The following is a 119,740-nucleotide window of genomic DNA, read 5'->3' as shown; positions in this document are numbered from 1 at the left end:
CACTTACTCACACTCGTTGACGCATATTTATAGCAGCAGCATCACTGGGCTCAACGCTCAGCACACTCAGACCACAGCTGGTCCCCCAAAAAGAATGGGTGAAAGACAAAGCCACGTGCTCCCGCTGGCCGACCGCAGTCGGTCCTGTCTGGAGCGCTGTGGGTGACTGTGCGTAACCCCCCCTCGCTTCTTCTCCTCCTCGCAGTCGTGGACCATTCTTGGTGTGAGGAGAGCATGTCGTGACCTTGTTGTCATTTTTGGTGTCATGGATAGGGTTGTGCTGAAAACCTGAACAGCTGCACTCTTATGTTTTCAAGTTACATGAAGTCATCACACCATTATGGCATTAAACATGCAGGGTAGGGAAGCACCAGCATCCTCAACAACTAACGGGTATAGATACATCATGGAGAGATCTTCCAACTTTACGAGTACTGTATTTTGGGATTATATACATTTATCCAGCCTATTAAAGTAATTCATACCACCATCTATCCATCTGCTTTAAATTTAAGGATGTTTTGCACTGAATCTCATCTATAACTCAGTGCAGCTTCAAAAGCAACTCTCTTTCAAGTCTTTTATGTCCATCTCCGAGATTCTTAAAGCCTTATCAAGAAATGTGCAGACAACTTGACGCCTTGCTTGCCAGCAGCTGTCTGCTCACTCAGCCAGAAATCAAGCGGTGCCCTCGGACACCAACTGCAAGAGCTCCCCTAAGACCGGAGCCACAACTGGCCCGCTGAGCACGGGATGTGACTCAACAGCTCACAGAGCACATTCGCCACGAGCTCCAGGAAGCGCGCTCATCCAAGCTAATATCTGTAAAAACACGCCACATGATTGATTTCTGTAAAGACGCAGCGACCGCCAAGAACAATTACTCACGGCGCACAATACCTGACCCTGAAACCAGTCATCGTCAGTGACACGCAGCAGCCAAAGAGAAAGTGATGACTGCGCCTCAAGGTCGTGTCCAGCAGGGACGACTGCAGCCAAATCGTCTGCTGCAGAGGTCTGGTTCTGTTCAACCTCTGGGTCTTGTGTTTTAATAAATACATTTGATAGGAGATCCTCAAGGTCAGCTGTGAAGAAAAAAAAAAAAAAAAAAAAGGGAGGCTGGATCAGAATCTCATTATCATTGCAGACAAAAACTTACATACTTTGACTAAAAGGTTGAAACTCTGCCTGTTTAGCACAGCGAGAGAAATGTGTTTGTCCACAGAGGATGTGCCCAGTCTGAGAGGAACTGATCCAAGTACTTGAAGTTTGCTGCCACCTGCTGATGGTTGTACCCACAAAACACAGACACCTGTGCAACCTGTGCGACTCTAGTTTTCGTTTGTCATGTCACATACTATAACACAATCCAGACACAAAGAGCTGTATACAAAAGTGTTAAAGTTTATTTCAGAATGAAATACATATTTACAAGACACCTGGTTCACATAAAAACACAAGGTATAAAAATTCAATCTCAGTAATATTTCATAAGAGACAACTACATATACAAACATCTGGTTCGTCCTCTGGTCTTCCCTTTACGTTGAGCAGCTGCAGCACAGTACTTCATCATATCGTCCGCTGTAACTGTGGAACAGAGAAAATGTACAATTTACACACAAGTCGAGCGTGTTCATACAGACCTACCCCTACAGCTGCACCATTGCACACCTTGTAAATGACTTGAAATCCAACCTGATGGAACATAGTAATGAGGAAAAAAAATCCCAACTTCAATGACTGTACTGAAAGCATTGTGACCTACACAACAGTCCCACAAAAAAAAAACAAAAGACTATCCTGTTAAGCCCAATTTGCATGGGATCAGAATGACCGGGGAACCACAGATCTTACAATTATCCCCAACATGAGTTTCATAAAACACATTTGCATGTTTTAAAACAACTTGAAATTAATATTGGATTTCATCCATCAAATATTTTACTGCCCTCATTGATTTGTAGCTCTCTCTCTCTGAATCAGCTTCCTCAAATGTTTCCCCAAAACTTATAGAAACTTTCATGTTCCTCACCAATGCAGCCTTTCTAGTTCTGTAGTGAGAACGAGGCAGAAGGAAGGTGTGAAGAAAGCAGAGACACTGCAAAAGCCTTGACAATGACAACAATTTTACAAAGTTCTGTAAACGTATTGAACATTAAAAGACTGAAACATGCCACTTGTATTAATATTTAGACTCCTTAATTACATGGTTGATCCGGTCTCGCCACCTCAACCGCCACTCCCTCTAAAATGTTCACCGAGTCGGAAACAACTAAAACAAAGAGAGCTTAGGTCCCGAAGACTGTAAGTAGGATGTGTACGTTTTCATTTATACTAAATCCAACTCTTTCAAAAAAATAAATAATTTCACAAATTTCATTGTAACATATGTGTGGACTGATGAGCAGTGGCTGAGGCTCATAAAGCAGAGCGGGTCATTCAATAATCACAAGGTCGGTGAACCGATTCCCAGCTGCAGAAATGTTGCATCACGATGAGACTGAACTTTTATTGGTGTGCGAGAGCAAGAACGTGCTGTATGTCTAGAATAAAAGTACTGTACAAACATGTGTCTACAAGGGTAAATGCGGCATGCAGTGCAAAGCTCCTAGTGTGGTCAACAAGACTAGAGATGCGCAATGAAAATGCAATGCCTCGAGGAAACTGTTGTTGTGATTTGGCATTATACAAAAAACACTGAACTGAAATCATTTACCATGACGTGTCTTCAGTTTAGTGTGAACACAAAGGAAAGCCTTCAACAGATTGATAACAGCTTGAAGCCCACACATGTAAAGGCACATCTTCACTGCCATGGCAAGTGCTTTTCCAAAACACACCTAGTAACTACCTTGAGCATTTATACGAATTACATCTGAGCTGAGGATATCAGTCACGGATGCGCTTGGTTTTGGTAACTTTACTAGTTGCAGTTATATTATGACTTGTACATTTTATGTCTGGAAAGCAAACAAGCACGCTGTGAATCATAAGATAAAAACAGTGACTTAATTTTAAGGTTTTCAACTTAAACAATGGCTGACACATCTGACACTGAGCGAGAAGGAAAATCGACATGTGACTTACTCTATGATGGTGCAAACGGAGCAACAGAGGCTGGAGCACCCGGAGCACTGGCGGCTACAGGAGGAACACACCTGGCGCTCACACTGGGAGCACCGTGTTCTGGACCCCTGGCTCTTCTGACAGACACAGCAACGTGTAGCAGGCACCGGTGCACCTAAATAGCAGAGACATCCGTACAGTACAGTGAAACAAAGCATTTAGGAAAACATGCAGGTTAAAAGCAACCAAAGTAAGCATCCAAACATGCAATAATGCTGACATCTGCTGGTAGAAAGCATGAACTGAACCGACTATCTGTCATTTCTTTGAACTCAGAAACTTCAATGTCACTTTTTAAAGAGACTCAAGCCTGATAGGATAACTTCTTCGACCTGGTAGATCTTTTGGCTGCTCCCTTTAGGAGTGACCACAGCCTCCATCTCACCCCATCTCCGGCTGTCACACCAACCCTCTGCATGTCCTCCTTTACTACATACATTAATTTTCTCTATGGTTTTCCCCATTTTCTTTCTGCCTGATAACTCCCTGTTCAACATCCTTTTGTCCAATATATCCACTATTCCTCCTCTGAACACGTCCAAACCATCTCAGTCTTACCTCTCAACTGTGTCTCCAGAATGACCTACACATTTCTAATCTGCTACATCCTGGATGCTTCCAATTAAAATCTTAATGTCTTTAACTCTGCCACCTCCAGCTTGGCCTTCTGTTTTTGTGCCAGTGCCATTGTCTTACAGCACAGTAGGTCTCAATGCCGTCTTGTAAACCTTCCCTTTCACTCTTGCTGTTATCCTTCTGTCACAAATAACCCAACAGTCCACCCTGCCTTCACACTCTTCTTCACCTTTCTTGTGCACTGTCCATTGCTTTGGATGGTTGACCCCAGGAATTTAAAGTCATCCACCTTCTATTTATTTTACAGGAATTTTGTTGGACAAGTCATCAATAACACCAACATAATAAATGGAAGTTAAGTAGAAGCATTTATGCACCTGCCCCTTTCCTTATTTCACAAAACACACTTTTAAAACATATTACAGCTGAGTTTAACTAAACTTTATTCTGGATCATCTATGTAGACACTTTTCTTTACAGATATCATGCAGTTTTCATTAGGTTATAGGTTCAAAAAGACCACATACATGGACTTTTACTTTTGTTCCATTTACAAGAGGTTCAGTGTGTCACTAGATGTCACTGTTTTCACATGTATTTTGTTTACCTTTTGCTCAATAATCATATCTGCTTCCCATCTTATCATAAACTCTGGACTAAAGCACTCTGGCGATGGTCACACACCACACTGCACTGAAAACTGACTGGTTCGTCAGCTATCCTTGTTGGTTCAGTACTGAATAGTTTACTTTTCACACATTTAAACTAATTCTGCTTTTCATTTTTGCTTATCCTTTACTGGGTGCATCAACTACAGACTTCAAACTCTTCATCATCTGTTTCAGTTCAGGCTCACCTTGTGCACCACTTGTTTTTGTGAGTCTGCCATCATGTCCAATCAGCGTCTGGCCCCTCAGAAGCGTATGGCTGCATGCAGGGGGCTCATGCTCTACGGACTTCTCCTCTCCGGTCCATATTTTGCCCACCACTGCCTTGGCACCGTTGAAGAGTAGGTTTTTCGTCTTTTCTATGAGAAAATGGAAGCGGGGGCACTTACAGTTGAACCCAAGAAGCTAATGTTCATAGCAACAACAGCAGGCAAAGTTAATGAACAATGTAGGATCGATAGTGTAGTTTAACTATACACTCAAATACAATCAAAGTGACCTACGCGATTTGAAAACTAATATAAAAGGACGATATACTTGAAGCTAACAGCGCAAGCTTACCTAACAGGTATGTGCGCAACGATGATGCTAGCATTGGCTAACGGTGCAGCGAAGCCACACAGTACCCAGAAAGGTGGACTTACCGTATATTTCTTGCCTGTATTTGTTCCCAAACACGCCGTAATTATTCAGCTCCTGTTGCCCAATGTGTATTTTGTATTGGGAAGAAAATGTTTCCGGAAAAGGACAAGCTCGTTTCGTCATTTTGGTTGCTAAAAGTGCTGTACCTTACTCCCACGGAGGACCACACTTGTTTGTTGCGGGAAAAATGAAACGGAGGCAGACAGGAGCCAATCACAAGGACGTTTTACCGTCACGTGGGTGCTCATCCCCCGTTCCGGAAAGTGCGCCACTTTCCCACGTGACTAATGCTTTTCATGCTGCCTTCATGGACTGTCGTCAATGTTGTGTGTTACGGATTTTAATTTTAGAAATCAGAGTAAAAAAATCAATGTACAAATTAATTTATCTTTGTGATGGAGTCAATACAGTCCCAATGGACTCAGCTAACAGTAAATTAGTAATATATAGACAATTATATCATTTTTTGAAAACAGCAAGACTGGGCTCCAGAAATCAGATTATCATAAAACGTTTTCTTTATTGGATCATGGAAACACATCCACGTTTTTGATTTGCGATATGGCTATAAATGTATTTATAAATCCAATATTTTGACTCACAAAAACAGTGGGATATTTAACTACAACACAACAAACACAGTTAGCGTGGATCAAAGCTTATATGTTTGTTTATTATATAATGAAGTGAAGGTAACTTGGAGAAACATGCTTCAACATGACACACTGCCAGCGCTTCCATCAAGGGAAGGGGGTGGGATAAAGACTTAAAACATCTGGATCATGCACTCTCTGGACTTTCCAACGCCAACCCACTTGACTAAGAAGAGAGAAAAGAGCACAAAGAGTTTTGGTTATGTGTGAGAAAATTTATATTGAGATACACGAGTGTTATTTTCTCTCACACGTACTAGGAACTCCAATGTGGTTCTCAATGAAGCGGATGTAGTTTTGTGCCTTGACTGGGAGGTCATTCCACTTCCTAGCTGCTGAAGTGTCTGTCTTCCAACCTGGGAAGGTCTCATATTCAACCTCCACTTTCTGCAAAACGTCCATGTTGGCTTTGTGTTGAAAAGAAACCAGTTATTACCAACTCTTTAATCAGTCAGTCCTAAACAAAGACCATCAAATTAGGGAAATCGTTTACTCTTTTCCACAACCTGGAAAGTGGGGAATCCTCTTCCCGTTGAGTTTGTAGGCAACTCCAACTTTAATTTCATCCAGCACATCCAGAATGTCAAGTTTTGTCAAAGCAATGCTGTTGAATAGATGTCACATTTAACATGTGCGGTTAATCAGTGTCAGGCTGTGTGACGGTGCAGGAAAATGGCATGCTCGTGGGATAAAACACAAAAACCACAAAGCAGCAGATGAGCACCAGTCCTAATCACTCACGCAGTGAAACCATTAATCATGTGAGCATATCTGACGATGACCAGATCCAGCCAGCCGCAACGTCGCTTCCTTCCCGTGGTCACACCCACTTCGTGACCCCTCGTCTGCAGCAGCTCTCCTATTGCCTACAGAAATAAGCAAGAAATAAACATCTCTGCCTGTTATGATCCTAAAGATCTAAAAATAAATAAATAAAAATACATGCATATTAAGTACACCTGAAGTACACACAGCCGAGTACAATAAAACATCACGAGTTGGAGGATGCCCTTTGAACATCTTGACCTTAGTCCCTATGGCCTGTTCCCGTTACAGGTAACATTAACCCCAGCACACACAGTAAATATATCCTTAACTAAGAGTCTGACCCTAAATTTATCCCTGCGAACATGTGATCTGGAAAAGAGGTAAAGAGCCGTCTCTCACAAAATTTGACAGCTGCACTCAGTGAGAATACCCCCCCCCCCCTTCACACACAGGCCTGCCAGCCGTGCTGCCTGTGTGTCAGCTGGGGGATCACAAACAAACTGTATATGTCAAGCTGAATATCTGCGTGTTACATAACATGTCATGTGTCTCTTTTTACAATACACAGACCGTGAAGGCCAAAAGCCAAACGCGTGACAAGATTTGCCAAGTGCTGCTGCGATACCAGGCACTCACATTGAGCTGTTCGGTGGGGAAGGCTCCAATGCCGACTCTGGTCGTGTAGGCCTTCGCGACGCCAAACACGTCACCAATATTCATCGGAGGGATGCCGAGACCGGTGCATGCTCCTCCCACGGTGCAGTTTGATGATGTCACAAAAGGATATGTTCCTAGAGAGACAATTTTGTACATTACAGCAGCAGCGATTTCTTCCCTTTTCATCACCCATATCCAAAGTAAAGTGAAAAAAAAAGCAAAACAACAAAACTATTGCTATGGCTCCTACCAAAGTCGATGTCAAGCAGAGCAGCATTGGCCCCTTCAACCAGAATTTTCTTAGGGGGGCCATGAAGAGCTTCGTACATATAATAAACACCGTCTCTAACCATCGGCCGCAATCTCTCAGCGAATTCCTCCATGAAGCAAGAAAACAGAGATATGTCTCAGTGCTGGAAACAATAACAGACAGTCACTCAATAACATCACTCTTATCAGTTTCTACCTTTAGTTTTTTCAGCTGGTCCTCAACGTCAACCGTCAAGGATGGATACATGGACTGATACTGTTGGACGAGATTCTTGAATCTAAAGAGATTTACCAGAGGTGTTACCCATGACATATCACTGTATACAAATGGATTTGACTCCTCTGCCTGAGTTTTACACACCATTCCTACCTAGTAGAGAAGTCCTTGAAGTCACCCAGGAGATCACATACGCGTAGACCAGTGCGAGATGCTTTGCTGGAGTATGCAGGTCCAATGCCCTTCTTGGTAGTTCCAATGCTATTACGTAAAACAATGTGTGAGATCAGTGTTGTATTCAATAAATTATCGTGTTGCGTCCTTTGGGAAAGGGTCAGGCTGACTCTGAATGGTGTCCTGCCCTCCTCACTATCGCTACCCTTACTTCTTTCCTTCTTGCGCTTGTCTTTCAGTTTCCTGTAAGCCATCAACAACCTGGTGGAAATCGAACACTGTGGAGAGACAGAAAAAACGATCGATAAGATGCAACCTTGAAGAGATGAATTAAACGGGCTATATATATATATATATATATATATTTATTTATTTATTTATTTATTTATTTATTTAAACATGGAAACAAAGAACATCTTCATAGATGTACCGAGGTGAGCTCTGTCTGAGACAATGAGTCTCTTCTCCCAGCCTTTCAGACCTGGTCAGAGAATAGAAATCACATGATTACATGCTAATTTGAGTCCACACTAGTTTCACTCATTTCTGCTAAAAATACCTTTCTTGTCATTTTTATCCCCTTCTTCAAACAAACCAGGTAGATGTATAACTACTCCATTACCTAGAAGATGAAGGGAAAAAGCAAGTGAGGGTAAATATTTGAATAATAGTGCATCTCTGTAAATAATAGAAATTGAAGCCTTTACCAATAAGAGATATGCTTTTGGGGTTAATGATCCCACTGGGGAGAAGGTGGAAGTCGTACTCCTTCCCATCCACCACCACTGTGTGTCCTGCATTATTCCCGCCCTATGGATCAAAGAATGTTTATTATTAATAATTATAGTAACTGGCAATGAGCAAGACATACAATCAAACACCCAAGGCCACCTCATCACTTTTAGCCACACTAACATGCCCCGTCTGATTTTTATGAGGAGTGATAAGTGCCCTCTTTCCTGAGCTTTTCGAGCATCTATTTTAACTAACAGACTTGGCTGTTGCTGGTGGATCCTCCACTCTGTTCCCCCCTGGATAAGACCTGGCCTTCTCATGTATCATGTCAGCCTGAGAATGTGACCCCTGGAGCCCGGTGGGTTGGGCTCTCAAGCCTTCAGAACACAGGGTTCTAGTCCTGTCAGTAGTACAACACTGCAGGCTGTTGACAGCCTTCTCCGTGCCTGCTGGAGCTGAAGAGACCTCTTGACCGTTATGTGTCTTATGCAAGGCCGGGTCACAGACTGACCTGTCTGGACCTGTTTTTATTGATGATTTAATGCAATCAGAAAGAGTCAGTCAGAGGAAATTTACCCGAGGTGTTAGGTCGATTACAAGCATTAAAGAGTAGTCAGGGTTTCGAAAAAGTGCACTTATTCATGATGCCTGACAGTATTTAAGACATTCGTTTTGAGCTGTCACAGCTGCCTATTGCATATTTTAAATTCGTCACAAATATAAACACGTCGCTTTATTGTAGTGGGGAAAAATATCCACAGCTACACTCGCGTTAAATATACCGGAGGCGCGAGTGTTTTCGCTTTCGCACCTGTTGCACATTACCAGGCGCCAGCAAGTCACAGAATTTATCGTGAGATCACGAATTCATGCAAAAATACTCAGCAGCACCACTCACAGGCAAATCAAATCCACACGTTTACCTGACATCTGCAGACAATGTCAGCTTCGGTAGCCAGTAAATCCACGACCTTCCCTTTCCCCTCATCTCCCCATTGCGCACCGAGCACCACGGTCACTTTGTTCCCCGCGTCATTACGCGGTCGCTTCTGCCCGGTGGCAGCGGTTTGATTTGCGTTTTTTTGGTCTTTCCCCGACCAGCTGAGCGACATGGTGTTGCCTTGAGCCTGTCCGCCTCAAGAAGACCCAACTGTCTCCAAGAGCAGCATTGCCATATGTGTAACCGCATATCCGATGATGTCAGAGCCAGACGCACAGAAGTACGTAGCTGTGCTCAAACAAATCACCCCCAAAGCTGCTGAAGCACCGAGATAACAGTTTTTACACAACCGTCACGAAGGTGGAATTGCTTAAACATTACTTTTTGAGGCTTCTCTAACCGATTCAGATTGCCTCAATACCGCCATCTATGCGAATCAGACGATCAAAAACAGAACAGACGAACAGTATCTTCAATTTTATTAAAATATACCCAACATTAAAAGTTACAGTCCATTCTCGCTCTCCTTTATACGCATATATCCTGTCGCAGATCATTTGATTAACAAAGAAATTAAGACATAAGATTTGTATTATTTTATGATTCAATATCTCAAACCAAACACTGCATCTTTTTATGGGTGCTGCAAACATAAACAAAGCTTATAGCAAAAACACATTCACTGCATATTACAACAATTATACAAACATAAAGAACATTTAGCTTTTTTTCTCCCCCTCAAAATAGTCCTCATAAACACAAAAACCCTCCAGTTTACATAAAGTGACTCGGTAACGTGAAAACTAAGAGGAGAACTAAGGCTGATAGAGCTTTTGCCACTGTGGCACTCTCTTCCCCAAACATTAACTGCAGACTCAGTCGCTGTTTTAAAAAAAACAACAACTCAAAACTCATCTTTTTAAAACTGCTTTTGGTTAATTTTTTGCCTGTTTTATTTTCTCTTTTTAAATCTTTTTATGACTTGTAATCTTATGTGCAGCACTTTGTGATTCTGTCTTGAAAGGTGCTATAGAAATAAACATTTATTGAAGAAAAAAAAAAAAATCCCAGCCTCAGATGTGGTCGCTCTTCTTGGTCAGGATGAGGCTTCACAGAAGACTTCCACATCCTCCAATCAACATTATGGAATCCCAATAAAATAAACTGTTCTGAACTCCTGCTCGGAAGTCAGCATTTTCTTTTCCCTCTCGATTTTCTTTTTCTGGAGTCACCTAGAGAGAACAAATGCTCAAATCAATAGTGCGAATGAAAGCGTGTACTTTAATACCTTTCACAGTTATTTCTGTAAGCGACACTGCCGGCTCAAAGGCCCTTGGCAGAGAGGCGCTTTGCTTGCAAACACTATTATTGGCTTAGAGATGCCCAGAGTTTGAGTTAATTTTTTTAATACATTTTATATCATGTACAGTATGTTTAATTAAAGTTTAATTAACAAAACAGCTTACAAGAAGCACACGAGACTGTTAGCAGGTTAAATCGTTGCAGATTCAGAGAATGGACAAGAATATATGGAGGAAGAAGAAGAGGACACAAAAGTGACAGCTTTCATGAAATAACTGTCCACAATGGCTTCACAGAGACTCCACAAACGGCAAGGCTGTTTGAGATCAGAAAACTTAATTTCAATAGATTAACCACTAATTAAAGATGAGTTATTATTGCACAAGACAATACTTTTATTTTGCCCCCCGGCTCAAGTTTAACAGATATCACAAACCCCAAGAGTTTAGCCCGACAACCAGCTAAACTGGGAGAGCGTTAAGAGAGACGGCCGTGTGTTAAAAGTCGGACAACACAGACAAATGAGATCCAGATTCCAGTTAGACCAACAGATGACGTGTTATTTGGAACAAAAGCTCTGACGATGATTGAGTTAATTTCCGGCTTACGGTTTGCCATCCCATCGACTTGACCTACCTCACTGCAACACACAGCCTGTTTTATGTTTAGTGTGTCCTTTCCCACTGTTACCTTGTGTTTCAGAACGGAAAACAGAACATTCAAACAAAAAGGGACCACAGGTTTTAAAAAATCCATTCAGTATTCAATCTTCAAGACAAATGCTGCACGCTGCATTCATACTATTTAATTTAAATGATATGTATTCATGTAAAATATTTATGCACATATAGTAAAATAGCCCATACATAAGATATAAAATGTTAAATGGAATAAAAACAACACTAACAGAGGATTCGCTTTAAGAAACGTCAAGAGGCTAGCATTCCAGAGATGGCCTTTATTGAAGTGAATGGATAGGTTACCTTGATTACTCTTCTTTTTGTTTCGTTTAAAGAGCTTCATCTGTTTCTTTGGGTCTGGCTTAAGGGCTTCGGACACAGATGCCAGATCTTCTGGTTCCAGTGCATCTTGGACGTCGCATTGCACGATGCCTTCATCGAGCGTAATCAGGCTCTTTTTGGGGTCTGCAAGTTTGCAACTATCGACCTCGTCTTGGCCAGACGTTTTCGCCCCCGTGTACGCGGTCTCCTCGTGCCACTTCTCTTGCCCTACAGTCTCTGGTAAATGGCTTGGTTTATTAGTAGTTTTTCCTTTCCCCTCTCCCATAATATCGCTTTCCATGCTCCGCTTTGTGTCCGTACTTGGAATTTCTTTGACATGAACGTTTACGCTAAGATCCGTTGGCTGCTCGGGGGCCGGGCTGGGTGTGTCGTCAAACGTAGCCTCCAGCAGGTCAGAGTCTGAGAGGGATGAAGGACTGATGACGCTGGTCTCTGCTGAATCTAGTGAAAAGCCATTTGTGGGGAGGCATGGTTGGTGGTCCCCTTTAACCTGAGACTGAGCTTGAGTCACATCTATGGGTGATGCTGCATCTTTCTCTGGCTGCAGAGATGTAGGTCTTCCCAGGAGTGCCGCTGGAGCCGTCTTTCCTGGGAGTGTGCTTGGAGGTGCGGCTGTGCCGTCGTGCACTGCATTCAGCTGAGGAGCCGGCAGAGTCCCTTCTGACGGGCTTATAAAGCCGTTCACCTCGCCCGTGCTGTTGTGGCGACCCTCTGTCCGAGACGCGGTAGGAGCGGAAATGGTGGCCATGTCGACGGCTTCTTCGCCTACAGACTTCACACTTGATCCTGGGGGACAGAACAGCCGATCAGTTAACAGAATTAACATCTGAAGTTAGGGGATGTTCTGCAGCGAGCAATGAGACAGGACGACTAGAGGCTCTCCATAAAAAGAAATGCTCACATGGGCTCCACAAAGCAAAAAACAAAAACAAACAAAAAGCAATGGCGCTAACTTAGCGAGACGGGAGGCGGTGCAGAAGCACAAATAATCCAACAAGGCAGTTTTGTGGCTCGCGGTTAAGCGGATCAGGAGCGGAGCTAGGAACTGCGGATGGAGACCACGGCCTCGTATCCTTACCATGTGGGCAGGTATCCCTACGCATTTCACTAGAAGGGAGGCTTTCCGAATCGCACCTTGGCCGGGTCTTTCTGAGGCTGAAACCTTTTCTGATGTCCGCCAGGAGGTTTTCTATGATGCAGCCGTCGTTCTGCGGCACAAAACCTTTCTTGACTAAAAAGAAGGGCACAAAGAGGACATGGGAAACACGATAGTCACATCACATCTTGTTCAAAATTTTCTAGTACAGTAGAAGAACACAGCGCTCTTCACAACTTACTTATTTTCCCATTCTCTCCTTTCTGTCTCTTGGACTCTTCCTCTGCCAGCTGCTTCTTTCTCTTCTCAGCCTTGGCCACCTGTTCTGTCCGAGTTTTGTTTTCCTGTTATCATTAAGGAAGGATTTCACTATCTCGCAAGTACAAAATGTACATAGCAGTTTGTCTTTGTGTCATTTGGGCCGTAGCATATTAACATGTCTTAGTTTTTCACAGTTTATTGATACAAATGTTACAAACAAAACACTACCTCCCATACACAAGAGGAAGATTTAACAGTGCCAAGTACACACACACACACACACACACACACACACACACACACACACACACTCTTAAGATTGTCTCATAATGCTTGACATCAACCAAAGCGGCCTCTGACCTTCAGCGCCTTGATGAAGAGTCCTCGGAAAGTCCTGATGGTACCGAAGAGTTCCTCCAGTGACAGCTGATTGGCATCTTCACATAAATAGACAGCCAGTTCACCCTTTTTCGTCTCAATCGCGGCGAATCTCTCGTTTAATTCTCCGAACAACTCCAGATTTGCCTGCAGCAGAGAGAGAGAAGCATTTGGGATGTGGATCCAGCTGCCAAGAAAACAGTGCCGAGTTATGCAGTTTTGCAGCCATTTGGAGAAAAAGCAAAGATTGACATTTTACCTCGAGAACTTTTGCATACTGCTCCTTCACCTCCTCCGCAGAGTTGGAGACTTTCTTGGCTGTCTCATTCAGCCGTTTGAGTAACGCACTGGCTTCTGACTGAACAGAGTCCAGGTTAATTCTGAGGAGCAAGGGTGACAAGCGCCAAGTGTTAGAAATCTTTGACAAAATAGTTGAAGAAAAAAAATTAAGACTAAGTTTGCATGAAAGATTTCCATACCCTGCTGCCTTTTCACATATGGCTATTTCATCCGGTAGAGCCAACAGCTCTGGGTGGTTTGCCTCTGCTTCCTTTGCAAAACAAGCCATGCAATGGGTGATTAAACAATTTCATGACCGAGGAGAAAAAAACCCCCAAAAGACACTGCAGTAGCTGCTGGCCGGTTTGCGTACCTCCAGGATGTGATGAAGCAGCGTAATGCGGCTCTTGTTGGCCTTGGTTTCTGTGAGCTTGAGCAGGGAGCTAATCTTGAACCCCTCGGCGTTCCCAGTGTGACTTCCCTGAAAGTGGACCAGTGATTAAAAATGCAAACTGTCTAAATGTCAGCTCAACTGACGGAGAAATGAGGGATGAGGTTCTTACATAGTTGAGAAAATTTCCCACGTCGAGGATGAGCCTGCAAAAACTGGGCATGAGCGTGCTCGTTCTAAGAGCTGGGAAACCAGTGACATTGTGTTAACATATAAGACATATTTTAAGCTAGCCAATTAAAACAAAGTTCACCCTTAATCAAATTTCCTTATTTTTCCACAATCAGGCCTGTTGTGCTATTTTCATAAATGATGTCCCAGTTATTTAGCAAATAGACAAGCTTCGTTGTGCAGGAACTTTTTTCTTGCTTAAGTGAATGCATCGTCATCACTGAACAGAAGGAAGCCCACATCCATCCCCACGTGAAGCATGCGCCTGTGACAGATAACAGGACGTAAACATTAATGATACTCCTCTCACCTGGGCTGTAATGCCATCTACTCGCATTAAGCTGGTGGATATATTCATCCATCTACTCAATTTCCTTCCTCCCCAAACCACTGCCTTATCCTCTTCCTGAGGCACTCCCAAGCCAGCTGAGACACATAATGTCTCCAGTGTGTCCCGGGCTTTCTCCCTGTTGGATATGCCCAAAACGTCTTCACCTAGGAGGCGACCGGATAGCATCGTAGTCAGACACCCACTCACCTCAGCTGGCTGTGGAGGAGTGAACGCGGATGACTACGTTCCTCACCTGTACAAACAGTGCTCAGTCATGACAACATGATGCGGATGGACTAATCAAGCTGACAGCTTCGCCTTCACACTCAGCTCTTTCTTCACCATAACAGACTAACACACTGCCCGCATCACCGCATATCGTGCAGCAAATCCATTTGCCAATCCTGCACTCCTCCACTCACGAACTAAACCTGTAAATACGTGAACTCCTCCACATGAGACGATAGCTCAGCTCCACCCTTTTCCTGGCGGAGGATCGTGGGCTTCACTCTGTCTCACTTGGCTTCAAGCCACCTCGGAGATGGATGTGGTGGCTAGAAGTGCTCAATAAAACACACATTGTGCAAAAAGCCAGCATGATTCGGAGAATGCAGAGCCAGACACCCTTCCAGGTGTAGATGGCTCGGTAAAGAGAGAAAATAGTTCCCACACAAAACTGCTCAAAATAAGAATTATGGATTTGGTTTTTTTTTGAGTAGCTGCATCATGATTTCTGGAAAGAGACGTTGCAGTTGCACAAATCCAACATTTTCTGCTTTGAATATCCTCAAGGCAAGTGCCATGTGCTTTCATTGGAGTCAAGAGTTCAACAGATACACTGATGAAAAGCCAGAAAACTGATTTTAAGGTGAACCCCTCCCTTAAGAATTATAGCTGAATGCATGCGAACACAGGTGAGGGACTAAGGTTTACTTACAGTGGCAGGCCTCCTCCATAAGCTTGACTTTAGGTTTGAGCATCTCCAACACTGATGCAGTTTCCTCGCACAAAAGCATGCACTCAATCCTCAACTGATAACTGAAGAGAAGAGCGAGAAGAGAAGAAGTCACGCACACGGCAGCCACGCAAGCAACACTTAAAGCAGAAATAAACTTAAAAGAAGGGGGGGGGGGGGGGTTACCACGGCACAGTAAGGAGAGCGGTGTAGAAGCGATCGACGTTTGCCAGCTTGTCTTTCTCTCCCTGGTAGGACTTCAGATTCTCCATCTACGTGAAAACACAAAGCACTGACTCAGACAAAGCACCATCATTCTCAAGCAGGGCCTTAATTGGCAGATAAAAACACTCGAGGTAAGGATGTTGGCAGCACAAACCTCATGCTTCTCTGGCAGGAGCTTAAGCAGCTGTTTTAGCACCTCCACGTCAAACCGAGTCCGATCCCCACTCTGGATCATGCCCACAAACTCCTCGTTTGTGCTGGACGGAGAGAACATAAAAGGTAGAAACACGAGCAAAACGCATCAAATCACAAAAGTGTGTTTGATATCTCACCATTTGAACTGCTTGAGGAATATATTCACGTTCAAGCTTTTCTTTGGGTCGATGAACGTGATCTATAAAAAGGTGGGTGGAGAAGGGGGGTGTAAGAGAACAAAAACAGGATTACTGATTGTTCGCCTCTGCTTATTAGCAGTGTTTTTCTGAGTGTTTCTGCTCCGAGGAGCACCGTCGAGAGCTGACCAAGCACACCTCTTTAGGCTCCTTCTTGACAGGAGCAGCTGCCCCCTTGTCTTTGTGTTCGGCCACCGGGAGGCAGAACAGCTGCTCGATGCTGCTGTAGTCGGGCTCGTGAGGAGGCGGCTCTTTCTGAACCGAGGCCCACATGGAGTGACCATCTGTGTGCACGAAGGAAAAGAGTAACCCGTCATGAGCTTGTGCGGCTCCACTTTTGTACGGACATTGTGCCAAGTGATCATCTCTCTCCTTCCAGAAACTTGAGGGAAGCCTTCGACACCCACATTAATTAACACCCAATTTTGGATGGTTTAACAACTCAGAGCGCTATTCATGTCAGCGCTCCACTCCCATCAACTGTCCACTACACAGATGGCAGCAGCCAATGCCTTTGCTTAAATTCCTCATAATTATTGCTATTTAAAAATGTGGGACCTATACTGTATGAGCTGATAATACAGATTTATGCAACAGAAGAATTAGTATGAGATTTGACAGTTATTAAGATTAAAATAAAAAATTTTAAAAAATGGAGGTTTTATCCGCTTACCAGTAACAGTGCGAAGTTTCTGCCAGTTGAGCTTCTTCATCCTCAGAGTGGGACAGCGGCTTGTCTTTGAGGGCGCGCTGCAGCCCAGGGCCAGGCTACTCTGGGCCACAATCATGCCTGTTGGAGGTGGAGGCGGAGGAGGCATGCCGGGTAAAGGTGGAGGCGGTGGTGGCCCACCACCCATCCCTGGTAAGGGCGGGGGAGGAGGGGGGACCCCTGGTCCAAAGGGCAGAGGAGGTGGTGGTGGTGGTGGGGGAGCCATTCCAGGCAATGGAGGAGGTGGCGGGGGACCAGCAAACCCTCCAGGTAGCGGTGGAGGAGGTGGCGGCGGTGGTGGTGGCGGGCACTGCTTAGAGGGCGGTAGAGGGGGTGGTGGGGGTGGCGGTGGAACAGAGGTACACAGTGGCCTTTTAGGGGACGGTGTGCTTTTGTTTGGCTTCTCCGTGTACGGGTGATCCAGCTCCGTCTGCACAGCCTTATCCACTTTGACCCGCAGTCCGTCCACCTCGTGCCGATCGTCGCAGCTTTTTCTTTTAAAAACCATCAGCCGCTGCATGATCTTCTCACAGGACTCCATCTGAGCTGCAGCACAAAACCAGAAAACACACACACGATGTGAATTAGCTTCCCACTCTACAACAGAAGCTTTCAGCCATCCTAACACCGGCTCCCTGCCTTTCATCTCAAGGCGATCTATATGCCTGAATAATCACTCGTCTTCACCATGTGGCCACTAAGCAGCCATTAGCCTCTTTTAAAGTGTTGATCTGGAGTGAAAGCATTGTTGCTGCTGTGCTGACTCACAGTCCTGGGCGAGCAGTATGGCTCTGTTAGTGATGGCCTCCAGAGCCAGCCAGATGTCAGGGCGCCCTGGTCCCAGCACCAGCAACGTCTGCAGGATGGACAACAGCTGGAGAGAGGCTGGGGAGCTGCTCACCTGCACACAAACACCCACAAGAACATTAAGCTTGATAATTTGCACAAGGATAATAAGGTATTTTAATCTGTAGCTTATTAACAGATCCCTCTCTTTACTGTGACACTTCTGAGAGAAAAGCCGCATTCATGCAGTGTTCTGCTTGATGGACTATATTTTTTATTAGGAGGAGTTGACAGAGCCATTTCAATAGGCTTTTCTCACCTTGTTAAAAAGTGTAGTAAAAACCTCCAGGTGATTACTCATATCAATGCCCCCATACACTCGCAGGAGCTCTTCCTCATCTTCAGCCATCGCCTCTTCAAAAGCTTCGCACTGAATAATCAAGTCTTCATCCTCCTGCTCCCTGCAAACGCACACACGCGTATTACAGTCATAGCTCGGTTCATAGTTTAGTTCAGTCCCATTTTCAGTGTTTTTTCCTTAAAAAGTTCTGACAAGGACCTTTGATCCAATTTATGCCATTAATGGAAATACATCACAAAACTATTTTTCTAAAAGCACCATTTCACTTGCGGTGATTATAGCTTTTAAAAAGGAACCTTTAAAAATGTACCTCAGCGACTTTATTGCGGAAATTAAGAGGCTGAAAAAAATAATCAAATGTGAACACCAGAAGGATGGCTCACCTCAGCTTTGGCAGAACATCAAGTAACTGAAGCCCTGCAAGCAAAATAACACAAAATGACACAGCTCCGAGTAAAACAACAAGAAATCATGAAATGTCTTACAAACAGTGTCGCCTGCCGCCACACAGGACTATATGTTAGTTTGGGGGGAAATTCCAGGAAGTCAGGGTGAACAATCAGAAAGGAGGCGTGGCCAATCAGGTGGCTGATTGGTCCAAACCAATTGGACCAATCAGGTGGCTGATTGGTCCAAAACTAATATGCTGGGGGAGAGAAGCTATGGGATATTTCTCAAACCATCATGAATGTGGTGCTCTTCAGGAAGCTTGGCGGTTAACACTTGTTCCTCATTTAAAATAACTGTTAACTTAGTCAAAGGTTAAACCAGTGTTTGCACAGAATATACACTAGTGGCCCTCAGAGGAAACGGCCTACTCTGCATTCAAGGTTTAATGCTGCCCAATTATTCTGAGAGTGGTGATATTTTCATTTCTGCTGATTTGTGGTGCAAAATGAATGAATTACACCATCTAATAAAGGCTTGAATTTATTTATTTTTTAATTCTCAGGCATTTTGTAAAAGTGAGAATGAGGCCAGGAGACATATTCTTAGTCAGACCCAGTGACAGATATATTCGTATGAGCGCTCCTGCCCATGGCCTGCTTTCCCCCTTTGTATTCACTTTGAGCTAACAGTTTACCCACAGCGTCACCTTTTCCTATAACAGGACAGTAAAGGAATTAACTGTTGAGGAGCAGCCAAACCTACCGATGAACTCCTTTCTCATCCTATCCCGCTGCCTGAGGTCCTCTGTCCCAAAGATGAGAGCGTTGATGACACTGAGGAGCGTGACCATGTAAGGGACGTTATCTGTGGCCTGGAGCTCGTTCATAATCACGCTGAAGCGATACTGCTGTGTCTTTACGCCCTGAAGGAGAAACCACATTTGAGATGTGAGAGGAAAGTCAGAATGGAGCTCTGCTAACTTTTCTACAGGTTTAATCTGCTTGCCTTGTAATGTTCCAGGGCGTCAAGTGCCAGCCGATGACCGTCCAGAGAGAACATGCTGAGGGCTGCAAGAAGCTCAAACACCTGCTTCTTCACCATGGTGTTGGAGGTGTCCAACGCTGTGTAGCATAATGATTGCACACATCAGCAAAGGATGAATTCTCCTATTTTCCATATCAGTTTTCCTTAAAATAATTCCCCCGTGTCTACTCTTTCCGCTTTGTGTCCAGACCTAAAGTAAAAGGATTGTTTTGCCGTCTTTGAGGCAACACTACTTGAACTTTGCCCTCTAAAGATCTGTTGCTGTACTGTAGATAAATATGTGTCTGTAGGTGGGGAAATCCAATATTCACAGCACACTGTCACATTACAAATTCAGGGATGTCCCGAAGCGACCCTTAATGACTCATGTCTGCATGTTAAAGCTGAGGACATGCCTGGAAAATTCAGCTTGACAGAATGAGTCACAGAGAACCCTTTAATCATGTGAGCTATGACCACTTTAACACAATATTACAAATGTTACATAAAACACGAAAAAAAAAGGTCAAATCTCCTGCCATTAAAGAGGAGACGGCTTTATTTGAAAGAACTTTTAACAATGAAATATCTGGAACGTTTATTTCCATGTGAGACTGAGCAGAGGCATCAACACGACACTGGGAAAGCGCATTTGTGGTCAACCTTGGGAGAGCTTCCGAATGTATCCCTCGTTTTCTATGATGAAGTGAATCCCCGCCGTCGAGTTCATCACTGCTCGGACGCAGCTGACGCAGGTGAGCTGCAGGAGAGCATCTGCAATGCGAGAGCATCCGCGCCCGGAGAGACGGTCCAGGGCCTCCAGGAGGAGATCCAGCCCGCTTAACTCCAGGAACTGCACCATCCATGTCTGATCGCTGCCTTCCAGGCGACGCTTTAGCCCAGAGTAGTTGACGACAGTGGGGACTTGGAGCAGTCTGATGCACAGCTCTGGATCAGAATTCTCCAGGTTGGCTTCCTGCTGAGTGTCAGAGTCCTGCGAGGAACCCAGGCGATCCCTGACCGCCGCCCACTTCTTTTTCCCATCTGATTTTCCAGACATTGCTGCTGTATAAACTGCAGGTGGGGAGAAAAAAAGAGAAACATTTACAGTTCTGCAAGTGCTGTACAGATGAAGCGAAACAGCTCTCAGGAAATTCTGCAAGTTGGTAGCGTGCCGATACCGCCTGCCTGCTTGCGCCGACATGCTGTAATCTTGTGTGGCAGAGGGCTATCATTGTTATCCAAACCACAGAAAACAGGCCAAAACTATTCTTTATCGAAAGCAGAATGGAAAACGACAGCTTTGCACTTTAGAAACGAGTAAAAGATACGTCAGCGGCCATCACCAGCTCTGCCAAACATTCCATCTTAATCCTGCTTGAGCGAGTCTGACTGCCAGCTCATCAGAACTCTGCACAAAGCCAGGCTTGATGCTATTTGGATAACCTGTTCAGTATTTTCAACAACAATAAATTAAATGCCAAGTTAGCTGGAATTAAACTGCAACGTTTGGGAGGCGTGCTTGTGAAGAGCTGATACAAAGACGGAAGCTCACGCACTGATGGGCACACACGATCCCTAAAAGTCGCCTTTTTCTGGTGTATTTTCCCATCAGTGCAATCCCCACTTTCACCAATCCGTCTCAACCAGAGCCTCGAAATAAATAACACAGGCACATTCCTACACACGGAGAAAGTCAACAGGGTAAGAGTTTAATCCAAAAAAGGGGAAAACTTTGCCCCGAAAGTCTAAAAATACTTTGTTTCCAAACTTGAAGTTGCAATATTAGCTGCTCCACCACAAGAAGGCTCCTGTGTCCCCAGTTGTTGATTTTACACTTGGCACGGAAAGGATATACAAACGAGACAACGGAGCGAGCACGGAGAAACAATGCAGGGCAAAAAAGGTCAGGAAAGGAAAACGGCCAGGAAGGAATTCCAGCCTTCACCAGTCCTCTTTATCAACCTAAGCAACAACATAAGGCTCTGCTTTCTGCATGTTAGATGCTCTGTAAACGAAACTGCTTGCAAATGTCTTCGCTGACTCCTATAAGTGGGTATTTTCTCTGAGAACAAAGCTGCTGTCTTGTGAAACATCCTCCAAATTGAATTTCAATCCGCTCTGCGGAGTCAAGGTAAAAATGAAGCCTTTCTTTTCTCACTTTTTTTCTCTCCTGGCAAAGCATTTGTCACTTCTGACTGCAGCATTTCAGTCCTGCTGCCAGTGTGAGAGTGTTACCGTGGCAGCAAGCAGCCAGACAATGGTCTTTTACAATAGGCCTTCTCAATGCTCTTCAAAGGGCCGTGTTCATCAGTCACAAAATGGATGCATGCTCCCTAACCCCCTTCCTCCTCCTCTTTCTCAGGCTAATAAGACTTATGGCCACTAATCCTTTACACACTTTCTGATTCAGAGGTACAGCTTGCTCTCATTTCCAAAGTAACTGGAGAACAAAAGTTGCAAATTGACGCCTGTAAACGGGAGAATTTTCACAGTCATGAATACTGTGAAGTTACTGGGAGTCATTAAAATGCGCTGAGAATTTTGTTAAGTGGATTCCACAGCTGACTCACACACTTCCAAAGAGAGGCTGGTGTGTAGAAAAAGCGTGCCGCGACTTGGCATGACTTGGCAGCACAGTTTGGGGACTTTTCAGAAGGGAAGGAAAGGACTTTCCTGGGAGAGGAAGCTTGGCTTGTGATAAATACACTGGTGGTATGACAGCTCCAGTTCCTCCTTTGATGCTTTAGTTTCATTTCTAAGGAGTGCTTTCCGACTTAAGACACATTCTATCCAAGCACAAATATCTGGGCTACATGCTGAGCAACATCAGAGATGATGTGTAGGGAAACAACACATGCAATTCAAAAATGATCGTATAGTACAAAAAGTCTGAAATCAGTAAAAAGGCTGCTGAAGTTTCACGTAAAAAGTGCTCACTTGGTTGATCAGGTGACTAAGATGCCAAAAGACGGTGTCAAAACAGCGTCATTAGTGTGCCCAAACATCCTGCCTGGAGAATTTCCACTGTGTCATTCCACTTTGCTTTCTCTGCACTTTCCTGTGTGCTCTCTACTCCTCTATCAATTAAAGCCAACAAAAAGTCTATACTTGTTTGCAAGTCATACACCCACCCACCTGATTAAATCTACAGTGTTGATGTCAGACACAGGCCCTCCAAATCCAGCATTTCTCAATAAAAGAAATCAGTGCTTATCAAGACTTATTCATTCGTTCAAATTCAGATTTCTATTTATAGAAAATTACAGTTTTTTTTCTACTTCAGACACAAAGCTTTTAGATGCCAACCCAGAATCTCCCTGAACTCCCGTTTCCCATTACCTGACTGATCAAAAGCCATTCACGCGCAGTAGATAAGCAACTATAAAGGAACAACAAATAAAAGGAAAAAAGGCGACACACCTTTTAGTGGTGCATAATAAAAAGAAAAGAAGTAAGATAGCTGCTTAAATTCCTATGTAGATCTAGCAGTTTAGTTACGTCGAGTGATCCTCTGGTTAACTGCTCCTCAGCACTAATGTTTGCAGCATATTCTTTTCTGCACTCCTCAAACATAAGCCACTTTCATTTTCCGACCTTGTCTGCCAGAACATGTACCACTAATAGCAGGCTGATTCACTGCATCAGGACAAACCTACTCACCGGTCCTCTGGTTTAGCCGCCTACACAAGCAGCCCACTGCTACAGTACAACCTCAACACTTGTGAACATGCAGGGACATCTCCACTGACTTATTTCCTCAGAAGCATATGCACAGATTCTGTGTGCAGGGCCATGTATGACAGTAATCACAAACAGTAAATAAACAATATACAGTCTACTGAGACACCAGATTGAGCAGAAATTGTATGAAATTTGAGACTATTTCATTTAAACACTGAAACTACGGCTGAAATCACGTAAATCCCTTTATGGATGATGTTAATTAGAGTTTGAGTATTTACAAATAATTAAGCGTTAATCCACACTTTAATAATCTTGTTGCCCCCCCCACTCCACTCTGTATTTACATAATGATTATTGCAGCAGAGCACATCTGGTGCTCGTTTAAGGAGCATCCACATCCACACCTCCTCTGATTGTCTTTCCGCTTTTCGAGGGAGTGACAGGCATGCCTGTAAAGTCTTCAAGCGCATTCTGGAGTTAAAACGCAATTCAGTGTTAGTGTGGCCCCAGACTGACCGCGCACGTAACATCGGCATTTTTGACTAAAGCCACGCGTGACAACCCGCGATGTCCAAGTTACAGCCTTGAAACTGCAGCTGGACATTTTTGGCCAAACTGTTTTGTTTTCCAGCCTTTCAGCCTCTCTGGCAGCGCGGCTTTTAAAGGGACAGCCTGTTACTACCTCCACACTGTCACTTTGAGAGCCTGCATTGCACACTGCTCCATTATTACCGACCGTTTGCGCTGCGATTTTCCCACATATCAGGAAACATAACGGGACTTAGTCACCTCAGAGTGGCGAGAAAAACACGCAAGAAAACACATTGATAACAGCATCTACCGTCACATCACATATAGGCGCTCAAAACGGCGTCGCACTATTACAGATCACCTATCGGCTGAGTGTGATGCCTTACCTGCCTTTATTCCATTAATATAACTACACCTCAAAAATCGCGTCCTCGGCAGTGTCTCGTTTAGGGGGGCGCTTTGCAGTCATCCAGACTCTCATTACTGAGGAAAAAAGACGAGACGAGGACCTCTAAAATATCGGCACTGTGCGGCAGGTCAGTCCTTCATGGTATGCGATGGTCCCTTTCAAGTCGCTACAGCCCCTCTGCTTCCACACAGTTGTGAAACAGCGACGGTGTCAAAGCAGCGTCATTAGTGTGCCCACACATCCGCTTTGGACTTTCAGAATAAACTCAACAGCGAAGAAACCGCAAACGCCTGAAATGTGGTTACACTATAATAAAAAAGGATAAAATAATAGTACATAAATACATTTTAATGAATAATAATAATAATAATAATCGTTTAAAAATATTGTTATTAAAATTGTTGTTGTATAATTAAAAACGACGTTTTTAAACCAAAGCCAGCCCTTACAGCAACAATTGCCCTACCACTGTGACTTAAGTACAAAAAACAAACAAAGAAACAAACAAAATTTAGTCTTGAGATGACTTTTAGTTGGCAGAAAATTACACACTAACAGAAAGAGAACTATCTCCATATCGTATGCCTGCAGTTTATGATCAGAATACGTGTATATCCAGTGTATGAATGTGAGAGTGAATGAATAGTGGTATTGTAAAGCGCTTTGGGTGCCTTGAAAAGCGCTATATAAATCCAATCATTATTATTATTATTATTATTATATACGGTTTTAAATGCTGTTAAAAATACTAACGTGGATGGGTAAAAGGCTCTCGATGTTTTATTTTTAAGCCAAAGCTACTCGATTTCCGGTCCCTACTGAGTCCTGTTTAGCTGCTGAAGGCAGCCAGTGGTTGCCTGCTCCCACACTCACCCATCCCATCAGCTGGACCTCTGCTTCAGGCAGCCAGTTGCGGGAGGGAAAATAACTTCTCCGAATCAATCAGCGACTCCTTGCAGCACACAGCGCAGTGGCAGAGCACAATCCTATTATAGTCTTGAGTTAATGTGGTTATCTCACAACTGATGAAATAATAACCAGACTTCTGCAGGTCTAACTGCTCCCAGGAACCTTGTGTACAACACGTAGCAGTATTTCCAAGTCTGATTTAGAGGAAATTAGTCATCCTTCTTTATTCTATGGAAGGGGGCATTTTTAATTTTAACACAATCTGGAATCATCTGAATCCACGACACAGAAATAACCCGAAGACACTTAGACATAATCTTTTCTCTAAAATTTTTAGCTTCAGTGATTTTAGGGAAGTCTTTCAACAAATCTACTGCTTCACTAATAAAAGCAGTTATCCTTCATGTCTTGGGGCTACTTAGCTTGCTAGAATTCCACTGCCTTAAGAAAAGGGTAGATATATGAAAACTTGTGATGCTTTAGACAGCAACGTTTCACCAGCACAAGAGTTTTTGTTATTGTGAAGGAGAATGAAAAAAATGAGAAATGAGCAGCATGAGTATCATGTGTCTGTATCTCTCCTAATGGAGACTATGCAGGATAGCTGTAATACACAGGGATGGTTTGGTCTAAACATAAGCCACTGAGCAAATATTATGAACTCATAATGAGCAGCTCACTAGCTGAGCTTGTTGAACAGGATCAAGAAACATCAGCAGGAATCAAATATCTGACCTTCAAAGTCAAATTCAGCTTCATTGTCTCTCTTTCCTGTGTTGTTGTACAGTACAACAACAGGCTACACTGTATCCAGTGTACTGTAATGCACACTGGATACAGCTGAAGCTGATGAATGAAGAAAGGAGCAAGAGGAGGATGGATTACTATTCATTATGTGTGGAGGAGGGCGGGGCAGCTATAGAAAGGATGAAGGGTGGATAAGGTATTTGGTCCTTTGAACTAATGTCTGAGAGAGAGCGAGAGAGAGCGAGAGAGAGCGAGAGAGAAAGAGAGAGCGAGAGAGAGAGAGAGAGAGCGAGAGAGAGAGAGAGAGAGAGCACTGTACTTTTTAACCAGGCTGTTTAACACAATTTTGGAGCGAAGGAGGACACTAAGAGGAGAGGTGATAATCAGTGAAGCAAAAGTGTGTCTTCATAGCAAGAATGAGCACTACAGATGTGATGTTTGCTTTGAGGAGGGGACCTGGAGAGTTGGAGGTATACACAGGAGAAAAGAGGAATGAAAGTCGGTAGAAGCAAGAATAACTATGTGTGTAAATGAGAGGGAGACAACTGTAACAGTGAGGCTGCAAAGAGTAGAGGTAGTGAAGGTGGAAGTAGTTTAAATATCTGGGATCAACCACCCAAAGCAATGGATGGTGCACAAGACAGGTGGAGAAGAGAGTGCAGGTAGGGTGGTGTTGAGTGTCAGGGGTGATTTGTGATGGAAGGATAGGAGGAAGAGTGAAAGGGAAGGTTAAAATGGTATGGACAAATGCAGAGGAGTGGTAGTGGATATACTGGATACATGATGCTGTAAAATGATGTGTAAAATTACTTGTTTCAGCAAGACAATTACAAACCACGTACTGGAGATACAATGTGGCTCTAAAGGGTGTCTTGTGTAAAACTGGCCTGCCTGACCTGCCATGAACTGAAGACATTTGATGCATCATGATTTGGAAAATCCAACAGAGGCCATGAACTGCTGAGCACCTCAAATTTAAGCAAAAATGGGAAATCTTTTTGCTTATTAAACATCGAGACTTTTCCTCCTTGGCTTTGAGTATATCATGTGGTTACATATTGCAACACTTTCTCCTGTCCCATCGTTACAAGAAAATCATCATCATCATCACATTAAACACAAGCATATATTTTACAGATGACTATAAACGTCTCACATTCAGCATTTGATGTGTTGAGGTCCTTACAGGGTCTTAAACTTATTTATATTTAATTATCAGATCAATGTACTTAACAAAAAATAAGGAACTATTAGAGAAGTGTGTGGAAAATCCACCCTTACTGCTATAATGTGCTACAGTGGGGGATTAAGAGGGTAAGTTGTAGTCAGGTGCTAATCATCAGTAAGTGTGAGCATCTCACTTAAGTGGAAAACGTTCGAGACAGATGCCAAACGTCCAAAGCGTGGACGTCACAGTAAATTCACCCCAAGGTCAGACTGTGCAATGCTCAGAGAAACTGCAAAAACCCCCAAACTTACATCTCAGACTCTACAGTCCTCAGTTAGCATGTTAAAGGTTAAAGTTCATGACCGTACAATTAGAAAAAGGCTAGACATGTATGGCTTGTTTGGAAAAGTTTCTTCTCTCTAAAAATAAGGCACGTGGCTCAGGTTTGCAAAGTTGCATCTGGACAAACCACAAGACTTCTGGAATGGTGCTTTGACAGGTGAGAACAAAGTGGAGATGCACAGTGAAAAGCAAACACATCGATCGGCACAAACCCCTCTTACAAACTGTGAAGCACGGTGGTGGAGGGACGATGATTTGGGCTTGTTCTACAGCCACAGGACTTGGACACCTTGCAGTCACTGAGACGACCATGAACTCCTCTGTATACCAAAGTATTCTGGAGTCGAATATGTGAGGATCTGTTTGACAGCTAAACCTTGGCTCAAATTGGGTCATTTATCATAAGGACACAGTAAATCTACAACAGAATATATATAAAAGAAAATAGTCAAGGTGTGCAAATACATTCCTCATTTTTTCATATATTGCTTCTGCATTTTGGTTTATTTTTTGTCAGATAAATAATGTAATAAAGTCATGTGTTGTTGTTCTTCTACGGTTGTACTTAAACAATTTTAAGACCCAGTAATAAACAGATTTTTATAAATTATGTCCTGATACGTAAAACCTTAGAATTGAAATAGAGTGTACTTTATTTTTTGCCATGACTGTATTAGTTTATGGTTTAGAAATCACTGCCTTGGGGTTAACTCTTTGAGAAACATTGTTGCACTAGTCCTGTTGGATAACCTTTTATACTTGGGCCACATCTTATGACTTCTTTTTCAGTCCTGTTTATCCTCAGTGTGCCTGAAGGACAAAAAAAGTTGTGCTTTGCAAAGACATTTTAAACTGAAAGAAGCCTGCCTTTTTGCACAATCTGAAGGGACAGAGTCGTCACAATATTTCTAAACCATCTGTAAGTAACAGGTGGCTTTTTCATCATCGAAAAATTCCCCCACAAAAATTTAAGAAAAAGAAAGCTGTTTTTGTACATGTCAGGGGAAGTTCCCTACAGGAAGTGGTGCAGCCTCAGACCACATCTTGGTTAACAGATATGTAAAACCTATGCCATTAGGCCACAGATGGATTTATATCCACAGGAAAAAAACCACATGTAGCACTGAGGTGTCTGTTTACATTTTGCATCGGAGACAAGATAGAGCAAGTTTAATGGGCTAAAATGACAGTTTAGTGGGCCACACAATGAATCTAAATGGAAATAAAGGTGGAGCCTGGGTCCTCAAATCGATATAAACACGGCTTTTTCTTGGTGGACTAAACTTAATCAAACATAGGTAAACGTGTTAATATGTACTGTACTGTGCTGCCTGCTGTTACATAATTCGTCCACCAGAAGACGCTGTGGTCTCGTTGATCTTGATGGGCTTGGATAAGTTTTATATCCAAATTTAAATGTCGAAACAATGTTATTAGGGTGCCTTGGGAAGGACGTGTGCGCGCAAAATTAATGAAATCCAGTATTTTATTTAAACAAGGAGCCTACATGTGGCTTTTAATCCCCGAACATCATCATTAGCAATATCAAAAAATACAGTAAAATGAGGCTAATGTGAACAATATGCTGATAGAAAACAGGCACATAAGTATGGCACAGGAAGTCTCTTTTACTTAAACAAAATAAATAATTTAAAATGTTAAATACCGTTTATGTCTTGTGGTTAAATACACAGTGGGCCTTTAATGCCAGGCAGGATATTGTTCTAAATAACTAATTTCACACCTGACAGCAAGATAAAAATAGCCATCTATGCAGTGAAGCTTTGGATGTGGGATTTGTCACGCGTGAACAGCCCTTAAAGAGCCCACAGATGGGTCAAAAGATTTTAGAAGATTAATACTTGTGGAAAAAATTTATCGGATATAAAAATAATAAACGCTACAGTAAAAATAATAAAAATTCCGTGAGGGAGCTTTTCAGGAACCTAGAGAAGAGCAAGGAGACCCAAAAACTACAATACCCAGTTTGCAATGCACATCCTGGTTGAAAGGTTGAGGACGTCATACTCATGCTGCCTGGAACCACAACACGAAGCTAAATAGCTAGCAAAACAGCTGTTTTAAATAGTGGTATATTTATTATTTTTGTGTATTGGTACTGTAGCGCGTTTTGGCAGAAATGTCCGGAAAGGCTAAAGATATCCTACAGATGGATCTGTACGGTTTACTTGGAGTTGAAAGCACTGCTACAACGAAAGAGGTGTGTAAACTAGCACTTAAAGCTAGCTTTAGTCATTGTGTTAAAAATAGCCGTGTTAAGATAACCATGCTTGTAAGTAACGCATTGTAAGCTGCAACCTGTTATTTTTATTTGCCAGACTATTTATTATCAAGTAATAAATAATGCAAATTTGTTGTCTTAGGACATTTTTGTCACGAAGCAAGAGGCTATGATAACTTTCTGCTATGAAGATTAGTATTTCTTTTAATCGTATGTGTGTGTAAATGGTGAAGAGGTTTTTTGTTTGTTTGTTTTTACAGTGTGAGATAAACGTAAGATAAAACTATAAAAGATGCAGGTCCAGCGTGTCATATAACAGACAAACCGGCTAATGGTTCATTTACACCGTTGTGATACTCTGAAAGGCCGCTGAGTGGGGGTGTTGCATCAGGCAAACCTTTAGTACTATGCCTTGACATAAAATCCCTTTACAGTGAAACTATGACCATAATTTCGGTGTGATTATTCAGTTATTAGTTTTTGACTGTATATATATCTATATATCTATATATATATCTATATCTATATATGTATATATATATATATATATATATATATATATATCTCTATCTTGTAATTTCAGTTAAATCAACATACTTAGCTCCTGAAAGCTGGTGTGGTTCTGAAAACATCTGATTACATGTGCGTTACTGCCGTGGGTAAACTAGTTTTTTGCTTTTCTGCATATTGGAAACAGAATTTTGCAAAATTCTCTTTGTTTTTGCAATCAACCCTGGAAGCATTTCCCCAACATCGCTTCAAATTTTCATCTCTGAGTGGTTCACCATGATTCCCTGAATCAAGCATTTTCCCTGCAACCACCTCTCTTCACCGTTTCCACAATCCCGAATCCACAGGCCTGAAGGGAAATTAAAATTGCTGCCAAAATGAGGGAGGCAGTTAATTTCTTAATTGGAATTCAAAGTTCTGTCCTCCCCAGAGGATTATCCTTAAGGAAGTTGGTGGTTGTGGCTTGGGTAGAATTTAGGCTCCAAAGGGAGGGGGGCTGATTCTGTGAGGTCTGTTGATGGTCGAGAGAGATAGTGGGTTTGTTTGTGTGCATGTGTGTGTAGTGCGTTTAGTCAGAAGGGAGGGTCTCAAAAATCAATCAAGTGTGTGAAGAGAGATGTCATCAGATGAGCTACTTATCCCAGCTATTAGGCACACTGTTTATCAAAGAAAGAGGAAGAAGCTCATCCCAGAGCCTGTTTATGTGGTTTTAGCCATAGCTTGTAAAACACTGCCTTGACGTAGGGGATTTGCATACTTCATGTTCCCTTGTTTCTCTTTAGCGTCTCTGCTGCTGACCTTTCGTTGCGCTTAGCTGGCTGATAAATGCCATGTAAACTGGCACTTCAGAGTTTATGATTTAATGACTTCATGGGGTTTACGTTATGCTTATAGTGCTAGGGAAGGCTTTTTCTAAAGACCAGTCACCAGTTAAACACTTGTACCTACCACAGATTGCTCGTCCACAGCCAAGACCACACAGAATTTCTTGTGGTTTGTTCAGCTACTTAAATTTTAATGTACCTATTACCTAATGTGTTTCAGTAACTACACGCTTGAATGGTTTACTTCCACTCAGAGCATCCAAGGACAGGTGATTTCATTGCATTGTAATAGTTCATTGTAAACTCAATGCCCCCACTGATGAGTTTCTTTTTCCTCTTCAAGTCTTTGTCAGAATAGGTGCATTAAGATTATAATTGCATTCTGCAGTGCACTGGGGAGCATCATCAGCGTGCAATCAGGACAGCAATTTTTATGCAGTTTATTTCTAGTGCACTAAGTATGTATTCCACAGTTATACAGCCATATACACTCTTAAAGCAGACAAAGCAGTTATAACTGAAGAAATAGATTAAACCATAATGATGTTTTTGCCAGATCAGTTACCGTTAGGTTGGTGTTATTGATTTAGTTGTTATTAAGTGAATTAATCAAAATGAGTGCTCTTCCTCAAACAATTTGATTACTGCATATTAATTTATTTATGCCAGCGTGATCTGTGAGGTTTGCATTAAGAAGCACATGCATCCACAGTGTGCTTACAGTTTCTCCCTGATACATCTTCAGTGAGGTTCTTGGGGTCATGAGGTGTTTTGGATCTTTTAGCATCAGACCTCCTCACCCAGATGCCACAAATGGGGTTGGCTCTCTGTCTTCCGTCTCCTGTAGCGCCCAGTTGCTTGCACTTTGAAGAGTGAACATCCTGCAAAACCTCCACAGCTAACCTCTTTGGGCTCACAGAGCATCTTCCAGCCTCTGTCCTGGCACTTCTCCAACAGCTCCTAGTACTTTGCGTGCTTCTTCTCGTTTACTCTTCCCACATGCTCTTCCCAGGGCCCTCTAAGTTCTTGAATGATTGAGTGTTTAGTCGGTGGCCTGAGTGATTGCGTGACAGTGTCTTGCAGAAAATACAGCTGTTTATCCAGGTCCATGCTCAGCTGCTAGTGGAGGGCTACATTCACTTTTCTTTTTACCTTTCTTTCTCTGGAGTATTTTGTTATTATTTTCTTCTAGCTGATAATATCTCATAAAGAATCACACATTGTTATTAATGAGGATGGATCCATGGCTGATCAGGCAGCTAATCATCTACACAGTAAGGGTTTCTACACCGGGACCAGTAGTTTGTCAGCCATAATTGGCACCAAAAACTGGTTTAATGAGGACAAGATGTGAGCATGCAGCTAAACTGAAGCAAATGGGTATCCGGTCGGCACTGAGAATGTTTTTTTTTTTTTTTTTTTGCCAGGCACTAACTATTAGGCTACCGTTGGCCTCCTACTCCAGGATTGTAGTCTTTCCCTGATCTTGTGGTTCATTCTTTGACGAACAGAAGTGTGGGAAATAGTTGAGATTTCTTCCATTTAGTCTGTCTCATGCATGAAACAAGTAAATTGGCATATGAAAATGTGGAATATTTTGAATTACAACAGACAGAAGATACAGTAGGATTAAATACAGTTTTCATCATCTGTAAGCACAAGGGACAGCAGCTGGTTTTAGTCCAGGAGTTCTTCTGTTTTTCATTTTTTCCAACAACTGATGGATTCAGAGCCAGTCCTATAAGGTCACGGTGAACTGCACAAAGATAATTGCTAGAGTAATTGGCCGGATTAGGGCTATAGGAAGATGCCCTGCAATTGAAGACTTATGCGCACAACTTCTTAAAGATTGCACTGCTTTGGCTCCTAGTGTGGAGAACCAGCGGGCTCAGGGTCTTCCAGCATCAATTAAAGATTGCGTGTTATGGCACTGATGGGAGTAATCATGCATTATTTAACAAAACAGCTCCAGAGGCACAGTAGAGACAAGATATCGTGAAGGATCCTAGAGAGAGTGAAAAGGAAACGATTGGAGGAGGAACTGGAGAGAAGGGGAGTTATGATGACATGCAAGATGGCTGTTCTCCACCAGAGCAACTTTGGTGATGACAGGTTGTACTTGTCAAGCAGCTCGGCTGGCCAAACGTACTTCCCGACAACGGCAAACATCTGCTGTTAGTGAAGACGTGGCAGAGACATGTTTATCTTGTCAGATAGGTGCAGGTGATGAATGTGAGAAGCTGACTGAATGTGAATTAAGGACACAGTATAAACTCACGGGTGATGTATTTATTTTTATAAAGGCTGCTTTTATATCAAATCACACGTACTTATCTTCATGATGAACTCTGGTTACCCTGTTTTAGAATTTTCTGTTTCCCTGTTTTTGGCATCCATTTCTGTATTTCTGAGTAAAGAAAGACTGCAGTCACAATTATTTATTAAAGGGTTTGAAATGTTTTGTTTTATGCATAAACGTGATGATACATTTAAAGGAAAGGTAAATTAATCATACTAATACCAGAACTTGAAGTAAATGCAGTAAATCCATTAATGGATTATCTGACAAGTGTTTGCCTGTATTGCTTTTTATTTTTTCTTTTCCTCAGTGCATCATATGAATGATGATCCAATTCGAGTGCAGTTAAACATTCACCTGTTGTGATAAAGAAATTAAGGGTTTTCTCAATAAGGAAGTAATCTATTCCTCAACCTCAGTTCCAAAACAGTGGGACACTGTGTGAAATGTAAATAATAACGGAATGCAATGATTTGCAAATCACATAAACAAATAAACGTCTCAAAAAAGCTGGGACGTGTTCATGTTTACTGCTGTGTAGCATCCTCTCTTCTTTTAACAACAGTCTGTAAACATCTGGGAAGTGAGGAGAGCAGCTGCTGGACTTTTGGAAAAGGAACGATGTCCTGTCTGATATAAGATTGTAGCTGCCTGATTATTCTAGGTCTTCTTTGTTGTGTTTTTTGCTTCATGATTTGCTGAATGTTTTCAATCAGTGAAAGGCAGGCCTGGTCAGCACCCAGACTCTGCCATTATGTAGTCATGCTGTTGAAATTGATGCAGTATGCGGTTTAGCATCATCTTGCTGAAATATGTAACGTCTGTCCCGATGTCCTCTGGATGGGAGCATATGTTGCTTTGAATCTCAGCATTAATGGTGCCTTTCCAGGTGTTTAGACTGCCAATTCATTAGGCACCCCCATACCATCAGATCTGCAGGCTTTTAAACTGAATGCTGATAACACGCCTGACCTTCTCCTTCTTAGTGTGGAAGTCATGGGAGCAATGTTTTCCACACATAATTTTATATTCCAACTTGTTAAACCACAGAACAGTTTTCCACTTTGCCTCTGACCATTTTAAATGACCTTTGGCCCAGAGAAGAAAGAAGTGTTTCTGGATCATGTTCAAATATGGCTTCTTCTTTGCAGGATTTTTAATCTGCATTTTTGGATGCAACAGCAAATTGTGTTCATAGACAGTGATTTCTGGAAGTGTTCCTGAGCCCATGGTGTAAGATCCATGACGGAATCATGTCTGTTTTTAATGCACTGGTGCCCGAGGGCCCGAAGATCACAGGCATCCAATAATGATTTTCCACAGCGATTTCTCCAGACTCTCGAAATATTTTGATGATATTAGGTACTGTAGATGACGAGACATTCAAAGTTGTAGTAATTTTATAATAACAAGTATTACTGTGAAACTGTTCCACAAAATATAGATAATTTTTTGCACATTGGTGAAGCCCTGCCCATCTTTACTCTTGAGAAACTTGCTTTTTCCGGCTTTTTGTTGCTCCGTCCCCATTTTTTTTTGAGATGTGTTGCTGTCATCAAATACAAAATGAACTAATATTATTCAGAGAATATTTAAAATGTTTCAGTTTAAACATCTGACTTTGTTTTCTACGTTCTTCTGTGAATAAAATATGGGGTTATGAGATTTGCAAATCATTGCATTCCATTTTTTATTTACATTGTAGAATCCTAACTTTTTTAAAGCTGGGATTGTAAGGTAGTTTTCTTCTTTATTAATAAAAAAGGGAATTGACAATAGTTGAATATTTAACTGCACTTGAATTGGATCATGTTCTTTTCATTTTATTTAGTTAATTTTTAGCAATTAACAACTTTATAAAACCCATTAGAAAAATAATATTTTTGCCTCACTGCTTCAGGGAAGTCCTGAAAGCTGTAATCCGATTAATCTAAATATAAGAAATGCCAAAAGTTCAAAAACATTAGCTCATTAAAAAATTGCAGCCGGTGCTCAGTGCTCTGTCCTTTATGCACTACAAAATTTAAGATTGAACTCCTGTTACAACAGAAAGAAATCATTATGTATTAATGATAATGCAAAGTGGTAAGGCACATGGTCCAGATGTTAGCTAACTGAACTTAAATTATGGGGGATTTTACAAGAAAATGATCACACTCTCATTTCATCTTCCTAAATCTGTTTTTAAAAAGATATCATTTCATTTATATTAAATGAAAAAGAGCTCTTAACTATATATGGAGCTACAACAGTGGCATAAGCTAAAGGAAGGCATAGCTCTTCCATATCTTGGCTGCTAACATTTCAAATGTTCAAAAATGATTTATATTGTGTTTTCTATTCCAAATACAGACTGATGCTATTTTGAAAGCACATTGCACAGCTCTGATTACCTCAAGTTCCTATTTTACAGTTTACTAACAACTCCAGACATGATTGATACTTCCAAAAAAGTGTGTATTACATATGTTTCTATTCCAGTTTAGGCATTGGTTCTCTGTGGTATAACAAAAGCTCACACACCTTTACATTTCAGTATTGCAAGGTACGATATAGCGAACATCAAGGCACAATAATTTTTGTCAAAATGACATTAATGCAGTGCAGGCTTGTTTTTGTCTCCACTTAAACTGCATTACCATCAGAAGATTATGTAACACTGATTTAAAAAAGAAAGAAAGATGTAGACTTGTTTTCAATCATGGTCTGCACATCTTGAGCAAGTTGGTTGGCGCTTTGTGGAAATCCACAGTAAGCAACTCCTCACGGTGGTAGAGGGAAAAAGGACAGAGTAGGACCCATTTTTAGGCTGTGTTTTGATCCCAGAGAGGAGCTGCAGTTCACTCCTTTGCAATTCAGTTCAATTTTATTTATATAGTGCATAATCACAAGAATGGTGCTTGAGGCAACTGTTGTTGAAGAGGAGTATAATTTTGAGGTGAAGAAGAAAGTGTGTACATTATTGTACTTTATTGAGCCCCGTGGGGAAATTGCTCTCTGCATTTAACCCATTCACTCAGTGAAGCAGTGGGCAGCCATTGGGCGCCCGGGGAGCAGTGTGTAGGGACGGTACCTTGCTCAGGGGTACCTCAGGGTAGCTGTTAAGGGGAATCGAACCCCCGACCTTCCGATCATGGGGCAACCACTCTACCTACTGAGCTATCCCTGCCCTAGGTGGGACTCGAGTCTTCACTTTTTTGTATCTTACTAAAAAGCTTTAAAATGAGTTGGACAAAGGTATAATAGGGAGTGCATTGAACAGAATGTGAGAAATAGACAGGCGAGGATAATACAGGGGAAGCAGGCTAAGGCCAACAGTAAGCATATGTGTTTGGTTCTAGTCCACAGCCCTGCGTGTCAGTCGCAATCTGTAGGAACGCTGTGTGTGCCAAGCAGCAAGACTAAATATCCTCTAATGATGTCTAGTCTCTCAAAAAGCCCTCTCACTGAACCAAGTTCTCATTTACTGTTGGAACAATAATGACACCCCCCCCCCCCCCCCCCCCCCAAAACCCTAATCCAATTTAGATAGAAGAAAGGACTTTTGACATTTAGGAGCTGTGTGAGCTGCAGTTATCTCCAGAGGCTTCACTGGAGGCTTGCTTGGTTCATATAATCAGTCAGAGGTTAAGCTCTTGCACCCTGGATGGAGGGCATCCAGTCTAATGTGTGACTGTGCTTAACTGTCATTGGAGCTGCAGTTAAAAAAGCCCGGACGCTGATTAATTACACCATTGTGCTCCCCCCCAATTCAATCCATCCACGTAAAGTCAGCTCAGTATGTTTTGGCGTGCGTTCTAGAGATAAAACTGTGCAAAACAAATTACAGGGAAACACTGCATATGCCAGAAGACAATGCATCCAATGCAAACGCTTCCCAGACATGAACAAAGGGGCTCCCAGTTTTTGTGGCCCAAAGCGTACTGGCAGGAGATTGATTTGCGCTAACAGGGAGAATTTGAAAACATCCAGAATGTTGGCATGACTGATTATGTCTGGTGAGAAAGTGCATGTCAGTGTTTGTGTTTGGTCTGTTCTTTAATGTGTATGTATGGGGGGGAGGGTTGGATGTGCCAAAACTTTAGCATGCAATGCATGTACTGTATATGAGCATGTGCGTTTGAGGTTGTGCAGAATTCTCAAGCGCTGGACTCCACAGCCCCCTCTGGTCTCTGCGGTAATTTTCCTGTTTCCCTTCATTCTCAAAAGAAGCAGACGTCTAATAAAAACCACCTCTCCATTAAGTGATTCCTAGAAGGACCAATGAATGGTTAATGTTCCAAGCAGTGACCCAGAGTTAAAAAATCAGCTGCCAAAGGATGCTGCTTTCAGACTATGTCAGACTTGATTTCATTTTTTATGACATATTCTATCTAATATTGTTTAAATAAAGATAGAATAATACTAGGTTGCAACTTCGTATTTATCTTGCAATCTGACAACTGGAATAGCCTGAGAATAGTTTTGAATTCTTGTACAGTGCCGTATGTACCACAGTGGTTAGAAGCCATTAACGGCATGTCAAAAGGACACGAAGCACAGGATCGGCTTAAAGTTTCAGTTTGATCCAAACAAAACAATTCCATTAAAGACCACATTTCACCTCAGATGTTTTTATGTCAGGCTGTTACTGTCTTTGGCATTATTTCAATGAGGCCATAACTTCTTAGACTTCTGGGCCAAACTCAACGTTATAAAATTATTGATACACAGTAAGAATTATATCTTTACACGGTGCCCAAAATTTGTGCTTAACCTCCCAAGACCTCATATGGGGGACATTACATTTTGTTTTATTCTTTTTGTAATAGGTTTCTTCCTGCTAAAAGGGAGTTTTTCCTCCCCAGTGTTGCCAGTGCTTGCTCATTTGTTGTTTGTTAGGGTTTTTCCTCTATTTTTTAGGGTCTTTACCTTAAAGTCTAAAGCACCTTGAGGAGACTCTTGTTGTGATTTGAGGATATATAAATAGAACTGAAGGTTAAGGGAATTGTTCATTTTTCTGCGTTCTAACAAGCATTTTCCACTCTTTGTAATGTTTGGGGTTTTTCCCTCCTCCTTTTTCAGATCAAGAAAGCGTATCGACAGAAAGCGTTAACATGCCATCCAGACAAGAACCCAGACAACCCAAAAGCAGGTGAGTGAGACAGTTTTTGTTTTGCATTTACTGTTTTCTCACATGATCTCCAAACCTTATCTGACAGAGATGCATATAAAGATGCAGATGATTGGATGCATAGAAGTTCTGGTGTAGATCCACATCTCTTGGCTTACTAGCTGCGCACTTGGTAATAGTGCAGGTAATTGTCAGATTCAGAGCAGGTGAGTGTAGTGGTGAGAATACATCTCCTTTTGAGGGCTATGTGGGAGGAAGTACAACCTTAGAAAATTTCCCTCCCTGAGTGTCCCAGGTTCATGTGTCTTCTGTCTCCATTCTGAGGCATTGACCGTTGCCACTGAGGAGTTAGTTATGACCACTCACTGAGTTGCCATTAAGGTCCAGGGCCAAAAATGAATGCTCCAGAGTCACATTCTCACAGCGTTAAACTCTGCCAGATGTCCTGGCCACAGCACTCTGTCGCAAGGCAACCAGCGCATGTTTCTCCCGCCAGCTTTTTAGCTAGAAAAACATGGCCAGCATCACCATCCTCACCACCCTCATCCACACTCTGTCCTCCCTGGGTTCATGTGTCCTTCTGCAGCTTGGTGCCAACCAGCATGTCAACAATTAGACCAGAAAATCTCAGCATAGCTTTTTGTCAATAGGGGAAAAATGCACCTTGGACAAGAAGCTGGTCACGAGGTATGTTTTCAAGTTAGGTTTATGTGGTTTCTGGATGGTTCAGACAATTTCTGATTATGTCAGGAAAAAAAGGAAATTGGTAGGGTTGAGAGGGATAACACAAAAGCAGGGGGTCGGTTTCCCAGAAATGGAAAAGTAGTGGTTTGGAGGCCCTCAACACTCGAACCCACGCATGAAGAGAATTGGACTCTATCGCACGAGAGCGGAGCAAGTCTTGGGACTTGCTGCCCCTCAGGGGAGGGTTGTTTGCATGTAAGAGGTGACATAGGGGTCACAATTCTTCACTGATTGACGATACCCCTCCCCACTATCCCCTCTCCCCTCTAAATACCCCATATTGTGACACTCGGAGGTGCCTGGTGGGCATGGCAGGTTTCCCCCAGTTGGATTTCATTCCAGCCCATTATATGCATGTAGGTAACCTGACCGCCTCTGCTGGCAGCGCGATCTCGAGAGCCTTCTGTTATTGCGCAATGCCAGTCCCCACAGGGAGTAACAGTATCAGTCTGTTAGGCCTCCCATAAGTGAATGATTAAGCCTGGCTAGTATCGTGCAGTAATGTGCTGCTTGGAGGACAAGCTGGGGGGACTGTGGTCTCCCAGTGTACATTTGTCTGTGCGTGTGTGTTAAATGACAACTGGTGTAGTGGTATTTGCAGCAGGCTGGGCCAGGGGAATGCACGGCCGTGTCACTGGAGGAAACAAGTTTCGTGAGACCTGCGGCAAATTTTGAGACACAAATGTCGCAGTTTGTATCGGCTCCATGTCCCATCATCTTGAGGCATTTGTAGACATAACTCTGCTTTTGGATTAGGTGTCCTGTCCTTCTCAGTCTCCCCGTTTCAGTATAATTTTATGATCTGTCTTTTTTGTTTCAAACTGGCACAATTATCAACCCAATTTTTGTAAACCTTTAGCCACGTTTTTCTTTTTTATAGGTAATATCCCACAAGATAAAAGTTGAAGGCAGTAATGCAAGAAAATGCTCTTATTCTGTCTTTTTTTTTTTTCTTTTAGTTGAGCTCTTCCACCAGTTATCCCAGGCTCTTGAGGTGCTAACTGATGCCGCCGCCAAGGTAAGACCGCTGGTGTCTTGTAACCTCTAATATGGATCCTAGCCCTCAAGTAAACCGAGACACAGCAAGCCCAGCAAGGAGTGATCTTGAAGTCTAACGCTTTTTTTTTCAGGCTGCTTATGACAAGATTTGTGCTGCCAAGAAACAAGCAGAAGAAAGAAACAAGAAACTAGATAGCAAGAGAAAGAAAATTAAACTTGGTGAGTCATTTTTCTGCCGCATCCCAGAGATTATTTAGTGATATTATCTTGTGTTTCTTTCTAATTATCAAGTTTTAATGCTGAAGTACTGTTTCCTCTTTAAAGAATAATAATAATAAGTCAGTCAATCAATACTATGAGTATATGATGGAGATGTGGATTAGTTTGTGTGCGTTGTTTTGACAGACTTGGAGGCCAGAGAGCGACAAGCAGAAGCTCAAAGCCAGGAGGAAGTGCAGATCACTAGAACACTCGAGGAAGAGGTATCGCATTTTATAGAAATCACATTAGCAAAGATACTGCGCTGCAATTTGCCTTAAGAGGCTGCAGAAAATTTTAAATTTCACTATACTGCAGGTATAAGTGCTGTATTGGAAAATGCATCTAGGAAAACTAAAGCACACCCTGGTGCTTTCATTCTGTTTTTCATCAAATAGTTTTTCCTGATTGAGTTGAACTCTTCCAAATACTTGGGTCACGAACAAAGGCTCTGTCTAAGAGCTCCTCTCTTTATTTTGTTTTTTCACAGACATAATTATCAGTAAGGTCATTAAGGTGATATTGCATGACTCGGTGCAGTTTGTGCAGAACACCCATAAATAAAAATGGTGTGCATGCTTCCACTGTGAGTAATTTCCATATGCTCAAGGTGCTTCATGCATATACATAAGGAAGGAGGCCATAACCAGCAGGTGGCACTATTCCATTTTCTGACTTCATCGAGGCATTAGTGCCTTAAGTGATGAAACAAGCTGGTTTGTATAGCCTCCTTGAGTAGAGGACATAAACACAGAATTGCAGAGCAATAAAGCTGATCATATTCCAACAACAGCTGTTATCTTAACATGTGCTGTCACGTAACACTTGGCCACCTGTTCATTCACATTTCTGCATTTTATGTGCACCTTCTCCAAGATTGCCCGCTTGAGGGAGGAGGGATCCAGACAGCTTGAAGAGGAGCAGAGGCTCATCAGAGAGCAGATCCAGAGAGAAAGAGAAGCACATCAACACGGAGGAGACCACACTCAGAGAAGTACATGCATTTGACCAATCCTTGCTGGTCTGAGTTAGCTAAACCAGTTTATTGTAGTCCTGACATTTTTATATCATCCCAAAGCCTTGCTGGGGTGAACCCCCTGTGTTTCCCATCCCTCGTCGTGTCAGCACAACCACAGCAGCCACCAGGCTCCCTGTGGCTCACCATGTATTATTCACACGATAGACTATAACAATAACTGAAATTATATTGGAAGAGGTCTGTTTTAGTTTCTTGGCAAGATAGCAAAGGGATGCCAATCACTGCGTACACAGAGCGGTCCATCAAACTTTTAACCTCATGGTAATATTTTTTGCAGCAAAAGGAAGGCAGCGTGTATATACTTAGGAAAACAACTGACTGCTGCCCTAAACTAGACCCCTTTTGTGGCCGGACAATTACTAATGCATTGTCAGCATGTCTTCTGCGTCTTTTCCATTTGCACGCACACAGCCCTCCCCTGGATCAGCAAGAGCTATACATTTAACACATGACATCCATTTTAAAATTGCTGTCTATCTGCACTAGTCCCTCGACTGCTCTCTTGCGTATAATATTTCAGGAAAACAATAGTTTCTTTGTTTTTTTCACTTCTCTGTCTCATCCCCCCCCCTCTGTTGCGTTTTGTCAGACTCAGGAGTGGAGAGATGTTCCAAGAGCAACGTAACCCCAAAATTGAAGGTAAGGCTCAGAATATGTGAAGAGAGGTCAGGGTTGGGGTGAAATATGTAGTAAGAGAATAATGTAGGTCCCTCAGTAACGTGGAGGAGCGACTGCTATATCTGAGTGAAATTTCAGGCAGGATCTCAGCGGGGAGTTTGATAAAAACCTTTTGCCATTTGTGTTGGAGACCACATAAGTTGCCTCACTACTGAGCACACATGCTATTCTGAAGTCCAGTCCTCTTGAGAGGGCACAGTGTCGTCAGGAGACCAGTATCTAAACTAAGAGAAGTCTTATTATATTTCCTCCTGGAAACAGCAGAGTCTGCATGTATTAACATGGGATGTTAGCTAATGTGTTTAGACAGTAAATCTGGTTTTAAAATTTGATAGCCATCTAGTGCCGCAGCGTATTCCCTGACGTTTGTGTGTTCAGCTAGAAAAAACAAACAGCGGCCAGACTGACAGCATCACAAATCATGTTGCATGGACAGGGACACGTTTACTGCAAGATTTATCTCAGAGGCTCTGCTTCTATCTCAGATTGCAGCCCTGCGTGCAATCAAAAATATTTTCTTATTAATAATTTATTGGCTTCCCACATCAGATACCTGCATCTGAACGTCTTAAAAGCATAACATGGAATATAATCTCTAGACAGTTAACCACAGCCATTTTTTCTATATTCAAACTGCCCATTGCTTTTCACTATAAAGTTTAATTTGATTTTAGAAAGTTCTCTATGACCTTAGCATAATTATCAGCTGTGTTGATGACTCGCTTTTTGAAGAATAGATCTAAATTTTGAGCAAACGCAGCAGTGTTCCTGTGTTGCAGGCTGAAATCACAGACATCACATCATAGAAATACCTTAGCATTTTATTTGACGATTACCGGGTAAGGAGGTTATCGGTGGGGAGAAGAGAATGCTCTTAGATGGACATTTTCAGCCGTGATTGCTGGTAAAAAGACTCCATTTGCACTTGGAAGTTCCCAGAAATCCTGCTGCTCTGACAGTGAGCAGAATGCTGGAGCTGAATCAACAGTTAGCGCTTGCCATTTATAATACTCTGAGCAGTTGCTGTGATATTTGCCTCATTTCCCTGTTCTTTGTACATGCATATGAGAAGTTACACAATATCTGTCTTGTTTTTTAGGAGTGCAGGAACTCGCATGAGCTTTTAGTGACAGAACTCCAAACGGGGTTCATATGTTTTTCAATTTCTTTTTAAACTAAAGACACACTAACATTGTTATGTAAGCAAAGAAGTTGACCACAGTTCACATAGTAGAGGAGGACTTCCTCTCTTTTGCCTGTGACCAAACACGTTCTTAGACATTGAACTGCTTTGGATTATTTCTTGATTAATTTATGATAGTTAAAGCAAGTGAGTCACCACATTTTCTGTGGTCCAGGTGTCCATGTTTTGAATTTCACTCATTTATCTGGTGCTTTCGGTATGAATGGAAATTGACTGCAGGTCTTGCAGGTGGTGCCATGGTGATGTTCCAAGAGCTTAATAATGTCTTTTTCTCGTAGCTCCAGCGTGTGCTGATGGTTTTTGTAATCTGTGTCTCATCAGAGGCGAGCCCGCCTGGCAGGCTTGGCCTCTTTGTCAGCTGACTTTAATCAATGTGTTCTAATGATTAGACATTATCATGCACTTCTTTAGCTCATGAAAACTTTCTTGACTAATATTAGCCTTTCCTCTCTCTTTCTCTCCTCCAGTTGAAGTGGAAGTGTAAAAAAGATGATGAGACAAATGGAGGCTACTCTCATGACATTCTGTTTAAACTTCTACAAAAGGTATGCGTCCTGAAAAGAGAATAAGTAATGCCACAGTGCTGCAAAGTTATTGATTTATACTGCAAAACAGTTGCTTTTAGAACTATTTAAAAAAGATTACAACACAATAAAATAATTTAGGTTTGGCATTATACAGTAATCAAATCAAATCAAATCACTTTTTATTGTCACATCACATGTGCAGGCACACTGGCACAGCACATGCGAGTGAAATTCTTGTGTGCGAGCCCCACAAGCAACAGAGATGTGCAAACACAACAACACAAACGAGCAAAATACAAGAATGGCCAACCTGAAACTAATAAATATATGTACAATATATAATAGTGTATGCATTTCTGGATGTGTATACTAAATATTTTCCTACGTGTGTGTGTGTGTGTGTGTGTGTGTGTGTGTATACACATTTTTACAAATTAAATAGTAAAAAAATAAAATAAAATAATAATAATAATAATAATAATAAAATATATAAAATATACAGAGTTGAATATGTGCAAAACAAGTGGCATTTATATACAGTGTGGAGTGCATAATGTTGAAGTTCCAGTAGTGAAGCTGAGGTGTCTATGACGTGTTCAGCAGTCTGATGGCCTGGTTCAGTATTGCCTTAAATAACGACTCTTTTTGTATTACAAATGAGTGTTAATTGAATGCAAAAATTCCCATGAATTTATGAGGTATTTATTTGACTAGGTTAGCCAAATGCAATCATTTTCCTCTCTAAAGGGTCTGCAAATTAAATTTCCTGGGGAAAAAATACACTGCTGAATTTTTAGGTTTGCTCACTTCCAAAGAAATGCCTCTAAATCCAGAAAAAAAATACATCACATAAGTCACAAGTTATAAATTGATCCCCAAGAAAAACTTAAGTTGGTACTTGATGGAGAAAGCCTTGTAGGAAAGCACAATGGTAAGATGTTTCTTGAAGTCAATAATTCAATTCAGTTTTATTTATATGGCACCAAATCACAATAGCAGTCACCTCAAGTCATTTTATATTAGGTAAAGACCGTACAGTAATATAAATAGTATTATAAATATCTATATGTGATGTTTTTCTTATCAATATTTTTTTCTCAAATGATTACAGAATTACTTGTAATGAAACTTATGAAGTCATTAGTAGTTAAGGTTAAAGGAATGTTTGGTTCAACAGAGCCTGGCTACATGCTGAAGACGAACCAAATCGTTCTTATTTTCTTCAATCAGTGATCAATAGTAAGATGTCCTAGCTTTGTGTGTGAAGAAGACCAAACACATGAAGAGATTGGAACAGATTTTCTATAGGATTGAGGTCTGGAGACTGGCTAGGCTACTCCATAATCATAATGGTCTTCTTCTTTAGTTACTCCTTTGTTACCTTGGTGATGTGTTTTGGGTCACTGTCGTGCTGGAAGACCCATCCTTGACTCATGTTAACTGTTCTGGCTGAGAGAAGGAGGTTCTCATCTGGGATTTTGTGGTACATGTCCATTGTCCTCTCAATGTGATGAAAACACAAAAAAAACCAGCCCCACAGCATTTTTCTACCTCTGTGCTTGACTGTGGGGATGGCGTTCTTTGGGTCATACTCAGCATCACTTTGCCTCCAAACACGGCAGGGTGAGCTGATGCCAAAGAGCTTTCTCCCAAACCTTCTCTGAATCTTTTAGATCTTCACTGGCAAACTTGCAACAGACCTATACGTGTGCCTTCATTAACACAAGGACCTTGTTGACACTTCGAGATTACAGTTCATTGTGATGTAGTGTTATAACAAAAATGTTCTTGGTGATTTGTGGTCCCAACTGCCTCCAGATCATTAACAAGCTCCACCTGTGCAGTATGTATATATATATATATATATATATATATATATATATATATATATATATATATATATATATATATATATATATATATATGCATTTGATTGCATGGTAAAAAACCTACCTGCAGAGTCCAGCCTTATTTGAGGTTTGCATGACATCACTGTTGTAGATTGTTTTGTTCCTCCCCTTAAATAAGGCCCATTAAGTTTTGTTGCAGTGAAAGTGCTGAGGGCAATGTTGTAGTGCCCTTTTAAAGCCATGCACACCATTGTTTGTGCCCCTCTCACCAAGTGATTAAGCAGTGCCGAGGGAGGCATTAGGAAATGTGCTCTTCTCATGCAACCTAGTACCACCTTATGCTGTGATCCGTCACAGGGGCTTTTGGCGTGGCATAGGTTGGCCTGAAATGAGGATAGGGCAAGTGTCAGTGACGTCAAGCTGGCTGGAAAAAGGCATTTCAATTTCTCTTCTGCACGCATGCAGTCAATATGCTCCCAAGCAGGAGGGAGTAAAAAAAAAAAACCTCTGGAAAAAAGTGTTGCTTCTTTTAAATGCTTGAGCAAAGGGAATATATTCTAAGAAAATCCTGTTTAAGATGGCAAGCTCCAATGAGTGACAGTTAATGGTTTGGGCAAGTAGAAATAGCCACTGCTGTGTGGGAACGAGTTTGATTGTGTGTATACGTGCATGTGGGCGTGTATGGACTTGTGTACTTTGGCTGGTTGAAGTAATACATCTTTGTTTCAAAAATATGTCCCGATATTTATATTTCATGAAACAGAGGCCTTTGGAGAGTCTCCTTTGTCACTGTTGGCTTGCTTCAGAGTGTCCTTAGTAAGCATTAGCATTCTTGGACTTTCCCGTTCCCAGAAAGCTACATTTTTTCAGAATGAGATTCTTAAAGGCCTCTTTCCTTGTACTCTCTGTTCCCAAGCCTCACTTTAGTTAGGAAGAAGTAAATGGCATTGAGTTTTTTTTACTTGATCCACCTGAGCTACGAGGAATTTAAAAAGCCCTTTGTGCTCCTCCATTGTGTTTATAGTCTCCCCCTTCTTTTCTCACCGTGTCTTTCTTAAAGAGGTTGGTCTTTGCTTTGCTGCACTTTTAGGACAACTTTTGCACTCTTTTGGGATCAAATGAGCTCAACAACAGAAATCAGTGCAGTTGGATATGAAACACATCTCCTGTCAGCTTTAAAGCTGACAGGAGATGTAGATGTTGTTACTGTTCAAAGAATAACTGGCTCAGGCTCAAACATACGAACAATATCACGAGGTCTAATAACAAACACATATTGAACGCTAACTTCTCAGGAAGTCTTTTATATTCACCAGTGTTTTGAAGTTTTGTGCCTGTGTGTGGTTTTTTTATGGTTATGGATTGTGCTGTGAAAAGCAATATTAATTTGAATGTTCACAATCATTCCTCTACCTCAATATGACTTTGTCCCCCCCCCCCCACTTTTTTTTTTTTTTTACTTCTAGTATGGCGATGTTTTGAATGTGATCATGTCGAGTAAGAAGAAAGGAAGTGCTGTTGCAGAATTTGCAACTGTGAGAGCTGCTGTAAGTACCTTAACTCCTGAATAAAAACCTCAGAAACCGTTTTCTTCAACATTCATTTGCCTCAAAATTCCAGGTCACCCGATGAGTTTAATTATTACTCAGAGTGATAGCTGTCATAGACTTCCGTGCCTGGGGACGGTCTGTGTGAGTGAAACTGATATTTTAGTCATTCTGTACCGCAGAAGTCCCGATGCTGATGGAAACCATTGGACGGACGGAACTGAGCCGTCTTATTGTTCCCCACTGTCTGGTTCCTCAGGCTCTTTGTCATCATGATGTACTTTTTTTGTTGTTGTGGTTTCCTTACCGCAACATGTGTTTCGCCTGCAGAAAATATGCCTGCCAGTCTACTGGGATCTAGGTACAGGTTCTGTTGTCTCACCCTGCCCATCTTCATGCCCCAGCTCCGGTGTTGGCCCACCTTTATTTAGGTGTTATGTGAACTGAACAAATACCTAGGTCCCACTCTGTACAAGGAGAAAGTGTTTTCGCCTTAATAATACTGGTAGATGACTCATTTGAATACCCACTCTCACATTTTGTTTTTTGTTTTTTTTAGGAGCTGGCTGTAAAGAATGAAAGTGGCGTAGCTGCAAATCCCCTGAAGATTTCCTGGCTTGAAGGACAGCCTGAGGTTTTTGCCGCAGCTTCTCATTCTGGGCAGTTCATGCCTTCACAGGTACCGGTATAACATTAAAATGCGCTGTTGTAATTCCCCTCCTCTCTCATAAAGCATGTCAGCCCCATGTTATAAAATCCTCTGGCTACATTGCTTCCAGCACAAATACTCTTGCCTAAACACTGCCCCACAAAGAGAGGTATGTAACGTTCAGAGCTTTTATTTTCGTATCAGTGTGCAGATATTTCCCCGGTGCTTGCACTCCCATTCGTCTGACCTAGAACAATGTGTTTGGTTAAATGGTCCTCGGTTTATTTGTGGTGAGGTGCTGGCCCGGCACTGGCCCAGAGCCCCTCGTTGGCTGATCATTAATGGAAATGACCTGGCAGACCCCAGGATTGCTGCATTTCGTGTAGCAGTATGCAATAATGGTAGTCTGGCACGTGAGAAAGTAAAAATGGATATTTTGGTGCCAAGTGATTACATTTTTTCTTCTTCTTATTAATTACTTTTAGATTTTGGCCTTTTTCATTAAGTCAAAAACCTTCTGATCATCTTAATATAACATTTTTTTTTTAATTTGAAGAATTAACCACCCATGGACCACAGTTTGCTACATAAAACTGCTGAACTGGGTTTCACCTCTCATGCTAGTGTGGGGTCTACGACCCCCTACACAGCGTTAGTATCTGTGACTGAGTCTGCACACTGGGACTTGTCACACTAATCTCTTTAAATGTTATTATGGTAAACCGGTTTGCATTGCAGATATTCAAAGATGATTGCTTTAGCCTTTTTTCTTCTGTAACTCTGACTGGAAACATTACTATGCTAGAATTATTTTCAAATTAGCCTTCACTGAGAATACTTCTTGCTAAAGAAGTCCAACATGACATAATAGATAAACCATGGCAGATATTAGCGGTGTTGATCCACACCTATCCACGGGTCAGTGGATGTGAATGTTCTTTTCAGATTCTTATCTGGGATCTACAAATCTGATCCCTCTCCTGTAGCCAACCCCTTCATAGTGTCCCAACATTATCCAGCTGCAATCACATATGAGCAAAGTGAGGACTTGGTTCTTTAACCTCATCAATCTAAACACAGCTCACAGAGTCAGCGTCTCGCCACAGGGAGCTCAGATACACGGATGACTTCACCCTTAACTTTAGTTCCATCTCTGCTGGGCTTAATAAATGAATTTGAGGCCAGTATGAGGAGCCTAATGGAGTAAAGGGAGGGGCAAATTCCCCAAGAAGACCCCCTCAGGGTACAGAGACTTTGATCTATCTCATGGTGTGTTAAATTTTTAACTTCTCTCACAGAGAGGAGTGTTGATCTTTTGGCTCTGTTTTTGTTGTAGATATGACATGATTTATAACTGGACCTATTGCATTCACCCAGTTTTTCTCACCATGGATATTAATTTCAAAATAGGGGAGGGCCGTGTCTTTCGCACCATGTGGAATTGCTCCCCACGCTCTTGGCTAAATTCAGACCCTTCATTTGGGAAAAGAATCCAGTTTCTTTTCCTGATCGTCCACTTTTGTGTGTGTACCCGTTAACATTACTGATATGACAAATACGTCGTAGTGACAGGCTGAAAAATGGAGAGGTCGAGAAAACGAACCTTTAAATTTTCCCAGAAGTCCAAATGTTTCTTTTAGTACATGGTTCAAAATCTCAGTGAATGCTAAAAGAACCTATTATCCATTGCTAAACATTTCAGTGCAGTCCTATCCGAGAGCGGCAAATAGTTGCATCTGAAAAAGGGATTTCACATGGATAGTTTATCTTAACAAACTCTCGGATGTGGAATCCCCATCTATCTGTCTGCTTTGTTTTTGCCAGACCTGATGTTCATGCCTCCAGAGATATGATGCCATCATTAATCATTGTGTCTTGATTCATGGTTTATTGCTCAGTTTAGCATACCGTATTATTTAAAACGATTCTATTGTAAGGGTTTTAAATTTGAGCCTTCTATGCCTGCTTCTTCCATCAAGAGCCAGGGAATCATTGCAGGGTTGTCACGGCATAAACCAGATGCAGTAGATCAGCTATTCTGGGATTGTTTTTCCAGCCTGCTGGTTTGCTAGTGCTTTAAAAGTGCGTTATCACCTAAAATAGTCCTTGTGTCTGGAAGAGATGCATTGGATGTGGCCTTGCTGTTGGCATATTCAGTGCTGGCCTGAAACCTGCTCTTAATGGAGATGATAGCTGTTTAGGAACAGCTTTCTGTTTATTGCAATGACCAGACTTAAAAGCTGAATATTTCTTTTTTTTTTTCCTTTGGTTTTGTTCTATTTCACATTTTTGTTAGTAGCAAAAGTAAAAAGGAAACGAGCAGTGAAAATACATGAGACTGAAGGATGATTGGCCACTCACGAAACGGAGGATGGGAGATGTTTTAAAAAAAGATGTGCTGGTTTAGAATACATAGAAATCTATGCCTAAATGCATTTAGCTCATCATGCATATCATGAGAGGGAAGAGCTGTTTTCAATTTGCTTGATCCTCTTTGCAGCTTGATAATATTTTCTGTCTTGATACACGATACCGACAGCATAAACAAAAAAAACTGTTGGTTTTATGAAATCCCCTTTCATGTGTAAATACAAAAAAACAAACCAGACCAAAACAAAGACATGTAGCATTAGATTTCACTGGGAAGCACAATTACAGGCGCAGCACTCTTGTCCTATTTGCCAATACAGTATTTTTAATGTTTAAGTTGGTAGCCGACAAAAAACACAGCTCGTACGAGCTGCTTTAGAGGAATGACAAGATTTTTTTTTTGTATTCTGCATGACAGCAAGCTTAGATTTTAAAACGGAGGGAAGTGATGCCAGATGTGATTGGGATACTTCACAGTTTGGCCAGTTTTTTGCAGAGCAGACAAGATAATTTGTCTTCCATCACAGACTCTTTCATCTCGCATTCACAGGACTTTCACACAGATGACAGACTGATAGAAAACCAAGGACACATGCATGCAGGAAAAATAAGATGCCAAGTATTATTTCTGATTTCTCTGATATTGCACAATTCTTCTTTCTCTTGTGAATAGATAAGGTTTTGATTGCTTAGGGAGTTATTGCATCGAGCAGGGCAACACAGTCAACACAGTGTAAATCTCTGTCAGTGAATAGCTCATTCTCCTGCTTATCCTGAAGTTTACTAACGGACTCTGGTTAGCTATTGATAGCCACCTCTTTGTGCTTTAGCTGTGCTTCAAAGTCCACTTTACTCCAGTGCAGCATTCATGCCTCTACTGTGCATGAAATTCTGCCGTGCGTGTCTAATTTTGGCCACCTCTACATAATATTATTGTGTTGCGGAGTCCTATATAAGCTGTAGTTTCTCTAGAAAAAAATGATACAAACACATAAAACAATGTGTAAAATAAAGAAAAAAGCAATCTCATCATACGAGTATTTGATGTTTTTATTTGCTTTGCACAAAAAATACATAAAAACTATTTTTTCTTCAGAAGGAAAAAAACATTCACAATGTGTTATTGGCAGAAGTCTACAAGAAACGGATATATAAATGTTCCCACAAACAGTGCTGTTTCTGTTTTGGACTGTTTGCATAGAATTCAAAATTTATTGCTTGAAGAACTTATTTTGGTTTCTAGATTTTGTACCATGACCCGTGGCGCTCTTAGGAATTTGACTTCTTCTGGGTTTTGTGCCACATCCCATCCTGATAACTCCCCATCAAAGCCGGAGTGAGGCTCGTCTCGACGTCTCCTCTGTAGGTTTGAGGAAAACGTATGGACGAGTGTTTCACGCGTGTTTCACGTGTGCTTCCCTTTGCTCGTGTGCCAGTGTGTGAGATACAGCATGCATTTTTGCGTGTTGGGTGTATTTGGGTAGAAGGTAGTGTTTAAAGCCTCATCAGAACTTTTGCTACAGTAATGATGTTTCTGGTCCTCCTTCTCCCTCAACACCCCCTGCATATGTGGAAGTATCAAGTTACCCTTTACCACTTTTCTTCTCGTGCACTGCTCACCAGAGCATTGAACGCTGATTTGCAGCTAAGAAAACAGCCTGCTTTGGCTTCTTTTTTTTTTCATTTTTCTTCTGAGGTCTTGGACCTGTGGCCTGGCTTGGTCGGTAGCCCAAACTGCCACCACTGGCTGGCTTTTATTGGAAGCAGGACTAAGTGTTTGTTTTCACTGCCTTGTTGGGAATGAGAGATGGGGGGTACCTTGGTCTACCATTGAGTGGGGCCTCTCAGATGCGTGCGGAGTAAAATTTGCCCTCTGCACACAACAGATTGGCAAGCACGCCAAGGCATCGCAGCTCCAAGGACCTTGGATTCCAGTCGTTGCGTTTCTTTTCTTAAACACAACAATCTTAAGTCTTAACAGCCGTCGTCAGTGCCGTGATGTGTGGTTTGAAGAATTAAAATAGCTAAGGGGAAATGTGAAAAGGTTGAAAATGTCAAGCTCTTAGTTTAACATGAGACAAAGTTTAATTATTAACTTAAACACTGGATCTGCCTCTGCAAAGGGTGATTGCTTGGAGAACATTAACTTTGTTTATGTGCCCCCTTTTCAAACAGAATCACGCATACTTTTTAGTAAACGCTGTGGATCACAGTGCTCTAGGAGCATATCCTGTGCCTTTACAAAGTGTACAGTGTTCATCTGTGGTTTATTATTCATTGTTTGAGATTCTGCATTCCAAAAAAGCAGATATCTTTAGATTTATCCGAACATAATGAACAAAACAATATCCAAATGTGATGATTTCGTCTCCGATCAGATGAGGCCCTTATTGCTCTCTATATTCCAAACCTTTAGTAAAGCCTCTCCGAGACATTTGGCTAATCTCTGGTTTATTTGTGCAGTTTGTCCATCACCTGAAGGACATCGTCAAGGATCGAAGGACCCAGGTCGAGGCTGAATGAAAAGCCACTGTCCTCATCCTTTTGTTGTCCCGTAGTTTTGTCACAGGTCTCATTAAAGTCTTCATCCCCATCTGAACCTGTGCTGCCCCATCTGGAGCTATGAGTCTGATTGGAAGAAGTATTATTCCCTCTTTGGTACCCATCCTCTTTTTCAGCATCTACATTTCCTTTCTCGCTGTCCAGCAGGGGCAGAGAACTGCATTTCTTCCTTTTCTGGGAGTTATTGTGCTGGTGGTCCACAGACAAGTCAGGGGTCTTTTTGCTCTCAGTCTCGTCCAGATTCAGACGAGGCGGCTTTGGAGGCGGTGAGCAGGCCAGAAAGACGTTCTGCTCACTTCGGGAACTTTGTAAAAGCAGGTTGTGACTCAGCTTTAGAAAAGACAGATCTCCAAAGCTGTCGGCATTGTTTCCAATATGAGTGATGTGGCGGAAATCGGCGAGCGGTAGGCTGATCATGTTGACAGACAGAACCTCCTTCCTCTTGGAATTCCTGCTGGACCAGCGTCCAGAGGCTGGATTTCTGTGCAGCGATGCTCGGAGTGGCATCCTAGCAGATCTGGTTGAGATTTGCTTAAATGTTTCAGTTTAATCTTTTTTGTTTTTAATGTATCCTCAAAAGTCTTTGTAGTCTCTTTCTTCTTTGTTCAATTTGTTAGGAAGTTTTGATAATTAAAAGCATAACTCCATCTGCAACGAAACACAAAAAGAGAGTATTAACATTTTAACAAATAACAGTTTGATACCACATTTCCCGCAGCAGCATGTCATCCAGGTTCTCTCTTATTCATGCTAGAACATGAAGGAGATCTGTGCTTGTGTTTGTCGTGTTTTTCAAAACCAGATGTAAGGATTTGACTGTGTCTGTTAGCTTTTTTTAAATTCACATCCATTGTGCAGCGATTGCACCTGCTAGCCTTGATTTTCATTTAATGAAATGCAGCAATTATTTGGCAGCGCAGGGATGTTCAAACAATGCTTTGAACCTTTCATTTACAAATATTTACTTTTCAAATCCCCTCTTTTCCGATAAATGCAGGTGTGGTCTGCTGCACGTCTTCCAGAGGAAGTCTTCTAGTCCATTTAAGACTTCCAGTAAGAGAGTCAACAAAATAAATAAGAAAAAATGCCAGAGTGGTAATTGTTATCCTGTATGCGGTGCATTGTCTTCACTTTCTCACAACCTCTGTCAGAAATTATGATAATAACTTCACTTTAGAGCACATGTTTATAATTTCCTCAGAAGTCTAAATAACTGGGATACAATTAGTTTATTTTGCTGTGGTGTGAGAGGTATGCCCCGAGTCTGGATTTGAAAGTTATTTAAGATAAAATCAAATACAGCTATTCCATAAACAGCATCGCACTCTAGGCATTATCTTAGAGGATCAATCTGTTTTTAATGTCTTTTGGAGGATAATATAATCTTGAAATTTCATTTCCACCAACAAAACCTAAAACCTCTTGGTCACAATGACTCGAAAAAACAAAACAAGAAAGCGTTTTCACTTTCCGTGACCAGTAATGATTTTAGTGAGCGAGACAGAACTCAGTTCATCAACGCAGGCACGCCGATTAGATAATCTCCTCTGTGTCTGTGATTTTTAAGCCTCCCAACAGCTTTGCCCACAGTTAGATCTGTGTTCGTGACTTGAAACACTCACTCTGTAAATTTGTAAACCACAGGTTTTGTTGGCCTGTAAAGGTTTTATCGGCACTTTAGTAGCAGCGGGAGATTGGAGCGCGCGGACTCGACTGCATTCCTTTCCAGACATGTCAGTTTGGCCAAGGAGGAGTCGTTGGGATTTTAGCCATGAGTATCGTGTTCAGGAAACACTTCGTGGCCAAGTTAAAAACTAAAGAAGCTCATTAAAACACATTGGCCAAGAAACACGTTTTAAATGATGGTTCCGAACGCTCCATTAATTACACATCTCAAAGACTGATAAGGACTCAGTCTGCTGAAAACTTTAACCACAATTAAAATAACTGATGTTAAGATCTTTTTCCTGCCGTGCAGTTACTTTAGTGAGAACTATAACAATAATTAGACAAAAAAAGAAAAGATGTTAGTTTTTACCTGTCTTGCTGGGAAAATCAAGGATAATTGAATCCCACACACACGCACACCCGTCTCTGCCAGGAAGCTAGGCTGTGTGTACCTGCACACTCTCACAAACCTTCCTTTGACATGACGGGGCTTGTCAGCTGTTACAGACAAGATCTCATTGAACCACCTCGAGACACAGAAACAATGTGAGCTACAACAGTCTTTTCCTCATCGTAGAAGAAAAGCTAAAGAAAGTATTTATGTACCATTTCTTACCCTTCTCTGCTTCAACGAGTGTTTTAGATAATCCTCGCAGAAAGATCTTTTTGTGTCTGGCTGATGAAAGTTATCTTCCCCTAAGTGATAAGCCAGGTGAGGTCAAAGTATAAGATTGTTAAGAGATCCAGGTATTTCTTAGTTGACATCTGAAGTCATCCCACCTCCAGTCAGGAGATTATATCATCCTGTTTGCGGAGTGAGTTGGCCTTTTAGTCGTAGGTGTTACAGTAAGTCCTGCTGGTTGATTGGCTGCACCCATCACCTGCGGGTGAGTCGGCACAAAGCACGAGCTCCCGGTTTAATTCCCATGACATTGAAAAAGGCAGAAACTGCCGTGCACGACTTATTCTTAAAGCCGAATGGTGTGACTGAGAGAAAGGAAAGGGGCGACGTATAGTTTGAAGTTTGAAGAGGTTGGTCATGTACAACTGATTGTGTTTTAATAAGAGTGTGTGAGACTGTTATAGATTGTGTGCTTATCTGGGGGAAAAAGAGGAAGTCCTAGTAAGTGAGAAACCGGTCAGCCCTAATCTCTGTCTTATTGTCCCTCTATTCTGCTGATTTCCTGATTTCCTGTCTGTTGTTGAGTTGAGCCCACTCCAAAGACTCTTCTGCCTGAGTGGAGGCCTGTAGCTATTCTGTGTAATCAAAGCTCAGTATCCCACACAGACATGTATGAGCAGGCACGCTGGATTTCACAAGAGGGATCACTTGCTGCATTTCTAATTCTCACGCCTCCAGCGTGTTGTCTTTGCTATGGAATGCTATAGTAATGGATAACACAAAACTGTGTCAGAGCAGAAAACGTTTGTGCGCTCGCTGGAACGTGTTTGCGTAAAAAGGTTTAAAGCCTCAAAGTTTCAGTAACACTCACTGCTACGCACTTTGATTGTGAGCCTTTTTTTGGGACTATTATCTTCTGAACAGTTGCATCTACCTGCGTGGTGATGTTTTAAAGATAACATATTTCATAATGCTGAAATATTGCCATGTGTTGGAGAAAGCTGTAGATCTGTGTGCAGTATTTGTTTGTTTTTGCCTTCCTCCCCAACCCTAAACATGCCGGGCGTGAAGGACAAATCGTATTTTTTAAGCGCTCCTTTGAAATCGATCCAATAAACAACATACGTCCCGCCCTCATCCTCTCTGCTGCTCTGCAACTCAGGACCAGAACAGTCTGCAAGAGCAGACACAATTACTCACGCAAATGAAATTATCATAACATTTACCCAAGGCCGAAACAGAACATTTTTGAACATCCCTCTTCTGAGAAACCCCCTCATGCTAGAAGACAATCAGGGTGAAGAGCTAGTGTTATCTGTGGTATTTGGGTATGACCTCACAAGACCTGCTGTCTGACCAAGGTTGGGCTCAGTTTGTTAGCGGTGCTCTCATGCTATGTAGCCTCTGGGCTTATGCGTTTAGCCCGAACTGGATTTCTGCATAAGCCTCTTTTCTAAGGCCTGACCATAGTGGGCAATGTGGTTTGATGCAGTTATGCCGGGCCTGAAATCTGGGATGCTGCATGTTTTTGTTGTTGCAGGATAAAAAGTGTTTCCAGATATTGCTTTGACTGGCGCAACGATTCCAAACTGAGGCTTTGGTGGATATTCTTTTGGCTCTTTGTTGTATGTACTTCAGCTTCCGCTGATCAAGGCCCTCAGACAGCCAGCATTTAGAATAGATTTACTGCAAGATTTGGCTTATTCTTTTATATGAAAAAGCTTTTTTGTTTTATTGGCAAATACTGGACATTGGGCTGTGATCAAATTCAGCGTGCAAAACATCAATGAATTAACCAGATTATTTAGCTTGTAAGACTTGTTAAAGTAGTCATTCCCACCTGTCTGTATTTTGTATAAACAGTTTCTAGTAGTTTTCCTTTTATCATTTCTGGTGGGAATGTTTAAATATGCATTTGTCATCATCTTCAGCATTGTTGTCGCTGTTCGTCTGCAAAGTTATGACTCAGTGATTAGCCGTCTGAAGGTTTTCCAACAGAAACTTGGCTGTGGGATTGCTAAGAGGAAGTGCAGACACTCGCTTGCATGATTCCAACATGACAGAGATCTGACACCGAAGCCCAGGTGTTACTTTACTGAATACCAAGCGCACACTCACCAACACATATGACGTAGCTAACAGTAGCTTCTAATCAACACAACAAAGTCACGTCAGGTCCAACACAGTAAGCGGATGGCTTGGCTGGGTAAAAACAAATATTCTCTGATGAGGTAATGCACTGCGGTGCCAAATGTCACAACACAATAAAACAGCTGGATTATTTACGTTTTGAGGTTTTACACCAAAGTTTGTCAGTCAGCGACAGAGACATTTAATGTTTTTGAGTTTTTCATTTGTGCGTGTGTCTGTCCCGGTATCATGATTGTCAAAGTCAAACGTGCTCAGAAAAATTGAAAAATAAAGTGAGTAGAATTTGGTCATCCAAGGTCACTGAGGCCTGATATTCTTCCCATTCTTGCAAACACAATATTTCAGGAGCACCACGAGGGAATTTCATCATAATCAGAATCTTTTACTGTCGTTATGCCAAAAACACAGAAAAATCATATGCTCTGCTATTCAGTGCAAGGAAAGCAATCTAACTATTCCCAAAAAATATAAACCATTTTAAAAGTGTTTCTGTTAACTGATACATGATAAACAACATAATATGTACGTGTATGTGTGCTCGAGTCATTATTAATAGCACAATTTTAAAATTTAAGGCAGTGCAACCTCATAAAAAGTTATTTGTTTGGGGGTTTTTTTGGCCATAAAGGAATAATTTTTACATTCATTATTACATAGTTTGCAGAAATATCTGATTGGTGGCATTTTATGTCTCAAGTCAAAGGTCAGCTTCACTATAACATAATGCTTTATGACACTTTTTTGCATATACCAACTCGGGAGCAGAAAATTTCACATTTGGTCAGACACAAAATTGCCTATTAACCTTTATTGCCCTAAAAAGCAGCCTCGCCTCTGTCAGTGCGCCCCAGGGTGGCTGTGGCTGCAATGTAGCTGCCATCACCAGTGTGTGAATGTGTGTGTGAATGTGTGGATGACTGGATGTGTAAAGCGCTTTGGGGTCCTTAGGGACTAGTAAAGCGCTATACAAATACAGGCCATTTACCATAAAAAAAATTGTTGGACCTACACTACATACTGTATTACTTTATGAATATGGGCACACTGGGATGCATTCTGCAGTTTGATTGGTTAGTGGAAGCTTACACTCACAATGTGATAATGTAGGTTTGACTCGTGGCACTATTCTACATTCAAAAATGACCCGAGGATGTTTAACATATAGTATGGTGCTGCATTGTCTTTCATTCAGTTTCCTTTAACTCATTACCAGATCTTTTAATAAGGGAAAGCTATATTAGCATTACTATTATCATATTATGTAGTTTATGGTTGCAGTTTTGTGCTTTAAATAGTACTTTGCATTCTTTGTTACACAGAATATTGAAGACAAAATTGTTATGGATTTTTTGTGTAGTTATTGCAGGATTTATTCCAAAGAATTTCAAAACCCATAAATTTGGAGGTATCAGTAAAATCTGAGGAATGTTATTTCTCCTGACACTGACTGATTAGTAATTATTGAATGATGGCTGTGCGTTTTAGATTAAACTGTAGATTTGTAGAGTTAATGTAAACAATACATACTGAGATCAGTTTTACTGGTTTTGCTTACTTTACACATTAATTAGTGTAGATAAGGAACACATGCACAAACAAAGTAAACAGAAATCTGCAATTGTTGTGCCATTTTCTTTCTTTTTTTTTTCCTTGTGTAATACCTCGGCTCATTTTTTGACATCTCCAAGGTTCAGATGGTGTTCTTGCAGTGCCCTGGCCTCCTTTGTTTTAATAGCAAATCTGAGGGCTTTTCCAGGAAGGCTGGAATGTGAAAGACATAATTTTGCTTTTACAACAATGTATTCTTGGATATTACAGAAACCAAACCCCCACATTTCCCTATTCAAGGATCCCTGAGCTCATCCATCATAAAGAGAAATGCCAGGGCACCAGGAGTTCAGGTCTTTGCTGCCATTTGTCTTTTCACTGTTTATATCCTTTACTTTTACAGATTCCAAAGGCACTTTTCTGACTCCACCCTGCACGCTTCTATTCTGTTGAATACTGTGTATACCCATGAGCGTAGTTATATAGCTTATATGGGGTGTTTGAGTACAGCAAAGCTAATATGATTGAGCTGATGAGCTAATATAATTACAACTTTAGCATTTTAGCTTTCGTTGTATTTTTTTAAGTCCCAGAAATGATTTAGATGACAGACTGGAATTATTATCAAACATTATGAAACTTCGTTAGCTACCTGCATCCATATACTGGAAGGATGCAATGCACAAATACACATGCTCGCTAATTAGTGCTGATTAGCAGATTAAAAATATAGTCACCAAAACTGAGCCACACAGGTCTTGTATGGTCTCTGCCATAGCAGGCAGTAATAATTATTTGATAATTTCATTAAAAAAAAAAGGCATAAACACCACAAACATAGTTGAGAAACCAGTTCAGTGACTTCAGTTAGCTTAGGTGAGCAGGGTCGTGTCCAGGATTTGTTTTGTAAATGGGGTGGCACAGGCGAATCAAGAACAAAAAGGTTTATTACTTAAAACGTGGTGCTGCACAGTGTCCAAAATATAGTAGAAAAAAGAGAGTATCCCAAGTTAGAAATACTTCAAATACAAGTATATTAAATTTGTACTTTAGTAAAGTACTTGAGTAAATCTACTTAGTTACATTTCTTATGGCTCTCTCAATACTCTCATGCAAAGATGTTGGACATTGTAAGACTGGCAGTACACTATGCCAATGACATTGGTATTGGGGGGCACCAGCATCCTGGTGCCACCCCATGCCCTGTTCTGGATACGCCCCTGCAGATGAGACCTGGTAGACAGCTCCTGTAGCTGTCAGTATACCTGGCAATGTGGAAATCAAAGCCGTACCCTTAATTTTAAGCCTCAACAGTATCCAAATGGACAAGTTATATAAAAAAACCAAAACAAAAAACACCCACAATACAGTTATGAAAGGTTCAACATTTGTCTTTCCATCATTATCGAGCAACAAACGTATTATTTATTTTCCTGTTCCAGGCCGCAAACATGTTTTTTAAAGCTATTACGTTGAACTCTATTGAAGCTGACTTGGTGTTGGTACCAGTCATTCCAGCAGCTATGTTTTTTTTTTTTTTGCAGTTTAATTTGGCTGCTTTGATCAGACGTACATTTTCTGTCAAATAAAGGAAGTTTGTGCATTGCATGAGAGGGGCTAAAAACAGGAAGTACATTTGGGTCTCGACCTCTGTGGTTTGTTTGTTCTTTACTTGCAAAAGCGGTGTAGTAGAACAAACCTTTGGGGTTTTATGTCTGCTGACTTCTGTAATGAATGTTGATTAATCCGCTACCATTTAGAAAGCTTAGGTTTTGTCTGCACGAGAATTTCACCTCGGCTCCAGTGATGCATCTGCAGTAAGGCTGCCTCTTTGTTTGTGTTAGCATGAGCGCTTGGGTACCTTCACATACACACACACGCCCAAACGATCTCTATACTGGTATTTGCCTTTCATAAATCACAGCTCGGTGACACACACACAAATACAGAAACACACACTACGCCACCACACGCCCGCCAGTTAAATAGTTCCTTGATTAACTTCACCGCAGTGGATCAGAGCACACATTTTAGCTGGGACCACAGAGCAGGCTTGTTAAAAAATCCATTCTTAAGCTTTGGAGGACTTTAAAGTCACCTCGGCACTGCAACCGTCTAGTTGAAGACATGTGATGCTTTATGGTGTTAATGAGTGATCCATTTATCAAATTTGAATTGGTGAGCCGTCAAGTTGCAAGGTTAAAAGCTGTTAAGCGTGAAATGGCAAGATTTTAACGGAAGCTGTTTTGAATAGATGTAGTTTCACTTTACTCGTGTCCGCGCTTGTCTGTCTCTATTAAATGTACAAACACCTTTTCAATCACTTGTCCTCACACGCTCGGCGATCTGACAACTTGTGCTGCGGCCACCTGCGCTCCTGCCATGCCTCCTGCCGTGTGTGGGAAGGACTTTTAAGAGCGTGTGTGTGCTGCTTGACTCACAGCACTTGTGGTGATCATGATGTCATTACTGGCCTGGGGTCAGGCTGGGGTGTGCTTTTTCGAGGCCTCGCCATGCGCTGATGTCACGTAGCTAATCCTCAGCTTGTTTATATGTATGCATGTGCGTGTGTGGTTGTGTGTTTTACTACTATTCCACCTCAGCGGTGGCCTTGAACCCTCCTGTCTTGGCTTTGTACAGTGGCCCATTGTTTGTGTTTTGTGGTTTCCCGCTCACCCCGGATCTTGGCGTTAAGGCACCAAACACCCACCCGCCCCTACACACACACTTGCAGACACACACAGACATAGACATGCACATATGTACCCACCAAGTGTTTAGTTACAGAGTGATGCACTGGCTAAATATGTATATTGTAAGTTAACACCCGAGGCAAGGAAGCTTCCCTCATTCTGAGAAGAAATGCGTCACACTGCCCATAAAGCACCTGTTAATGCACAGAATTCCCCTACATCATTAGTGTCGTGCAGTCTGCCCATGATGCCATAATCATGCTGGGCTGAGAAAAAGGCAGACCAGTTCTAAAAGTTTTCCTGGTGCACTTCAGCATTGTGCCCAGTAGGGGGCGTAGCAGAGTATGGTTAGATTTGCTGTATAGGCAGGAGGATTTCCACAGCTTCTTGTATATTTGCTTGTGTTTTGTTTAATTTTAAGTTACAAGAGTTGTTTATTTACCTAATAGTGTTCGCGTGATATTTCATAGTTACGTGTCAGACGGGGGCTTGAGCTCACGTTATTGGAATGATAATAGCAGCTTTCCTCAATCCAGGGGTGGCGTAGGGGGGAGTGAGGGTAACGTCCCCCCTCACCGACCCTCTCTTTTTTTCTTCTTCCTCCACACTAGACCCTCTTTCTCCCCAGCACACGGATGCTGGAGTCCCTATGATATTTTCCAGATGCCTTAGCGAGTGCATCGACAAAACGTACCACTCATCAGATCACTCCCCGTCCTTAATGCACACGCTCACTCTCTCCTGCAGCTCACTGTCTTGTTAAAGAGACACTTCCTTGGCCCAGCAGACTTCCTTGATATAATCTGTTCAAAGAATGGCTTTCTTTGTGTACACGTGGTCTTCCTTCCTAATCAGTGATGGGATGATGGTCTCCATGAGTGCCTATGTTTGTGTTGCACATACAGTATAAGCACAATCCTGGTGAATTTTAAATTGAAGTTGTCAGATTAAAAATTTTTCTTAAAGTGTTTTCTCGTTTCATCACAGTCTGTTTCTTGTGTTTCGATCTTGGTTGACCGGTGTGTGGCATTGGTCATTGCACAGATGTTTGTGTGTGTGTGTGTGTGTGTGTGTGTGTGTGTGGGTGTGCAAGCCCTTTTGGGCTGTGTTCCACCCTGCTTGATTAGCCATTAGCCAGTGGCTGCCCTCTCTGATTTCCCCCCACAGTATGATAATCCGTCGCCATCATCATCCAAGCCAAAGCCCTGCCAGCAACTGCCAGGCCCAATTCCAGCCCACATTTTAGGTTTAATGACCTAAGGCAGTGGAATTACCCCATCACAGTTTCTCTGTGGGCTGCTGTCTCATGCATGTTCACCATGTTGTCATGCAAATGTTAACTGAGATGAGAGCATGTGTCCAAATCTGCCTCTCTGCGCCGCACTCAAAGGCCTGGTTGTGAAAGCAAACAGAAACTGGACATTGACTGCATTTTGGTTTTTTTGCGTGTGTGTGTGTGTCTGTGGTCAGCTTTGAATGAGCAACATGATGTTGCGTGTCTAACACAGTCATCTTTCCTCCACTGGAGGCTTTCTGTGTAGAGTTTACATGTTGTCGCCACGTACTCCAGCTTCCTAGGACATGCATGTTAGGTTAAGTGGTGATTCTAAATTGACCCTAATTGGTGTGAATCTGAGTGAATCTGATTGTGACTTGTTCTCTCTCTCTGTCTTTTTTCCTTGTGTTAGACTAACAAACTGTACCTCTCTTCTCGCCCATGTAACAGCTAGGATAGGGTCCAGCCGTCCCGCAGCCCTGAATTAGCCAAACGTTGGATGGCTGCCTTGAAGGACTGTTGTCATGATCTAAAAATCCAAGATGTTTGGCTTTTCTTACGACTCTGTCGCAGGATCACAGGATCGCTCCACAGATTTTACACTTCAAGTTCAGCTTACTTGTGAGGAGGACTGCACAGACATTTTTTTGTAGCTTTATACGTTTTTTTGACAATTCTGAGAAATAGAACTCTCAGTGATACAATCAGGATTATCACTGTTTAAGCTTGGACACCATACATTTATAACGGGAATGCTGCTCACTGATGAAAACGCTGCTGCTTATAAATAAAATTAAAGGGTTTTTGTGGCTTGAACCTTAAGTAGAACTAAAAGTTGATCTGTCATGAAATCTGATAGAAACTACTCTGTTGAATTGATTTTCTAAATCAACTGATTGTCTGGTCTATAAATAAATCTTCTTATGAATCTTGTTTTTGTAAGTCCTACTAGTCTGTGTAGCTCTGTTTCACATTATGATAATATCCACTTTTTTGTTATCACCCCTTTAGGCTTCCCTGTCCAATGAGCGTGACTACGAAAGCATTGTGATGATGAGGATGAGGCAGGCCGCCGAACGTCAGAAACTCATAGAACAAATGCAGAGGGAAGACGAGGAGGAAGCTGCCACGTCGTAGCACCACAGGACTCAGCTCGTTACCAGCACTGTGAGAAATATTAGATGTAATCCTGCATCAGGCTTTAGTTTCATAAAGCCTCTTATTTGTTTTTATTATTTTTTTGTATGTAATGTGATGTGTGGCAAAATAAACAATTTTCATAAACAAACAAAAAACAGTTTTTGTGTCATGGCCTTTCCTGAGAAGAGATGTGAGAACCAGCAGGGTTTGATGCACAGCTGGGTAGTGCCAGATAGTAGATACAAATTTGGAGATTTAAAATGATTTAGACTGGAATGCATCTTATGACTATGTAATTGCACTATGGTGTGTGCATTACAGGCCTCTGGGGATTGATTACTGGTCTATTGGTCTAAGCATCACTAAGTACTAATACATTTCTAGGTATTTTTTTTGACAGAAAGTCTTTATTTATAGTGTTGTAATATTTTATTATCCTTTTCTTTATCCAGGTGAAAGTCTAATTAAGATTTAAATCTCATTTCCTAGAGAGAGCAGGCCATCATGGCAACAAAAGTTACAACAAATACAACACAAGTTCAAACCAAATACAACATTTCATAGAAACAAGTGAGCACAAAATATGCAACAGCAGATCATAAAAACAGTCACACTGACTAAAAGAGTTATTCTCTCTGTCCTCTCCCTCCTTCCTGGAAACAGGGACGGCATATTTAAAAGCTTTTTTCCCAGTTGTCTTCTGATTTTTGTTACAGTCATTTGTATGACATTGTGAGAGCGAGGCTATATTGGATGTGGCTTTTACACATATAAACACACAGATAAGAGGGAACCAGCCCAAGGAGAGATTTATAGATAAAAACCAACCAATGAGAAAGTGGAGATCTACAGAGATGGTCAGGATTTCAAGAGCCAGTAATAAAACGTAAAACACAATGGTAGACAGTATCTAAGCTTTTTAGATAGTGGGCAGGTGCATTCATAAAAAGCAGGTCACCACAATCCAATAAAGGTAAAAAAAAAAAAAGTTGCATAAAACAAGTGTTTCATTTACTTGGAGAGAGAAACAACTGATTTTTTTTAAAAGGTAACATAATTTCAACTTGGACACAAGCCTTTCAATGTGAGTTTAAAATGACAAATTCTGATCTATAATGATACTTAGATACTTATAAGATGTGACCATTTCTATTTAGGTCCATTAAATGGTTTTAATCTCAGGAAACGTTAATAACAACTAACATGAAGTTGGATTTCCCTGCATTTAAAACGAACTTAGGTTGAGTTAAACGGAACTGAACAAAATCAAAGCCATACTGCAGAAATTTAAGGAGTTGTGCTGCTGATGGAGATGAAGAATAGATAACTGTATCATCTGCAAAAAGATGAAATTGAATGTTTGATAAATTTTCAGAAAGGTTATTTATATAAAGAGAAAAAAGTAATGGCCCTAATATGGAGCCCTGAGGAACTCCTTTGGATACTGGGCAAAAAGAGGGAGAACACCCAGCAACGTGGACACATTGTGTTCTAGCTGACAAGTAATTTGAAGACCAACTTACAACATTTACAGACAGACCAAAAATCTTTAGTCTGTTTACTAAAATGACTCGGTCAACTGTGTCGAAGGCCTTCGACAAGTCAAGAAAAAGAGCAGCGCAGTATTCTTTGCAGTCCATTGCATCATTAATGTCGTTCAACAGTTTAATAGCAGCGGTAATGGTGCTGTGTTGTTTTCTGAATCCTGACTGCTGTTGGTAAAGAACCGAATTTTGTCCAAAAATTCTTTTACTTGTTCACTAATAAAGTTTTCTAGAACTTTTGCTAGAACACACAATTTAGATATGGACCTGTAGTTATTAACATCTGAAGGATCACCTTTTAACAATGGGAAACCATAGGCAGATTTCCATATTGCAGGGATCTCATTGTTCAAAAGGCTGAGATTAAAAATATAAGTTAGTGGTTCTGCTATAAAATCTGCAACCAACTTAAGAAAATAAGGATCAAGCTGATCTGGCCCTGCAGGTTTATTTGGATTCAACAGATTTAAGGTCCTCTGGTCTTCAAAGAAATTTGGAAGAGAAAAGCTGAAGGATTGGTCCAAAGATTCAGTTTGAGTGGTAAAAGAGAGAGCCTCCTGTTTATTAGGCAGTTTTAAATATGGATGTAAAGATTCAAATAAAGACCTGGAAGAAACAAAAGACTCATTAAAGCAGTTTAGAATTTCACATTTTTCCGTCTTTTACAAAAAAAGCTGGCATCTCATTGGTAGTTTTGTCCCTATAAGAACATGTTATAATTTTTTTTTTAGGATCGTTAAGATGTTCAGTAGTTTTTGAAAGATAAAATTCAGATTTGGCTTTTAATGAAGAAGGCTGAACGATTTCTTAGCTGTCTAAAAATCAGCCAATCTGCCTCAGATTTAAAATCTCTGGCATTCATTTAGGGCCAATTTCATTAAAATCTAAAGTGGACAGTTTGTCACTAAGTGAATTTAAAGCCTCAATAATAGCTGAGGGGGGTCTCTAACAACCTACAATAGGAATAAAATGGTCCTTAAAAAGTTGGAGCTTAAATGCAGGAAAGAAAGAAAGAAACGGTTTAGTAAAAGCTTAAAAGATACTGAAGAATAACATGGAATTAGTCTTTTACATAAATTGCAACACTAACACAATGAAAAAAAAAATTGTAGCCCGTTATTGCAACGTCTTTGCCAGTAATTGCTATTGTTAGCCAAGTTTCAGATAATGTAAGAATATCAGTATCCAATGCGTTCACCCAAATTTTTCACTAAGTCCAGTTTAGGAAGAAGATTAGTGACATTTAAATGAATAATACCAAGTCCCAATCTAGCTTTAAATCACAAGGAACATTTAAACATTTGTAATCTGGACCAGGATTAGGCCGTATATATTTCCAGATAAAAGCAGCAAAAGAACAACGAAGCCTTTTTTTAGAAGTATCACAGACTGATTTCTCTTATTGCTCAGTCTCTTTGGGAGGTGAGAGCACAGGGAAATAAACCAGTCATATGGAATAAATAAATGAATTAAATCAGACAGACTGAGATCTGCACTGATGTTCCCTATGAGAGGACTAGAAAATGAGGTTTATCTTGCTCTCCAGACTGTTGTTGTGCCTCACGTGGACAGAGAGCCCAAAGAGATTGGCCTTGCTACACCACACATAATCAAAGTTGCATAATGCTGTAATTTGCATCTGTCAACCATTGTCTGGTTCAGTGTGACTACTCACTGCCTCATTATTCAAGCCAAACAAGTGTGATGTAAAAAAAAAATCATTCTTGTCTGCACTCTCATTCAGAAGCCCTGATCCAAACCACAGACTCTCTGGTGTAACTACGTGGAAATCGTTTTTTCGTCCATGCTAAACCAGTAATCAGGCTGCGATTGGAACACAAGGTAGGCTTTTATGGAATTCTTGTGGGCTTGTGTGATGAAAAGTGAACATACTAGAGGCCCTCCATTATAGAGTTGGTGGTTTAGATGATTTTTCCCATTTCTTTGTATTCACTAGAGAAATTGTCTACTCCTGGGTCTGATCTTTGGTGGACATTGAACATGTGCATTTTCTATGCAAATCCTTTATTTTATAAAACTCAAACAAATGGTAAAAAAAAATAAAAAAATTACTTCTTCATGGATCTTCAAATCCAGTTTTTATTTTGCGACTGACGAGAGTGAGTAGCTTTGTGTAATTTACACGCCATAGCAGTTCCTTGCAAACACTTGCTTTGAACAGAAGGTGGTTGTGGCCCTCCGATGACCATGTTGGGGATGTCCTCTCCCTTTATCATCATGCAAACCCAAGAGTAAGAGAACCAGTGTTCAGAGCAATCTGAAGCTTGAGCTTTTGGGTTATAGAGACGGTGTGTACATCAACTGACCTTCTTATTGTAAACATGAACATTCACCACAAAATGTATATACAGTACACTGTGCAGCAGGGGTGTCAAACATATGGGCTGGGGGCTAGAATCTGATCGACAACGACTCAAATCTGGTCCATTTATATTTGCATGGCCTTTGAAAATGTAAAGGAGGGCATAAATGTTGGAACTTTAACTGTATTTCCTTAGTTTTTACAGCTTTTACTATATTCATACCAAAACAAAGTAACTATGTAATAAACAATTAAGTGACAGGAAAGTACTTTTTTCAGTTTCTACCACAGTTTCTTTTCAGAAACAGATTTCTTTCATTACAGCAGCATTTATTTATCATGCAGAAAAACCGAAACTTACAGTTTAAAATAAACATCTTTTTTAATACATTCAAATATCTCAGTTGTGATTTGGTTCTTGTCAGGGACCAAGCAGTAAGGCATAAAGGACACAGGTGTTTAATTTTAAAAAAGGGGGTTTTATTGACCCAAAAATATGAAAGATAATTAACAAAGCCAAAAAACTTAAACAGGCAGACCAATAAAAGAGGTCAACTCAATAAGCTAAACTCAAAATAACAACTAACGAAACCACAAACAAACATAAGACAAGCTGACCTTCTGAAATGACACACGGGTAACTTAAATACTGGCTTGGCTAAACCAAATGGCACACAAGGGGGGAAAAAAGGCTGCCATATAACCAACTATCCATCCATCCATCTATTCGCTTCCGCTTATCCTTTTCAGGGTCGCGGGGGGCGCTGGAGCCTATCCCAGCTGTCATAGGGCGAGTATAACCAACTAATACAAAACAATTAAACAAACTTGAAACAACCCCCAGGCAATGAAGCATGTGGTTTTGTCCAATTAGGCTGTCAGCAGTACTTCAGCTCTTCCAGCCGTTTGCCACATCTTTTGCCAACCAGGAAGGAGAAACCAAACCCCAGGTAACTCAAAGAAAGAAAGATATATTAATATAACATAAAACAGAACTTTGACATTGCAGTGTTAATATGTGTGCACGCCATATAAACATTTGAAGGTGTGACAGAAAAGAAAAGAAACAATATATTGGACAATAAGTAGAATATATTTAAAGTAGCGACTGCAAACTTAACTAAAGTGAAGCAACTAGTGTTGAGGTGTGGAGCTTACCCTGTGTGGCTTCCCATCACAGTGCTATATAAATAAAAGTGAACTGGTCTGGCCCTTCATATCAAAGTGGGTTGTGTGTGGTCCACAATGTAAAATGAGTTTGACAGCTCTGCTCCGCAGTACATATACAACATAAAAGAAAATGCCTTAATATATTAGTGACTTTGGCTGAGCTTTAACGTAATTAATTAAATCTGATTGGCAAGTTAATGGCTATTATTGTTGAAGAAGTTAATTTTTTATGCATCTGCAAGCAAGTACAGCTGCTGAAAAAAAATGTTCATGTGCAACACTAATAGATGGAGAAAGAGCAGAAATGGGAGAAATATTTGAACTTTTTTTCCCCCAAAGGTGAGCACTGCTCAGCAAGTGACATTTGATAAACTTGAAATTTAAAGTTTACATGTGATGTCCTGATACGCTTTACACTTTTTAAAATCATTTATCGGCTTTCTACATCACGTTTTTCGCTAAATTATGTTTTCATGAAACATCTTGCAAAACTAACTGTAGCGCACTAAATGTTGTGTTATTCAAAGGCTGCATGAAAACACCGGGCAGTTTAGTGCAAGCTGAACTGTTAGTTTGCAGTGATGCACGAAGTTGTACTGGTTACATCTCGGTTACTGTTACTTGGTTGCATCAGCGATTGCAGACATCAATTTATTTTGATCGATGAATTTATATTTACTTTCTGAAGTCTGTCTTTCATACTAGCTTTATTGTGTCTATGGGTTGGAAATCAGCCATATAGATCATGAAACATCTGAGTGTATTTTCATGAATTCATTTGGCTAAATCCACAAAGAGCAGTGAATATCCTAGTAGCGGCAAAATGCCGGATCATCCCAGTCTGTACAGGAAATATCACTGGAGGCCACAAAACAGCTTATGTGACTTATTTGTAAGTAGTTCTTTTCACCACGTTACACAGCTACACCCAGTCTAGGGTTCCCCCACCTGCCAAATCCCACTTTAACACCTGCTTACGTTCCTAGCTGCTTTAAAGCCCACTAATTAACACATTTTATTGTGGGTAAGTCTAATTGTGAAAAAAATAAAAGCAACACTCTGACAGGCTGTTAGGTGCTGAACTATTTCTTGGCAGATGACTTTCTGGAGTCATGCCGTCATTGTGAGGTAACCAGTGGAGACTCTGGGAAGTTACTGGTCTGAGCCAAGAAACAGTCTGGCGCATAACCTAATTTGGCTCTGGCTTAGGCCTGAACCCACAGACACAAGCTTTATCAGTCTTCCTATCATCCAACTGTTGATGAAGTTTTTTTTTTTTCTTTTCAAAACCAATGCACCATTGTTTTAATCATTAATTTAAAGCCCACCCTCTTGATGTAGAGCTGAGCTTGTTTCAGTGCAACCAAACTCACTCGCCCCACTCCACCCTTGGCTTTCATGGATCACGTCATAACTCATTAACCAGCGTAAATTAAAGCTAGAAATTTGGTGTTCTTTTTCTGACAGTGGCCTCAAAAACAAATTCTCACACTTCTGATTTTGTTGTTCTACAAGCAAACTGTTGCGCAATAGGCTTATGTAATACGTATCCAGAAGATTCTGTATTGCTCATTTAAGTTCTCTGAAGTGACGTGCTACCTCTCTGTGACCCACATAAAGGCAAGCCTTACCGTGCCAGACTACTGTGGTCACCCCTGGGTTTCGTAACAAGGTTCGAACAGTCTGTTTTTCCCCTGTTCCCTATGGGGGAAAACTATTGCATAATCGCGTGTCTGCATTTGCAGGCCTGTATGGCGGTGCTTTCTCCTGTCATTGTGTTATTTAGGAGCCACAGTGCAGCTTCGAAACATCCAATCTAGCCATCCATCTCCCCGCCACTCCTGCACCGCCTCACCGTGGCTGTTACACAATGTCCAGCTGTGGAGCACAGCAGTGTGTTGGGAGACATCTGCGCCTCTCCTCCTGCAAAATCCCCTCATCACATGGTTTTGTTTACGCATAGCTGCTTTCAATATCCCAGCGATGTGAACAAAAGAAAAAAAAAACAAAACAAGGGGAACACACAAACTCTGTCCAAATGACACAAGGAAATACAGTCACAGGAAATGCATTCGCCACCAACTCTGCCCCAAGCCCACAGTGGCTTGTGCTGCATGCAAACCAGGATGGATGAGCCTGTTGCTCTGTCATATCACCAATTATGGCAGCGGCACGGAATCCTCACGGTATCTCATTGCTTCCAATTTTCCTCACATTGTCTGTGTCGAAGCAGTCACTGCGGTGTACCCAAACAGTATCTGGAATGTCTGCGGTAACAGAACTGGGAAGCACCGTCTCCTTTTAATCTTTAGCAGGGAGGTAGATGCTAAGTCATGTGTGAGGCAGCAGGTCTGATAAGAGTTTGGCTGTGAGCTAGTTGGCAACGTTTCTGGTTTGCGGGCTAGCGATCCAGGCTGGCCCCAGACATTTGTTGGCAGACCCGAGGCTGTAATGAAACCACCCAGAGTGTTTTGGCTCTCGCAGCCAGACTTCTGCTCTCAGTGTTCCTGCGACACTAGAGTCTCATCTTCAAACGTGTAGAGACCCTGTAATGCTCCACAGAGCTGTAACAGCCCACGACAAGTAACAATAATGTTTACCGTGTTTTATTTTTGATGTCCTGTATGCCTCTGTTTTACAGATTTTCAGACGATTACACATTATGTTTAAACTGATTACTTTTAATAATAAGTACACAATCCACATAATGACATCATTAAGTTAGAAACACATGTTTTAAAGAAGAATTGTCTTTACACAGCGATGCATGTACAAATGTTTCCAGTGTTTTAATTAGAAAAAAGTGAGGCTTGGTTCAGGATAAATCTACTCTGGTCACTACACTGTATCACCAGTGCTAAACAGTATTGACAAAGGCAAACCCCTGTAGTTTCAGTAATCCCCTGAATCTGGTGACCTATCATCTAATCTGAGACTTTATGTAAGGGATAATCTCAACTTTACTTTTGTTTGACTATGGCGTTACTTTATAGTTGCCAATATCTTAAATGTAGAATGTATAGAGTAAAAACAGGGATATTCTGCAGAATTCATTTACCCCTTTAAAGGCTTATACAAGTACCCGCCCTCCCAGTACGGTATCTTTGTGATCCATCACTCCAACTCCTTGTGAAGACACCACACCAGTGTCTGTCCCACACCTGTCATGGACACCACACGGAAGCCAATCTTCTCCAGCTTGTCCAGCACCAGGCGAGGTGGGTCATCCACGTGATACTCGGAACTGAAACAAGCATAAACAAAGCAATTCTGCTTTCCACAGATGTGGGGATTTCTGCATCTCTCTTGGAAAATAGAGTGCTGTTAATTGTTCTAGTGCTTGTTCACTTCCTTCCACACCTTGTTTCATTTGAATCAGATTGCCAATGGCAACACCTCCCTGATCTGTATTCCATCACCTTGAACGGTTTACTCCAAATCTGCAAGGCAGCAGCTTTCCTCCCCCCTCCCCAACCACACTGAAGCCTTTTCTTCTATACGACCCGATTTCAGCTCTGCTGTCAACATGTACATGTTAACTGCCAAAATGTACAAAGCATCAGTTTTAAGTGCCTAAATATGGATATGCTGCCCACTGTGAGCAAATTTACAGTAGACTTGGAAATAAAGTCTGCACGTCTGTGTGCAGCTAAAGATCAGAATGGAGGCAATGGTTAAATCTTACCCATTTACAATCACTGATAAAAATTGTTTCACAAAAATTATTGAATCAGGAGCAAAATCCTGTCAATCTTTGTAAGAGACATCAGCCTCATGGTGCTTAAAAGCTTGAGCTGAGATAGGCTTATAAAACTTAACCATTTATCCTTGGGTGTTTCACATGGTAGCTCTGAGGTCAAACAGTACAATTTAAGAAAAATGAAAACAGAAAAACGCTGCAAAGACCCTCAACTAAAGTGTTTTTTGGGAGACAATAAGGTGAAGGATCAGCTACAGTAAATGGCTAATAGCAAACATCTATGGTTTATATAAATCATGTGATTAAATCACACAGTGCCTTGCGTCTTCCTCCTGCTATTCCATGGTGTTACCGTCACCCCAAAAACACTTCCGTTCTGATTTATTCAACTTCCGTTGTGTTTTAGCTGCAAAAGATTTCACCTCTCAGGGCCATCATAACACGCTTCCCACATTTGACCTATATAGCTCCCATGATTACTGACTTAGGTACTCACAAATTGTTCCCCAGCATAGTCGTTTTCCTCGCTCCCAGGTAATTCATGACCACTGGATCCGAAAATTCATCCCCCACATTTGTCGGACCGTTCTCCTGCAAGGCAGCATTAAGTGTATTACCCACACAGCTTAGAACTTACTCTAGAAATATTGGGGGGAGACAGCATCCCTAAAAAAATTGTCTGTACAGCTCTCACTGATTGCACCTGCAGCCCTCTGGCAGGTGCACATGATAATCTCCAATATCTGAACATGCTAAAAATAGATGATCCAATATACTTAAAGGGTACTGGAGGAATTAGGCTGCTGGAGTCGTGGAGACATCAAAATGAACATGCGCAAACAAGAGGCCGACAACTGAGCAACATGTGTTTTTAATTGACGTGGCACACACACATACAAAAAGGTCCCACGCACGCTTCTCGCGTCTTTTGTAACCATAACTTTCCCCCCCCCCAGCGTGCCGAATATTACCGGCCATTGCATAACCAACCTTGGCTGATCAGTAGGCTAGTGTGCGCGCTGTTTGCAGTCAAATAAACACATCTGCGAGTCAAACGCGCCTCCCCCGACAGGATGATGGGAGTCGTTTACGTATGCAAGATACACACCAGTCGAATCTGTGTGCTGACGAACATGTACGGCATCCCGCTCGCTAGCTTTGCTCCGGTATTCCCCCAGGAGTGACTGAAAGAGGTGTCCTCACAGATAAACGGTGCCCTCTTCAACTCGAGCTCCAGCTGACTGCGCTTAGCGGAATGCGGAAACACCCACCGCGACGAGCCAATCACAGAACCCCTCTCAGCATCTGTCAACAGCCCGCTCTGCACAGGGTCTTGTTCAACTGGGATCGCTGGTTTGTTGATATGAGAAACGCGGGGCAATGTGCATGTACGAGAAGGAAATGTTAATTTATAGTTTCATTTAACTAAGTCATTTTTTATTCTTCCAGTGCGAAAGTTGACTTTAAAATCTCATCATTCTTTGGATGGGAATTTATTTAATAAGCTACACATTTATTAAATTACATTTCAGCCACAACCAATTGTGCTACACATTTTCTTTCATTTTCAGGCAACTTACTGCAAGTGGAAAGAAATGCAATTTCAGTTTCCGTGGTCGCTGTCGTACAGTCTGCTCTATGTATTTGCATGTATTTGTTTAATGCATGTATTATATTAAACCTGCACTGTCTAGAATTCTCTCCTTCCCAGAGATTTATTAATTTCCTCCTGAGTTCGGTAATAATAACTCTGGATCACTCTTGTGACTGGGAGGGAAATGAAAGGCACAGACCAAAGGAAAGCAACAATGGTGGGAACTCCGATAAGATCAGTAATATGAATGTAATGTCCTGTGGATGCCAGAAAAGCCTGGTGGACTCTCAGTTAGGCTTTGCATGTCATGGTCAGTGGGAACAGTAATTTAAAGCCTGATCGCTGCTTAATAATATTGTGATGGTAGGCAGACGTGCATCCAGGCAAACCAGATTCAGAAATGTCCTGTGGTGCAATCAGTTTTGAAGGCATAAATCGAACCAAAGTGGTTTACCATCAAATCAAATATGTTTTTAAGATTGGGTCGTGTATTTGTCTTAAATTTAATACGTCGTTAGCAGTCTGAATTGACAGTGTTAAATGGCTTCTGACATTATACAGAGCCTTTAATGTGCATCTGCTTGATTCAGACTGGCATCTGTGAGTGGTGGGGACTGCTGAGAAGAGCTGACCTCTACTGGCTTCTGAGATCAGTGAAATTCATTTCCTATTTGTTTTATTTTCATTTTTTTTTCATTAACAAGTTAATTGTTTTGTATTCAGTAAAATCAGCTTCAGTTTGGATCATCTGCACTACTCCTAGACATCAAAAAGAAACCAGCTGAGGTGGTTCAGCCCAGGGGACTCAGGGATCCCTCTTGGGTGTCTTCTGGGTGAGGTGTTCCAGGGATGTCCTACCGGGAGAAGGCCACTCTAAACAGATTATATCGCTCAGCCTGGCCTGGCAACACCTCAGCGTTCCCCTGGATTACCCAGAGGAGGTAGCTGGGAAGAGAGAGGTCTGAGATTCTCTGATTAGGCTGCTGCCCCAAAGCCTGACCTGAGATAAGTGCAAAAAGATGGATGGACGGATGTGATACAAAATGAAAGAAACAAGTCTTCACCATTAAACCAATGAGATCTGCTGCAGGAGAGAAAACAGGAAGGCAGCAGAGTTATTGCAGAGGCTCCAAAAACAAAGCAGAGACCCCCTTCTTGCCAAGAAGAACCCTCTCTCTGCAAGCATGTTCCTATGCACTGAGACACTTCCTGTGCTCCTGCAGCGTCTTCCTGCACTCGCTCATCTGCTGCTGGTTAATAGAGTCCAGGGTCAACTCCTCTCTGACCCTGTGGTGACAGTGGAGCACATCCCTGGTGGGTCCACGGGAAGCAGCGTGATCTTTTGATGAGGTCTCTGCCTTAGCCTCTCTCAGCTGAAGTGTGACTGCCTGCTGCCGGAACGCTTCCATCAAAGCTCCTTTTCTCTACACAACAGTCATAAAAATACAACCAAGAAACACAACTGTGCTCAAGTTGAGTCTCGGCCTGTTTACAACATATGATATTGAAAACAGAAACAGACATCAATTAAATTCAAATAAATAAGCTTCATGTCTTGTACGTCCAATCCGGCCGTTGTGTCGGACATCCCACTCGCAATATCAAGCTTCACATGATCAATGCGTTTGATGGATTTACTTGCTGTGAATAGGCGTGGGCGAGAAATTTGCCCTGAAAGGGTTGCGCTGCTAAAGCGATCGCTCTAAATCACTGAGTGGGAACTGAATAGGAATGAATTATACAGCAGACAGTGTATGCATTTCACGATTTACTGTAGGTGTGTGGTGCTGGGGTTATTATTCCACTATTCAGCTGAGAGATTTAAACTGTGGGAGATTGCAGACAACAGGCACCTCTGACAGACTGGGTGCTAGGCTTGAGCACAGCGTAGGTTTACATTTGTTTAATTGTGATGAATCACTGCATTGTGAGGCCATATACTTTTTTTCTTTAGAGCTTCATAATCGAGTGCCTGCAACTGCCTTGTGTAGCCTGTTTCTCCTCCAAGGAGCCTCGCGGTCCCTCTTTTGCAAGGAGATACATCACTGACCTCCTTTTTCTTTGCTTTTTTCCAGATTTCACCGTGCAGCTTACATAAAGCATCTCCGTGCTGCAGCGATATTACCCGACAGCAAGGTTCAGCTCTTTCCTCCTCCTCCTCTTCCACCACCTCCTCCTCTCTGTTTTCACCTCACCTCACCTCCTACTTTGAAATGCTGCGCTCACTGATAGATGACACAGCCGGCATAGCGTTATGAAACATGTGCGAGCGTGGTCACCGGGTTAACATTTTGCTGAGAAACACCAGGATGCGGTTTAGGCGGTTCTGCGTACTGAAAAGGAGGTTTTGTTTAGGGAGACTTTCTCCCAGTGATGAAGAAAAATGTCATCAAATATTTGGAGCAGCGTTTTCTCACACACTGTCTTTTCTCTCGTCACCTCAATTTAGGGCTTGATTTTGTGCGAGAGGCACGTCCCTTTGGGTTACCACAAATGGGATTGACTGGGCTACTAGTAACAGGAAACAACACGATGTGCAATAAACAGAGGGGAACAGAGAAGAACTTTACGAGGTCTTGAATGCATCTATCAAGCTATCAAGACTTTTTCTCTGGTCTATTCTGTGTTTCATTCTGAGGATTTGTAACCCCGACAGCCATCATTTAGCTGGAATATTTGTCTCTTTTTAATTTAGATTGTTGATGCTGTGAAAAAAGACAGAACAGTGATTTGCTTAAAATGACCTGGGACATGTCTCAGTTTATCTTAAATGTTCCAAGAACAGCAGTCTGAGATTGAAATCCTTTGGGATTTATAAGTAACTGAGCGGCTGCGCACCATTTACTGTTTGACAACATGATTAAAACACTTCCAAGCATGCCTCAGTCCTTAGTAAACCTCAGAGTTAAAGACTTACTGCAAATAAAGTCATAGTCGAGGGTTAAAGATGATTTCTCGGTCTCAAAATACTACTTTGACTACTCAGCCGGAATGTTGATGACATGTCTCCTTCTAAAGTCTGAAACTTAACAGGATTTATTGTTACAAGATGTTAATCTGTTTGGAAAGTGCCATATAAAGACAGGGTGAATGAAATGGTAAGTGTGATGGCTAATTGAACAGGGAGAGGAATGACAGCATGGATGTGTAGCAATAGGACTGATTCAAATCTCGATTCTCATCAGGCCTGTGGTCATTGGAATGTTTTGTATTATATGCCGCAGCATGTGGTTGCTGTTTATGCACAAGTCCGGCAGAAGTAATCTGCTCTGTGTATCTTACAGCTTCGGTACACAAGGGATGGCTTCTCTTAGAATAACTACCATGACAATGAGTTGGGCAAAAGCAAAGGGACAGCTTGGCTTTGTTTAATCCATAACGACGACAGAAAGACAGGATATTGTACCCTTCATTGTGCAAAGATTGCTGGTTTCCATTAAAATATGGTCGTAACAGCTGTGTAGTGTGATGTGTTATTATAATGACATGCCATGCTGGGCAGCAGCGACTACAGCTTTAGATCACATCAGTGATCAGAAGGCGATATGACGAGTTTATGACTTTTAAACATTTTTTAGTGACGCTTAACTTGTGCTTGTAATTTGTTAAAACTGTTGCACACAGTACCAGTGAATCTCAGCAGGATTTTCCTGTAATAAATCAGCAGGACCTTACGATGAAGAGCACACACGTCTGTTATATATCACATTTGGTGATAGCTGTATGGATAAACACTTTGTATCTACAACCCCAATGCCACAAAAGTTAGGATGCTCTGTAAAATGTAAGTGCAAGGATTTGGAAATCTCATTAACCTATTTTGTTTTATTCGCAATGGAGCATAGAAACCATATCAAGTGTTTACACAAAATGAGGTCATTTTGGATTGGGTGGTAGCAACATGTCTCAAAGAGGTTTAGACAGGGTTCATGTTTACCATTGTGCAGCATCCCCTCTTTTAACAACAGTCTATAAATGTCTGTGAAGTGAGGAGACCAGCTGCTGGACTTTTGGGAGACGAATGCCGTGTGATTCTTGTCTGATAAAGGATTCTAGATGTTCAGCTGTCCTGGTCTTCCTTGTTGCATTTTTTATGTAATGAAAAGTTAACTTGACTTCTTTAAGTTTGTGAAGATGTTTCACCTCTCATCCATGAGGCCTCTTAGACGTGAGCTCGATGCTCTCAGCAGGTGAAAGATCTGGACTACAGAAAGGCCGGTTAAGTACCCAGACTCTTGTAATAAATGCATGGTTAAGCATTATCTTGCTGAAATAAAGCCTGGCCTGAAAAGTATATCAACTGGATGGGAGCACATGTTGCTCTAAAACCTGTTTATACCGTTCACTTGCCTTTTCAGATATGTAAGTTGCCAGTTCCATAGGCACTAATGCGCCCCTATGCTATCAGGATCCTGTCATGTTTCGGCTGTGTGGCAGGCAGGGACTGGACCCAAACGCAAACTCACCGGAGACAGGATTGAACTCAAAAGGGCAGCTTTTATTGCTGAACACAAAAACGCTACAAAATCTAAACTGGGAAGACTAACAAAACACACAGCATGAGGGAGACTACAACACTGACAAAGCGCAACACAGGGCTTAAATACACAGAGGGATAACGAGGGAACGAGACACAGAAGGAGAGCACAGCTGGGAGTAATCAGGCTGGACGAGACAAGGGAAGCAAAACTAGAAACACTGACATGAGACACGGACCTTCAAAGTAAAACAGGAAACACACTGACTGAATTCTAAACATGCAAACTTAACAGCAACTGGGGAGACAGAACATAGGAACCTGAAACATGGTACAAAAACGTCACAGTGGACATAACATGGAACACAGGGAAGCCATATGACAAAGCCAAAGAACTAAACCTATGATAAGCATAACTGAGACCTAGGGAAACAAGAAACAGTACAACAAAGGACTCAAAACATAATCCATAATATAAAAACGAGATCTCTTCAAAATAAAATAGGAAACATAATGAGACGCAGACATGACAACCAGAACTTGACAACGTAAGACACAGACATGAATCACATGAAGAGCAGGGGAGACTTAACATGGGTTGGAAACACAAGGGGGAACTAATAAGCAAATGAACATAGGAGGCCTAATGAGCTTAAACATACTATAAACATCAAAATGAACTAAAACTCAAAACACTGTGTAACAGTTGCTATCGTAATGCAGTGTATCACCACATGGCGGCGCCTCCTGTCTCACGACTGGTGTCACCCCCTTTTTGTTCTTCTTCGCACTCCTCCTGTAATGGATGCTCCCGTGTGTACGCGGACTAGTGTGCTCTTTAGTAATGTGTGGTAGAGGTAGCACTTTTATTTTTGATATTGTAAATAAATGAGTACTTTTTGGAAAGTCAGAAGCTGTTGCTCATTCGCTATCCACCTGCACACCTCCGCGGCTGGCTTCATCTCCACCGCACGTTACAACTGGGTCATAAGACCCAGGATCGTGACAGATCCAAGCTTTTGAACTGCAACTTCTGACCACAGAACAGTTTTCTACTTTGCGTCAGCACATTTTAAATGAGCTTTGGCCCAGAGAAGACAGAAAGGCCTCTGGATTCAAATGTGGCTTTCTCTTTGCAATGATAAAACTTGCATTTGTGCATGGCATGGCAAATTGTGTTTACCATGCCATCGGAGCTCATACAGTAATTTCTGTGACAGACTCTTATCTGTTTTTAATGGAGTACCCCCTGAGGGCCCAAAGATCACGGGTATGCAATATTGATTTTTGGCCCATGCTCACAGACATTTCTCCAGGTTCTCCAAATATTTTGATCATATTATGTCCTTAAGAAACTCTTCTATTCTACAATGCTCTTTAGATACTTAATCGTCAATGTACTGACCTGTTACCATTTAACCAAAGTAGCTGAAAAATGTTTCTGCAACTGTTTCTTTTTGCTTCTTTTTGCTTATCCTACCTTTTGTTTTTCACCCTGCCCCAACTTTGCTAAGATGCGTTGGTGCAATTAATTTCAAAACAGGCAAAAACTTTCATGAAATGGTAAAATGTCTCTCTTTAGACATTTGATTGGTTTTCTTTGCTCTGCTGTGGTAGATACTAAAGTAGTCTTTAATATTATAGTCTGCGATCAACATTACAATAAGAGAACAACTTAAATAGATGTGTCCTCTACTTGCCCTGGCTACACAGGAAGAAAGACAATGCCAGACAATGAGAGAAGATGATGTGACAATGATGTCATGGTATTTCTCATTCTGATCAAGGCCAAACGTCTTAAGGGATTTTCTTGCTGTACGTGCTGTCCATCATCCTTCACATGAGAAACAAAATTTTCAGATGTGGAGCTGCAGGTGTGGAATTCAAATCATGTAAAAAATAAAAACAAAAAACCCCACAAACGCAAACTCCACCAGCAACTAGCTATTACCAGGATCATTGCAAAACACCACTTTGCCACACAATGACAATAAATTACCATCTGGCACCATGATTTTATTGTCTTGTTTTGACAGATTACAAGTAAATTACCATCTCGGGTCTGAATCCATTGATAGATCACATCCTGGGTCCCATCATTTAACACGTTTACTGGGTTTGGGGTACTTTAAAGCTGATCTGACTATCGTGAGTAAGTCAGTGGGATTTCTTGGAAACAGACAGAATGTAGACACACACATACAGGCACACACACAGACTGTCATGGTTTTACAAGATGATAGATGAAGCTGAAGGCAGAAAGTCACATTCTTAAATGTAGTGTGGTTGTGATGGTTGCTGTGCTCCCAGACCAATAGCTCACTGACACTTATCTAATTCATAATTTGCTGCTTTATTGCAACCTTCAGCTGAAGCACAAAGTCACAAGGGAAACAGGGACAGCAAAAACACACACACACACTCACATGAAAAAATATACTGTGTGGCTCGTATGTTCTGTCTCCGTCTCTCACTTGATTAAACTGAGTGGGAGGTTGAGTAATGAGGCTTGACATGTAATCCAGGCCTCTTTTTCTTATCTTTGGTTGTTCCCTCATACTCCTTCATCCCACCTCTAACCACTTCAGGGAAAAGTCTGGTTTGTCTTCAGCACTCCTTTGTGCACTTTAAACCACACACTGCATTCCACAACAGTCAGCTCTTCCTCAAGTCTGACCAGCAGTGTCTGTCATTTTATCTTAGTGCTGAGATTGAGATTGAGAGAAAGCGTCTGCTACACAATGAAATTCCACAGTGGAACGGGAAATATAGTGCACATGGCAAAGGCAGTTTTTAAATACCTATTAAAATGGGAGCAGTGAGTGAACAAGAGGGGATTTGGCAAAACCACTGGTGTCGTAAACGTCTGATAGCTTCTATGCTGAGGAGCAAGTGAACATTTTGTACTTGAAGTTGATGTGTTAGAAGCAGAAAAAATGGGCACGCATGAGGATTTGAGCAAGTTTGACAAGGGCCAAACTGTGATGGCTAGATGACTGAGTCAGTGCACCTCCAAAACTGCAGCTCTTGTGGAGTGTTCCTGATCTGCAGTGGTCGAGATCTTTCAAAAGTGGTCCAAAGAAGGAACAGCCCATATAGCAACTGACTTCTGGCATGGTAAGTGGGATATCATCCAGATATGGCCCAGATCTGGCCCACACAATGTGCTTACACATGGTCCACATACCGCAAAGAATGACGGCCCTTTGGTGGCCCAGATCTGGTTTGCCAGAGGTGGCCCACACATGGGCCAGCACAAGGCCAGTTGCAGACACACTGCTGGCCCAGAACAGTTTCAGGTCTGGCCTCAGATGCCAGCCTAATGTGTACCTTAATCAAGCCATGTAACAACATTCTTTGTGCTCCGCGCGGACAGAACGGCAGAGTCGAACAAAACCAAAGGTGGGGGAGTGTGTTTCATGATAAACAGAAAGTGGTGTGATGCCAGGAGCATTTCTACTCTCTCCAGCGGCTGCTCGCCACATCTGGAGTTCCTGAGCATTAAGTGCCGCCCTTTCTATCTGCCCTGTGAGTTCACCTCAGTCATCGCCACGGCGGTCTACATCCCACCCCAAGCGGACACAGGTATGGCTTTGTCCGAATTACATGATGTGCTGAGCTCGCTTCAAAACAAGGACCCGGGCGCAGCCCTCATTGTAGCAGGAGACTTTAACAAAGCGAACCTCAGACAAGTCATGCCAAACTTTTACCAGCATGTCTCGTGTCCAACGAGAGGGGATCGGATTTTGGATCACTGCTACACGCCATACAAGCAGGGCTACAAAGCTGTCTCACACCCGGCTTTTGGGAAGTCTGACCACAACGCCATCTTCCTCATCCCCCAGTATAAACAAAGCATACGGAGGGAAGACGTGACCAAGAGGGAGGTAAAACGGTGGACTGCCCAATCAGAAGCTACGCTACAGGACGCACTCAACGACGTAGACTGGGACATGTTCAGAGCATGCGCAGTTGACATCAACGAGTTTACGGAAGTAGCAGTATGCTTCGTCAACATGCTAGCGGAGGAGATTATCCCCACTGCGAGAGTCACCACATTCCCAAACCAGAAACCGTGGATGGACAGATCGATCCGCACTGCAGTAAACGCCAGGACCGCCTCCTACAACGCGGGTCTCGCCACTGGCGATATGAGCGCCTACAAAGTGGCCTCATACGGCGTGCGGCGCGCGGTGAGAGATGCCAAACGCCGGTACCGGGAACGTGTGGAGTCCCGCTTCCACCAGGGCGACACACGGAGTATGTGGCACGGACTACGCACCATTACGGACTACAAAGCCAGGGACACTGCGCCGATCAACGCCGACTCTGCATTCACCAACGAGCTGAATCGGTTCTACGCCCGTTTTGAGGTTAGCCAGGCGGCTAATGCTATCTACCGCCTGACTACCGAGGACAGTGACGTCATCAGCGAGAGACCGGTGACCAGCATCGCGGAGCATGACGTCCGAGCGGCACTGAGGAGAGTAAACACAAGGAAAGCGGCGGGGCCAGACGGCATCACCGGCTGTCTGCTGCGCTGCTGTGCTGACCAGCTAGCAGGTGTGTTCACTTACATCTTCAACGAGTCCCTGGCGAAGTCTGTGGTCCCCACATGCTTCAAAAGATCCACCATCATCCCTGTGCCCAAGAACAGCAAACCCTCATCCCTGAACGATTACCGGCCAGTTGCACTGACCTCGGTAGTAATGAAGGTGTTTGAGAGGCTGCTGAAGAACATCATCTCCTCCTCCATCCCAGACACCACAGATCCGCTGCAGTTCGCCTACAGATCCAACAGATCCACAGAGGATGCCATCGCCCACGTCCTACACACCACTCTCAGCCACGTGGACAAGAAACAGGGTAACTATGTGCGAATGCTGTTTGTTGATTACAGTTCAGCGTTTAACACAATAGTGCCCTGCAGACTGTTCACAAAGCTGAGGGATCTGGGACTTAACAGCCGTCTGTGTGCATGGGTGTTGGACTTCCTCACTGGCAGAACTCAGGTGGTGAGGGTGGGCAGGTGCTTCTCCAACAGCATCACCATCAACACAGGAGCACCTCAGGGATGTGTCCTCTCGCCACTGCTCTACTCCCTCTACACTTCAGACTGTGTGGCCACCCATGGCTCCAACACCATTGTGAAGTTTGCTGACGACACAGTGGTGTTGGGTGCCATCTCCAACAACGATGAGGCGGCCTACATGGATGAAGTGAAGAATCTGGCATCGTGGTGCCAGGACAACCACCTCCAGCTGAACGTCAGCAAGACCAAGGAGCTGGTGGTGGACTTCAGAAGGAGTCAGCACAGAGACTACAAGCCCATCATCATCAATGGAGCTCCAGTGGAGAGGGTGCAGTCCTTCAAGTATCTTGGTGTCCACATCTCCTCAGACCTGACATGGGCTGCCCACATTCAGGTCCAGACCAAAAAGGCTAGGCAGCGCCTGTATCACCTACGACAACTGAGGAAGTTCAGGGTCTCTCCAAAGATCCTCAGGATTTTCTATACAGGCGCTGTGGAGAGCATCCTCACACAGAACATGACATCGTGGTTTGGGAACAGCTGTGTGAAGGACCTAAAAGCTCTCCAGAGAGTGATCCGTACAGCAGAACGCTGCTGCAGGATTGCTCTCCCCCCGCTTCAGGACACCTACACCAGGAGATGCCGGACTAGAGCAGCGCAGATACTGAAGGACCCGTCCCATCCTGGCAACAAACTGTTCCAACTTCTGCAATCTGGTAGAAGGTTCCGCATCTTCCGGGCAAGGACAGAGAGACTCAAGAGGAGCTTCTATCCCCAAGCCATCCGGGCCCTAAACACACACACCCGCCCGCTCACATCATCTATAATTGACTGAGACAGGACTCTTCCAGACACTAAACCAAGGAACAATGTACATTTCAAATTCCTTTAATTTTAAATATGTTTATATTGTCTATCCTGTAAAATAGTCAGATGTCTATTCATATTAATGTACAGAATTCACCTGCTTGCTGCTACTACTGCACATTCACCCAGTGTATATACTATATATATATATATATAATGTTCTTCCTCTACCCCCCCCCCAATTTTTGCACATGTCGAGGAGCGTGTCAGGCTACATTTCACTGTATGTTATACTTGTATAACTATGCATGTGACAAATAAAGAACCTTGAACATGTGCCGGAACAGGACGAAACTCTGTTGAGCCAGTGAAGGGACTGATTCTTATGCAGCACTTTTCTGCTCTCCCAAATCACTCTATACAACATTCGCCCAATCACACAGTTTCTCTAAACTCAGCGCTTCCTAACTACATTCATACACTCTTGCAGACTGGAGGAGCCAGGGATCGAACCACTAACCGTCCGATCAGTAGGCGACCTGCTCTACCTCCTGTGCTACAGCCACCTGGTGGTAAATATGAGTAAACCCTCAAAAGGTTTTGGATAAAGTGTACACTCACAAACCTGTCAAGCCTGCATTTGAAACGTTGGCTACCATAGCAGTATAACTAAACTAAAGTAGAAAAATAGGAACATAAATAGTGCCATCACTGCCAGACCTGACATCGGGTTGACACACACCCTGTCATGACACCAGTCGGTCAGAAGTGCCAGCTTGATGCCGGATCTGGGCCAGACCTGTTTTCTGTGAGCTTGGGCCACATAAACCAAACCAAAACCGAGCCAGATATCGCATGCCATCACATAAACTGTACCATCCTTCAACAGGCCTGGCCCATATCTGGATGACATACCACTTAGCATGCCAGAAGTCAGCCAGCAGTGCCGGCTTGACAGCAGATCAGGGCCAGACCCGTCTGCTATGTGGGAGTGATGAACCATTGACAGAGTCATGGGCTGCCATTGTCACTGATGCCTCCTGTCCACTGTCGAAAGGACCAACAATGGGTGCGTGAGCATCAGAACTGGAACATGGAGCATTGTAGGCAATGGAAGAAGAACCTGCATGGATAGCCGGATGATTTGCCGAAAAGCAGAAATGGTTCAGGAACGGTTTGAGGAACTCCACAACGAGTTTGAGGTGGCCCAGCTCTCAATCCAATTAAGCATCTAAGAAAAGCTCTGGACAAACAAGATCAATCCATGGAGGACCTACCTTGCAACTTACAGGACTTTAAGGATCTATTGCTAACGTGCCAGATACCACAGGACATCTTCAGGGGTGTACGGGGGTCCATGCCTCGATGGGTTAGGGATGTTCTGGCAGCAGAAAGGGGACCAGCAAAAAATAAGGAGGGGCTCATAATGTGTAAATTAGCATATTTGATCCCAAACCAGATCGTCACCTTAAAGAAATACTTTTAAGTGCATAAAACTAATCAGTGGGATAAAGTGAAAGTAACAAAAACAAGTGCCACAGTTGGACGCTTGTGTGTATCTCTATGACAACAGAAACAGCATCTGATGGATAATCGGTATTTGACACCATGGGAGGACAGATTAAAGAATCATAGCGAGTCACTTGAGGTGGTTCATTGCTTTATTCATTTTTCCTATAATCAGAGAGTCATTTATTACACTTAGACAGCAACTTTGTTAGCACTCACAGCTGTGGACATCACATGGGTGTTCCTTCTACGCTGGGACACAGGGGATGACAGAGGTAGGAGGATAGAAAATCCGCCTAATTATTTCCAGTATCAGACTTTAAATGAGGCACATTGTGGTATCTGAGTTTCTGTTTAGCAACTCTAGTCATCTGGCCAAGATATAGACTTTTTGCAGTTTGCCAAGCTGAACATGTCATGCACTGTAAAGTAAAACCAGTCAAATTGTCCCGTTTAATCAGAGAAATTGGGAAAAATAATTCAACATATACCTGCTCTGTCATCTAACCACAGTCTGGGGATGTCTTTCTGCTTAGTCGAACCACGATTTACTCATCTGTATATATTGCTTTGGCATTGATTTCCCCAGTGCCTCAGTGCCAAGACAGGATACTAAAACAGTTGACAAAGATGTGTTCAAGATGACCTCAGAAAGATTAGTACACTGTGTTATTCTCTTTCGTGCTGAGTTTTCCTGTGGAGTTCCAGGAAAGAGGAGCTTGTCTGGGAGCAGTTGTACCGCTGACTCAAAGCCACAGAATAGAATAGAATAGAATAGAATTCAACTTTATTGTCATTGCACATGCACAGGTACAGGGCAACGAAATGCAGTTTGCATCCATCCAGAAGTGCTTTAGTGATATAGATATATTACAATATATATTAGCAATAATATAGATATGTGAGTATATTACAGAAATGGGTCTATTATGGTATGTTATAATGTACACGGTATGAAGTATGTTGTGAATATTCTATAACTATAAGTATGTACAGGCTGTAGTGAGTACAAGCTATGTACAGGATATGAACAGGATATAAATATGAAAAACTATACAGAATATGAAATAAATAACTTTACAGAATCTGGGATATACAGCTATACAGAAATGGGAACTATGCAAGTTGTAAACAGTTGTAGGGTTAAAAATTATCGAATGTACAGAATGATTATTTACACAGAGCTATACAGTAGTGCAGTTAAGATAAGTGAGATATAATTTCTACAGAGGCTATATAAAGTGCTAGTGGTTGTGAGTGGGGGTTCAGTCCATGTTATTATTGTGTTTGAGGGTACAGTTGTCCATTGTGGGTGTGTGTATGTTCAGTCCATGTGTTAACGTGGGTCAGATGTCAGAAGGCAGAGTTCAGGAGTCTGACAGCTGTGGGGAAGAAGCTGTTCCGGTACCTGGTGGTCTTAGTCCGGAGGCTCCTGTGGCGCCTCCCAGAGGGCAGGAGGGTGAAGAGTCCATGTGATGGGTCTCTTCACCCAGAGGCTCCCCTTTCCCCTCTCTGCGTCCCTCCATCCCATTGCCTCCCTGCCTTCATTCAATCCTTCCTCTCCTTCTAACCCGACTCTCCATTTCTTTGCCTGCATCCATTCTTGCCATTTTTAATCCCCCTCCCTCACATCACTGCTTTCATGGGCTGCTTCCCATCTTCGCCCTTTTGTCTCAGTGCGCACTCCAAATGCACCAGCCTGGGGTGAGGAGCTGTTTCTTATTCCATGTCAGAGTGATTCCAACTGGGCCGCAGCCTAATGAATCATTTCCTGAAAGATACAGTGAGAAAATCACTTTCAGAGTTTGGAGAGAGAGCAATCGATGCAACATGAATCTCATATGCCCCGCTCCTTTCTTTATCCCCATGACTCTGTGGTGGAACCAGGCACAGTCTGCACACACGTGTGCGCACAATGGGTCACACACGCACACAGCACACGCAGGGCCGCTGTGCGCCTCTTGCTTTATTCTTTATTTTACAGGCCGCTACTTAGGCTCCACGAAGCCACAAGCTTGATTAAAATGGTTTTAGCCAAATGAACATATGGATATCAGATGCTCTGCCCTCTGCGTCTCACTGCATCGTCTTTCCCATCCTTCCCCTGTTCCACAGGAACAAACTCATTCGCATAATTAATTCTCAATCCGCACTGCCACTCATCATATATTTGTATACCTTTATGCAAGCTTGCAGACCTTTTCAAGAGTGTTCACACGCACACACACTACGCATAAAATCTACTTTGGCTGCTCCAGTCTGATACACATTCGTACATAGCCTGCTCTCTGTCACGTACCATCTCCCTGTGGGTTTCTGGACCTCCTTGCTGCTCAAGCTGTGCGACTTGGCAGCAAATACCGCTGCACAGAAAATGGCACCCAGGAGGCTGAGTGTGTGTCTATAAGCGAGAAAGAGGAGAAAGGCAGCAACAGATGTAACGCATGCACTGCCGGACGCCGTGTATACAGTATGTTTTCACACAAGGGTGAATGCGGGAGCATGTTTTCTTTTTTCAAGAAGATGGTAAGCACCATTAAACAGGATGCTTAATATCCCTGTGCAACCAGACTCTGATCCCCTGCTCAAAGGAAACACTCCTACAACTCAAATGTTCCCTCTTGGCTTTTCAGATTTTCATTTCTGTGCTGCATGGCACGTCTCGCCTTGTCTCATCTACCTTCTATATACTTCATTTGACCCTCTTTCCCCTCTGCTACTATGGTTTCCCCTTTGCCCCCTTGGGTTGTTTGGCTTGGCCGCTCGCCCAGATTAGTACACATTCTGTCCCTCAGCCATCACAGTCATTTGGAAGGACTATTTTCCTTCATGCATGTTCAGCGTTCCCCTCTAAAGTTCCAGCGTTTACTCCCCCTTGTACTCCTTGTACCACTCCATTAAACAGAGGTCTCTGGCAGCTTGGAAAAGGAATGAGCCAAAAAAAGAACATGCCACATGGAAAGCTTTATCTGTATACTCCCAACACTTATCTGAGGGGGATGTCACAAGCTCATCCAGAAAACTGGGAAAGAGCGGCAGCTCCCTCCTTTCCCACATCAGTGACATTTAGGATAAAGCAGTGGTTCTGTTTTGTTTTGGCCCAAAATTCCTATTTTAAATGCTAATGTTGGATAATTGCACACAATATTTTCATTTTGAGCTATTTGACCACATCAGATGGCATGTGATAGCTAAGAGCGCCATCCAAGAGATCCTGAATCTCAGGCCAAATGCAAAGAAAATGCCAGAAAAAGAAAATCTTGTCGACTTCAGTGCCAGATTCTTGAAAACCATGCACATTTTTCTGCTGGTTTGTCATTTTAATTTTACCAAGGTGAGGAGATGCCAAACTGAAATATGCCTCACCATTTATCTTTTCTCGCTTCACCCGTTCCTGTGAGTTACTCCCGTGTCCTATTCCAGTGACTCCTGCCCACTCAATCAACATTTTTGGCTGCACATATTCTTGCACTGGCATCGAGCTGCTGTTGTGTTTAGCTGTTTCTACATACAGTGATGAATGTCCTTGGCCTTTGTGGAATTTCATCAGTCCAGCTTGGCCATTTCTTCTGTGTGAGAGTGCCATTTTCTCCATGTTATAGTTGGCGTATGGACCAACGTGGTCTGCTTACATCTAATTAGTGCTCTGACAAATTAACACTCCTTGTGCTAAACAAATGTCTGCTTTATTTCCAATCACAGCACGAATGAGCACAATTCCCCGAAATGCACTGTGCTCAGAACAGTGCTGGCACTCCCAACACGTATCCTCTCTTCGTTCTAGCCTTTTCTCTGGAAAAATGCACAGTCATAAAAGACTGCATTATCTCCACCAAATACATCCAGCTTTGACAGATGTGCTCTACAGATCCAAGTGTCCTGAAGCAAGCAGGCTGTTTGTAATCCAGCAGAGTGTTAGTAAAGACAGTTGATCCTGGTCATCAGCCAATTACATCTGATCTCAGTGCCATCCCAAGTCAGCTGATAGCTTGGGTGGTAAGCTTCTGTGGAGAGTGCACTATTGGAGTTTCTGCTACTCCTGAAAGCCACTTTGCAACCCTCCTGCACTCAAGCTCCACCTTTTTATGCTGTTCCTGACAGATCGGTGTCATGTCTGCTCTCTTTTGCTATCATTGCCTCAGGCTTTCAGTGTATTCTCGAGTGCTGGGAGTAGAGAGCAAATACAAAATTATACTCTGATTACTGTTTAGTAGTTAGAGAGTAACACAAATTCCCCAGAGTATGGTTTGAAAAACAGTGAATGTTTTTCCCATTTACACACTTAATATTTCTAAAGGCTTGACTGCATTTATATTTAAAAAAACAAACATTGATCAAGACCTTTATTTAGTTACATGATTACAGTTTGTTGCTGATTTAGTGCATTTGCATTGCATTAGACTATAGTGTAAGCATTTATGCAGTGCTTTAAGGGCATATTAACAATGTCTGAAAAAATGCTGAAGTTTATTATACTTATTATTATACTTATCCTGTTCTTAACGCATGTCTTTGACTACATAATAGAGTGTTTCACAAGAGCACTCTCAGCTTTAATGTCAGTGACCATTTATAAAGGCAAATCACCATAAAAATCGCCTCGAGACATTTTTTATTGCCAGGCAAAGATCTACAATAATACAGATTGAGAACTCCAACAATCAGATGAACCCTTGTAAGCAACTGCTTGGTGACAGTGGGAAGAAAAAACTCCAGCAGAACCAGGCTCAGGGAGGGGCAGCCATCTGCTATGACCAGTTGGGGATGAGTGGATCCCCAACTGGGTGAGGGTGTCTCTTCCGAATACAAACTGGGAGCTGGTTCCACAGAAGAGGGGCATGAAAGCTGAAGGCTCTGCCTCCCATTCTATGTTTGAATATAGAAACCACGAGTAAACCAGCAGTCTGAGAGTGAAGTGCTCTATTGGGATGATGCAATACTATGGGGTCTTCACAGGGCACCAGTGAAGAGAAGCCAATATGGGAGAAAAATGTTTTAGCCCTTGTTAGTATTCTCGCTGCTATCAGGTCTAGCTAATCCCCATTTGCTTTGCATCAACACTTCCCGTCCTGGAAACAGGGCTGATGAGAGCAGTGAGACTAAACCAAAAAGTACATTTGTGGGTGGGAAAGAAATGCTGTGCGCAGCTGAAGGGGGCCCGTGGAGCCAGGTGATAAGTCTCTACTCACCAAATGACTAAATTCATATTGAACATACTGTACACATGTCATCATAGTTATTGTAACTGCATTGATAGGTGCAGCTTTGTGTATTTAATATTTACTTATTCACTGTTGTTCAAAGTTAGCAGAGCATAAAATAATAACTTGGAGTGGTATAAGATCCAGCACACAAGTTTCTTCCGTCATGTTCTCCTGAGTTTTCAAAAGCTCATGCTTGTTGTACTTTATGTACACCAAAAAGCATTTCCCATGCTATCCATTTACATGATGGAATTAAATAGGACTGAGTTGTGCTAAGTATGCTTTTCCCTGTGAAATCGCCTGATAATCCATGTCTGTGATTGATTGATTGCTTTTTTTTCAAGTGCTGTGGAGTGTGTAGCGACAAGTGTTTTCTCAGCTGGTCCCCTCAGGAGGATGCAGTCAGCCATCCATTTGCACTCAAGTGTCGTCACGTTTGCACTGGACCTAAAATGCAGATGTGGCCATTACAGTCAGTGAACATTTGTGCTTCAGTACATTTAGGTTCATCTGCCCCAGTATTAGTGACCTATACCACAAGTACAAAGACAGATGTCATTTACTCGTACGTCTGTAAGCAAGCACCAGTTTGCTTTATGTCCTGACTTCATAGAAGCTGTCAAATACGTAGGAGCTTTTAGATCTTTTATTAGAAGCCCTCATGTAAAAGTTTTGCAGACATTTAAGGACATGATGTTGTGCTAATTATAGGTTAGGGCTAGATGATATAATGTTTTAAAAGCTAAAATGATGAACCGTTAGCATTGCAGGCCATCCAGCTTTTTCCTTACAGCAAATCCCGTGGACAGTAATGACATTACCGTGGTCAAAGGAGCTTGCAAAGAAAAGCGTCTGGACTTCTTTAAGTTACTTGAAGACGTTTCATCCGAGAAGCTTCGTCAGTTCTAAGGTCAAATGGTGGAGAGTCCCAGATATAAACCTAGTGGGAGTGACCCCCCACAGAGGGACAAAAGGACCCCCTGATGATCCTCTAATCGCCTGAGCCAAGGTTTAGAGGATCATCAGGGGGTCCTTTTGTGCTGTTTTTGTTCTTGTAATGATTCCTAAAAAGACTAGAGCCAATACTGAAAAGAATTAGAAAATCCTGTTGTTATTTTAAAAAGAGGTGGCTTAGGGTTTGGGGGATTTGGAACAGTGTTAAAAATAGACTTGAGTTAAGATTAGGGTAAGGATTTCTGTAGAGTTTCTGAGTTTTATGGTTACGGTTTGCACCCGGGGTTGCAGCAAGAGCATCTGCCAAGTACTTTTTATGCAAATATTTTTGTTTGCTTTACTCTTTTTTTAATGAACTATGCCCCAGATATTGGCTGGTTCTCTTTTGAAAGTGCAATCCTGGGCTGGCTCTTAAACACGGACAAGTCCAGATGCTCTACAGACCATATAATCCTCAATTTCCAACCGAAGAACAATAAACGCAACAAGATGTTTGCTCCAGTTTGTACATAGAAACCTATCTGAGGCAGCAGACTTTACCTTTCTATCTGGCACGTCCATACTTCCATAAATTGCTCTGAGCAAGTTTCATTTAGAGCCACTGGGGGAAAAGGGGCCAAAGCAGAGTGTAGCTGTTGGCAGCAGCTCCAGGCGAGGAGACGGGATGGGGAGGTGGGATGAAGAGAAGACAAGAGGGAGAGAGCAGAATGTCTTATTTTTGCTGGCAGTTAGAGAAGTGCTACCTTGGAGGCGTTTCTCTGCAAAGGGCTATGCATCTTAGTTCCTGGCAGCTAGCAGGGGGTGGGAGTGCGCGTGGGAGGAGTAAAAGGAAGAGTTGATGTGGGTTATGTGTGGGGGGTGGTGGTAGAGTATGATGAGGGGGCCTGTGCTTCTGGGGAGTCATCCAAAGTCCAGACTTGTTTTTAATGGATTCTCCTCCATTATGTGATTGTAGTTCGGAGAATTGAAGCAGACACCCAGGCTCCTGCCTCCCTTTCTCTGCCTACTGCAGCGGGGCTTGACTGCGGATGGTGGTGGACGGGTGTTTGAGCTGAACGCTGGTGGATACTCATCTCGCTCTTAGTCACAGAAAAGGAACTGGTTGGCAAAACTGTGCCCTCCTGTGTGCGTGCACAATAATCTGAGTCACCGTCTGTCAGTCCTGCCACAAACCCCTCATTCCTCTGAGTCATCAAATGGCACTCTATAGATTTCATCTCAAGTCTGACTGCATTTCCAGCAAGACGAAAGTGCTTTTGATTCAGTTTTAGATCAGACATTTCATAGTTGGTTAAACAGATTCCTGTCTAAAAATGTATTACTGTAGATTTTTATTTTATAGGTCTTTATTTCCATAGCTTTCTACTTTTTCTTATATTTTGCTACTCCTTTGCTAGTTAACAATCGTTTACCACTAAAGTAAATAATATTTATTATCAAACTCTTCTCCAATCCCCAATTAAGACATAGGATGATAAAGTATTCATCCCCTGCCTGATTGTCTCCTCAAAGGGAAGGCGTATGCAGCCAGTTATGTTTGTTTGTTCATCTGTCAGTATTAACAGTCTAGCATCAAAAGTATTCACATTTTGTGTAATGATGTATCCTAGTAACAGCTCAAGCTGATTTAATTTTGGTGAGAATCAGGTCGGTAAAACTTCAAAATGTACAATATTAAACTAGGCCTTGGGGAACACGAGCACCTGGCTAAGTATTTGACCTTGGCATGGGGAGAGCTGTCATTGGTTTCATTTTGCAAAAGAATGACCTAGGATGTCCCAGTAACACACAAACATTGTGATAAAAAAGGGTAATTTTAGCATTTTGTAAGAAAAACATCATAAAACCTCAAAGTTTTCATATGACCCTTGTCCTTTTGGAGGGAGTTGCGCTCTATTAGTTCTTGTGTTTCCTATTTTTTGCATATTTGTCACACTGACATAGTTCAGCTCATCAAACACATTTTAATATTAATCAGAGATAACCTGTTTATGTCATGGTGAAGCTTATTTTTCTTTGTTTCTCTAACTTTTGTACTGTTAGTCTCAGGTGGAGATGCGGGCTGGGTCCTCTCGCTAAGACTGGCAAACGTTAGGCCACCTTTGTTTCCCGTGTTTTGTGATTCCTTGCCATACAATTCCCATCTTTTTATTAAATGCTGTGTTAGTTTTATTCCAGATGTAAAGGGACTGAAACCTTTTGCCTCATTAGTCCACTGAATATTTTCCCCAAAGTTTTGAGAGTCATCCAGAAGTTTTTTTTTTGGCAAATGCGAGAGGAAGCTTAGCGTTCTGTTTTTGGTTTTCACCTTGGAATTCTCCCATGGATGATATTTTTTGCTCATTTTCCCTCTGACCTTCTGGGGTCTTTTGTGACCTCCTGGATAAGTCTTTGATGCGATCTTGGAGTAATTTTAGTAAACTGGCCACTACTGGAAAGGTGTTCCAAGTTTTCTTCATTGTGGTTTGCTGGAATCCCAAAGCCCTAGAAATGGCTTTGCAACCATTTCCGGACTAATGTCTATGAGTTTTTTTTCAGCTGTCCATAAATATTTTTTTAGATCGTGGTATCATTTGTTGCTTTTTGAGATCTTTTAGCCTACTTAACTTTGTTCTGTTTAAGCGAACAATTCTGTGTTCAAGAAATTGAAGTCAGATTTCTAAAAATATGGATAATCGCAGTAAATTAATGATTATAAGGGGGTCAATAACTTTTTCTAATATTGCCTTGCCATTTGAAAAAAAAATCACGAGAAGCGAACAAATACTTTTTCACAGTACTGTACATTTTAAGATTTAAGTGTCAGTATCAGATATTTCTGAAGTTATATTTATCAAGTATAAATAATATACTACTTAGAATAATAAATAAAGTTGGATATAGGGAGTCCACCAACCAGTTTTTTGTAGGATCATCTATGTTAAAATTCATGGACATATTCTAAAACTTTAGAAATGATATATCGTGTGATGAAAAAGAATATTCCAATTTGTATTTTAAGGATGTTTCATCTAAGAGATGGAAAATATGATTTGAGGGGGTCTTATAAGTTTGAAATGCCTAAAGTGAGAACCAATGTTAAGTATAGATGTGTGTCAGTTTTGGGAGTGAAATTATGGAACGGACTTAATGATGAACTGAAGATGTGTTTTTCTTTGTCATTCTTCAGGAAGATTTTAAAAATTAGTATTATACAAGGTTATAGAAATTTGGTTTGTTAACATTTTTTGTGTTGATTTAATTTATTGATTTATCATTGATTTCTTTTCAAACTGTTATACAACTTATTTATCAATGCTATTTATTTTCTTGGTTAAGGATTTGATTATTTCTATGGGGGTGAGGGATAGGATAAGTATAAGCCATAAGGCTTCAGCCTATTCCTTTTTCGGTTTCTGTTTGAGTACTTTTGTGTAAAATTAGAATCTGTTGTTGTTGACTGAAATAAAAATTTCAATTCCAAGTAAGACAGTGGGCACACTTGCATGGACCTCTTATTGTATCTGAAGTTGAACTGCAGGCCCGCACAGCCAGTAAAGTTCAAACAGAGTTACCTCACTGCATATGTATTAACTCCTTCTGCTCTCGATTTATGTAATGAACAGGAGCTGCTGTGACAATGCAGAAGTTTAATCTTTTAACCTGCTTACGTTTTGTTGTCCCATCAGCATAAAAAACTGCAAATATTTCAAAAACAGTTACTACCAGCCAGCCACTTTTAAAAGGCTTGGCTCGGGATTGTTCCCGGAGAAATCAACTTCAGCAAGTTCAACCAACTATTTCCAAGTATGGCAGGCAGAGTAGGGAGCTGCGTGCTCAGCTGCATGCACCTGAATCTCTCCTCTGCACTCTGCTTTGAGGTCTGGCACAGGCGCCGCCGTCTTACATAATGCTCTGAGATCACTCGCCAAACGTTTAATGGTGTAACACATATTTGTTGACAACAGTTTACTTTACTTTACTTTGCACGCCAGTTAGCTTAACAGCTTTCCCCAAATACCTATTCATGTGTGATTTAGTAATGATGCACTGGTATGCAGAATGTTATCGCATTTTTGCTAAAAATCTAAAATGCTGCCAAACCATGACACTGACATCTAGGCAGATTAATATCTCTCTGGAAATCAGCATTTACACAAACAGCCTGGACGCAGTTGGCTCCTGTGTTTCTTCTGGTTTTTCCTCTCTGTTAGATCAAACATGGCTGCTCACCCTGGAGACGGAGATGAACGGCTTGCCAAGTTGTCTAATGCTGGCAGGCTGAGTAAACGGTGTCTCCGGAACTTTGTGTTAGCCGCAGCATTTCAATAAGCGCCCATCATCCTCTCTCTTTTACTCTTCATAATTCAGACCTCCACTGCAGCTAAGCCAGTCTTCCGGGACCTCTCTTGCACCCATGCTGCCCGTATGACGCTTTGAATATGGGCCGCAGAGACAATTGCGCTCAAGCCTCCAGCAGATGCATTGTCCTGCACACTAGCATGATGAAAACCTCACGTAGTTAAAACATCAGCACTCACACATGTGACAGCCTGTGGACATCTGTCTTCTAGGAAATGTTGGACGCTCATCCAGCTGAATATCGGTGACGCTTGTTGTGCGTCCCTAAGAACTAGGCTTTAGACGGTCAGTGAAATTATCAAAATCTGTTTGGCTCTGATTAAAGTGTTATGCTTAATTTCCAGCTCCAGTTTTTTGCAGGAATAAATGCCCACCAACACTGACAGTGAGGAAGAGAGCAGCTTCAGGGAGAAAGGAAAAGATGTAGGTATGACACACAGATAGGCAGGAGATGAAAATTGTCCGCTGCAATCGTCCAGAAACTGTGCACAACACCTTGGTAGCTTGTGTGCTCTAGGAAAACTATTGAGTGATGAATAAAGCACCGGGCATGCCGCACATCTATGCACCGATATGAACTTCAGGTAGTTACTCCTATGGATTTGCCAGCTACATCATTTATTGTCATTTGCAGAAGTTTTCATCCAATTGTCCAATTCTGGGCTGAGCTTGGGCCCATCCCAGCTGTTGTAGGGCAAGATGCCTCCCTGGACAGATCATCAGTCAGGCCAACACACAGAAATAGCTCATGGGCAATTTTAGTATCACTAATTAACCTAACCCGTGTTTTTGGATCGCAGGAGGAAGCATGCAAACTCCACACAGAAAGGCCCTCTGCTAGATTTGAACCCAGCACCTTAGGCATCTTAGGCAACAGTGCTAAACACCACACCACGGTGCTGATGAAAGGGCGCGAAACCAAAAAGTGAAAAAATACTGCTTGTCTAAGACCAAGTAGCATTCCTAAAAATGTCAAAATGTTGATTTAAAATAAGCTTTCTGTTGATTGTGCAGTGCACATTTTTCAGCCAATAATTACCATCGAAATTGGCACCGCACATAGGCTGTGTGAAATTGTCATTTAGGATAACAGGAACTGAAATATAACATCTCACACTGTTAACAAGCCTGCACGTTCCAAGCGCAGAGCGTTCCAAGTCTTATTAGAGCTATGTATTTCCAGTGTAGTGGTCGGCTCCAGGAAACCGTTTGCTCTTTCAGTGAGTGGGGAGACTCTGACAGGCAATCAAAGCCCACTACAAAAAAGGGAATGTAAAAACAACTGAAAATGAATCCCTATGAACACAAATAGCGTGTTGCTAAATTGTTTTGGTCTGGCATTAAGCATTGCCAAAAAGCAGGCTTGAAGTGGGATGGCATGAAAGCCGGGGATGGAGGGGGGGGGGGCTCCACAACAGCAGCAGCAGCAAAGAGATGAATTCTGGGTAGCTTGTTTGACACGGGACGATGTGACATGTTTTTATTTTTATTTTTTTTCAGTGGGATGGTTAAAATATTATTTCAACGAGTTAGACTTTCTCATGTAGACACCATAAAACCCCAGATCATGGTAAATGGACTGGTACTTACATAACACTTCTTAACACAAACTGAGCACTCAAAGCACCTTTTTACTACAAGCCTCACTCACCTAATCACACACACACACATTTATACAAGGCGCTTGTCTAACATTGACACTCGGGGACACTCGGGGTTCAGTATCTTGACCTCCTTATCGGTTGATGACCCTTGCCCCAAAATGATGACAGCACAAGGCTCATTGCTCCTTCCTCATTCACCTTAAATCATAATTACAGAAATATTTTTTCTGATTCTTCCATTATATTCTAATCTATTCTCTCAGGTTTAGCATCATTATGTAATATTACACACTCACTCTGGATTCTGTAGCTACAGGACCTTTATGTTTGACAGATTAGTCCATCTTCGAACAGTAGGACCTGGAGTCCATTCTTTTCCACATTAAGTGCTGTGTAGAGAATGTGACAGTGACTAAAACCATCTGGGTTTTTCCTAAACGAAAACCTTGGATGACAAATAAAGTACAGGTGCTGATCAGAACTGAGTCATCAGGCTGAGGGACAGTTCTCAGCACTGCCATGGCCACCCTGAGGAGGGCCATCAAACAGGCCAAGTAGGCCTACAGGAGGAGGATATAGCCCTTTTCCATTAGTACCTACTTGGATCGACTCAACTTGGATAGAATTGTTTTCCATCACAAAACAGTACTGTGAGTGGCTGTCGTCATAGCAACACGTCCAAGCATCCCGTGATGTAATTAATATGTGATACGAACAACAAAGGTCGACTTCGAGGCAGGAATATGCCCGCTGCTCGCATTTTGTCAGACAGGGCGTTGTTTTGTAGCCATTTCTGTCATTTCCAGGTTTCAAAAATGGTGGTTTTGATCTTTGTGAACGAGACGCTCTCATGATTCATCAAGTGACACTACTGACCAGCCAATCTGCAGCCAATGCAGTCTGATGATGTCAAATCTTAGTACCTGTTTGGATTGCTTGGAACTGGTACCAGGTACGATGACCTAATGGAAACCGTGAAAACTGTGGCGAACCTTACCGAGTTGATCTGAGTAGGTACTAATGGAAAAGGGGCTATAGAGAGCTTACTGTCCACCCCCCTCCCTCGACCCGCGCCAGTTTGCTTACAGGGCAAATCGGTCCACGGTGGATGCCCTCAACATCACCCTTCACAGAGAGCTGAGCCATCTGGAGAACAGGAAGAGCTATATGAGGATGATGTTTGTGGACTACAGTTCAGCATTTAACACCATAATTCCAGAAATCCTCACCACCAAACTGGACCTCCATCACATCCCCCCTGCAGGGCTGCACTCTCAGACCCCTACTGTACAGCCTGCACACCTATGACTTCAGACCAACCCACCTAACCAAAGTCTCTGTGAAGTATTCTGCTGACATCACTGTTAAGACAGCGTACAGAGCAGAGGTAGAGAACTTGTCCTACTGATGCTCAGAAATTAACCTGAAGCTGAACATCCTGAACTTGAGGAGGTGTAGACAGAGCCAACCCTCACTCATTATAAATGGTGAACAGCTGGATTGTGTCTCCACCTCCAGGTTTCTGGCACCCACATTTCCACCAATCTCACCTGAACCCACAACAACAACGCCCTGGTAAAGGAGGGGACTTCCTCTGTGTCCTGAGGAAGAATAACCTGGACCAGAAGCTGCTGCTACATGCAGCAAGTCTTTTCTTTGCACTACTTCCAAGCACTTTACAACTTTTTCCAATTTTTTATTTTTTTCCTACACAGTTAGTGTGGAGCACCCACAACTTCATTGTATATGTACAATGACAATGAAGGGCTATTCTATTCTTATTCTATTCTATTGTATTCTATTCAGATGATTGCTGAGACATGCTGGCACAGGCTAATGATGTTGATTTTGTGTTACACAACATACAGCCAGCAGTCTCTGCCTACTTGTATTTATTCCTGCGTTGGGGCTGAAATAAATGGAAATCTTAACGCTATAACATGGAGGGATTTTAGAATTTGTGGCAATGGATTGGAGCCTTTTCTTTCCCCCGTTTTCCTTTCCAATATGACAAAGTAAGTCCTAAGTACATTTCTGAGTTTGATGTTGAAGAACTTGACGTTCGTGCACAGTGCCTCACACTCTGTCCAAAACCTTTGAGCCAAAGATCTCTTTGCCAGGGTCCAAAGTCTTGTGAACAGCCTCTCTGTGGTGTGTAGGTGTCCGCATCAAATTTCCCCCTTTTCACTGCGGTTATTGCAATTGTGGGTGCCTGTCACAATCACGTCGTCCGTCATGAATTCAAGAAAAGGTTAAGTATGCTTCATATTATAATAAGTTCACTTAAAGAAAAATTTTGACATTTTAAGTGATTCATTTATTTGCTTTGTGGTGAAGATTTAAGTGGGGCAGCCTTTGCTCTCTGGAAACAGAAATTCAGCTAACTTTAGTTTTCTCATATGTTTTCAGCAGAACCAGGCATGGGGTCACCTTATCCAGCCATAACTCTGAGCTACATCATAAAGGAAAGTTTGAAGCCTAATCTTAAAAGTAGAGAGAGTGTTTTTCTCCCCATCAGAGTTTGGTGGATTTTGTTTGTTTCCTTTCCATTTTGATTGTCTGTCCCATCCATCTTTGGTTTGATTTCCATGTAGTTTCCAAGTTTGAACAGTTTTTCTGCTCGTCCACTTGTGGTTTTCTGTGTTTATGCCCTGTGTTTGCTGCCAGCTCCAGTGCCAAGGTTCCTCATCCCTACTTTGGTTGTCTTGTGGTACACCTCACTGAGTTCTGTGTTTTCTTGGACTCCTTGCCTCCCTGCCACTTTGCCCTGCATTTGGGTAATCCTTTGAACTCTAACATGTCACTTTTTTACAAATCTTCTGCATTTGCAGTAACACTCTGTGTCTCTCCGAGCACAGGCAAGAGTCTGATTGGTATCATATATGTTACTAGAAAGTGTTTTGATTGTAGATTAGACAGCATTTGGACACCTGGAGATTTAACCTACCACTGGCTTATTATACCTCTGCTAATTAAAACTTTAAGGTTAAATATAATTTAAACAGGCAACCTTTATGAAAATCTAAACCCTACAAGGTTGTAATGAAAGGGGAAATTATGTTTAGAGAGCTAAAACATTTTTGTTCCATGCTGTAACACGTTCATTTCTTCTGTAAATTTGGGAGTTTTAATATTTACTTACTTGTGATGCGAGCTTTAAGTGGCCATTAAAAGAACTGCAGTTTTTTGGCACCTATGCACTGGTGCTTTGCCAAGATGTGGCGAAAATATGCCTCATCCCGGCTGCTTTATCTCTTTTCTTTACCCACAGACAACATTAAGCAACATAAAGATCTGTTTAAGAAAAAATCTTTATAGTAAAAAATCTTCAGAGTGAGTTTAAGCCAACAAAAGAAAGACAGTTCAAGTGAATAACAGTGATCAAGACACCAAAGTGCCGTAACAATAGCAGTCAATGTGGGTTCTGTTCTGGTGCCTAACTCAAGGAATAACCCAGTGTTGTGTGACAGACAATTGAGCAAAGAACCAGTTTTAAATTAGATCCTTAGGTACATTTTACAGGCAGACGGTGACAAAAACTCCTAATTTGTTTCCCTTTCTTTAGTTGAATCTAAAAAAAAAGGATTTTGACAGGCAAAAAATTGTATTTTTGCAACAAGAAGGTGATTCCCAAAAAACTGAAAACTTGGCAAATGTCAGCATCGTGTGCAAAAGACAGGAAAAGAAATACCCCCCAAAGACCTGACACAGGACCTGAGAGACGCATCTGGCTCTTCAGCGGACCATTTACTGTTAAAAAAGGGTCTCAGTGGAAGGGTGGCTGTCAAGAAGCCATTCTTAAGGAGGGGAAACGGGGAGAAAAGGCTGAGGTGTGCCAAATTACACAAGAACTGGACTGAAAATCAGTGAGAGAGCGATGCATGTTTTTGGTTCAAATCATCATCGGTTTGTACACAGAAGGTCAGGGCAGAGGTGCTGCAAATTACAAGAAATCTGCCTAAGAGAGTTCAGGCTGTGTTGAAGAATAAAGGTGGTCTGACCAAATATTGACGTTCAAGCTCATTAAACTGCACAAACTCTGTTTTTGCCTTATGTGCTGTATTTGTTTGCTCATGTTTAAAAAAACTGCAAGTATTTCCTATTTTCTTAACAAAATATAAAGAAATGGGGGGGGGGGCTTGAAGCTTTGCACAGTTCAGATATACAACAGTTACTTCCTGATCCCACCGTCCCTGTTGCCATGGTGCGAGAAAATACACTCCACACGCGAGAGAGTGAGACAGATTGTGTTTAGTTTTAGTTTCCTTTTCCTACATTAATTCCTACTAATCCCATCTATTCTGCTAAATTAATCAAAGTCATGTCTTTTTAAACTACTTTCAAGAAGCTCTCATGTGCGCCCCTTTTTTATTTACTCTCAGTTCTTCCACCCACTCGTGTATGGGATATCTCTCTGCCGAGCGTTTCCAAAGCTTTTGTGTTACTTGAAAAAATACACAAAGCAATAATCTGATTTATTTCCTCCGTTTTCAAAAACAAATCAGATATGCGTGCTCCTCAGGGGGAGCTTTTTGTGCCTCTTGAAGAAGTTCCAGTCTGGGTTGCAAAACAGTTCTCCAGTGGTTTGTTATTGTAGAAGGAGACACCGCTATCTCTGACACTGCACAAGATTGATGGCCTCTTGAAGGCGCTGGACCTACAGGAAAGTACCAGAAACTTTCTCAGTGGGTCTGAGGAGAATGGCTTTATCGGGAGACAAATGAGGTCATGAGCTATTTGCAGGAGACATACTATAATAATCTAATATGCTTTCTAGGTTTGGCAAATGAAAAGGGAGTTTTTATTTTTGCTTGAGTGAAATCTTGCCAAGTCCTGTTGTCATTCATAGAAAGTAAAGAGGTGCAGCTGTTTAGACGATGAGGAATGTGCATGGTGAAAATGGGGTCTCCTCTTATTTAAACCTTACTATGAACAATTTTCACAACATATATTTTTAAAACATCATGAGAAACCAACAATAACATGCACAAACATGAGATTATAATATAATGAAGGCAAATCTAGACAAAACATGCATTAATCAATATAGATGCACATAATTAGGATGCTATATGGTCTATGGTCTCCAAAGTGCGGTCTGCAGCCTCTTTGTGGTCCGTGAAGGTACTGCAAGTAACTTTTCTTGTTATTTTTGAAATTTAATATTTACTATTAGTATTAATTTATTCGAGTTAAAGTGGTGCCCATCCAAGGAAAGCCATCCATTGTCTTCCGCTTATTCCTATCAGGGTCGCCTAACCCATCTGTCATAGGGCGAGATGTGGGGTATCACCCAGACAGACAACCATCTACACCTATGGGCATTTTAGTATCACGATTTAACCTAACCCCAATAACTGCATGTCTTTGGACTGTGGGAGGAAGCCGGAGGACCTGAACAAAATCCTCGCAGAAATCGGAAGAACATGCAAAGTCCACGCAGAGAGGCCCCGGCCAAAAGGTGGGGTTAAACCCAGTCGAATGGTCTTGCTGGTAATGTGATAAATATGTGATATAAAATGAAAGCTTTTATGAAAATCAACCTAAACAAAACAACAATCAGAAGAGCAAAAAGAGGTCAGTGACAACAAACAGATCCTAGTCTTGAGTGTATGAAACTTACTTCTGGAGCCTACATTGAGGAGCAAAACTTGAAGACTTGAGCATGAGCAACCAGAAGTTCTTCAGCATTCCTTCAGCAGCCTAGCAGAGTGCTAGTTTGTTCAGGCTTCTGTTTGGGAGCGATAAAAAAACACATCAGGTTTTCCAACAGAAGTCTCTCCAAATTTGTGAGCTAATGAGGACTGTATTTCCCAGGCATTAGGCCACATATTTTGAGTAATTTCCTCATCTGGTTTACCCAGCATCATAGTTCTCATTCAGTGATGCGATGCCATGTAAGAGTTCTGTTTAATATTACTCACCACCTTCCACCGTCACCTGGAGGAAGTTTTGCAACATCAGCCTCCAGGTCAGCATGTCTCGATGATGGAACACTGCAGACTACTTCTCCACCACACTCTCATCCACACCCACAGGGGTTTTTTGGCAGTCAGTTTAGCCATTTAACATAAAAACCTAAACCTTAGAAGGCAGCGTCGCTCAGTTTCCACACGTAACAAAACTGACCACTTAAATCCACTTAGCGTGAGTGACCGTGTCAGAGCGTGATGTAAACTCCCATCCATGAACAAAAACCACATGCTTTGCTGTGTCTCACGCTCTTCCACTTCCTGAAAATAATAATTGTTTATTATATGAAAAGAAATGCGCCAAATGGAACAGCTCATTGTGTTATTTTATATCAAAGACCTTTCGCTTCGCCACTGTTCCAAAACATAATCCCAGCACAGAGAAAACAACAAGAACTAGCTGTTCCACCCTATAATAATGAGTTGGGTAATTGTTTATAGAAAGGGGGTCACTTGACATGTCTTTATGATGGTTGCATGAGGCTGTAGCCCAAAACATAGGGAAGGGTCGCTAGCTGTTAAACTCTGTCAGCAATGTGTTAAGATGCAGAGACTACAGCAGGATCCCAAATTTAAGGTGGCACGGCTTGATTATAATGTTAACCAGACCATAATTATAAGTCCTGCTCGGTGTTTATGCCTATGACATAATTCCAAAGAGCGTTCAAAGGAGAGGAAATGCTGAACATCAAACAAAAATCCTCTGGTGGATGTGACACTGGCTCGAAATGCAAATTGCAGCTCTTTTCTTGTTTTCAGGAGACAAATCGATTCACAATGAGAGTCGTTTAAAAGATGGAGCACCAGTTTAGAAAGAAATCAGGATTATTAATGTGGCAGGCGGCCTGTGCGCTTTCATGGAGTGGAGGAAATTTGGTGTAAATCTGTCACAAATACACCACGGTTAATAGAAATAGCACAGCTCAGTGTTTGAGCAGGGTCGTGAGTTTCTGGGACATCTTCAGAGGAGGTGGAGGTAGGACACATCAAAGTATTTAGTTTAGTTGGAAAGAAATGTGCATGCAAAAGCCAGGATGTTATATCACGTGATAGGATATGAATATGTGGGAAATGCCTTTGATTACTTTACTCCTTGGAAATGCTACCTTTGTCACTTTTGATTTATAGTTTGTAGTTGTTGTTTGTTTGTTTTTTATCCCAGAGACTTATTTGTTCTTGTTATTGAAAGAAAAATATTTGCTTGGTTACTTTATTCGATTTTTTTTTGCCCTTGCTGCAGAATGATAAATGCTCTCTTCACATTTTTTAATACTTTGGGTTAGCTCCGACTACCACGCAGAGAATTACAGTCACAGTGCTTGTTTGCCACTTTTTGGATGCAGAGTGTATCTGTGGTCAGTGCGCTGGTGTTGAGGGCGGCTGAATAGGAAAGATTGGTTAAACAAGAACATGAGTCTTTTCCTAGTCAATGCTTAAACACAATGTTCCGCTGTGTTCCTGCGGATTTTTTTTTCTTCTGGAGAATGGGATGTGGTCTATTCCAAGTAATACTACCTCACCATGTCATCTACCAAACAGTGACTGCACTTTGCATGTCAAAACCCTCGCAGTGTGGAGGGGCGTTTTTGGATGGAGCCCTGAGCTGTGGGAGGTCACTCTGTGGCTCTCTGTGTACGTGCAGAATGTGAATAACCTCAGAGCTGAACAACTATCCGCCTGTAAGCGTTTTCTTTTTTTTTTTGTTTTCCTTCAAGGAGTGAAACTCGTCAGGTTCGAGGGCTGCGGGGTGTGCGCGGAGCGGGTGACTCAGGGTGAAAGGGAGGCTTTCAGCTGGACACATTTCATGGATGTTTTGGGAAGCAGTGATGGAAACAGGGGAGGTCAGGCAGCCCATTCCTTCCTCTGGGGTCCTTGCGGTGTCAGAGCAAAAAACAGAAGAAGGAGAGCTTGCAACAGTACAGAATGTCTTCAGCCTCGTCTGATTTTAACCCAAGTGGAAACAAGTTCAGCCACACTTCTTCTCCTGCAGGTAGACTCGAGACCATTGACTGAGGCCAGTGCTCCCATGAGACATCCCAAGGGAGATAAAAAAAAAGGAATGAAAATTATAAGCTGCTACCCACACTTAGACTAATATTTACAAACTATACTTACAGCAAGAGTAAATGTTGAACATGGGGGCGGTTCTGGTTTTCCCAAAAATAAGCCAGTCAGTCTGGAGGGAGGGAGGAATTCAGGAGGGGATGCTGAATGTGTTGGAACTGATACAAAACTTGCGTAGTTGCTGCTTTAAATCCCACGACAGTACAAGTGACATACAGGTGCTGATATAAACACAGGTGGGTCTGATCCTAAAGAACGGCAGTAAACAGTGCTCGCTGTTTATTTGATGAAAATAGGAAATAACTAATAATCAGCAAAAACAGATACTTTATTGGACACTTATATATGACACAACTCGGTTGGGAGCATTTTATCGTTGAAGATGACTTGAAACGAGCAAATAAGAAACGAGCCTGTGTAGTTAGAGCACTATATATGCAGTGTAAGTACAGACTTCTTAGAAGGGATCGGGCTTGCTTCCACTAAACCAAAAGTGTCTTTTTTCACCTATGATGTCAGCCTAATAAATGAAAAGCATCTCAGTCTATTTGCTTAAAAAAAGAAGAAGAAGAAGAAGAAGAAAGAAAAACTAGTCGCACACTAGTCAAAAGTACGGCGCGATCCAGGTTAAATATTGATGAGGGCAGCTTGTGGCTGCTTACTGTTGCCTGTACAAATTTACTGAGTCACTGCCTGCATGTTAAGTTTATACAACAAGGCACGCAGGGCCTGTAACCCATATTAATCTTTCACCACAACACTGAGCCTAGACATCAGCTTCTATTATTATCTCTTTGACCTCTCTGGCCCCTGTGATACCCAGCACTCCTCTCCGATACACCCCAAAGAATCAGAAATCAGTAGGAAATGTTTATTGTACATTAAAGGCACTGTAGAACACAGACTGGATCATGTTGATTATGACAGCATTATGTTGCAATTCAAAAGAGTCTGGCTTATTATTCAGACAGTAGCGTGGTATGCACACATGTGGTATATTGTGTGTACAGAAGAAAACAGCATGAGGAACAATGAAATCAATGGCTTTTATACATTACATGAGTACTTATCAGAATACATCAGCACTATATGTGATTTATGAGCGCACAAATGCACATGGCTTGCATTCTGGATTTGTAATAACTTCGATCATTCAGTACATACAAAGATAAATAGTTCTCTGGGTGAATAACTGTTCAAATGAGACCACACACGGGCATGTCAGCGAAAAAAAAAAACAGTCTAGAGGGAAATTTCTTTTTCACCACCAGTTTATATTGCAATTCAGCGTGACTCCCACTAAATACCCTCATATAAATACCAATACGTACTTAAGATTTATTATGGTATGTGGTTTTTGAGGAGCCCACATCAAAGTTGTCATTATATCTTGTTCCATATTTAGGCCTTCTTGTCTAAGTCGCAGTTTTTCAGAACTGAAGGGCAAAACTGCATTTGAGTTCGCATTTTGCTCCCAATGCCAATTTCAGACTTCTCTTTAAAAAAGCACGTCAGCCGTTGCAAATATTTTTGCATTTGTGTGAACCGATAGCTTTTGCTTTAGTCACAAATATATTCTTTGTCATCTTAAAAGGGTGCACAATCTATTTGATGCAGACACAACTCCTCTTTAAGGGTGCATACTTTACATAGCAATGCTCCCTTTTATTTTCAGAACCCATTCTCACACATCTTTTCACTGGCCTTTCAGTGATTCTCCCCTGAGTTTGGCAGTGATCTTGTAATTTAAAGGCTTCAGTGTTAAGCCATAGGAAGAGTTTAAAGAGAAGTCCTCATTTGGGCATTTTTCAAAGCTGCACTGGTGCAGAAGAATCGCAAAGAACACAAATATCTCAACTTTGGCTATCTGGTCCCCAATGCATCTTCTCTTCCCTGCTGAGAAGATCATCACATTGTTTGTGAAGTCTTTGTTTAGGGAGCCGTTTTCATCAATGAAGCGCGAGGGGTCAAAGATATGTGGGTCTTTCCACATCAGGGGGTCGTGATTGACGGACCACTGATTAATGAATACCACTGTGTCCTTGGGGATGGTGAGACCGCTGACAGTGACGTCTGAGGTTGTGGAGTGGGGGATGGTGACAGGAACAAAGCTGGTGTACCGCATGGTCTCATATATGAAGGCGTCCAGGTAAGCGAGGTGTTGTCTGTCCTCGACAGATGGCAGCCGGTTTCGCCCCACCACGTTGTCAATGAGTTCATGGAGTGTGGTTTGAATTTCAGGGTGTTTGGCCAACAGAAGGACAATCCAGTGAAGAGCAGTGGAGACGGTATCCAGACCTGCACCAATCAAGTCTGCCACAGTCGCCTCTGTGTAGCCTACAGTGAGCTCCTCGCCTTTCTCTGACTCATTAAGGACACCAATGATGGCATCGCTTATGTCCCTGGTCACCTCTGGATCAAAGGTCTCCCTATGCTTCTCCACTTTGTTCTTGATGAATGCAAAGAAGTCCTGATTCAAGCTTTTGAAATTTCTGAAGACAGTGCGGACTGGATTAGGGAAAGACTGAAGCCAGGGCATCACGTCAACCAAGCTGCCAGCCCCTACTGTCTGTCCAAACTTATCCACCTTGTGCAACAAGGCTCTAAACTCCATATCATCATGTCCGTAACGCTTCCCAAAGCACAAGGCACAAATCACATTAGCAGCAGCAACTGTCAACTCTTGAGCCGGGTTGAAATATTGGCCCTGAGCACTGAGCTTGAGGAAACTCTCAACTAGCTCTGTGGCTTCAGCCACAATCTGCTGCTCAAAGGCTTTCTTGGTCTGACTGTTGGCAGATGAGAAAGCTCTGATTGTAGATTGAGCAATTTTCCTGTGCATCTTCCACTGTTTGCTGTAATTTGTAAAAGTCATGCTTTTCCCCCCGGAAACGAATTGAAAAGATACAAAGTTGGGTCTACCTGCAAACTCTGTGCTGTGCTGTATCAGGGCCTGACGAATAACCTGGCCTCCATTCAGGACCACAACGTCACTGCAGCCCAGTCGTATCTGATACACTTCACCATACTTTTTCGCTAGTTTCGTGAAGGTGATGTGAGGCATCTGGCCCAGCTGCAAGGCATTGCCCACCACAGGCCATGCGAACGGTCCCGGCAGTCTTCTCCTGAGCTTGAGGTTCTTGACCCAGAGACAGGCTTCCAAACAGAAGAGGAAAACAAATGATACGACCAGAGCAGGCTGTACCTGTCCGCTCCATTCTCTGATGATGCTGCTGCTGCTCTTCACACCAAACTCTGCATCTGTTTGAGCCATTGCTGTTCTATCATCCACTGCATCTAATAAAGATTTCACTCAAAATTGAAAACAATTTCCTCTTTTTCTGGTCTTTAATATATTGAAATATTTGAGTGGAGAAAAAAAGTAGAGGGTTGCCTCTCAGGTGATTGAGAGTAGCTCGATCAGGTTGAGTAGTTAGCAGTGTAGCAGTGCGTCTTCAGACGACCACTTAAGAGGAATGCAGATTCAAGCCTTAACACTTCGCTTATATGTATCTCTACGGTGGGAGGGTTCAGCGGCTCAGGTTTTTTATTATCTCTCCCCTCCCATTTTGACCTTAGTTCTATTCCCACTCAGGACTGCTTCCAGCAGCGTCCCTTGTAGGATGATGTTGGAAAAGGAGAGCAGCTACTTAATTGACAATGTTGCCACAAAGCACAGAATTACTGTTTTTGCGGCCAAAATGTACAAGAGAATGGCACATAATTAAAAAATAAACAACTTTCACATACCATGTGTGGCCAAAAATGAATGACCACAAAATATCGAAAATGAATTTATCGTTGTGAGAGTTTATTCAAGGAGGTATGTATTGTAATATATAAGACGAGGAGTTCGATATTTTCAGTTTCCTTTGTTCTTTTCACTTTCCTACAACTTTCTGAGACCATTTTAAACATGACTTGGTTTTGGCTATTTACAGCAAAGCTGTTAATTACAACCATGCAGGGAAAAGGCCTCTGGGATACCATCATGAAAGCTAGAGGTTTCAAACTCCAAACACTGAACCAGCACAATTTATTATGCTCTATAAAATATATAGACAATGTTATTGTTGGCATAATAGACCTTTATGCAAAGCTCTCTGAGATAATGTCACTCTTAGGCTTGTGGTTGCATCAAAATAGTCTGAAACAGAATGCAAACAGCTGTAAATCTGCTTATGTGGGTGCTTGTGCAACAAGGAGATTCCAAAAAAAAGCATCAGTTTGGGTTTTATTGATATCCAACCACAATTCAAATATTCCATATTGCTCTATTTATGGAAAAAAAACAAAGCGTCATGCTGCTGATATCATTAACAGGGGCTAAAAATCCTTTGAAACTGAGATATACACCTTCATTAGTGAGCAGTGTTAAGATAAGTTATTTAGCATAACTTTCAAGACTAAATAAAAATACAGATTGAGCTTTGAAAATTCACTTTTATTCATTTCAGATACAGCTTATTTTTGCATTACATAGAGCCTCTGCAGGTCTTGAATGAAACATTATCACAAAAACAACACCTTAACAGCCTACTCGTGTTTATTTCATTTTTATCTTTGCCCCGATGCAGATAGAGAAACACATCCCTTGGGCATCGCAACATCGATTCCTGAATACAGTGGCTTTAAGAGAGTGCAGTGACATCCATGTAGCTTTGTAAAAGTTACTGTAAACAAACATGTCTATGCAAATTTGCTGCACATGTGTTTCATTGTACTGGGGAGACATGCATTTGGCATGGGTAGTGCTGGAGTGCTTGTACAGTAAAAAGTTAAATCTGGGTCCATGAAGTTTGTGAAGTTCATTCTCCACTGCAGCATCACTTCTTCATCCTTTGAAAAAGGGATGTTCGCTTCTTGATGAAAGACTCCGGCTCGGCTGCCCAGCTTCATAAACATGCCATTTTTGTCTCCTTTGATCAACACACTCTGTTTATTTTGTTCTTTCTGTGAGTACAGTAGATAGTCAAACAGCTTAAATTTAAATTCCTGAAAAAACAAAATTATATATACATATATATATATATAAACATTTTTATGTGACTTTGTGTGGCAATGGTTAAATACATCTATTTTACATATTACAAGTTACAACAATAAGTCAGCTAGTGACTTGATGACATTCACAAGCATTCAATACAGTTATAATAGTTTAAACTGACTTTGAAAGGTTTAGCTAATTTTTCCACTCACATGCTTAATAGGCATAAGACAAACGCACGGCCCAGAAATATGTACAAAAATGATCAAGTATAGTGTGAAACAAACATCTATTACCTTTACACTGTATCACAAGAGTCCACAAGCATGCTTTTTGACCTTTTGCAGCTAACGATACATCTTTAAAATCATGTCCTCAGCCCTGCACTGACAATAATTCAAATACAGAACATGTTACAATATGAATTAAATATCACTGTTAAATATGATAATCATACAACCATACTATTTAGTGCAGGTATATGGATAGCCTACTCTCATCTAAATGTCACAGGTGGGAAAGTATTTGCTGGAGTCTCAGTATTTGGGGGCAAGCTGTTCATGCTGGGGAAACTAAGCCAAGCAGCTTTCCTCTCAGCTTGGTGCTGACATGGAATGGAAGGGGCTTCAGTGCGAGCCCATAAGAGCAGTCGAGAGTGACGGGCTCAGAGGGGTTGCTCTCAAAACTGCACTGGTGTAGCAGGACTGCTGTAAATATAAATACCTCTACCTTTGCGATCTGGTTACCGATGCAGCGTCTTTTTCCTGTTGAAAAAATCATCACGCTGTTGGCTTTGTCTTTGTCGAGGGCCCCGCTTTCGTCGAGGAAGCGTGAGGGGTCGAACATGTGATGGTCCTTCCACTTCAGAGGGTCGTGGTTGACGGACCACTGATTGACGAACACCACCGTGTCTTTGGGGATGTGGAGCCCTTCGATGGTGACGTCTGAGGTTGTGGAGTGTGGGATGGTGAGGGGGACGAAGCTGATGAAGCGCATGGTCTCATAGATGAAGGCGTCCAGGTACGCCAGGCTGCTTCTGTCTTCAATCGATGGGAGTCTGTCTCGGCCGACTACTTTGTCTATGAGCTCCTGCAGTTTGGCTTGTATGTCTGGGTATTTGACCAGGAGGAGGACAATCCACTGCATGAAAGTTGAAACTGTGTCTTGACCTGCTCCAATCAGATCTGTGACTGTTGCCTCAACAAACTCTTTGGTCAGCCTGCTGTCTTCTCCGTGCTCAATCACACTGATGATGGCATCGCTCATGTCCCTCGTCACCTGAGGATTGAAGGACTCTCTGTGTTGCATCACTTTGTCTTTCACAAAACCAAAAAACTCTTCATTGATGTTCTTGAAGTTTTCATAGACACTACGGACTGGGTTAGGGAAGGACTGAAGCCAGGGCATGACATCTACCAAGCTACCAGCACCCACTGTCTCCCCAAACTTGTCCATTCTTTTTAGCAAGGTCCTGAACTCTAGGTCATCGTGTCCATACCTCCTCCCAAAGCAGAGAGCACACATGATGTTAGCAGAAGCTACTGTGAATTCATGAACAAGATCAGAATACCGTCCATCAGTGCTCTGACGCAATAATGCCTGCACCAGCTCCATGGCCTCGGCTGTAACGTGCTGCTCAAAGGCTTTTTTGGTCTGACTGTTTGCAGAGGAAAATGCTCTGAGGCTGGACTGTGCAACTTTCTTGTGTGCTTTCCACTGTTTGCTGTAATTAGTAAATGTCAAACTCCTGCCTCCCGAGATCATCTGGAAAGAGAGAAAGTTCGGTCTGCCTGCAAACTCGGTGCTGTGCTGTATCAGAGCCTGGCGGATTGCTCTCTCTCCATTCAAAACCACAACATCACTGCAGCCCAGCCGGATCTGGTACACGTTGCCATATTTTTTGGCCAGCCTGGCGAAGGTGATGTGAGGCATCTGGCCCAGCTGCATTGCATTGCCGACCACGGGCCAGGCGAAAGGTCCCGGCAGTCTTCTCTTCAGCCTGAGGTTCCTGACCCAGAGGCAGGCTTCCACACAGAAGAGGAAAACAAAGGTGGCAACCAGAGCAGGATGGACCTGTCCGCTCCATTCTCTGATGATGCTGCTGCTGCTCTTCACACCAAACTCAGGGTCCAGTGCCATTGTGACAAGCTTCCTGCACACTTGCTTCTCAAAAATGATTTAAAAAATAGTTTCAAAGTTAGTAGAGCTGCTGACTATGTGGGGAAAATATAAATCACTTATATATCCATAGCATCTAAAAAAAAATAATATTTTAGATGTTACTGAAATGACAGTGAGGTCATTTTGATAATGAACAAAGTTTTTTTTCTCCCTCAGAGTCTTTTCATCAAGATCAGGCTTAAGTGCCTGATTTTTTGCTTCACTCCAGTGTCTTATATGTTTTGCAGTTGGTGGGCAGGGCTCGGGATAACTTTCATACTCCTCCCATTGTGGTAGCCCCGCAGACCCCGCTATATTTTCTCTCCGCTTGCCGGTCGCTGTTGGAGGCGCGCACTTGAGAGAGCCGAGGGACACCGTGAGCGAGCAGCGTGAACGACCTCCTACGGAGGAGAGGGGAAAAAAAGACGTAGCAACTGGTGACCGATTAACTAGGACAGTTTGTTTAACTGTCCTAGTTAGTGGGAGAACTTGCATAGTTTGCACATTTTGAAGTGCGTCTTTTGTGTGTGTGCGCTTTTTTCTTTCTTTCTTTCTTTTCTTCTTTTTTTTTTTTACATTATTTCTTTTTTTAAGGCTCAGCGGGGAAAATTTGGCTTTTAAAAAGGTGTTTGCATTCGGTTTACGAATTATGCAAAAATATATTCGGGGGAAAATGATTTTCATACTTTCACGTGTATCTATTTTCATGCTTGAGAATATGCGAGAAACAAGCGCAGCTTTTTGGGAAAGTTGCAGCTGCTGAGTTCAACCTGATGTAATCTCTGTGCACTAACTTGTATTTAATGTAAGGCTCAGCCTAACTGTAAGAACCAATGTTGTGACTTTAATAGTTTATTCTTTTTTCCGGGAAGTCCTTTGAGTTTTTTGTATAACAAAGAAACGTTGTGCACCACTCTGAAGCGCATCTTTCACAGCTTCTTTTTTTTCAAGTCTTTATACAGCTTTATTGCAGAAATGTGTGCCTGTTTTTTTTACAGTGACTCTTAACATTATAAAAACTTGCATTAAAATACTCATCATATATGTCATTTGCATTGTGTTAATTAGTGAGAAAGAAAGAAATATCACACAGAATATTAGATAAAACATTACAAGGTTTCTTATTTCTTCCATTATTCGTCTTAGCACCGCAAAGAGGTAGATTAGTTAGACTGAATCTTTACACAACAATCTTGCACAATAATTCAGCGTGGACAAAGCCATGAAATATTCATACTTGGGTTTCCTACAACAGCTTGTTTTCTCCAACACACAAACTGCGCTTCTGCATGAGACAGCGGGTTACATCATAGCACAGGAAACTTCAGGTGCCCCCCCCCAGTGATTGCAAAAGCAAATGCGAGGCTACTTCATTGTCGCAGTCCACCTTTATTCTCTTCTCTCCCTTTTAAGTAGGAAAGAGAAGCTCCGCACTTTCCCGTGGGTTTTCTCTTTAGATCGAGTTGCATTATTGGACAATCATATTCCCGTTAATTATTTTATTATAGCATCATGTGGTTATTTCCCAAAGCAAAACATTTTCCTCAAGCTGTGTGGAAGATTAAAAAAAATGTGTCTCTTGTTTTCCCACCAGCTGTTAAGTTTATTTTTGCAGGAGGTAATGACCCTCATTAAAGGTACTAAAACATTTCCAAAGTAAGTCACTAAGTGAGAGGGACAGAAACTTTGCTACCCCACAGGCGCACTCTGTCTTTATCAACAGGACAGGAGCAGAGGAGTGTGGGTGGTAGAGAATGACAGCAGATGCTGAAAATATTTTTTAAGAGGGAAAAGATAATATGTTACTCTACAGATAGATCATACAAGAAACATTTCTTATTGGTCAAATTTATTATTATTATTATTATTAAAAACATTTTTTAAAAAGTTCATTTCACCACAAAGTTTATCTCACAGATTATGTGACAGCACCTACAAAGTAAACCAGTCACTGCTCTGACCCATACACATTATTTTTATTGTCACCCATTTCCATACTAACCATATCTCCACAGACTGTAGTGCATAACACTCTGATTACATAAACACATAAAAACAGAAGTTCTTATGTGCACAGCATATTTAAATTATGAGTGCAAACACAAAGGTAACAATAAAAGTCAGTGAAGTGTTTCATGCGTCGTTCTTTCATGATAATGGACCTTTGAGAGCCTTTTGCAGATGTCGAGCGTTTTTGGAGCTCTGCCTGAGAGCTGTTTGTCTTGAGAAATGTGGTGTTGCTGAGCACCAAATCCTCTAGAATGATTTCTTGGTTAACCAGAGACATTGCAATGTCTTCAAAATACTGCCTGCATTGGGAGATGACTGTTTCTTCTCTGTTCCTATAAGGGCGGAATCCCCCCTCACCTCCACCAACACCACCGACACCCCTACCTCCTCCTCCTCCTCCACCTCCCTGAGCCTGGTCCTCATATGTGGCCACTCGCATCCCCATAATGCTAATTAGAGCCAGGTTTGTGGCTGACGAAGGGGAGGGGGTGCTTGGGTGGCAGGATGGTGGAGTGGGGTCTAGTTTGCGTGCATGTGTACGGGAGGTGCAGATGACTGGGTCTGCGGGAGAGGGGTGTCATGTGTGCATTTTGCGTGTGGTTGCCGTGTTTGCTTGTGATTGCTCCTTGTAACCTGGCTGTGAAAGGTTGGCCCTGACCCTGTGTTGACTCTGGCTGAGGGGGTGGATTAGTCGGAGGGAGGTTTGGGGTGGAGGCAGGGATGGGGTCTATGTGCCGCTGCATGTCATGTGCTGGCGGGTGGGTGCTTTCTGTGTGGAGACAGGACCAATGGTAGGCCAGGCTGCCTCGTCTCTGGAGCTAATCATTGTTTACTAGTCTCATTTCCACTTTTCAGTGAGCTACTGTCACGCACAGCACCGACAGGGAGGAAGGAAGAGGGAAGGGGGTAGGGGGCTTGGTGAGGTGGTGAGGCAGGGAGGAGAGGAAAGTCAGCGGTCCAACAGGCAGTTGGGGAGCTGGTGGAACTTAGGAAAAGGGAAGGGGAGAGTGAATACAGCACTTGAGAGAACAAAAGTGAGCCAAGACTAAAAAAAAAAAGTGGTTAGAAGCAACCAAGACAAATCAGCAAACAAACCAACAAAAACATCTTCTGGGCTAGCTCCATCTCCGGGAGCCGCGAGGTAACCACCGGACGTTGCTAGTTGGGATGGTGAAGTTTGAAATGACAGTGTTTTCTGCTGCCAGACCACAATATGAGGAAAGAGACACTGGGAAAAATTGTCACTGTCTGACCCAATTGCTGTCTTAGTGAAAAGACCTGACGAATGACAAGCACCCCTTTTTTGTCCATACCAGACAAACAGAGATAGCCTGTTTCAGACTCATTTTCTCTTCTGGAAAGACTGTTTGGATCAGATGAAGGTGCTGTTTGTTCAGAGTGTCTAGGGAGCAGGAGACAATTACCTGTGGTATTCTCGCATGGGTAAAAAATATCATTATTTGAACTCTGTTCCAGACAGCTGACGGGGTAAAGACTGTTTAATGGCTTATTGTGTTGTCACATATCTCCACTGGGTAGTGTGTATTTATTGATTCTCAGTGCTACCCAATTCTTGTTCATGTATACCAGTCAGGCATAATATTATGACCACCTGCCTAACATTATGTTGGTCCCTCTTTTGCTGCCAGTCCTGACTCACTGAGGCATGGACTCCACTAGACCCCTGAAGGTGTGCTGTGGTATCTGGCACCAAGATGTTTGCAAAAGATCCTTTAAATCCTGTAATGTGCAAGGTGGAGCCACTGTGGATTGGATTTGTTTTTACACCACATCCCACAGATGCTCAATTGTATTGAGATCTGGGGATTTGGTGGTCAAATCAACACCTCAAACTTGTTGTGCCCTTCAAACCTTTCCTGAACCCGTTTTGTTTTGTGGCGGGGTGCATTATCCCGCCGAAAGAGGCCACAGCCATCAGGAAATATCATTTCCATCAAAGAGTGTTCATGGTCTGCAATAATGCTTAGCAACAAAGCATCACACTGCCACCACTGGCTGGCCTTCTTCCTATAGTACATCCTGGTGCCAGGTGTTCCACAGGTAAGCGATGCACGTCCATCCGGACATCCACATGATGTGAAAGAAAAGGAGAATCATCCGACCAGGTCACCTGCTTCCATTACCCCATGGTTCAGTTCTGATGGTCACATGCACATTGTTGGCACCTTTGGCAGTGGACAGGGCATGGGCACCCTGACTAGTCTTTGCCTATGCAGCCCCATAAGAAAATAAATTGCGATGCAATGTGTATTCTAAAAATGTCCTGTTGGGACCAGCATCAACTTTTCCATTAACTTTTTCTGAGCTACAGTAGCTGGTCAGTTTGATTAGACCAGCCTTCACTCCCTATGTGTCTCTGGTTCACAACAATCCCTTCCTTGGATCCTTTTGATAGATGCTCGTCTAGCCATCTCAGTTTGGTCCTTGCCAAACTCGCTCAGATCCTCACACTTACCCATTTCTTCTGCTTCTAACACTTCCTGCTTCTTTGAGAACAAAATGTTCACTTGCTCCCTAATCTATCCCACCCACCACACTGATTTGCACTTTCACTTCATATATATTGTACATTACTAATTTATGTTTCTTATGTAAAAAATAATTGTCTTTTTTACTTTTCACATTTCTGAAACAATGAATGAAACAAAGGTGTTGTCACCAGAAGCCCCGCCCCCTGGGAAGGGATGCTGGAGGGATGCTATTTTTTCCCTCTGGAAAATTTCTGTGGTCTGGAGTTCTACACTTTACATGTGTAGATGTTTTTTGTTTGTATTTTTATATAGGATGGTTGTCCAGCTGGTTATGTAAGGCAAATGTAAGGCTTCAGTTAGCTAACATTAACTGTCTGCAAATGATAAGACAACAAAATCAGCAGTAATGAAGTATAGTGTGAGCTAAGTTTGATTTAATGTTTTATTTTTCTGTGTACATTAGCAAGGTAACAAAGTTGTATCACTGTCTGTAGTAAGCGGAGTAGTAAGATTTAGTTCACATGTTTTTTTGTTGCAAATCTTTACTGTTGGTTTGGCTGCTCTGTTAGAAGTGTGTGACCAGTTACATTACCAGCACAAAGCCATAGCCACTGTAAAAGTGCATACTAACACATTGATGTAGCTACTATAATATGCCATGTACACACTGAGCTGCAGTGATTAAGAAAGTCATCGTGGTTTGGTGCATGGATTTAACCTTCCTTTTATTTTGTGGGCTTGTAAAAGACACATAACAAAAACATTTGGAAAGCTGTTATACTAAAATTTTGACCTGTTCAAATGGCAGGCAGTTCACAGGGGCTGTGGCTATGTGCTGGAAACGTTACTTCTCTCACAAGAGAAAGTCACTCACTTCTTACAAAAATGTGATAGTAACTATGCTGTAAGTCAGTTTCACAAATACAAATATGTAACATATGCATGTGTTTAATTGAAAATTTAGTTAACCATTATTTTAAGAGAAATCTGTGTAAATATAAGTACCATTAAAAGGTCAAAGGTTTGATGAGTGCTTTCCTTTGACTGATCTGCGTAGGATCTTCGTATTTGGTGAGTATACCTCAGACGTCTTCACACTTTTCTTTAAAGTCATTTGCATTTACATTAAAACATTTTGATGAGCTGCCTGAATAAAAGAATTTTGGTCAAAAACTGAATTTTATGCAAACGCTTAATCTATTAATTCATAACTATCTGTAGTTCTAGTATCTGTATTAGTTCCCTTTGTTGATGCTTTTTTTTTTAATGTAATACCATCTATACACGTGCATAAGTGTGCACGTGAGCCTGAAAGTCACATCCAAGTATGCCAGTGTATTTAATTCTAATGAAGAATTCAGCTCTAAACTACACCAATAAGCATTTTCGACTCCACCCCCCCCCACACACCCCCTAAATATAATACAAGAAAAAGGAAAATAATGCGTCAAAGGAAAGTTCAAGAAAGTTTTCTAGCGTGTTGCCAAAAGTCCCAGAGTTGATCTATTATTAATAAAATAACTTATTAGGATAACGGGCATGTTGTAATTCACCTTACTTCTAATTTTTTTGTTCTATAAATCTCCTCTCTTAACTGTGAGCAGGCTGCGTGATAGATTTTCTCCTAATGTGGCACCCACCGACAGGAGCCATGTATTATGTACAGTATAAGGATTTTTGTTTCTAATCCTGTTGAGTTTTTGCGTGCTAGGAGAGCGGAGCGGGGATGAGCTTGCGTGCCATGCCGACCTGGCATGCGCGGAGCTAGTTCACTGAACTACGGCTTCCCCGGGGAGCGGGGCGAGGAGGGGAGGGTGATGCGAGGCTGCGCTGGGTGATTAAAATGAGACGAGGGAGAAAGCACCGGTAGAAATGGCTTCCAGATGACCCCGACTCGGCGTAGATAGCCAGCAGACAGTTTGTTATGCA

At 42.1% G+C, this 119,740-nt stretch overlaps 7 protein-coding genes and 1 pseudogene across 13 annotated transcripts; 1 reads left to right on the top strand and 7 right to left on the bottom strand.

Annotated features, from left to right (window-relative positions):
- Positions 1 to 1,384: 1,384 nt before the first annotated feature.
- siva1 (SIVA1, apoptosis-inducing factor) lies at positions 1,385 to 5,214 on the bottom strand. Its single transcript, XM_085390989.1, has 4 exons — positions 5,018 to 5,214; positions 4,562 to 4,732; positions 3,091 to 3,244; positions 1,385 to 1,590 (listed from the first exon to the last, which is right to left on the bottom strand). The coding sequence occupies exons 1-4, from the start codon at positions 5,136 to 5,138 to the stop codon at positions 1,542 to 1,544; spliced, it is 495 nt and encodes a 164-aa protein (XP_085247115.1). The 5' UTR covers positions 5,139 to 5,214; the 3' UTR covers positions 1,385 to 1,541.
- Positions 5,215 to 5,510: 296 nt separating this feature from the next.
- On the bottom strand, positions 5,511 to 9,661 carry adss1 (adenylosuccinate synthase 1). Its single transcript, XM_085391892.1, has 13 exons — positions 9,413 to 9,661; positions 8,462 to 8,564; positions 8,314 to 8,376; positions 8,185 to 8,235; positions 7,966 to 8,032; positions 7,734 to 7,841; positions 7,560 to 7,641; positions 7,344 to 7,470; positions 7,073 to 7,227; positions 6,410 to 6,534; positions 6,175 to 6,272; positions 5,926 to 6,075; positions 5,511 to 5,834 (listed from the first exon to the last, which is right to left on the bottom strand). The coding sequence occupies exons 1-13, from the start codon at positions 9,599 to 9,601 to the stop codon at positions 5,782 to 5,784; spliced, it is 1,371 nt and encodes a 456-aa protein (XP_085248018.1). The 5' UTR covers positions 9,602 to 9,661; the 3' UTR covers positions 5,511 to 5,781.
- Positions 9,662 to 9,891: 230 nt separating this feature from the next.
- On the bottom strand, positions 9,892 to 24,367 carry LOC146647196 (inverted formin-2). Of its 6 annotated transcripts, XM_085391887.1 has the most exons (23): positions 24,166 to 24,367; positions 20,225 to 20,635; positions 19,544 to 19,659; positions 19,301 to 19,460; positions 18,532 to 18,565; positions 18,107 to 18,248; positions 17,770 to 17,902; positions 16,966 to 17,547; positions 16,431 to 16,576; positions 16,233 to 16,294; positions 16,055 to 16,157; positions 15,862 to 15,947; positions 15,658 to 15,758; positions 14,331 to 14,401; positions 14,141 to 14,248; positions 13,968 to 14,038; positions 13,748 to 13,868; positions 13,471 to 13,635; positions 13,091 to 13,193; positions 12,832 to 12,984; positions 11,715 to 12,539; positions 11,368 to 11,421; positions 9,892 to 10,661 (listed from the first exon to the last, which is right to left on the bottom strand). In XM_085391887.1, exons 2-22 carry the CDS (start codon positions 20,619 to 20,621, stop codon positions 11,369 to 11,371), a joined length of 3,732 nt encoding a protein of 1,243 aa, XP_085248013.1. In that variant the 5' UTR covers positions 20,622 to 20,635; positions 24,166 to 24,367; the 3' UTR covers positions 9,892 to 10,661; position 11,368. The 6 variants fall into 6 exon arrangements, 5 of the variants coding, with proteins under 5 accessions (XP_085248013.1, XP_085248014.1, XP_085248011.1 ...); XR_014908838.1 differs by having other exon boundaries at positions 11,368 to 12,539; XM_085391888.1 differs by lacking the exon at positions 11,368 to 11,421.
- Positions 24,368 to 29,361: 4,994 nt separating this feature from the next.
- dnajc17 (DnaJ (Hsp40) homolog, subfamily C, member 17) lies at positions 29,362 to 64,012 on the top strand. The gene is made up of 11 exons (XM_085390799.1): positions 29,362 to 29,575; positions 38,294 to 38,363; positions 40,046 to 40,104; positions 40,217 to 40,304; positions 40,491 to 40,567; positions 41,220 to 41,337; positions 41,972 to 42,021; positions 43,732 to 43,809; positions 47,108 to 47,188; positions 47,748 to 47,867; positions 63,739 to 64,012. Exons 1-11 carry the CDS (start codon positions 29,495 to 29,497, stop codon positions 63,862 to 63,864), a joined length of 948 nt encoding a protein of 315 aa, XP_085246925.1. The 5' UTR covers positions 29,362 to 29,494; the 3' UTR covers positions 63,865 to 64,012.
- LOC146647195 (cdc42 effector protein 3) lies at positions 51,337 to 55,409 on the bottom strand. Of its 2 annotated transcripts, XM_085390801.1 has the most exons (3): positions 55,054 to 55,409; positions 54,808 to 54,964; positions 51,337 to 53,417 (listed from the first exon to the last, which is right to left on the bottom strand). In XM_085390801.1, exon 3 carries the CDS (start codon positions 53,274 to 53,276, stop codon positions 52,659 to 52,661), a length of 618 nt encoding a protein of 205 aa, XP_085246927.1. In that variant the 5' UTR covers positions 53,277 to 53,417; positions 54,808 to 54,964; positions 55,054 to 55,409; the 3' UTR covers positions 51,337 to 52,658. The 2 variants fall into 2 exon arrangements, with proteins under 2 accessions (XP_085246927.1, XP_085246928.1); XM_085390802.1 differs by lacking the exon at positions 54,808 to 54,964.
- A 7,552-nt stretch (positions 64,013 to 71,564) lies between the features above and the next one.
- On the bottom strand, positions 71,565 to 73,871 carry gchfr (GTP cyclohydrolase I feedback regulator). Its single transcript, XM_085392010.1, has 3 exons — positions 73,713 to 73,871; positions 73,101 to 73,195; positions 71,565 to 72,148 (listed from the first exon to the last, which is right to left on the bottom strand). Exons 1-3 carry the CDS (start codon positions 73,746 to 73,748, stop codon positions 72,019 to 72,021), a joined length of 261 nt encoding a protein of 86 aa, XP_085248136.1. The 5' UTR covers positions 73,749 to 73,871; the 3' UTR covers positions 71,565 to 72,018.
- A 33,148-nt stretch (positions 73,872 to 107,019) lies between these two features.
- On the bottom strand, positions 107,020 to 109,623 carry LOC146647192 (cytochrome P450 1B1 pseudogene; annotated as a pseudogene).
- Positions 109,624 to 110,590: 967 nt separating this feature from the next.
- On the bottom strand, positions 110,591 to 113,501 carry cyp1c1 (cytochrome P450, family 1, subfamily C, polypeptide 1). Its single transcript, XM_085391777.1, has one exon. The coding sequence runs from the start codon at positions 113,286 to 113,288 to the stop codon at positions 111,708 to 111,710; it is 1,581 nt and encodes a 526-aa protein (XP_085247903.1). The 5' UTR covers positions 113,289 to 113,501; the 3' UTR covers positions 110,591 to 111,707.
- Positions 113,502 to 119,740: the final 6,239 nt, after the last annotated feature.

Source organism: Rhamphochromis longiceps, linkage group LG19, assembly GCF_057381845.1.
Source record: "Rhamphochromis longiceps isolate RC_006_pf linkage group LG19, R_longiceps_female_GT1.1, whole genome shotgun sequence".
In the NCBI taxonomy this organism is placed as follows: Eukaryota; Metazoa; Chordata; class Actinopteri; order Cichliformes; family Cichlidae; genus Rhamphochromis; species Rhamphochromis longiceps.
Note: the sequence above shows the minus strand (reverse complement) of the source record. Positions and strands in the feature narration are given on the sequence as shown.

Excerpts from the sequence above, each read along its gene's own strand:
- siva1 (XM_085390989.1), bottom strand. The coding sequence starts at position 5,138 with ATGACGAAACGAGCTTGTCCTTTTCCGGAAACATTTTCTTCCCAATAC. Across the intron at positions 3,245-4,561 it reads AAAAACAAGTGGTGCACAAG|GTGCACCGGTGCCTGCTACA; the intron begins GTGAGCCTGAAC and ends TCTGCTATTTAG. Across the intron at positions 1,591-3,090 it reads TCCGTTTGCACCATCATAGA|TTACAGCGGACGATATGATG; the intron begins GTAAGTCACATG and ends TCTGTTCCACAG.
- adss1 (XM_085391892.1), bottom strand. The coding sequence starts at position 9,601 with ATGTCGCTCAGCTGGTCGGGGAAAGACCAAAAAAACGCAAATCAAACC. Across the intron at positions 8,236-8,313 it reads GGATAAAAATGACAAGAAAG|GTCTGAAAGGCTGGGAGAAG; the intron begins GTATTTTTAGCA and ends TTCTCTGACCAG. Across the intron at positions 6,076-6,174 it reads GAGGATTCCCCACTTTCCAG|CCAACATGGACGTTTTGCAG; the intron begins GTTGTGGAAAAG and ends TTCAACACAAAG.
- LOC146647196 (XM_085391885.1), bottom strand. The coding sequence starts at position 20,621 with ATGTCTGGAAAATCAGATGGGAAAAAGAAGTGGGCGGCGGTCAGGGAT. Across the intron at positions 14,402-15,657 it reads TATGGAGGAGGCCTGCCACT|CTCTTAGAACGAGCACGCTC; the intron begins GTAAGTAAACCT and ends CTGGTTTCCCAG. Across the intron at positions 13,636-13,747 it reads AGTATGCAAAAGTTCTCGAG|GCAAATCTGGAGTTGTTCGG; the intron begins GTAAAATGTCAA and ends TCTCTGCTGCAG.
- dnajc17 (XM_085390799.1), top strand. The coding sequence starts at position 29,495 with ATGTCCGGAAAGGCTAAAGATATCCTACAGATGGATCTGTACGGTTTA. Across the intron at positions 40,568-41,219 it reads CTAGAACACTCGAGGAAGAG|ATTGCCCGCTTGAGGGAGGA; the intron begins GTATCGCATTTT and ends ACCTTCTCCAAG. Across the intron at positions 43,810-47,107 it reads TGTTTAAACTTCTACAAAAG|TATGGCGATGTTTTGAATGT; the intron begins GTATGCGTCCTG and ends TTTTACTTCTAG.
- LOC146647195 (XM_085390801.1), bottom strand. The coding sequence starts at position 53,276 with ATGCCACTCCGAGCATCGCTGCACAGAAATCCAGCCTCTGGACGCTGG.
- gchfr (XM_085392010.1), bottom strand. The coding sequence starts at position 73,748 with ATGCCGTACATGTTCGTCAGCACACAGATTCGACTG. Across the intron at positions 73,196-73,712 it reads TCAGCACACAGATTCGACTG|GAGAACGGTCCGACAAATGT; the intron begins GTGTGTATCTTG and ends GCTGCCTTGCAG. Across the intron at positions 72,149-73,100 it reads ACTATGCTGGGGAACAATTT|TTCCGAGTATCACGTGGATG; the intron begins GTGAGTACCTAA and ends TGCTTGTTTCAG.
- cyp1c1 (XM_085391777.1), bottom strand. The coding sequence starts at position 113,288 with ATGGCACTGGACCCTGAGTTTGGTGTGAAGAGCAGCAGCAGCATCATC.